This window comes from Spinacia oleracea, chromosome 2 (assembly GCF_020520425.1).
Source record: "Spinacia oleracea cultivar Varoflay chromosome 2, BTI_SOV_V1, whole genome shotgun sequence".
Taxonomy (NCBI): Eukaryota; Viridiplantae; Streptophyta; class Magnoliopsida; order Caryophyllales; family Amaranthaceae; genus Spinacia; species Spinacia oleracea.
In genome coordinates this window covers 57,915,881-58,060,059 of record NC_079488.1, presented here as the reverse complement: position 1 = coordinate 58,060,059, position 144,179 = coordinate 57,915,881, and the positions used below count along the sequence as shown (strand labels likewise).

The following is a 144,179-nucleotide window of genomic DNA, read 5'->3' as shown; positions in this document are numbered from 1 at the left end:
AGGTTAAAGTTTTTTTAGATATTTCTAAGTTTTGAACATATAGTAAACTGAAATAGAGTAAAGTTGCACCTTCATTGGTCTGCTGAGCTGGATCAGTGGTAGCATCAACAATATGAGGTTCTTAACACTGTACAGCAACCTCCAGAGTTGCATTGGTCTGCCGAGCTGGATCAGGGATAGCATCAACAAAACAACGTTCTTCACACTGTACAGCAGTCTTGTTAGCAATTTCATTGACATTAATTTCATGAATAACTTCTTGGATCTTTTGATTTGGACTAACATCTTGAGGTATAGCATTAGGTTTTCCATCACAATATATGTTCTCCAAACCTCCTGGCATAGACTGAACTGAAACTACCATCTCAGCCAATTCTTGCATCATGGCATAATACCTTGGATCCAAATCATCATCCGGCAGCGGTGGAGATGAACGACGCCTCAGTGCTGATACAGCTTCAAGTTGTTTCAAATGAAAATTTGAAACAATTTCCAAGTTCCTCTTCATTCTCAAAAACTCCGCATGCATTTCCTTCAAGATTCGGGAAAAGTTAGACTTTTTGAATTAAAAGTTAGACTTTTGAACTTAAAAGTTAGACTACTGAAACCTTAACTTTAACTTCAGAAACCTTAACTTTAACTTTAGAATCCTTAACTTAAACTTTAAAATCCTAAACTTTTAAGTTCAGAATCCTTAACTTTAACTTTAGTATCCTAAACTTTAAGTTCAGAATCCTCAACTTTAAATTTAGAATCCTTAAAACAATTTTAGAATCCTAAACTTTAACTTTAGGATCCTTAACATTAACTTCAAAATCCTCAACTTTAACATTAAAGTCCTTAACTTTAAATACATAATCCTTAACTTTAACTTTAGAATCCCTAACTTTAACTTCAAAATCCTCAACTTTAACATCAAAGTCCTTAACTTTAAATACATAATCCATAACTTTAACTTTAGAATCTTTACCTTTAACTTTAGAATCAAATCTCAAAACTACAATAAAAATTTAATAAAAGAGAAATAACTATAAAAATGTTGAGAAGAAACTTACAGCAGTTGCAATTGATTGAATTGCTGAATTTGACAATTGCCCATCAGGAATGACGAACCGTATATGGTTCTCATCATCGTTCACAGCATCATGCCTACCACAAATCTTGGCAAAACCTTCTTCAAAACCCAACTTCTGACAAACAGGGTAGGTCACAGTATTTAATAAACCACTGCCAAAGCAAGCTGAATCCTTTTCCAAAACAAGCCTTTCGTGAATTTTAGTACCAGACCAATGCTTCATCAACGGAAGACTACAACTCTCTGCAATGCCCCTAAATTGAAGGCGATGAAAATAGACAACTTGTAAAACCCATAAACAACCACCAACGTTACCCTGGCAGCTTGAAGTTTTATGATTCCTAATAGCTCGACAAAGTCTCTCATGGACATATCCACACCAATCAAGATTCTTTATTTCATCTACATCCTCAAGAACTTTAACTAAACCCAAATCAGCAGTCTTATTAGCTATAGGAGCTAAGAAAACAGAGAATGCAAACATCACAAATATTCGCTTGAACATTTCTCCACCTTCCTCTAATTCACCCATCTTAATCTCCAACAGACGCAATGGAATGGTTGCATTTTTTTTTAACTTTAAAGTACTCTCTCCACTGATTTTTCAAACCTACATCCTTAGTCCTAGTGCTGCTATCTACAATAGGATTGTCAGAATGTAATGGGAGAAGAAACATATCATGCACATCACATGGACTAAATATGAATTCCTTTCCAGCTTCTATTTTAAACAACCAACTAACAGGATCAAAATGATCAATCAACCAGGGAAATAATGTTGTATCTAACTTAGAAGTTTGCGTAGGTAAAGATAACAACCAACCGAATCCAATTTCTGAAACAGCCTTAATTTGATTTGAATTGAATGTTTCTATGACAGCTAACAAAGCAGTTGGTCTATACTGGGTAGTCATGTTTGAAGTACTGCAACCCCCATCCAAGCTGAAAAAAAGTTAAATAGGTAAAAGTTAGACTTTTAGCAGTTAAAGTTTGGTTATTAACAGTAAAAGTTAGGTTTCAGATGATGGAAGAATTTCTTAATATTTACAACAAATACCATAACTTTAACCTACATAAGTACAAATTTAATATTTAAAAGGAAAAAGTTGACTTTTAGCAGGTAAAGTTAGGAGAAAAAAGTCAAAATCCTTAACTTTATGTTTAGAAATCTTGTTTGTAAGATTTGACTTTAACATCAAAATCCTCAACTTTAACTTCAAAATCCTTAACTTCAACTTCAAAACCCTCAACTTTAAGTTCAGAATCCTTAAACTTTAAATTTAGAAATCTTAACTTTAACTTTAGAATCCTAAACTTTTAATTTAGAATCCTTAACTTTAATTTCAAAATCATAAACTTTAACTTTAGGTTCCTTAACTTTAACTTTAAAATTCTTAACTTTAACTTCAAAATTCTTAACTTTTAACTTCAAAAATCTTAACATTAACTACAAAATCCTTAACTTTAAGGTCAAAATCCTCAACTTGAAGTCCAGAGTCCTTAAAACTTTAATTTCAAAATCATAAACTTTAACTTTAGGATTCTTAACTTTAACTTTAACTTCAAAATTCTTAACTTTAACTACAAAAATCTCAACTTTAACTTCAGAGTCCTTAACTTTATAAAACAACTTTAACACAGAAAAGTTCAATTTGAGAAATAAAACAAATTGTAAAACTCACATCTGGACATCATTTTCAGCATCAACAGGAACATCAGCATCAACCTCAGCCTTAATCCTTGCCTTCTTCCCTTTGGTTTTTATTTCAACCAACTCACTCTTAACCATTACTTTCTTCTCCATGACTCCCGGCTTCTTCTTCCCTTTGCCTGTCGGTTTAACCAAACCAGCATTAACATCCTCGTCCTCGTCCCCGTTCTCGTCCTCATCAGTATTAACATCCTCATCATCTTCATAAAGAACATCGTCATCATCGTCATCATATTCCATATTTTCTGAATCTGGATATTGAATGTCATCATCTTCTTGTAAAATCTCCTTCATATTAACAGTTTTAGTTCTCGGCATGATTCAATGATGTCAAAAATCACTGCAAAAGTTAAACTCCCATTAGATGAAAAATTTGTAAATATAAAAGTAATAGATTTAACTGTTAAAGTTAAGATATTAATAGAAAAGTTAAGTCTTAAATGATTGAAAACTGTCTTAACTTTTATGCCAATTTCCATAACTTTATTATATAAAACTATAACTTTAACACAACAAAGTACAACAGTGAAATAAAACAGACTGAAAGACTCAATTATTTGTAGAAAGGTAAAAGCGTGAAAGTTAGACTACTACCAATTAAAGTTAAGTTATTCACAGTTAAAGTTAACTCAATTATCCTAAACTTTAAGTCAATTATCCTAAACTTTAACTACAGAATCCTCAACTTTAACATGAGAACCCTCAACTTTAACATTAGAACCCTCAACTTTAACTCTAAACCCTCAACTTTAACTCAATTATCCTAAACTTTAACTACAGAATCCTAAACTTTAACTTTAGAACCCTCAACTTTAACTCTAAAACCCTAACTTTAACTCTATAATCCTCAACTTTAACTCAATTATCCTAAACTTTAACATCAGAAACCTTGCAACTTTGATACAGATTCAATGATTCACGTGCTTGCAACTTTGAATACAATGTTCTTCACTATTAGGTGAATAACCTTAACTTATTAACAGATTTATAAACTTTAACATTTATATAACATCAATTAAAGCACAAAATTGAAATCGCAGCAAAGGAACAAAATCGCAGCAAAAAAGCTATCTGTGCAAAGGAACAAAATCGCAGCAAAAACAAACGATCGTTGAAGAAAAACCTAAATCAAAACACACAAATACAAATTCGAAACAACACAAACAAAACACGACATAATTGGAAGAATAATTCAAGTAGAACAACTAAAATAATTAAACCTAGTTATCAAAATACGAAAAATCAAAGAAAATAGGTAGAAAACTAACCTGGATGAACTGTCGAGGTAAATGTAGCAAAATCGCGAAGAAATTGCAGAAGAAATCGCAAGAAGTTGCGGTTGAAATGCAGAAGAGAGAAATCGCGGTTGAAATCGCGAAGAAATCGCAGCAGAAATCGCAGAAGAGGGAGAGAGGAGAGAGAAAAGAGAGAACTGGGAAGATGAATGAAGATCAACTGACTACTTCCCCAATTCGCGTTTCACTTGTTTCACTTCACACGTGCCAATTATTTTGAGTTGCCTAATATGGGTTTGGTGTACAATAATTTATTGTACACCCATTTTAAACAAGATTTTGTGAATGAAATTTCATTAGATGACGTGTCGAATCCCCATTGCAGGGTATGCTGACTAGACACACCCAGAGGGTAAGTGTATAATCTCCTTTTTTTTTATTACTTTTCATCATTTATTTATTATTTTCACTTACATCAAATCATTACTCTTATCCCCCTATCATTACAAGATTTCATTTTTTTATTATCCACCCCCAAACACCAAATAAAAAGATCATTTAGGAATGGAGGGAGTACTATTTTATGTTATCCAGCGTTCTCTCTCGCGCATGTTTTATTTTGTATTCTTCAATCACTAGTTTTGTTCAAGATTGTTTTAATAACAGCTCTATTCCCCATAACATAAACAATTCTTATCTTTGTTTAATCCCTAAAGTTGAAATTCCCTCTTGTATGAAAGAGTTTAGACCTATTGGTCTTTGCAACTCTATATATAAGCTGATTACTAAAACCATTTCTAATAGGTTAAGACCTATTTTGCCATCTATAATAAGCCCTCTTCAATCTAGTTTTGTGATGGATAGAACTATTGATGAGAATGTCATAATTATCAAGGAAATTGCTCACTTCTTTAATAAAGCTAGTAAGAAGGCTAGATGCATGGCTTTAAAGATTGACCTTAGTAAAGCCTTTGATAGTCTAGAGTGGAGTTTTATCCATGATACCCTTAAATGGTTCAGGTTCCCTGACTGTCTAGTGAGCCTTATTATGAGTTGCATTACTACTGCCACAATTTCTGTCCTATGGAATGGACAAATAACGGAAAGTTTTGCTCCAACTAGAGGTATTCGTCAAGGAGATCCTCTCTCACCTTACATTTTTGTCCTTTGCCTTGAAAGGCTTTCCCTTTTAATTGAGGAAACAGTCAACAACAAACTTTGGAAACCTTTACGTTTGTCTAAGGAAGTTTCTGTTTCACATCTCTTTTATGCTGATGACGTTTTTGTTTTTGGTGCTGCCACCACTACCAATATTGACATCATGATAAAAACGCTGGATGCTTTTGGGAAAATGTCTGGTTTACTAGTTAACTTTGCTAAATCTTCCCTTATTTTTCCAAAAAAAATGAATCACAATGTTAGAAATTCCATTAAACAGGCCTGTGTTTTCAATGACACCATTTCTTTTGGAAAATATCTTGGCTGTCTTATTTCTCCTACAAAACTTAATAAAGCTGACTTTTTCAATATTTTGGATAAAACTACTAGCAAAATTAGGGGCTGGCAGTCCAAACTTCTGAATATGGCTGGTAGGAGCACCCTCATTAAATCAGTGTTAAATGCCTACCCTCTTTATGCTATGCAAACAACTCTGCTTCCTGCCACTGTGATCCAAGAACTTGAAACCAAATGCAAAAAATTTCTTTGGAATAGAGTGGATAGATCAAAATACATCCCTAGAACCAACTGGGGTAGGGTGTGTGACCCCATAAGTAAGGGAGGCTTAGAAATAAGAGATCTGAAACGTTGGAACTTGGCCTTCATGGCTAAATTAGGATGGAGACTTCTTACCCAACCTGATAAGCTTTGGGTAAAAGTTCTGACTTCTAGATATCTTAAATTTGCTAATTTCATGGATTGTTTGCCCAATAGTTCTTCCTCGCCAATTTGGAGGGACATCCTTAAAGGGAGAGATATTCTTAAAAAAGGAATTGTCATTAACATTGGGGATGGGGAAGACACTTCATTGTGGTTTCACCATTGGGTGGGTGACTCTCCCATCTATCTGATTCCTAACATCCATATTACTGACTCCATAGCTCATTTTAGGGTTTCTAAAATCATTGAAAACAATCATTGGAACCTCTCAAGGGTTGAACACTTGCTGCCTAATTATATCTGTGATCTCATTAGGGCAACTCCCCTCTCTAGTGTTTTAGAAAATAAGGATAGACTCTGTTGGAAACTAGACAATAAAGGTTCCTTTACTATTAAATCTGCTTATCACTCTACTGCTCCTACTGGTAACTATCAATGTTTAGTTAAAGTTAGCTGGAAAAAACTTTGGAAAATTCCAATACCCTTTAAATATAGGATGCTGCTTTGGAATGTCTGCCACTCTATTCTCCCTGTAGCTAAAACCCTATCATTTAAGATCCCTGATTTTAATCCAATTTGTATTCGTTGCAATTCCTATATTGAAGATCACCTTCATCTTTTTAGGGATTGTCATAGCTCTTCTATGTTCTGGTCTATGATTTTTCAATTTCATTCCCACTCTTTTGATTTAGATCACAAACATTTTTATTCTCTGCCATGGCATGAATGGGTTTCTTACAACTTCACTGGATCTATTTCTTGGCAAACAATCTTTGCAATGGCTATTTGGCATATCTGGTCTTATAGAAACAATGCTGTTTTCAATCTAAAAATGGAAAACAGCTCTACTTTCTATAACAAATTATGGGCAGACTACAACTTCACTAACAATGTTTTGCAGTCAAAAGATCCTGCTATCAGGAATGGTTCAACAGCTGTTAGAATTTGGGCTCCACCTCAGAACTCTTACTTCAAGCTGAATATTGATGGTTCGTGGTTAGACATTAACAATGCTGGTGGAGGAGGGGTCATTAGATGCAGCAAAGGCCTATGGCACATAGGTTTCTCTACCCACTTCAATAGCATTGGGCCTGCTTCAGCTGAACTAACTGCCATCAAAGAAGGTTTGCTCATAGCTTGGGAAAGGAAAATCACTCATCTGGAGCTGGAAATTGATGCTGAAGCTTTGAAATTCATGCTTGAGCACCCTCAGAAGTACAAAGATCATCACCTCTCCAGTATCATCACTGATATTACTGCGCTTCTTAAGAGAAACTGGGATGTCTCCATTTACCATGTGAAGAGGGTTGCTAACAAGGTGGCTCATGGTCTTGCTGAAATGGGTAGGAATATGAAGACTGCTATGGTTTATCACTTTCAGCCACCACCTACTTTGAAGGATGTTTATGAAATTGAATTGGTGGAGCAGGATGAAGCAGTCCCCTAATCCTTGCGATGCTTTATGGATGGAGTATATATTGCTAACGTCTAATGTCTTATCTTCTCCTAGTTTTATTCACCTTTTGCTAAGCTTGCATAGTTCTAACATGAGCTTTGTGGCCTTTACTAGTTTTTGCGTTTGACACAAAGCTATTTTCAAGCTCTTTTGTAACAAACTCTATATTTTCGAGGCTGATGTCCTCTAAGTAATCAATCTTCGTTTCTGTTTAAAAAAAAAGGTTTTATTTTGTATTCGCTGCGTTTTGCGTTAAGAGTACCATTTGGACAGTACTCTCGAGTTTAATAATTCAGTAATTGATAACCTCGGCGAGAACGACTCCCCAGGCTGCCCAACAGCGCCACCGGACCACCACTCCTTCGCAAGAATCTTAACTGCTTGAAGCCTGCTAACGAACTTGCGGCGAACTTCGGCCAGAAGATCTGGCTGAGTGGCACTTTTCTGGAATTCTTGCACTGACGTTCCCAATTTAAGGTAACCTAATTTTAAAATTCGAATTTTCTAGTTAAGTATCCAATTCCTCATTGCTCGTTGCTGCTTTATTATCCTCATTTAAGATTATTCTAGGGTTTTAAGCTCATTATGGAACTCGCTGGATCAGACTCAGATGGCCGCGAATTCACAAACGCCGCCGAGATGTGGAAGGAGCAACTCGGCGAGTCTCACAAGAAAATAGATTGGTATCGCAACGGCGTTGGTTATTGGCAAGTCTGTCTCATTATTTTGTCTCTCCTCCATTACTTGCTCAATTTAGTTGCTCTTTTTACCATTTTAACAAATTTCTGATGTTTTTTTATTACTTTATTTTGTTTTGAAGGAAGTGGATGCGTCAGTGGATGGTGTTTTGGGTGGATATGGGCATATAACTGATGCTGATATTAAGGGCAGTGAAGTTTTTCTTAACTCGCTTTTATCAGACCCTTTGCTTGACAAGGGAAGGAGTCGTCATCTTGTTGCTCTAGGTATGCTTTGTTTCCGGTGGTTTTTATGCTAGTTGTATGACATTGTGTTGCTTTTGGCATTGAATGTTTCAGGTGGCCTTTGAAATGATTTAACTTATAACTAGTTTCAAGCCCGTGCGACGCACGGAACTCCCTATTGTTTTGTTGTTCATATTGAAGTATAACTTTGAATTACTTAAGTTGACACTAAATTCATCACAAAAAGTTGTTGTATTTGACTGTAGGAGAAGAAAATTATAAAAATAAAACTTATAGAAAGAACAGTTTGTTTTAAAAATTGATTTTATTTAATAATAATGTGTAGAATTTACAGGAGTCTTTATTATGTCTAATCCTTTGAAGCTAAATCCTTTGTACAATACATAAATAAAGTTTTAGAATTACATTATTTTAAAGTTATACCAAACTAATAGATAAAATCAAACAAATTAGTTACAATCTAAAAAGTAATATGTCCAATGTGTTTACAACACCTAATATAAGAAACAAAAACATTTTATCCTTGTGTTGTTGATGTCCTGCATTCCACATCCAAGAGCCTATTCCTTGGCCATGTTGTTGATGACTCTTATTCTTTTCCTTTTAATCTGCAAAAAAAGGGGTATTAGTTTTCCATTTCATACATACGAAAGATAACTCTTCTTGATCCAGTAGTGAAATTGTTATTTCCTTCAATAATAACTATTCCCCAAAAGTTGCATCTTTTTATTAGTGTCGTTAAATATTCAACCAAGGGTTCTCCAATGTCCATCTTAGATTGTAAGGATTCATTGGGTGTTCCTCCATCTAGAAAAAAGAAAAAGGTATTAATACAAATACTTTTGACTTGATGTAATCAAATTAAACATTTTCGTGTCGTGGTTCACTGTCCAGTTTCAAAATTATGTTCCTTTTGAAGAATGGTGTATTGATAGGACTCGACACACTGCTGAGGTTGTTTGCATTTGAGGGTTTTGTTTTAGGGTATATATTCTTAGGCTGGATTTTTCCACTTCATTGGTTCTATATTTCCTTTATATTGGCTTCTGGATATGCAATTTTTTGTACTTCAAACTTCAAATTGACTTCTGTTTAGTGGATATAACAGATGGCTCACAAAGGAATTTTAAAGAGTTGCCTCATCTGTTTTTATATCAGTTCAGATTGGTCAGAAATTCATTTATATTTTGGCTTCCAATCGCAATCCAAATTTTTGTATATGCATTTTTTTTGTACTTCAGACTTCAAAATTAGTTATGTTTTGTGGATATAACATATGGCTCAAAAAGGAATTTTCACTCTTTTTTTCCAAATATCAGTTTAGATTGGTAAGAAACTGTGTTTTAGTTGATCATTTGTTGTATTTTTTTAATTGTGAAATGTCTCATTCTGTTTCCTAGACGATACTGATCTCAAACACATTTCTGTAGTCAGTGGTACGTGCTTTTTTTCTCGCTATTCAGCCTGCATTTTCTCTTCTAGGAAACCTATTCATACCCTTTAATGGCATTACTCCCCTATATAATCAATGTTTTTGCCTTTACTAAGTTCTGTCTAGCTTTTACCTGTTACACTGCCAAAATTCCTAAACAAAACACTCCCAGTATTAAATGCAATCTACGACCTTTTCTCCATCAAATCAGGGTACTCATGGCTCACAAAATTTTAATTTTCATACTTTTCACTGGAATCTCCAAAACCATATCAGAAAATTACCCCTTTTAATATATTCCAAAGTAGAGATCATTATCACACACATCTAGACTATAAAACGGCAGATAATCCATCAAAAGAATCAGAACATTACCTGAAAATGCTGCAACCCAAATCAGTTGTAGCCTCTTGCAAATTCCCAGAACACCTGACAATAAACAAAATCATTTGTTTCACGTCGCCGCACCATTTACAGAAGTTCAATAAAACATCGACGAAACCTCAGAAGAACAATACCAATCACACCCATTTGACAATTACTCAAGAACAACAAAACCCAGTTTCTCGTCCCACTTTTACATAAGTGACATAAATTTATGCAAACACTATTCCATTTCACTCACTACTCAATCATTAGTTTTTTCCCTCTTCTAGGAAACCTATTGCATATCCATTAACTCTACATTCCCCCTATTTAATAAGATGCCTGATTTTTTTTTGTTTTAATTACCCCATTTATTATATTTCCAAATTAGAGACCATTTTATTAATTGTTAATCTCATTTCAAGAGAGATATTATTTAATTACTTTATATAATACATTTTACCAAACTTTATTAAAAAAAGGCGAAACGTACATGGAATGATCTTCAAAGTCAGGACTTCGGAGGTGAATATCATTTTTGGGCATTAAATGTTTACATATCATAAGGAATGATGGATATAATGGTCCATGAAAATCAAGATTACCTACAACCGAAACCTTCCTATTATCCCGAAACCGTTTTAAAAAAGAAACTACCTCAATATGGCCAACCCAGATTTAAACAACCCTTTTATAACTTGTTCCAGTGAACCAAAATAACCACGTACCAACCTTTTATAATTGAAACCTTCTTATTATACCGAAATTGATTTAAAAAAGAAACTACCTCAATGTGGCCAACCGAGATTTCAAAAAACCCCTTCTGTAAATTGTTCCAGTGAACCAAAATAACCACCAACATTTTTTACAATTGTGCGTCTATTATTTTAGTGCCAGATTTATTATTTAAACTATTAAGTAATCTGGCAAACATGTTTTTAATTTTGATTTTGTTTTTTTATTAATAGTTGATGGTTTATCAATTATTCTGTCTTGTATCTATTCCTTTGTTAATTGTTGAATTTCATAGTACAATTTATCACTACACCGATCATGGTTTTATTAAAAAATGCATTCGATCAAATTATTGCAACAATCTTTTCATTAATACTATTGTTCCTAAGATAAATCAAAATCAAACTTACTGAAATTGCTTTAATGGAAAATGATTGTACTGGTTTAATATTAGTTTTTCAAACAACGAAAATAACCAAGTAGGATTAACATGCTTACCAAAATAGAATAGAAAAATGGCAGGTATTCCACTTTGATCAATGCTACAACACTTAATTTCTGTGTAACAAAAAACAGAAAATATGTTACATTTGGAAAATAGAATAGGAGTTATAGAAAGTTTGCTGATTCAAATTGTAAATCAATCGTGTATGTGAATTAAGAAGGCAATAAACATGACTAACGGACATTAGAATTATGATTCTTCAGAATGATAATAAAATCTACTCTGGAGTACTTTTTTTTTTCAAATATGCGATACAATCGAGTAACTTACATTATTAAGCGGTAATCATGTAGTGAATTTTTTTTGAAACCGATTTCTTATGTATTCTGTTTGTAAGATTTTTTTTTTGACAAAGTTTAGATAAGCGGTTACCGTTTTATTGAAAAATTGAAAAATAAAACCAATTGAATCGCCACTTTCAGTCTAAATTAGAAGGCGTTTTTTTTCATAAAAAAAAAACCCAATCGAAAAAATATAAAGCCAATCTTAACCAAAATAAATAAATATCAGATTTCTTCAATGGCATGATCCATCTCGGAACACCATTTTCTTTGTTAAACTTTATCTTTTCAAAAGTTTCATAACAATATAAGACATTCCCTCTTGTAAAATAATAAAAAATAATAAAATTTAAAAATAAATCAGTTTGGAAAAGAGAGTTTACCTGTTAAACATTGGGCTGTAAAGGGGAGTTGTAGAACGGAGCTACCCTTGGGAAATAATGGAGCTGTCTTTTATTTTCTTTCACTTCAAAGAAAATCCCCAGGAAAGATCCAAACAAACTTTGATAATCGGATTTTTTCACGCCACACACATCAAAAATGTTGGGATGAATTCGTGAAGCTAAATTTGGTTGGATTTTTTCACCAATCGGAACATTGAACCCAGAAACAGAATAGGGTAAATCGTACCTAAAATTAAGATCACCATCGAAATAGGAGAGATAATGGCGGAGATGAACCGAATCGACGAAATCGGAGCAGATCTATTTTTCTATTTTGAAATGGAACTCGTAATTTGAGATAGGTTTTAATGAAGATAATCGATGTTAGAATTGATGTGAATTAGTCGATGTTTGAATTGATGAGTTGAAGCAAAATGCGAAGGTCGGAGGAGAGAGTTGGAGGAGAAAGTCGGAGAGAAAGTGACGGTAGGTTTTTTTTTCTTTTTCTGTAAGCGTTTCTCTTTTTTTTTATAAAAATAAAAAATATAATAAAATATGGAAATTTCAGGAGGGGGCCACGTGGCTCTCCAACCTCCCTGCTATTAAATATTAGAATAGATGGGATGTTACGGATACTTGTTTTACAAGTAATTTCTATGGTCATTTCTTGCAATGTAGAAGTATACGAATAAGATTTTAAAGAATGGCTTTATATAATACTTATTCAAGTACTTGTTTAAAAGAGTAAGAGAATGCATGTTAGGGGAATTGTTATTGTACGCAAAAATAAGAGGTTTCAAGCATTTAAGGGACTACAAAATTTGACCTTGGGGTTTTTAATTATATATGTGAATTCATGTGAATTGTAATTAGGTTTTATGTACCAGTATGCTTATGACTTCAATGGATAACGTTTGATGAGAGATGTTGTGATGTGATTTTAAAACACAAGTTAGCTAGGAAATGGAACAGGTTCACCTTTATTTAATTTCATGATTCTTCGTACAGCTGGAGAAAAGGGTATCTAATTATCTATTAACATGCATACTTTTTATAGGAGAGTCGTGAGCATGACCTGTGTTTAAGAAAACTGAACAATGTGACATAGTTGAGTAAAGCTGGAATTTGTTCAATATTGTTATGCCAAATGACTGTAAAAGCAGTGCTAAAGTAATCTTTTTTTCTTAATTGGATATTGTTTTGCAAACTGGTCTCTTGCTATTTTTCTTAATTCACATTTAGGTTGTTAGACTATGTGCTTTTCAAGTTGAAATCCTCCCGTTATAGGGAATAATACTAATATAATAGACAATTAGTTATGTGTGAGTGGTGCCTAAATTTCAGTCCACATCTTTCTTGTGTTAATATACATCCTTTGCAACTTGAAAATCATGCTCGGGCTATTGGTTTTTTTAAGTGATTATCCTTGGATTTCTTGCTGCAGATTGTGGCTCCGGCATCGGTAGAGTGACTAAGAATCTCCTTATAAGATACTTCAATGAGGTATATTTGCTTTCCTATTTGGTTGAGGAATTTTGTTTGGCAATTTAATTCCCCCTAAAATTTAATAGTTCTTGAGAGATGAAAAAAACTTATATGATCTTCCTTATGAAATTGACTTGTTGTAGTTAGAAGAAATAAATTAGTGACCGGAAATCAGCCGGTTGCTGAATGGTCAATGGTTTTGTACAAATTCATCAGATACCAAAAACCAAGAAGTTGAACCTAATCTCTGAAAACGGTGATACATAGACTCATTCTAGCTTAAAAATTTAAATACATGTTAAATGAATAGTAAGTTAAAGGAAATGTTATATACCCAATTGTTGCATGATCTTTTTGAGTGTGGTGAAATGGAATTATGAGTTATGTCAAGAAACTCAGTCGTGCTATTTTATATAGGTTGTTTTTCTTTTGAGACTTTGGTCTATTCAGTAAATAAAAATGGATTGACTTGCTATTGTCAAAAATTGAAGATAGTCAAAACATAAAAAATAAAAAACAGTTGGAGAATATGCAAATTCGGTGACTCTTGGATCTTGCTAAATATCCAAAGCATAAGCCGCCTAAAAACACTGATATTTACTTTCCTATTACGGAGAGAATTTAAATTTTGCACTGGGAAGCTAAGCTTTAGTTGTTAAGCTACTGTAAGATCCGTTTAAGTTACTGTAGGTCACTCATGTTCGTTTGACACTCTTACCTCTTTTATTTGAATTGCTATAAATTTTTATTCTTTTCTTTTCATTTTGGAATTTGGAATATAGCAGAATAATATCTGATTTTGTTGTTTTAGTGGTAACATCTTCTCAAACAACTTAGGGCCTGTTCGGCAATGATTTTGTTTCCTGTTTTCCGTTGCGTTTTTTAGAAATACAAAACCAAACCTGTTCGTTAAAAGCGTTGAAAAAAACAAATCCGGTGTAATTTATTAAAACCGCAGCGGAAAACTTGGAACCATAAAAAGTGGTTTCGGATTTTTCGATTTAATAAACTGACTGCCCCTGTCACTGCACCGCCTCAACTGGAACCAGAAATCTGCCCATGTCACCGCCTCAACACTTTCCGTTTAATCGGATACCTCCGGTATCTCCGTCGTTCGCCACCACCGACCAACACTTTCGCTGCAGCAACTCATGTCTTTTGACTACTTTGCTGCTTCTTTTGAATCCTCTAATTTCATTCTACCCAAAAATTAAATTTGCCCAACTCTTTGAATTACTGAAGACGAATTTTCATACCCATTTATATTTTGGTTTGTGGCCTTTAGCCTGATTTGCAGAGGGAAAATGTCTAAAAGAAGAGGAAGAAAATTAAAGCACAGTCACAAACTCACTGGAAGTATTTATCTGCTCTTCTTTTTGGATTTGGTAATATATGGACTAATATAGAGTTTGAAAGTTCGGAAATAATTTGCCTGTTTTGTATGCTCGAAGGTATAACAATAAGCAATGGAGTTATGGAGGTAGATTTATGGAGGGAGTTGGAAGACGGGCACTGAGTTGAGAGGAGAGAAGTAATACTGATCCAAAATTTATTTTTGTTTTTGAAATTTGATAATACCCCACTTGAGATCCAAAGTGCTGTACACTTGTACATAGTACTATTAATTTTACAAAGTTTTTTTTTTTTTTTATTGTATATTGTACTCATATTTCAATGTAGTTTTATTTTGGTTTTGAAAACACATAATAATGAAACGGAAATCAGTTTTGAGTTTTCTAAAAACAAAAAACTGAAAATCCACAATGATACCGAACGAGCCCTTAACTGCTCTATGTGAACGTTTCTTCATAATCTACCATTCATAGTGTGTCTCTTACTGCCTTACTGGTGGATGAAGAATTAAATATTACAATGAAGTCTGTTTAGTATGATTACATTGTTCTGATGTTCAGGGGAAGTTGTTCATTGCCGGATGACATACTTGTAAGCCTTTCATACTACAGTGATAAAGAAAATGTTAAAATGTAACACTGTTGGGCTGTTGGCTAACCTACTTAAGTTGGAAAATTTGAAAACTACGAATAAGTAAAAAAATTATGCTCTCTCCGTTCTGCGAAGACCTTCCAATTTAATGTAGCAAGAAATACCAAGGAGACGTAGTAGTTAGTAGAAGTTGGCCCCTTTTAACCAAAAAAAATGGCTAGGGAAAGAAAGTAGCCATAGTTAGGACAAAAAAGTGATTCTTTGTCGCCACAAATATAAAGACAAAGCATAAAGATCTTTGAGGAATAGACTTAAACGGAAAATAGGAAGTTCTTTGAAGAATACAGGAAGTATATGTTCCACATAATTGTTGACGTATAGGAATCATGGTATCATTGAGTTTTTCTACAATGATTTAAGGCTTTGTTCTCTTCACCTAGTCTGCTTTGATTCTTCCTTGTCTTATCTGAATGTTTTTTGTGAGTACTATTTGCTTTTTATGGTATGGTCTGATCTGATTTTTCTGGTCTAATAAGCAATAAGAATAAGGTGAAAAGAATAGATCCTACAAAACATCTTACACGCACAAGATGTATAATAAATTTATTATGCACCAGAGTAACTTTTATTCAGTTTTTTGTAACTTTTATATTAAAAAAAATGATAGATAAAATTTTAAAGGGTTAAATGATTAATATTATACATTATTTAGTGATTTTGAAGAAATATTTTTTATTAAAATTAAAAAATATATCACTAAAAAATAGGTAACTTTTACATATATAAGGGTAAATCTTAAGCATTTTGAGTTAACTTTTGCTCCGGTGTAAGATATTTATTGTACACCAAATAAGAATTTGTTTATACCCTAAGTGTGTGAGTGTTCTAATTTGCTGTGTAAGTTCACATTAATACTTGTTGAATTATTATAATTTACATCCAAATTACTTGCCAATAAGTAGTTAATTTTCTTTATATTGTTGATCTATACTAGGTGGATCTGCTTGAGCCAGTGCCTCATTTCTTAGAGGCAGCACGACAGAGTTTGGTCCTTGAAGGTGTAACTGACACAGACGAGCATAGAGCTATGAATTTTTATTGTGTTCCCCTCCAGGTACTTTTAGTTAATCAAATGTCTAGCTTTACCGACTTGTTTGAACATTCCGGTGTGAATCAGGTACATGTCCATTTCAAATTTCATATAAAATTGGATTATTTAGTCCAACTCTCGAGCTATCAATTACCGGTATGAATGGGGATAGAAGTTTCTCCTCGTATGATATAGGAATGAAATGAAGTAGAAGTAGAAGTGGGAGCTTGGGATCTGGTTTTTTTTTTCTAGTGATCGTTGTAGCCTTTTCTCTTTGTGTTAATTACAATAAATACTCTTGTACTCCATCCATCCCAGATTAATTGTAACACTTCTCTTATAAAGTTGTCAATATTATATGCAACAATTTACTCGCTACTTTATAAAAAACGTAAAAAAGAAACCCCACTTATACCCTTCAAAAAGAAACGACCCACTTCCCATTTGCTACAATTAACAAATACCTCATTATCAACTAATGCACAATAAAATATGAAGTTAATTATTTTGCATTAATTCTTGCAATAGTCATAGTGATTCGACTATTCTGGTATGGAAGGATTATATTTTTTGTTTCTTGAGAGATACACTAGTGTAGTTTGCTGATATTGTGGCTTACTTTGGTAGAGTTTTCTTTGTACTATACTACTATGGTTAGAACATGCTTGTATGTGATATGAGTTGTTCGTATCTATTGATGCATCTTGTTGTCTACGTTTAACAAGAAAAGGATGCTCCAGTTTATTTAGAGATGTAAAATGCCCTAGTTTTTTGGTTGAGTTGATAACATGGCCATGCAATGTTTCAGGAATTCACGCCGGATTCTGGAAGATATGATGTCATATGGGTCCAGTGGTGCATTGGGCACCTTACTGATGATGACTTTATATCTTTCTTTAAGACTGCCAAGGTGAGTTAGTGTTTGTTGGCTAAATATAAGACTGAAGATTCTTGCACTCTGACCAAAAATAAAGGAATGACAAGGAAAAAGGATTGAAATGTTAGGTAATTGTTCGTCTCTTATTGATATGATTTTCGTTATGATTTAGAAGATGGACAAAGTTTGGTGATGTCGAAGTCCTACAAAATTGGACACATGTGAGTTTCTTTTCATGAATTACATGTAATGAACTAAATAGTAAAGGTTATAATGGGTAGTGCAATTAGTATCTATGCTAGAAGACAAATTAGGTGTTTAGAGTAGAGAGGCTATAAATAAGGGAACACTAGGTTTAGAAGGCATGTTGAGAATTTTTTAAAGCTTAGGCTTTGGAGAGTGGTGACCTCGGTGACCTCAAGTCACGAAACCTGGAGATTGGTGGCCTCAAGTCACTACCTTTTGTATCCTTTTCAAGTAAATATAGTTCAGCCATTAATTTTCTACTCAAAATTATCAACTCATCACACTTGGTATCAAAGCTGTATAGTTCTGGGTTCATCTGAATTTTTGAGTTAAAAAAAAAAAAAAGAATCATAGAAATGGAGGTCGCCGAAGAATATGCAGCATATCAAATGCAAACATGGATTCATGAGGAGTTTGCGTACATCACACGTAAAAGAGATACAGGAATCGCAGTTTTCGAAAATGAGCGGAGAATCCGCTGAGGGCTCCAACAGTCCAACTTCCGGAATTTAATGGAAGGAATTTTGATGGTTGGATCCTGCAATTAGAGGATACCTTCCATTTTTTCCGGTTAGATGAAGAGGCAAAGTTAAAGGTCGCCATAATATCACTTGACGGCGAAGCGAAGCGGTGGTTTGAATGGGAACACCAGCGTTGGCCGTTCTATAGGTGGCGGGAATTGAAGAATCAGGTGAGGCCGTCGCTTTGGTTCTTCACCAGCGTTACGGGCACACACAACCAACTACGACAATGTTAGATGACAAGGTGGAGCACCAAAATTTCTCCTTGAGCCACGGTTACGGTGGACCCACTGAATTTTACAGGTGGGGTTAGTCCACAAAGTGGAAGCGTGGTGGTGCCAAATAGAGGAATCAGTAATGTCTTTCAACCACCATCACGACAAAAATTTAAAGAAAAAATGGAGGAGGAACTCAAGAAGTTCAAAGAAGATTTGAAAAAGATAATAATAGGTGAAGCATTATCTCCATTCCGACGAGAATTGAAGCAGATTAGGGAGGAGCTTGATGACAATGAACATCAAACAGATCTGGTGGTGGGGAATTTCACAACCAAGCCACAACTTTTGAGGTGGTGCAAGAGAAAAGGGAGATCGGAAAAAGTAGATCCGGTAGATTATTATTATTACCATAGTTTGGAGATGGATATGTTACTTGGGTTTTCAATGTTGATGGTTAAGAAATCTTTGTTGATGGAAACAACCACAGTGGTGGAGAATTGCTAGAGTTAGTGGATCCGGTGGCGGGTTCTTAGCTGAAGAATGTAGTTTTGGTGATGGAGCTGCCCTTTATGGTGGCCTGGACAGGGAAAGAGGGAAATTTGTGAAGGGTGAGTCAGGAGCTAGTGGTTCTAGTGGGGACCCGGGTTACTCCGCAGGTGGCTGCCAGGGTTCTGGAGGTATGATTGGTGGCGAAAGGTGGCGCATCAATGGAGATTTCCTTAATATTTCTAAAAGAGTGGTGTGTGGGAGAAGCTTTGCTGAGTTGCTCATTGGCTTAGGGGAGAAAACAAGTTTAGAAGATGCTATTAGTAAAGGTAATATGGTAAATGGGCTTACTGTTAACCAAAACAAAAACAGATTATATGAGGACAAGGGAGTTGGTGGCGGGACCATGCTTGCTGCTCACCACTCATCGTTGGGGAAGATTCCAGAGAAATTCAAAGAAAATGATGAGTTGGAGCTAGGTAACATCAGAGTTTTGATGGAAAATCTTGGCATATTAAGGCCAAACATGAATGTGTTGGATTGGCCCGTGTTAGCAATTGGCAATTTAAAGCCCACCTCTTCCAACCAATTTCTAAACCCATTTTACTCCACTTATATTTTAAAAGAAAACCCTTCTTACTTCCCAACCCTCACACTTACAACTCCTTCAAAGGAGGAGCATTACGGTTCACAGAGGCTGATTCTAAACCCAACCATCCCACCCATTCTCCCAAATCCATGTTTGACTACTCTCACTCAAAACCCACTTTTCCACCCATAATCAGTTTATCCGTTCTCAATCACTTCATGGTGCTTTCCATGATCTTCATGTTCATTTCACCTTGCCACTAGAGTCACCAAGATACTTCATCAACCAAGACCTTAAGGCTTGAGCTTTAGTGGAAGCCAAGCCAGGAATTAGCCCCGCCAAGCCAGGCATTAGACCGGGGAACGATAAAAATGATTACTACCAAGGCTTGCAATTCAATGTGAATTACTACCCACCTTGAAGACAAGGTGGAAGTTTTAGGGGGTCGGTATTGTAATGAACTAAATAGTAGAGGTTATAATGGGTAGTGCAAGCTAAAAGACAAATTAGGTGGTTAGTGAAGAGAGGCTATTAATAAGAGAACACTAGGTTTAGAAGGCATGTTGAGAATTTGGTAAAGTTTAGGCTTTGGAGAGTGGTGACTTCAAGTCACTAAACCTGGAGATTGGTGGCCTCAAGTCAGTACCATTTGTATCCCTTTTTGTGTTAATCATCTTTGAAGCAAATTAATATAATTCTGCCATTAATTTTCTACTCAAAATTATCGGTTCATCACATTACACTAAGGTTTGGTAGTAAAATGATGGTTGGTATTTGTTTATTAAGTGAGTTGATCAATGTGAAAATAGGTTGAAGTCTTTATAGTGTAGAATTAGGGAAAATACAAACTTATGGGAGATTATTAATTTAGATCAGGGCTGCTTCCTTTGTCCTTACCACAGCTCATGGGCCACCGTCATGTCCCTCATTATTTCCCCAAACAAAGTGTGGAAGTCTAAGCTTAGACCTCCACCTTTGATGGTTGGATTTAGCAATCAAGGCACATTTTTTCACCAAAACTGTAGCTCTAGGCCAGATTTTGCTCAAAGTACACTTTGATTGCGTCATGATTTCATCTCTCTGTAGGGAACGTAGGAGATATATATTATGGGTCAAACAAGAAGGATATGCGGATTTTTTTAACAAATGTGCATCTTTTTGACTCAAAAATGATGTGCATCTTTTTGACTCAAAAATGATGTGCATCTTCTATTTACCTTCTCCAAAATACCAAAAAGTTATTTCAGCTCAAAATCAGAATAAGCACATTCAATAGAAAAAATATGCATACTTAGTTTAAAAAATATGCACATCAATTCTTCTCATTTTCTCTTGATTATTTTGGGCTGGTGGTTGATGTAGTAGGGATCATGTTTTGAAGTAGGTTAGTGGAGGGGGTCAGTTACTGAAGGAAGATGGTGGTGAGGGTGGTTTCAGTGGTGGTCCAGGGTCGTATGTGTCCATTTGTTGGATGGTGGTTGATTGGCTATTTGTGGTAAGTGGTAACTGGTTGTGGTGTCTGTGGGGAAGGGGAGGGTGGGTAGACATGGTGTAGGGGAGTTAGGGTTTTGTGAAACCCCTAGTGGAGGGGTTTAGTGGAGTTTGTTACAGAGAAAAGAAAACTCAGAAAAACTTCAACCAAACACCATGTAAAGGAAAGAAGAGGCTTGACACATTTCCCTTTCTTGATACCCTTATACCAAACAGCCCCTAAGTTCGAACTCTAGTATAAACACTATATGTTATCATTGGTAGTGCAAGTTTCTTGATGAATGGTTGACATGGCATGTTTCTGGTGCAGAGGGGAGTTCCACATGAAAATATACTTGGGTAGGAAAGGATTTAAAAAAAAAAGTATAATTTTCTTGTGTTGATTTGGGAAATCTCTTTAAATCTCTGGGCTTTAACTCTCTAGGCCTCTAACTAATATGTTAGTATATTTCCTTGACATGGAATGTTCCAACTTTTATTCATTTTAGCTGGTTTTCTTTTGTCTTGTTTGAAAGGTATTTTCTCACACTACTTTTTTACTTGTTGAATTTACTATCAGGCTGGTCTCAAACCAGGTGGATTTTTTATCGTTAAGGAGAACACTGCCAGAAATGGTAATGACATTCTTGTTAACATTTATGTCCTTATCATGTTGATGCATTACGTTTAACAGACTGTTCATTTCGTCGAAAGCTTGCTAACAACATTATTCTCATGTTATCCTTTTGGTCCTGTTTATGCTTTTAAATGTATTTTCCTAATTTTCTTCTGACATCTCTTGTTTTGGATAAAAGAACACGGGAAATTTTCTTCCGTCATCATCTTCTTCAAATAAAGAACAATCATCACTATAATAGATTCATAGGCTCATAGCTGTATCCATTATTGATCTGTACTTATCTCACCTTCTTCTATGAGTTGTACTCTATTAGATGCCACAGATGATGGAAATCAAAGTCTTTCTCCTTATTCTCCTTTTATTTATTTGGAATCTCCTTTTTTCCATTGGACTTTCTAATCAAATTTGTCACAACACTCATAATGAGACTTTTTGCATATTCCGCAGTGTTCGAATAATGCTCATTTTCTCAACTCATTCTAAACAAATCCTATCATCACCTTTATTTCCAATAAACACTTGCTTGAATTTAGCCTACCTCACTACCTCTTAAAGAGATCTTGTATCTCATCATCTCATGTAATACAAAGGTCCTAAGAAATTGCTTTACAAATCAAAGGTATGCTAGAATAAAGAAATACACCCTTTACTAGCTATAATATAACTCAATTATATAGTCGCAATGATTACATTTTATAGGTTTGAAAATTATGTTCCAACTGAATAAAAACGAAATGAAAGTCTTCAGAAAATATTGAAACTGACAGAACTTGGTTTCTATGAAGTCTATGTCCTATTACTCCCATATAACTGAGCTCACATAATGCTAGTGAATATTAGAAAATTAGACTCCTTAATCTAGCTTAGTACACGCCAATGTAGAGACTAAATCAAGTTGTATCCTAACCTTTATAAAGGCGCTGCCACTGATAACATATGTATCTTGCTTTACCAACTTTCCCAAAATAATTAATGCCACTTAGAACAAGCCCGTGGCTAAGAATAATGAAGCCATGAGACCTTTGCATTTGAACATATTAATTTTATCCAGTCACCTTGCTAAAAACGATCCATTCATTATCATTACCACATTTCCTTCGAAGAGGCTCCCTCAACAAGCGGGGTAGGGGAGGGGTCGGTCGGACGTACGCAACCTTACCCTTGCAATTGTAGAGAAGCTGTTTCCAATTGATCCATAAGCGATAATAGAACGGGACAACAATCTTCTACTTCATAGAAAGGAAGTGTATCCCAAAGGCAAGAGAATAAATGAATTTTTGGGTCCATTTGAAATGGACACAACCTTGCTAAAAACAATAAAAGGGACATAAAATAGCTTATAAGTTACTGCAAGGAAGCCTAAATTAGAAGCTTTGTTAAATAAGACATTTGGTACTTGAGCGGTTGCACCCGCATTAAAATCCAACTTATTTTGTAGTACCGTGTGCATTATTTAGCTTTAAAAGTAGCCTTAGTATTTAATGGCGACCTAACACCTAAATGATGGGTGATAGTTGACAATCTATACTCGATTATGTCATTTTACCGAGTCTTAGGCTAGATAAAGGATGATGGCCCTTTCAAAAAGATAATTGAAGGTTTAAAGTGCTGTTTTATGAATTTTGTTTATTGACTAGAATCTGATTGGCCTCAATGCCTCATTTTATGGCTTCACATAGTCCATTGTGCTTTTGTAAAGTGAATATTTTGTCATCTGCTTTCAGGGTTCGTGTTAGACAAGCAAGATTGCAGCATAACAAGGTCGGATTTATATTTCAAGGAACTGTTCCGAAGGTGTGGGTTGCATCTCTACAAAGTTAAGGTATTGTTTACATAATCTTTTTGATTAACAAGGAATGAAACAGTATTTATACGACTAACACAGCTACGGAAACAATTAAACCCCCTTTTATCCTAACCCTCTTCCCCCCCCCCCCCCCCCCCCCCCCCCCCCCCTTTCTTCTGTTTTCTCAACTTTCGAGTGACAAGTAAAACATAAAAGTGAACACCATGGTAATCAACAGGCCCAAGTTTTTCTTTCCTAATTTTTGATTCATTATTATATTTTGGTTTTTCATATTAATAATGTTAACCCTAAATCTAAAAGATTGTAATTTGTGGTGACGCATGAGAGAGAGAGGTTGTTGGAGAAACTAGGTTTTTATTACTTTTTTTTTTCTCTTAGTTACTGTGTGTCCAATATACTGTTTCGGGGAAGTTACATAAATATAAATCATATCTTATAGAAGTACTTTTTAATAGCATATAGTGGGAAGTTTTGAATGACATGCAGAGATGGATAGTATTTGAAATGAATGACCATATACTCCCTCCGTTCTTGTTTATTAGTCCCCTTTCCGTAAGTTTTTTTATTAGTCCCATATAAAATCTTTCCTTATTTGTTCAACCATTATTCCCCTTTTACCTTTATATTACAATTGTAATTCCCTTTTCGTCCCAAATAAATATACAAGTGGTCCCTTTATTTTCTAATTTAACATCACTAAACACTCCATCTACCCATATTTTCTCCTATCCACATGGGTGAGATTCTTTAGAGATTCACATACAAGGTGTCCTTTTAGTGGATTGTTCAATATTCCATAAGGGATTAATAAACAAGAAGAGAGGGAATAATAGTATTTATTTTCCATCAACTTTTTTAGCTAGTTAATTACTCATTTCAAATATTACTCCGTGTATTTATATATTTTTGAACTGTATGTTTTATTTCCTCGTATATTTTTCAACAAAGACGTACATTCTCCTTCTAAAGATTTTAACCCTGGGCATGGCACACGTTACTAATATACCTTAAGAAAAGCCTGATATTTTTCTTAGGTGCAGTACAAGACCAGAGAGTCTTCTACAAGACCCGAGAGTCTTCTACATGACCCTAAGAATACTTGTCTTCTAGGTACTCCCATATGAGGGCAATGACATGCATTTTCCGATCAACTTTGTAACGTGTTTACAAGTGTATGGGTCCATGCCATGCATGCATCTCCCTCTTCCATTCTTTCACATACATGCACATTCATTCTTGTTCACATACAGGCCACCAATTCACTCTTTACCTATATATCGTGTTGCTCTCAAGGTTTTGCTTCTCCAAATATGTCATGGTTTATATAGTTTCTTTGACCATCAGGACCATTCCATGGACATTCCTTATGGTACTAGCCTACTAGGCATCAATCCGTTAAAGGTTGCATGTTTCAAGAGATAGTGGACTTGGGGAATTTTTCTTCTAATTTGAATCTATGAAAATAAGTACAAATTGATATGTTTGTCCCCTGGTTGCTTTGCCCATAAAGAATTTTCATGAGAAAAGAATTTCAACTCATTTCCATCCTTATCCATAAGTTGCCTTTTCTATCTTTACCCTAGTATTGAAGTTGAACCTTGCTTCAGATCAGGAAGATCTTCTTTATTGATATTAGGACCTACGTGTGTTGAAATTGATGGGGAGGAAAATAAGTGAACATTGTTAAATGTTGGAAAGAATAAGGAAAGGTCAGCAAAATAATTTGTTTTATTTTATGTAAAATGACTAGATTTAAAAGAATTAAGGGTGCGTTTGGTTCGCACAGGGTAAACGGAATGGAATCAAGAATGGGATAGAAGGGGAATGGAAATCATTCCCTTTGATGTAAAAAATTGTTTGGGATGGTTTTATTCATTTTTCATTCATCTCCTCTCTCACCACCCTTTTGTCGCCGCCCGCCGCCGTCGCCAGCCCTCCGTCCCCTTCTCCTCTGACACCGTCCCTCCTACTCTCTCCCCCTCTGTCGATGTCCTATCCTTCTCTCCCTCCCCTTGTCGCCGCCACTCCCTCTCCCTCTGTCGCCGTCCACTCCTCCCCCTCACCTCGTCGCTGCCACTCCCCCTCCCCTCGTCGCTGCCACTCTTTCTCCCCCTCCCCTTCGTCGCTGCCACTCTTTCTCCCCCTCCCCTTCGTCGCTGCCACGATCTCCCCCTCCCCTTCGTCGCCGCCACTCCCCCTCCCTTCTGTCGCCGCCCCCTCCTTTTCCCTCTCCCCTCTGTCGTCGCCCCTCCCCCTCCCTTCGGCGTGGCTGATCTGAGCAGGCGTGTATGTGTCGGTGTAGATGGTCGGTGACGGTGGTCGGCGATGGTGAAGGCAGCCGGAGCTTGGTGGTCGGGTGGTCGGAGTTTAGATCTAGGGTTAGAGGAGAGAGAGAGGAGGTGGGGGAAGTAAAGAGAGGAAAGGGAATGCAAAAGTCTTGGGGGGGTGGGGAATAATAGAGGGTTTTAGGGTAAACTCAAAAAGAAAAAAGGGTAAAGGGAATGATAAAAGAGGTCTAACAAACAACAACAAAGGGAATGATTACAGTCCATTCTCATTCCCTTTGATTATTACCCCCAACCAAACGCACCCTAAGAATTTGCAAGTTGCTGGGATATACTAGACATGTGTATAGAAGGGATAGAAGAAGCTTTCTCTGTTCTTGCAAAAACAAAGGAGGGGATTTAGTTGGAATGTAGTGTTTGGTCCAGGATTGATTTTTATCATCTAATCTATGTACTCATATTTTAAAACAAGAACTTTTGATGTCATATTGCTATGTGTTGGTCCAAACTTTTACACATACGCATTTTATAGTCAGTCTTCCTTTACCTTAACTCTTAGTTACACCAATGAATTTGCAATAAAAAGTTATAACATGATATGTTGCACCTCCCCATTTTACTTCAACAACTTTCAAGAAATTCCGAATTCACCATATTTTTGTGTTTTCAAATTTAGTTTTCATCTTTCCTTATTACACAGACGTACTAGATCGGTTTTTGAATTAAAAACTTATTCTGCGGTGTCCAAGTGTGATTTTTCACGACATTCTGCAGTATCCCGCCTTCCCCTGAATGATCGGTGTGGCAATCCTAAAAGATAAGAGGAGAACCAGCCTAAAGATCGATAATTAATCCATGAACGAACTATAAAATTAAAAAAATAATCAGACATATCAACTGTCATGCTTATTTGAACATGCTATTTCAGGATCAGAAAGAATTTCCAAGAGAACTCTTTCAAGTAAAGATGTATGCATTGACCACGGAAGTGCCAAAGAGAAGTCGTTTGTCTAGATCGAAACAGCATGTTAATCAACCAAGTATCATCAAGTGAAGACATTCTTTAAGATGATATCTGTTTTGGTGTAATTTTTCACTCTTTATCGTTTAAGTTCCTCATTTTCACTAGCAGTGAAAATTTGTAATGTAAGCAAAGTGCTCGCCCTTGATGTGCAAGGTAGCCCGAGCGATGTATCGAGTTGCTATTTTGAATATATTGTAGTATTTAGAATGAAAGATAAGCATGTTCGACTTTAAAAAAAAATTCCTTAAAAAATTATTAGTAATTGTTTTGAGGAGTCAATTAAGTTTTAAACATTGAAAGTGAATGTTTAATGTTAATCTTAACCGGAGTGTAGTGTCCCTACTTATATTTTACACGGGAAGGGTTAAGACCTCGTCCTCAATCAGATCTTGTCACATGCTTTAGGTACCAACATATTTGGGTAGGATGATTGTTTTCCTAATGATAATCACAATATGCTTAGGGTCCTAAAATTTACTTTTAATACAAGGTTCTGGAGCGGGACTGATTGGATGAAGTATCTCTATAGTGGTGAGTTTTGTAAGCAATTGGGTGTAAAACTTGCCTATTGGAGTAATTTTTCTATTCTTTTCCCACTGATGAGGTTTCTTTTGTTGGCAAGGAAATTCATCTATTGACGTCTGTTTGTGGTTGAAGAGGTAAATATTTCTCTTTTGTGAGTGTAGTTCTTTTATTCTTCGATAGTTAGGAGTAGGGTTCTCCAAAACGTAATAACCTATTTGACGAATTAGACAATTTAGATGACCACTTGGATTGTGCTCAACTTGATGAACTTGCTTGTGTTTTTCCTATATGGTGGTGCGGAAGGTTGAAGAGAGTAGATTTGATGATGATTTTCTTTAACGACACAAATTTGCATGATATGTTTGTGTGTTGAATTATACTCTACCTTGAAGAAGAGTTCATTAATTCGCTTAGAAGACATTTAATTTTAGTGTTATAAACTTAACTAAATCAATGTAAAACTTATGAGACTTTTGTTGGTTTAGTTAGCATTTAGAAGTTCATTTAATTTATCCTAAAGCGAATTGTTTTCAAAAACTAGAAGGGAAAAGTTGATATCATTGAAAGTTGGATATGATCACCTAGTTCTTGATCAATGTTGACAGATTAAGAGATGTTAAAGAATGTAAATTTACGTGTTAGTCAAATTAGACGGCTAGTCTTGATTAAACACCACTGAAACTTTGGATGATAAGGAATGCTTGATCATCTAAATGACAAACCGAGTAATAGAAGTTTAGATTGCATATTCAAAGGTAGTTATTTTTGTTCTTGACCAACTAGTGAGCTAAAAGTATTATTGCTCTAAAATCAAGACGATTTGAAATCGGATTATTATTATCGTCTTAAGAATTAATTAAGGGTTTTTTTCTTTGGTAACCATATTTGCAAATTCTCAACGGTAACAGAAAATTTGCCATATTCACTCAACTAGCATTGTTTTTTAGAAGTTTTTCTATGATAGCATCATTTTTTTTTATTAACATCTAATAAACAAATTAAAAGAAATTACTACCTAATAAACAGCTTAATAAAATAAAATGTCCAAAGTGTGGTTTTCTAACTAAACCATCTTTAAATTATCTTCAACCCCATTCTTCCAATCAATCCTAGTAATCACTTAAGTAAATTCAAGCCAGTGCCCCAGCGAAAATGAAACGGAGAAGGTGAAAAAACGGCTTCTGGTGGTTGGCGGACGTCCACTTTGAAGGTCGGAATGATTGAGGGAGATTGATTGAATGTTCCCCATTGATCCGAAAGCACCATGATTGAGTAGATGTGAGATTGAATTGATTGGAATGAGTTTGAAAGATGGTGAATTAGGATAATCTTTATTTAATTAGGTACTAATTGCAAAAATAATGTTACCATAGAGAAACTTTTAAAAAGTAGTGCTGTTTGGGAGAAAGTGAAAAAATAATTGTTACCAATGAGAATTTGCAAAAGTTAAATGTTATCAATGAGAAAAACCCATTAATTAAAATAAAAAATTGAGTAGATGTCAACTTGTATCTTGGGCAATACATACCTAGTCAAGTGAGAGTTCGAATGCTCTCATGGTCTAACATTGACTTTTGAGTACCTCTAAGATCTAGGTAAATTAAATGACAACAAAATATGATAATGCTTATAAATTAAGATCATAAGAAAAAGTTAATTTGTTAATTTTGAGGTTTGGACTAACTCAATATGTCCTTTTAGATAATAGATTTTATCTATAATAACGGACTAATTGTTTAGAATATGTTAATATGTTACTCCATATCTTTATAAAAAGTAAAAACTAAATTGGGTTTTGGACATGACTCGGATTCTTGACTCAAATAACAAAAAGGAATTTTAGTAAATGTTGGATTATAATAGTTATAACTTTTGACCTGTTAATTATTTTGGGTTGAACTGACTCTAGATGATGGACTGAGGCAAAACCTACAGATTGATAGGTCACGGGTCACATAATTCTTAGTAAAACTCTAATTATGACTGATTTAGTGTTTTTACTTTTGGCTATACAGGTTTTACTTAAGTTATCCGATGGAGAACAATGAAACTATCCTTGGTGTAAGTGAACTCTAGGGAACAATTCTAAGTGTGGGTAAAGACTATTTGGGAGGATAATTATAGGTGTATGACAACTCTAGTAAGACTCTTACATGATTTGTGGCTTGGACGGGTAGCGGGACTAGCCTAAACTTACTTTCTTGTCCAACGGGCTTAGAGTAGAAAAACCATGTGTGTGTGTGAGAGAGTTCCATTCTATAAAACAAAGTAAAGAATTAAAATTAAGAATGTCAGAAAGAAACAAGTTATTTGTCTTAAAAAGATAAGTTAATAATGAAAGTGAAAAGTTTTATACAATAAAAAGTCAAGAATCCAATGTTTTTCTATTACCTACAAAAAAAAGTACAACTATAACTGATTAACAAGAAAAAATATTAAATATTAGTTTATAAAAGAGTCGGGCGGGCTTTGCCCGCAACAAACATTAACGGGCCGGGCTTAGCCCGCCTAAAATTTCATTTTTTTTCTCAAAATTTGTTGTCCAAGCTCGCTATTTAAACGGGGTGGATGGACCGAGCTTAAAGGGTTATCCGCCCATGATCAACTCTAATTTAAACTCTAGGAATCCTAGCCGGTGAAATATCTAGGTGAATTTAGACTTTTACAGACGTAGAACTTCTACATGATGACAGAAAGCACAACGCTTCTAGGGGTGAAAGACTCGATGAAGATTCTTTTTTGACTCGAATCGACTAGATTTTATTTCCTCAAAATTATTAAGCACTTTTTGATTATGATGAGTGATTTAGATTAATCTATTACTCCCTCCGTCCCACATTACTTGTTACACTTTGCTTTTTCGTCCATCTCAGATTACTTGTTACACTTCTAAATTAGGAATGATTCCACAAGTATTATATTGTGTCTCTCCTCACACTAAATTACTTTGTCCCCACCCCCTCTCTCAGTCAATTAAAAAAAATACCCACTTACTCCTATCACATCTAATTTTTCAATAAAATAATGATTGATAACCAAACAACCACTTATCACCTAAAATATTGTGCAAAGGTAAATGTAACGAGTAATTTGGTACGGAGGGAGTAATTAGTTCATTACGATTTTCAAAACCAGATTTGTAATACCCCGTATTTTTAATAAATTATAAATATATATTTTTTATATTTATAAAGTATTTTCATAAAAATTTTAAATTAAAGTTGTATTTAATTTTTTTAAATGCATTTTTATTGATTAAAAATATTAATTATTTTTAATTGGAGAGAAAATGATTTTAATTTAAATTCGGTTTAAGAAAATAAAACAAATTTAAATAAGTCAAGCCAAGTTCAGTTTTAAATTAAAGTCCAAACGAATTTATGCAAGCTCAATATGCATTTAATGAAAGCTCGAAAGGGGAAATCCAAATCCTAGCCCATCCTTGGTGACTAAGAGCATGTGCATTGTGACCCCTAACCGCTATACCCGGGTACAACCAGCTCTGACCGTACCCCCAAAAAACGGCGCGCCTGTATTGTTTGTTCTTTCTTCTGGAATTTTATGTTCTTTTTTATATTGTTTGTTCTTTTTTGTTGAATTTTTCTGTTCTTTTTTGTTTATTTGTTTGTTCATAATAATAATCACCTGGTTAATGTTCATAATGAAATTGTTCATACTTTTTGTTTTATTTGTTCATACCTTTTGTATTCTTTGTTCTTTCTTATTCTATTACTGAGCATCTTTTAAACCCTTGTTCTTTCTTTTTAACCTATTTGTTTTCTTTGAATGTTCATCATTTTCAAATGATTAAATGTTCATTTTAAAATTAGTTGTGATCATCATATCAAATTACTTACTATTTTCATTTTCAACCTACAACAATGAGAAAATTGAAACAGTAAAAGTCAAATATAATGGGTTAGTTATTATAAGGGATTACAAGGTTTTTCTTAATGCAACAGACTTATTATAAAGAATTTATTACATAAGGCATCCCATCAAGTCTCACGACTTAACAGTTAACACTAGCACTGTGGATAATATAAGCCATACTGCACTATTCTTTGTTGCTTGTAATAACTTTATTAATCCTCTTCTCAAATTATTATTCTGTAAAGAAGGTGAAGGAGACAATCCAGGTTATGCTACTTGTGACCATATAAGGTGTTTACATGTTCGAACCAAAATCATATATGAAGGACGGGATAACATTTTGGTTAGAAACCGTAAAGGTCAAATATTTTGTTCAAATCACACTTCATACACACATTCAAAAGTATAAGAACTTGAGACCACATCAAAAGCAAGATTCAAGATTGAAGATATAGAAAAATAAGTTGATGATTTCTTCCAATATCTTGTAATTCAAGTACAATTTTACATAAGCAATGCCTAAAATGTTCAATGGTAAAATATGTTATTTGACATGTTTTAATTTCTCAATATATGTAAATATAAGTTCAAAGATATAGTAATGCAATAACTAAGTTCATTTTAAAATTAGTAAATACTCATTTCACAATCAGTAGATAAATATTCATTTTTAAATTGGTTGAATAAATGAGGATTGCTAAATAATTAGATAAACATTCATATTCGAATGAGTAGATAAATATTCATTCCAAATAAATAAATAAGTGTTCATTTCCAAAATAGTAAATGTTCATTTCCGAAATAGTAAATATTCATTTCTAAACAAATAAATAAATGTTCATTTTCGAAATAGTAAATGTTCATTTTGGATGGAGGTACAACCAGCTCTGGCTGTACACGGGTACAACCAAAAATTTGCCGACTTTAGGCTCATGTCAACTTGGTTTTGACACTTAGATGATTGTACAATGTTGACATTTTGCTGCTGTTAAGTGGGCTTGGCCTTGACATGGGTCAGAAAATTACCCCTCGGGCAACCTCATTTGTGGACCCAAAACACCATTGTTTTCACGCTTAAAAATTGCCAACAACATTGTTTCCATGAATATTGTTGGCACTTTTCCCAAATCACCCACTTGTAGTGATTCTTTTTTACTTTGTTAAAATAGTTTATATATAAAAAGTAAGTGAAAAAATATGGTTACCTTGGGTCGAGATTGTGGAAGAAAAATAAGTGGTTTGAGTAAAAGATATGTCAAATTAGTGGGAAATGAGGTGGAAGAAGGAGAATGATGAGAGATAAATCATTTTACACCTGATCAAGAGTCAAGGATGCACATGGTCTAAGACCTTGTGCATCCTTGACATCCGGTCAAGTGAAAAATAATATCTCTCTCATCCTTCTCCTTCTTCCACCTCATCTTCCACTAACTTGCATGACATATTTCTTACTTAAATCTCTCATTTTTCTTCTACAATCTTGATCAAGGTCATTTATTTCTCTTACCTAATTTTTTACTTTTACATATACACCACTTCAAATTCACCTTCCAACACAATTATTAATTTTAACAAACAAATAAAGATATAATTAAATTAACAAAAATTAAATAATATGAAAAGACATGGGGCAACATAGAAAAACTGTCATGCAAATTTTCTTTTAAAAAAATAATAATATGTAAAGCACGCATGGAGCATAACTTGGCAACAACACACCAAAAAGTTCCTCAAAAGCATGCATATCAAAATGCAAGTTGCAGAGTTAATCAAATACTGCAAGTTACATGGAAATGTTGCCCCGCACTCAAATTTATCAACTTGACTTGGGATCATATATCCGACCCGGGTCAAGTTAATAAAATTTTGACCCTTGCACACTGTCAACGTTGTAGTCATTTTTTTCATGTCAATTAACACTTGACCCAACCTACATGTCAACGTTGTGTGTGTGCTTTTATGGTTTCATAAACCTATAAATACTTCAAGACTCCCTCATAAATCCCACACACAAACCAGAAAACCCTAAACACTCTCTCTTTTTCTCTTTCCTCACCTAAAACTTTCTTGCCTCTCTCCCTCTCGTACGCTCAACTGAGAAGCACGCAAGCAGTGCGCTCACCTAGCCTTGCGTCTTCCATCTCTCTCCTTCGCTCGTGCTCGCCCACTCGCCAGTAAGAGCAAGCAAGGTCAGCGCCCCATCCAGCCCTGCCAGTCCTCTACTCCCGCGCACGCCTAACGCTCACCCTGCCCTTCCCTATGCGCGCACGACGTTCGGTGCCCTGCAAGGAGGACGCACAACAACACCAAGAAGCAAGCAACGCAAGGCGCCGCGGCGCTGCTCGTCATCCTCTCTCATCCGTGCACCACCACTCGTTCACCACTCTCTTGCCCTGTCGTGCTCCTTTATTGTGGGCGGCCGGTGTATTTTCGTTTTCTTGTCTCTCCTCTATTTTAAATCATCGTTATTTAAATTAAATATTTAGGTATTGTTGTTAATGATGTTTTAAAATCTGATTCTTTTATGATAATGGTTGATGATTTAAAATATGATTGGAGATTGAATTTTCAGATTTGGTTTAATTAATAAAGCATGGATTTTTAATGATTTTAATGATTTTAATCATGCTTATTGATCAGGGTTTTAAATTAAAGTGTATGATTGATTGATTAGCATAATTAAACGATAATTTTAATTATGATTATTGATTATAATTTTCAGATCACTTTATAATTATTAAAGTGTCGATTTTTTAAGTTTTTATGCATGAAATTAATAAACATTCATGATAGGGTTTTAAGGAAGTAATTATGATTGATTATAATTTTCAGATTACTTTATAATTATTAAAGTGTTGACTTTTTAAGTTTTTATGCATGAAATTAATAAACATTCACGATAGGGTTTTAAGGAAGTAATTAGGATAATTATTTACATTAAAAACTATTTATTTCTATTTAATTAAGGTGATTTAGAATTAAAATACGTTGCTGAAAATTTAATGAACATGGTGATTAATTAAAGGTTATTATTTTTATTATAGGAGGAGACTTTTTATTGAGTAGATCTGAATTACAAGGTGGCCTCATTAATGAAGTACTCAATGTACGTACAAGTCTAAGGTAACAAAATATCCATGCGTGTACATGTTAAGTATGTGATTAATTTGTGATTATGTTACTTGTTAGTCTAGATTGTATGACAAACATATTTATTTAAGAATTTTTGTTTGATGAATTAGTTGAGCAAGCATGTTATCCAACTATGGCTTATGTATGTATAATTTATATGCATGCAAGGAGTTTATTTATGCTTTGTACGTAATGTCAAGCATGTTAAGGAGTTTTATTATGTTTGTGACAGGCTCAAGTCGTATCACCTTATCAAAAATAACCTAAGTCCACTAGCTAGGTAGCAAGGGAAGTCAGGATCGAATCCACAGGGAAACAATGTTCTTTCTACTACTAATCGACTAATCTAGACTATTGGGAAACAAGAGTTGGTTGGTTTGTATACTAAGACTACGACAATAATTAAACAATTAAGAATTCAGATATTAAAGGATCTAAGGCATAGGTTCACCAACACATAACAATTCAGGATGATAATCAATCGACAATAAAAATAACCTAAGTCCACTAGCTAGGTAGCAAGGGAAGTCAGGATCGAATCCACAGGGAAACAATGTTCTTTCTACTACTAATCGACTAATCTAGACTATTGGGAAACAAGAGTTGGTTGGTTTGTATACTAAGACTACGACAATAATTAAACAATTAAGAATTCAGATATTAAAGGATCTAGGGCATAGGTTCACCAACAAATAACAATCCAGGATGATAATCAATCGACAATAATCAATAAAGTAATTAATTAGACTAGCATGCTCTCTCGAATCGATACTAATCATAGACTTAGAATTAACGGGCTCTCGCTACGTATTAATCCTAATCCCACCTATTGACACAAGCCTAAACATCAAATTGCATCTCTCGAATCTTAACTTGACATTGCTAGACTATCACAATTAAACCTGCACAAATCTAATCGCATAGTAGAATAAACCAATCAATAGGAATCAATTACAATACCAACAATCAAGCACCTCAAATCATCCCTTCATAATTATTCATGGATCCCCAAACCCTAGAAATTAGACTACTCGCGCATATTACCAATAAACAAAGCAAACATATTAATTGAAAGCATAATTAAAACAAAGTAATAAATCAAAGTAAGAAAATAATACCTAAAGGAAGAGCAATGGAAATTGAAAGCTTGAATTTTTATAGAAATTGAAACTAAGTGTTTTGAACTAATTTAGAGAGAAAACTAGACTAAGAGAAATAAACTAAGGGCCTAATACTAGAATAATAATGTCTTCTAAAAATAAAAGGGCTAGTTTTTATAGTTTTCCCAAAATACAAGCCAAAAATCGGAAATAAAACTCGCGAAATACGCTGGAGGTTGGCGTCGCCCGATCGGGCGGCGCTTTGCCCGATCGGGTGAACTGCTCGATAGTCGGCCCGATCGGGCGGTTCGCGAAAAGCTCAGAACACGCCTAAGTTTGGCCGCCCAATCCGGACCGGGCGCGCATTGACAACTTCAATTCCCTTTTTAATTCGCCTGATTTTCGCATTTCGCCCTCAGCTCAAAGGGCGATTTGCAATCATCAACATCCTTCGCCCATATCACCGAGTCTAACTCCTGGTGCTCAACCGTAAGTATCTAATGAAGGAAATAATGCCCTTGGTCCAAGTATGCATTTAATGGTAAGTCTAATAAATGCGGTTCAGTATTAATTATACAAGTTAATAATTCAGTGAGATCAAGTGAACTGTATGCCTAGCTAGAGGCCGCTTCAGTTCAAGTGGATTAATGATATTAATCCACAGCTTACTCTTGACTGAACCCGTAGGGTCACACAAATAGTACGTAAACGGATCAAGTATTTAATGGCATTAAATACTCGATCTATGGATATTCGGAATCGAAGGATCTTGTTTTCAGCGGGAGCTGAGATCGTCAAAGGCAAATAATGAATACTCCGGAAACGATGATATTACCGGAAACGGAAATATGGATCGTATCGGAAATATAAATATTATCCAAGTCGTAGATTTTGCCGGAAACGGAAACATGGTACGTATCGGAAAATATTATCGGAAATGGAAATATTGCCGGAATCTGAAATATTGCCGGAAACGGAAACATTGTCGGAATCGGAAATATTATCGGAATCGGAAAATAATTCCGGAAACGGAAATATTAAATATTCGTTCGAAACGGAAATTAATTCCGGAATCGGAAATGTTAAATATTGTTCGTATCGGAAATGAATTCCGGAATCGTGAAATTAATCGGAAGCGCGTCGTACGAATTAGCATCGGACGAGCTTGCTAGACGAAGGCCCAACGCGAAGCCAGACCCACGTCCAGCAAGCAAGCCGCGCCACACAAACAGCCCAAGGCCATGCCAGGCCCACCGCAAGGCAGGCCCAGCGCGCGCCTAGGCTGCGGCAGCTTCGTGGGCTCTTGCGCGGGCATGGCCTGCGCGCATGCGGGTCATGCTCGTGTGAGTGTTTGTGCTTGCGTACGAAACCTAAATCGTGTAGGATTCGTTTAAAGATTAAAATTCCTATTTCTACTGGATAAATTAATTAATAGAGTTTTAATTAAATTCAAGTTAATTAATTCGTTTCCTAGTAGGATTCCAATACCTTTTCCATACCCTATAAATATGTGATTAATGCTCACAATTTATAACGAGTTTTAAGTATTCAAAAGAGAGAATTTTAAGCAAAAATTCAGTCACTTATTTGCCTCATATTAGCCGAAAATTATTGTACCTTAAGTGCGATTCTAGTTAGTCAAACCTAAGGCGGATCCTGACGTGTTGTGGACTTTCTACGGAGGGACGACACTTGGAGTCCTAAAGACTTGTTCTTGTTCGGTTCGGGCGCAGCAAGGGAGGGCACGCTACAAAGAGTATGCATCCTAATTATGCTACTCCCTCTGTCTCTTTTTGTTTTTTACGTTTTCCTTTTTGGGTGTTTCAAAATGTTCTTTACATTTCCTTTTATATCATCACATTAATGATTTAATATTCTATCAAAATTTGTGTCAAATGATTTTTTAACCAATTAAATTCATTGGTTATTTAATTTCTCACACCTTTCTATTAGAACATTAAATTTTTCTCATATTCCCAATATCATAATTTTGATAAAAGTAAAAACATTATAAATAAACGTAATTTTTCTTGTTTAAATAAAAAAACAGAGGAATCTCAATGTACATTAATTAGTCGTTAATAAACGTGCAAAATGGCACACGTAAAAAACGAAAAGAGACGGAGGGAGTAATTGTTATGTGGCAATTAATTTGGAATCCTAACTTTTAGTTTTTCCGCATGATTTATATTCATTTATATGTATCATAATCTAACATCTAAGGCTCCCGAAAGTTGACGATAATGGTCCCGAACTTCCTCGGGTTCATGTAGTGGCCTAAATCATCATGAAACGGGTCTAAAAAGACCAATTTCTCACCAATTAATCCTGAAACTCAAGGCACACTCAATAGCACAGATTAGTTTTAAAAACGGCTCATAAGAGCTCATTTGATGCATAAAAGTACTAAGGGACGGGGGTAAAACTTTATATAAAACACACATATCAGTTTGTACGTAATGCCAAACATTCAAGGAGAGCTTAAAGTAATACGTGCCTAGGGGTACAAACTCACATGCTAATGTAATCATGTTGAGAAGGAGGAAAGGGTTAGAATTTATTCTTGTTTTCATGACACAACCTCATGTTAATTTGGTCATGATGGCACTCACATGTTAATTTAATCATGTTAAGAAGGATAGAAAGGAATTAATAATTGAGAGTCTCGTGTTCTTTGATCACAAGTCCTAAAGGATTTTAAAAGAAGAAATGTTTGTTTATTTAATTGATGATTGTTTTATTTAATTGAGTCCTGAGTCGGTCTTTTAAATAAAATATTAATAACGTAAATTAAAGGAGGATAAACTTCAAAACTCTTGGAACTTATGCACCTCGAGTATGAACAATGGGGGGAGTACTAGGTCTCAATGTCGTTTACTCCTAATTGTAATACAAGACGTTGTATTATTTTATTATGCGCTGAAAATATGTCAACGTTGATGACATATATAGGTTATTATCTTATTTAGTGTTTAATTGGCTCCCAACACTAGTCCATTTTGGACACAAGAGGAAGGAAACTTGTTCGATGCTTATTCCAATCTTAATTAATTGTAAAGTCAAGAGTCGTGTCAAGTCTTGTCATATTGATGTTGAATTGGTTTATGGAGGTGGCTTTTGCATGTAAAGTTAGTTATTTACTTTGGAGTGAAGCATGATTGGTTTTAGGATTTGCTTTAGCTTGTAAGTACTCAGCTTTGCTGATTACGTGCGTTCATGTGTTTTTGGTCATGTCCTATTCCATAATGATTCTATGATGATCCAATTGCACTTGCGTTGTTGGTGAGTAGTGACAAGCTTAAGTCGTATCACCTAATCAAAAATAACCTAAGTCCACTAGCTAGGTAGCAAGGGAAGTCAGGGATCGTATCCACAGGGAAACAACGTTCTTCTACTATTAATAGACTAATCTAGACTACTGATAACAAGAATTGGATTTGTTTGTATATTAAACTAAAGCAAATAATCAAATTGGAAAATAACAATATTAAAGGAATCTAGGGCAGCGGTTCACCATAAATGCAGACCGGGATTGGACAACGGACAGTAACAATCAATTAACAAGCACAACTAGGAAAACATGCATCTCTCGAATCTTATGAATTCCTTAGGATAGAACAACTAGCGGGCTCTCGCTACGTACTAGAAATAATTCCTATCTAATAGCCACAGACCAAAAACATCAGATTTATACCTCTCGGCGCATAATCTAAAGTTAATCAAACTCAAATCAAAATAGTCCGGCCGAACAGAATTGACGAGCAATAATAATAAGCTATAGAAATTATAATCAATTAATCAATAATCAAGTCCACATGTAATCCCAATCATGCATTCATGGATCCCCTAAACCCTAGAAATTAAACTACTCACTCATGATAATAAATAACAACGCAATTAACATAATGGAAAAAATGATTAAAGCAATAGAATAAATTGAAGTAAGAAGTAATACCGAATTGAAGAACAAATGAATAATAAAGCTTGAATTTTTTCTTGGAATTAAAAACTAAGTATTTGAATAATTAGAGAGAAAACTAGAAAATAAACTAAGTCCCAAAACTAGAATAAAAAGATGTCCCTCCAAATAAAAGAGTTAAGCTTATATAGTTTGCCTAAATTAATGCTAAAAAAGGGAAATAAAACTCGCGAATATCTGCTGTAGGTTGGTGTCGCCCGATCGGGCGGCGCTTCGGGCGATGTGCTCGATAGTCGGCCCGATTGGGCCAAATTCCGCCCGATCGGGCGGTTTGCGAAAGGGCTATATCTGCTCCTGATGGGTGCCCGATCCGGACCGGGCGAACTGCGCCCGATCGGGCGCGTGTAGATAGCTTCACTTCTCTTTTAATTCCGCCCGATGGTCGCATTTCGCCCTCAGCTCACAGGGCGATTTGCAATCCTCAATATTGTGAGGGGGTCGAAAAAGCACGAGGCTAATGCGTGACCTCGTCCCTCGTGGGCGTGACGTCGTCAGATCAAGTGTAGTTAGATTTCCTGTGAGTTTACACCCAATCGACTAGTAATATAGGAGTCGCCATTCAGTTTTTAACGACAACGAGAAAAACTGACAAAACCCGGTTATCGTGACATAAAGGGAGTGAAATTATGTTCGACCACGACGGCCATAGGTTCCCTTGTGATCCCTGGTGTGGGGATCGCTCAACGTACACCCGCAGGGCAGAGATTGAGAGTTCGGGGGACTGTAACTACCGAGAGGAGTGCTCATCGATAACTCCAGAGGCAGGTTATCCTTACTAGCTCAGCATAAATAATTGAAGGGACATGCGTTTAAACTATTAAACTATTCTGAATTGATTTTAGCAATATGCAACACATAATACTAAATTGATCGTGATTATCTTATTTAGATTGATTTAAGGTACCTAGCATGATAATTCAATTGTCCAAGGTATTATCTTATTAGGCGTGATAGATCAATCAAGTTAATAGTTTGAAAATTTTATAAAAGGGTGATGAAAGCGATTAAATCATATGAGGGGCACATTACAACGCACCCTTGAGAGGTGCGTCACGGTTCTCAGAAAACTAACCACTTGGCTTTGCTATTTCTCCTTTTATTTAACGAATCTCGGGTTTCTAAGCAGTGTTCCAGTATTTAGGCTTAAATCATCAGCTACAAGGGGCAGGACGCGTTCTGTTCGACTTTTGGGTCGATTGCGACAGAATGCCGGATCAATTTCGCAGCGTGAGGCTAGGCTTAAGGCTAGAGTCAATACTCAGGTTATGGAATTTTGTGTTGTATCCTTTTCACGTCGGTTTTAGGCTGTATTTATAGGGAAAGAGTTTGTGGAAAGATAGATTTTTAGAATACGAATCCAAAAAGAATCCAGAAATAAAACGGCCCTAGGCATTTTCAGCGTCCATGGCTGGGCGCCAAAGATTTCGGCGCCCAGGGCTGGGCGTTGAAAATGTGATCTGGGCCGATTTCTCATCAGATTCGGACTCGAATACGGAGCTTTTGAGATTTATCCGAGTGTTTTAGTGCGTATTAAATTTATGACGGAATGCGTCTGGGCCCGTTACGAACTCTAGGTTCGTTAGGAATTCAATTAATACGTAACTCTTATTTTCGAATTATAGCAGGAATGCAAATTCTATCTCTTTTAGGATTTATGTTGGAGTGCAACACCTAATTCTGACAGGTTTCTATCTTTTGTGACTTTGCCACTTTTAACAACTACCTTTTACGGCAGCTACTATTCTTAGCAGGTTTCTATAAATAGCAGTTTTGACTGAAATGAAAGGGGTGATTGAGATTCGTTATTTTATAGGAGATGCGTTGCCAAGTGGAGATTTATATTCTCATCATCGAACCTTCCCTCTCGGGAATGAGGACAAAAGTAGGTGTCTACAGTTAGCCCCCACTTTGACTGAGTCTTGGAGTAAGACGATGGTAAAAGTATTAGACGGAGTGCGTCATACAAGCCATGGTGTATGTGACCTGTTTTGCGAGGGTCTCACGAGCCCCCTAGTGATAGCATTTGACTTAAGGGTCATCACTTGAAATGTTAACACATTCCTCTCGTGTCATTGGAATTTGTTAAGTATAGAAACTCCCTCACTTTGTCATTGGAAGTACCTACAGATGTTTTCGAAATTAAAGCTATAAAGCGTAACCAGGCCTGGCCAAGCCCAATCACGAGGCGAAAAATGTTTTTAAAGATTCTCATTTTCAGGGTTAGCTAAACGAGAAACCCCCCTTGTTTTTATAGGACGTAAAACGAAGGAAAATCCAGCACATTGCTCTTTTTGGAAAAGCGGAAAACCAACTTTTTTTGATTTTTGAAAAGAGAAACGGTCCTTTGATTTTTGGAAAAGGGAAACCATCCTTTGATTTTTGGAAAAGGGAAACCATCCTTTGATTTTTGGAAAAGGGAAACCATCCTTTGATTTTTGAAAAAAGATAAACCATCCTTTGATTTTTGGAAAAGGATAAACCGGGAAAAGTTATCGCTGCAGCGACTAAGGACCTACGCGGTTAGTGACGCAGACCCCGCTCGCTGAAGGTGGGCGAGCCTGTCCGCTGAGGGTGGACGCCCCGTCCGATAGAAGTGGACGAATCTGTTTTGATGTTTTTGAAAAATAAGGACCTACGTGGTTTGTGACGCAGACCCCGCCGGCTGAAGATGGCGAGCCTATTTTTGTTTTTTTAAAGAATTTATTTTCTTTTCATTTTCGAAAACTGAGGACCTGCGCGGTTAGTGACGCAGACCCCGCCGGCTGAAGATGGCGAGCCTGTTTTTGTTTTTTTGAAGAATTTTATTTTCTTTCGAGGGATGCTCGGATTTAGTTGCAACTTGAATGTGGGTTGACAACGTGCTTAGACGGACCATTGTCTCGTGGTCATCATCTTTCATGGTTTTGAGCTAGTCTTTACGGCTCAATTTTGCCACTACCTGGGTCCTTGATTAAGGGACTAATAAGTATCAACGGCGACCTTTGTCTTGAGGTCGTAATCTGGTTTTATCTTTTGAGATTATCCAAACACGGGACTTCGTACAACGTAGTCTGGGAATATTGTTTTAACTTTGCATACTCTCTTTTGAAGTATATTTTTCTTTCGAGCCCCCAAGCACTCGTGCTTGACGGTCATTTCTTGTCAAAGAGGTTCCTTGGGGATACGCATTTTGTAATGTCCTTGATCGTGTTTGGGATCGTGCTCGTAAGTGCGAGCGATCTTTGTAGTGGTGTGCTACTCTTAACAAAGCCGTGAGGTGCGACTTTCAGTAAAGAAATCGGCAATTTTCGAGTCCAATGGATACGGCAGGGCCCTATAGAAATCAGGGCTTCTTTTGGGCCTGGGCTCATTTTCGGCGCCCAAGCTTGGGCGTTAGAATTAATCACACCCAAGTGGGGCGTTGAAAATATTGTTTGGGCTGGTCTTTGATGACACAGTTGGCCTCTTGTTCGTTCGTTTATTTCACTTGGAAATTCTACGTATTCTTTTCTCTTTTGTTTTTCTTTATTTTGATTTTCAGCGCCCAGAGCTGGGCGTCGGAATATCTGGCGCCTGGTCCTGGGCGTTGAAAGTGCGTCCCAGGCAGGACTTTCTCGTGATGATTTCTCGAGAAGCCGTAGCCGATTGGTGGACTACGGTGTTTGTCGCTTTGGGCGATTATTTAAAGGAACTGTTGCTCTTAAGGCGTACAGTTGTTGCAATAGTCGGGCGAGTCTATATGGCCCGAGGAACATACCTTGAGGCGTAAGACTTTGATCGCACTTGTTGTTATTTTGAACGTATATTTTTTCTTTTGAACGTGTTCGTGAATATTCGATACTTAGAATGTATGTGCGAACGAGCGTTCATAGAATGGCAGTTGCGTGCGGTCCATTAATCAGCTTGCTTGACTAATTTTTTTGAGCAATGACTGATGTTGAATAGTTTGCTTAGAAGCTTGATAGGGTTCAGGCCCATTCATGAAGTGGGCTCAAGCATCGTGCCCTTTTGATCATTCAAACATTTGCTTTGAGACCTTTTTTATTTCACTACGGTCGTTTCGTAGCCTGGAGCCCCCAAATACGCACGTTGGGATGCTTCCTTTTGGCGTACGATTTTTATAGGTTCTTTCGAGAAAGATGCCTTGGGGTTCCGTTCGTGTAGGTGCGAGATATCCCTTTCGTGTTAGGTAATATTTTGCTACCTTTAATCCTTAATGTAGAAGTCGTGTGGCTTGCATTTTGAATTCGGGCGATAAGTAGTCTTTGCCTCATACTCTTGGTCGTGCTCGCATTAGTGCAATATGCCTTACTCTTTTTTTAGACTTGTACCGTGGGATGGTTGAACTTATGGTGCGATGTAGGCTTGTGTGGCCTAACAACGTGTCTTAGAACATTCCTCCATGTGTTGGGATATATCATCATTATTTTTTTTGCATTGGAGTATTTCATCACGCCTCGTTCAGGTGTTAGAACAAGTGTAGCACCTTCTGCGTAGGTGTGCACGGCTTATTACTTCGTTCGATGAGAGGATTCATAGACGTTTCTTTCTTGTTTTTATCCTTGATTTTTCTTTCGCTTTTGCTTTGGAACGACGTAGACTGTGTAACGGGCGCTTGTAGGGCGAGCGTTATGTGCAGTAGTTTGATCGGAGTTTTTGGTGACTCGCGATTTTCAGTTACCCTTGTTAGTGGGTGTGAGGGGGTCGAAAAAGCACGAGGCTAATGCGTGACCTCGTCCCTCGTGGGTGTGACGCTTCTTTTTTGACAAATCAAGTGTAATTGGATTTCCTGTGAGTTTACACCCAATTGACTAGTAATATAGGAGTCGCCATTCAGTTTTTAACGACAATGAGAAAAACTGACAAAACCCGGTTATCGTGACATAAAGGGAGTGCAATTATGTTTGACCACGACGGCCGTAGGTTCCCTTGTGATCCCTGGTGGTGGGGATCGCTCAACGTACACCCGCAGGGTAGAGATTGAGGGTTCGGAGAACTGTAACTACCGAGAGGAGTACTCGCTCTTCGATAACTCCAGAGGCAGGATATCCTTACTAGCTCAGCATAAATAATTGAAGGGACATGCGTTAACTATTAAACTAATCTGAGTTGATTTTATCAATATGTAACATATAGTACTAGATCGAACGCGATTATCTGACTTAGATTGTTTTAAGGGACCTAGCATGATAATCCAATTTCCGAAAAATATCATATTTATTAAGCGTGATTGAACAATCAGATTTTAGTTAGTTTAACAGTTCATAAAAGGGCGAGGAAAGCAATTAAACCATGAAAAAGGGACACATTACGACGCACCCTTGAGAGGTGCGTCACGGTTCTCAGAAAACTAACCACTTTGACTTTGCTATTTCTCCTTTTATTTAACGAATCTCAAATTATGGGACAGGATACGTTCTGTTCGATTTATGGATCGATTGCGACAGAACGCGTGATCAGTTTTGCAGCGTGAGGCTTAGGCTTAGGGGTTTAGAGTCAATACTCAGAATATAATTGTGTGTTGTGTCTTTTTTCACGTCGAACTTAAGGCCCTATTTATAGAAAAGAGTTCGTGGAAAGGTAGAATTGCAGAACTCTAATCCACGAGGAATTAGGAAAAAACACGTACCAGGTATTTTCAGCGCCCAGGCCTGCGCGCCGAAGATTTCGGCGCCCAGAGCCAGGCGTTGAAAATAGGATCTGGGCTGTTTTTCTTAGTCAGATTCGGATTCCTAGAATCCGGAGTATTTGAGATTTAATTGAGTCCTTTAGTGCGTATTAACCTTGTGACGGGATGCGTCTGGGCCCGTTACGAACTCTAGGCTCGTTAGGATTTTAATTAATACGTGACTCTTACTTTCGAATCATATTAGGAATAGGATTCTCTCGCAATTTCTATCTCATTTAGGATTTATGTTGGAGTGCAACACCTAATTCTGACAGGTTTCTATCTTTTATGACTTGCCACTTTTAACAACTACCCATTACGGCAGTTACTATTTTTAGCAGGTTTTTATAAATAGCAGGTTTCTATAAATAGCAGGTTTCGGGTGAAATGAAAAGGGGTAATGAGATTCGTTATTTTATAGGAGATGCGTTGTCAAGTGGAGATTTACGTTTTCATCATCGAACCTTCCCTTTCGGGAATGGGGACAAAAGTAGGTGTCTACAGTTAGCCCCCACTTTGACTGAGTCTTGGAATAAGACGATGGTCAAAGTACTAGACGGAGTGCGCCACACAAGCCATGGTGACCTGTTTTTGCGAGGGTCTCACGAGCCCTCGAGTGATAACATTTGACTTAAGGGTCATCACTTGGAGTGTCGACATATCCCTCACGTGTCATTGGGATTTGTCAACGGATAGTATAGAAACTTCCTCACTTTGTCATTGGAAGGATCTAAAGAAGTGTAGAAACTCCCTCACTTTGTCATTGGGAGTAGCTACAGATGTTTTCAAAAAAAAAGCTATAAAGTGTAATTGGGCCTGGCCAAGCCCAACCACGAGGTAAAAATGTTTTTAAAGATTCTCATTTTCAAGGATAGTTAAACGAGAAAATCCCCTTGTTTTTATGGGACGTAAAACGAAGGAAAATCCAGCACATCGTTCTTTTTTGGAAAAACGGAAAACCAATCCTTTAATTTTTGGAAAAAAGGGAAAACCAATCACATCGTTCTTTTTTGGAAAAACGGAAAACCAATCCTTTAATTTTTGGAAAAAGGAAAACCGATCCTTTTATTATTGGAAAAAGGGAAAACCAATCACATCGTTCTTTTTTGGAAAAACGGAAAACCAGTCCTTTAATTTTTGGAAAAAGGAAAACCGATCCTTTAATTTTTGGAAAAAGGGAAAACCAATCACATCGTTCTTTTTTGGAAAAACGGAAAACCAATCCTTTAATTTTTGGAAAAAGGAAAATCGATCCTTTAATTTTTGGAAAAAGGGAAAACCGATCCTTTAATTTTTGGAAAAAGGGAAAACCGATCCTTTAATTTTTGGAAAAAGGGAAAACCGATAAAGGTTATCGCTGCAGCGACTAAGGACCTGCGCGGTTAGTGACGCAGACCCCGCCGGCTAAAGATAGCGAGCCTGTCCGCTAAGGGTGGACACCCCGTCCGATAGAAGTGGACGAATCTGTTTTTGAAATTTGAAGATAAGGACCTACGCGGTTTGTGACGTAGACCCCGCCGGCTAAAGATGGCGAGCCTATTTTGAATTTGAAGACTTTATTTTTTGAAAACTGAGGACCTGCACGGCTAGTGACGCAGACCCCGCCCGCTGAAGGTGGGCGAGCCCTGTCCGCTAAGGGTGGACGCCCTGCTCGCTGGAGGTGAGCGAACCTGAATTCGTCTTTTTGATTTGGGATTCGCGTGTCGCGGTCTTGCCTGATTGAGGTGGAAAAGTCCCTATCGTGATTTCTTTTGAGAATTTCTTTCATTCATTCTTGTAAGAGCGAATTCTTTCGAGGGATGCTCGGATTCAGTTGTAACTTGAATGTGGGTTGACAACGTGCTTAGACGGACCATTGTCTCGTGGTCATCATCTTTCATGGTTTTGAGCTAATCTTTACGGCTCAATTTTGCCACTACCTGGGTCCTTGATTGGGGGACCATGTATAAGTATCAACGGCGACCTTTGTCTTGAGGTCGTAAACCGGTCCTTTTTCTTTCGAGATTATCCAAACACGGGACTTTGTACAGCGTAGTCTGGGAATATTGTTTTAAATTTGCATACTTTTTTTAGATATATTTTTTCTTTCGAGCCACCAAGCACTCGTGCTTGATAGTCATTTCTTGTCAAAGGGGTTCCTTGGGGATACGCAATTTGTGATGTCCTTGATCATGTTTGGGATTGTGCTCGTAAGTGCGAGCGATCTTTGTAGTGGTGTGCTACTCTTGACAAAGTCGTGAGGTGCGACTTTCAGTAAGGAAATCGGCAATTTTCGAGTCGAATGGATGCGGCAGGGCCCACTAGAAGTTAGGGCCTTTTTTGAGCCTGGGTTCATTTTCGGCGCCCAGGCCTGGGCGTTGAAATAATTCACGCCCAGGTGGGGCGTTGAAAGTGTTGTTTTGGCTGGTCTTTTGATGACACAGTTGGCCTCCTGTTCATTCGTTTATTTCACTTGGAAGTTCTATGTATTCTCTTTTTTTTTGTTTGTTTTTTGTTCTTAGAACGTGATGATTTTCTTGAGAAGCCGTAGCCGATTGGTGGACTACGGTGCTTGTCGCTTTGGGGCGATTATTTTAAGGAATTGTTGCTCTTAAGGCGTACAGTTATTGCGATAGTTGGGCGAGTCTATATGGCCCGAGGAACATACCTTGAGGCGTAAGACTTTGACCGTTCTTGTTGTTGTATATTTTTCCTTTTGAACGCGTTCGTGAATGTTCGATACTTAGAATGATGATATGTATGTGCGAACGAGCGTTCATAGAATGGCCGTTGTGTGCGGTCCATTAATCAGTTTGCTTGAATCATTTTTTTTGAGCAATGACTGATTTTGAATAGTTTTCTTAGAAGCTTGATAGGGTTCAGGCCCATTCATGAAGTGGGCTCAAGCATCGTGCCCTTCTTGATCGTTCAAACATTTGCTTCGAGTTTTTTTTTTTACGCGGGCATTGAGCCCCCAAGTATGCATGTTGGGATGCTTCCTTTTGGCGTACGATTTTTGTAGGTTCTTTCGAGGAAGATGCCTTGGTGTTCCGCTCGTGTAGGTGCGAGCTATCCCTTCCGCGGTAGGTAATATTTTGCTACCTTTAATCCTTAATGTAGGAGTCGTGTGGCTTGCATTTTGAATTTGGGCGATAAGTAGTATTTGCCTCTTTTACACATGCTCTTTGGTCGTGCCCGCATTAGTGCAATATGCCTTACTCTTTTTTAGACCTGTACCGTGGGATGGTTGAACTTACGGTGCGAAGTAGGCTTGTGTGGCCTAACCGCATGTATTAGAACATTTCTCCAGGTGTTGGGATATCATCATTATTTTTTGCATTGGAGTACTTCATCACGCCTCGTTCAGGTGCTCGAACAAGTGTAGCACCTTCTGCGTGGGTTTCCATGGCTTATTACTTCGTTCGATGCGAGGATTCATAGGTGTTTCTTTCTTATTTTTATATCTGGGCAAAACATGGCTAGCAGAAAGATTCAGCGCCCATGCTGGGGCGTTAAAGATATCGGCGCCCAGCTCTAGGCGTTGAAAATGATTTCTGGGCAGAACTTTGACAGTTTTTTTTATATATTTTTTTCTTTCGCTTTTGCTTTTGAACGATGTAGACTATGTAACGGGCGCTTTATAGGGCGAGCGTTATGTGCAGTGGTTTGATCGGAGTTTTGGTGACTCGCGATTTTCAGTTACCCTTGTTAGTGGGGTGACTTTATATATTCTAAGTAGCGCTTAGAGTTTGGGAGGGGTTGTAGTCATTCTAAGGTTCGTTTTACGCGATTAAAGCTTAGGATTGTGCCCCTATGACATATGTATAGCATTAGCGTCGAGAATTTGCGATGAAATCGTCATTTCGAGCGTTTTTAGAGTGTTTTTCTCAACCCTCCAACTGTAGCTACGGGATTGGCTTGGTGCTATAATGCCTTGCATACGTTTTTATGCATTCATGGTGACATGGATCATGAATAGTTTGAACCATACGCGTTTAGTGCGAGGTACGTTCGAGTAGTGATCTGCACTTCTCTTGTAAATGTCGTATTATGCGACATTGCCATGGTCAAGGTAGTCACATGTTGAAGTATGCCTTGACCAAAAGCTAGGTGCCTTTCTTTACCCATAATCATATTTAGAAATCTTTTTGACTCACTTGCAATATCGAGATAAACACATACTTAGCTTTAAACCAACGACACTTTATTATGTTCGAAAAAGTCTTTGAAATTTATTTGAAACTTATTAAAAAATCCGAGTCCTACTGTGTACAATCCGAGGTGTCCTAGGCAAGTTGACTTATAGAAGGGTTCGTACAGGATCACATGAGTGAATCAAAATACTGTTACGTTTTTTGGAATGTTGTCTAAGGATTTGCTGGAAGCCAAGGTGCAGGCGTCAAGGTATACTTGTGCCCGTTTGGCATATACTTTAGGCTTTTAGGGCCATCTCTTCCAAAATTGCGGGAATATAAACCGTTTTCAAATTGACTTAGATTTACTTGGTGTATGTCTGTATAAAAGGTCGAGGTATACTTAGTTCCTTCCCTATCTCTTTCATTTCAATGTTTAGCCCCCAGTTGCTGTTATGTCTTCCCATTAATAATGTTTTCAGATTTCGATTTTAGATGCCCGTGTCATATGTCTGAGTAGGGTGAGCCTTGGTTAAGTGCCAAGTCCTATTGACAATGTCTTTTTTTTTTCAAAGGGGATTCGCAAGCATTTGAATTACCATGAACGGGTTCCCTGAGTTCGAAAGAACGATGGGGCAATGCCGTAGAACAATTCTCTTTATTGCAAGCTTACTGCCTTTACTACTTGTCGGCGACTATGACTGTGTCTAGGGGTGAAAGAAGGTCTTTAAGCGAACGACTATGTCTAGTGGTGAAAGAAGGTCTTTAAGTGAGTTAGTTCGCTTTAGGGAGGGTCAAGTCGAGTACTTTAGGGGTCATGGACGCTTGCGCTAGCCCCCATTCAATTGAGGCAAAACGATCTTTTGAGTCTTGGCTAAGTGCCTAGAAGTGTGGGTGCTCCTTCTGGCAAGGGTACGTGCCCTTATTATTTTTCGATGTGTGCTCATTTGGGCATCTTGATGACTTGGATTCTTCTTTGTGCTTTCAATTTTTCTTTCGACTTGGATTGCAAGTAATTAAATTTCAATAAGGGACTTCTATTTTTATTCTTGTTTTTCTATAGGCTTTAATATTGGTTGGACCGAATCATGGATTGCCTACGTATCCGCCTTAAATAGATTTAATTTGGAATCAGGTCTTGCGTAGTTCTTAGCCTAGAAAATGGTTTCTTAGAATGCCGATTTTAAACAAGTACGTTCTGAGGTGAAAACATATTATTTGAAACGGTAGAATAAGTGAAGTTTATTATTATTTTAATCTGCTGCTTTGCCGTAGGCCAAAATTTTGTTTATTTGTTTTATTTTTTGAGTACATGTATATTTTTTTTTTGGTGGTACATATATCTGAATACGTGTTGTACCTCTCCAAGTGTTCGTTATTTTTCCGTGCATGTGCGGATAAAATGACGAGCACTTTTGGACAAAATTTCGCAAGCAGGGAGATTCAGCGCCCAGGCTGGGGCGCTAAAGATTTCGGCGCCCAGCGGTGGGCGCTGAAAATGTTTTCTGGGCGGATCTTTTTTGGTGCGCTAAATGCTTCTTTTTCTTTTTAGACTAACTTTAGAGGCGCTTTGCAAAGTTTGCTTTTTTATTATTTTTTTTTTGTACTTTTCATTTGTCTTCCTTTTTTTTTCGTGACTCAAGACGGTTTGATGGGATAATTTGTATAGGTATTGGTCGAGCATGAGGATTACATCTGCTAGGACTCACAATTTGCAGCCTCAAGCTAGGGTCATGAGCTTACATCAACCGAGGCCAATGAGTAGCATGGGGACGGCTCAAGGGTATATCAACAGGATGTATCCACACAAGTTATATGGTCATTATGCTAATGGTGGTGTAAGAGCAGGTTTTGGAAATAATGGGTATGACGCACGTGTCAATGGCCGTGCGTGGTTTGCGGTTGACAATAAGTTCAAGAACTATAGTCGAGGTAATGGTTTCTTGGGTTATGGCAATGAGAACATGGATGGGTTAGATGAGCTGAACAGGGGCCCCAGAGCGAAGGCGTCTAAGAACATAAGGATTGGAAAGGGTAGACATCGGAGAACTTTATGTAGTCTTTGTGGCGTGATTTGGATTGGTTGACTCAATTCTTTTCCTTCGTCTACTTGGGTAAATTTTGCACTTTGGGAGGTACGGGCTAAGTATTTCATGGCTCGCTCTTTTCGCTCTCCCTTTTCTCTTTCTATTTTTTTTCTTTTCGCTCGGGATTTCTTCCCAACATAAATCCTTCAATCAATTTGGGCTAAAAGGTAGATGGTTGTGGTCTTTGAGTCACGAGGCGAGACTGAGTGAGCCTCGTTTGGTAGGCCTATAGTGGACCTTTTAATTTTAGTAGGCCTAGGGTGGACCTTTAAATTGTCTTACTTTGCAAGCGTATTTAGTCGTTTCTTAAAATGTGCAAATAGCGTAGATTCAAAATGTTGTTTTTACCTTATTGAATTTTTACGAAACAATTACATCGAAAATAATTTTTTACTTCTTTTCAGATTCCAGTTTCTGGGATTTACTTGGAAGTTGTGATTTAGACTCAAACTTTCATTAATCTTTCTGATTATAACCCGTGTATGAATACAAGGAGGTGGCCTAGACTCAAAATAATGACATGGAGAAAACCTATAATACTTGACCAAGCGACTCTCAGACTTAGGCTAATTGGACCATAACTTTCGTTGGTTGACACTTTAGATTTTAACCCTTGGGTGTTCATTTGTCATGCGCCATTTTGCTTAATGTTGGCAAGGTAGTTAATTGGGGAGATCGAATTTTTATTTTTGCAAGACTAGAATCATTAGTGCGGCTTCTCTCTTAGAGTGTATTGCTTTACCCCAATGGTAGCCTTATGGTATGCCGATTTGGGTATTTTCATGGTTGGTCATGTTGCATTCATGGAAAATCTTTTAGTCCGTACTTAGTAGTATTTCAAGGAGTGAGTGACTCGAGAGGACTATGATAGTCGTGACCCAATGTGATTATAAGCGTTGAGGCCATTTAATTTTTCTTGCCAATGGTATTGACACCTTAGGTTCGGTTTGGGGGTTGTGCGACTATGGGGGAATGATTTTCAGAATGTGACTGTTTCCATTTTGCAAATACTATAATATATTATTTTTATTGGTGGGAGAGAGTATTGAGACCGTGGATTCTTAGCAAGGGATGACAATTACATATGGGTGCTTATTGATTTAAATGTTAGGAAGGGAGACTCAATATGGTTTAACCTTTTAACTTGCAGAACGACACCAAGCATTAGGACCGATTCTATGGATAAGACAACTAAGACTTTAGGATTTAGATTGTACTTTTGGCATAGCCTAGTCTAGACTCGGATTTATTTTTTTATTCGAACATTATTTTTCTTTAAAGACTCTATTTGAACATTATTTTTTTGAATACTTTGCCCATGTGACATCCAAGGTTATTTCGATTAGCGTGCTCGGTTTTGGAGCCTAACATTGTCGTCATAGGAGGCCTAACAACGACACAAAGAGTTATTTTATTTTTTATAAGTCGCTTTTAGAATCGAGTGCCTTTTCATACGCCCTTGCAGCAATTTTTACGAAAGTTTTTTTTTGCTACGTGTATTTTTTTTTACGCGGGCACCGAGGCTGCTGCGCCTGACCAAAAGGCCAGGCAGCAACTTCAGCGCCCAGCGGTGGGCGTGAGAAATTTTAGCGCCCAGCCAGGGGCGCTGAAAATGCGTCTCTGGCTGGTTCTCGTTTTCAGTTTTCGTCTACTTTTGTTTTTGCGACTTTAATTTTGTGTGCTTGCCTTATAACGTCCTTTACGCGTTGTGCAGCGTTTGTGGGATTCGTAACGGCCATCCCGAGCGTCGCTTATGTTTGTGGCGATCGTTCGGGCTTGCGGAACACGTGTTTCGGTATAACTCTTTGGCAAATTGGTTTATGAATGTTTGGGCAGTTTTTAAGGTCGTTGGTTTTTCTAGGACAGTTTGTCACACACAATCATATATTTCGCTACACATAACTAACATTCCATCATGAGGCAATAATAATATGTCATGTAGTTTATGATAGGCTTCTATGGGTAGTTATTTGCGCCTGGCTTGTTACCGCTTCTATCGTAGATCCAACACATGCCTCGGTCGAGGTAGTGTCTTCAACAGACGAATTTCGCTCAAGAGGCCAACCCGCAAGTGCAAGCCAAGGGGGCATGCAGGCGAGAGGGACCTAATGGGCGAGCGATTGGGTTTGGGACGGGTGTACTACTAGCGAAAGTGCCGAGTGGACACATTCGAAGTGTATGCACCCCCCGGTTGGCGATGGGTATCCTTAGTCCCAACTCCCGAGATGAAACACCAAGGGAGCCAAGATTCGTTATGCGGTTCTGTCCGTTCACATTAATATGCTGATTTTCAGGTCGTCCCAACTTGATGGGGAAATAAATGCGGGGTAGGATCGTTTCACCCTTCGGCTATTTTGATTACCTACAAGCACGGGTATCTCCTTCACTATCCCCAGCAGAGTCGCCACTGTGAGGGGGTCGAAAAAGCACGAGGCTAATGCGTGACCTCGTCCCTCGTGGTTGTGACGCTTCTTGTTTGACAAATGAAGTGTAATTGGATTTCCTGTGAGTTTACACCCAATTTACTAGTAATATAGGAGTCGCCATTCTGTTTTTAACGACAATGAGAAAAACTGACAAAACCCGGTTATCGTGACATAAAGGGAGTGCAATTATGTTTGACCACGACGGCCGTAGGTTCCCTTGTGATCCCTGGTGGTGGGGATCGCTCAACGTACACCCGCAGGGTAGAGATTGGGGGTTCGGGGGACTGTAACTACCGAGAGGAGTACTCGCTCTTCGATAACTCCAGAGGCAGGATATCCTTACTAGCTCAGCATAAATAATTGAAGGGACATGCGTTAACTATTAAACTAATCTGAGTTGATTTTATCAATATGCAACATATAGTACTAGATCGAACGCGATTATCTGACTTAGATTGTTTTAAGGGACCTAGCATGATAATCCAATTTCCCAAAAATATCATATTTATTAAGCGTGATCGAACAATCAGATTTTAGTTAGTTTAACAGTTCATAAAAGGGCGAGGAAAGCAATTAAACCATGAAAAAGGGACACATTGACGCATCCTTCAGAGGTGCGTCACGGTTCTCAGAAAACTAACCACTTTGACTTTGCTATTTCTCCTTTTATTTAACGAATCTCAAATTATGGGACAGGATACGTTCTGTTCGATTTATGGATCGATTGCGACAGAATGCGTGATCAGTTTTGCAGCGTGAGGCTTAGGCTTAGGGGTTTAGAGTCAATACTCAGAATATAATTGTGTGTTGTGTCTTTTTTCACGTCGAACTTAAGGCCCTATTTATAGAAAAGAGTTCGTGGAAAGATAGAATTGCAGAACTCTAATCCACGAGGAATTAGGAAAAAACACGTACCAGGTATTTTCAGCGCCCAGGCCTGGGCGCCGAAGATTTCGGCGCCCAGAGCCAGGCGTTGAAAATAGGATCTGGGCTGTTTTTCTTAGTCAGATTCGGATTCCTAGAATCCGGAGTATTTGAGATTTAATTGAGTCCTTTAGTGCGTATTAACCTTGTGACGGGATGCGTCTGGGCCCGTTACGAACTCTAGGCTCGTTAGGATTTTAATTAATACGTGACTCTTGCTTTCGAATCATATTAGGAATAGGATTCTCTCGCAATTTCTATCTCATTTAGGATTTATGTTGGAGTGCAACACCTAATTCTGACAGGTTTCTATCTTTTATGACTTGCCACTTTTAACAACTACCCATTACGGCAGTTACTATTTTTAGCAGGTTTCCATAAATAGCAGGTTTCTATAAATAGCAGGTTTCGGGTGAAATGAAAAAGGGGTAATGAGATTCGTTATTTTATAGGAGATGCGTTGTCAAGTGGAGATTTACGTTTTCATCATCGAACCTTCCCTTTCGGGAATGGGGACAAAAGTAGGTGTCTACAGTGGGGTGACTTTATATATTCTAAGTAGCACTTAGAATTTGGGAGGGGTTGTAGCCATTCTAAGATTCGTTTTACACGATCAAACCTTAGGATTGTGCCCCTATGACGTGTGCATAGCATTAGCTTCGAGAATTTGCGATAAAATAGTCATTTCGAGCATTTTTAGAGTGTTTTTCTCAAGCCCCCAATCGTAGATACGGGATTGGCTTGGTGCTATAATGCTTGGCATACGTTTTTATGCATTCATGGTGACATGGATCATGAATAGTTTGAACCAGACTCGTTTAGTGCGAGGTACGTTCGAGTAGTGATTTGCTACTTCTCTTGTAAATGTCGTATTGTGCGACATTGCCATGGTCAAGGTAGTCACATGTTGAAGTGTGCCTTGACCAAAAGCTAGGTGCCTTTCTTTACCCATAATCATATTTAGAAATCTTTTTGACTCACTTGCAACATCGAGATAAACGCATACTTAGCTTAAACCAACGACACTTTATTATGTTCGAAGAAGTCTTTGAAAATTATTTGAAAATTATTTAAAATCCGAGTCCTACTGTGTACAATCCGAGATGTCCTAAGTAAGTTGACTCATAGAAGGGTTCGTACAGGATTACATGAGTGAATCAAAATACTGTTACGATTTTCGGAATGCTGTCTAAGGATTTGATGGAAGCCAGGGTGCAGGCGTCAAGATATTACTTGTGCCCGTGTGGCACATGCTTTAGCTTTTTAGGGCCATGATTTCCAGAATTGCGGGAACATAAACCGCTTTCAAATTGGCTTAGATTTACTTGGTGTAAGTCTGTACAAAAGGTCAAGGCATACTTAGTTCTTTCACTAGTTCTTTCATTTCAATTTTTAGCCCCCAGTTGTTATTATGTCTTCTCATTAATGATGCTTTCAGATTTCGATTTTAGATGCCCGTGTCATATGTCTGAGTAGGGTGAGCCTTGGTTAAGTGCCAAGTCCTATTGACAATGATTTTTCAAAGGGGATTGGCAAGCATTTGAATTTCCATGAGCGGGTGCCCTGAGTTCGAAGGAACGATGGGGCGATGCCGTAGAACAATCCTCTTTATTGCAAGCTTACTGCCTTTACTACTTGTTGGCGACTATGACTGTGTCTAGTGGTGAAAGAAGGTCTTTAAGTGAGTTACTTTGCTTTAGGGAGGGTCAAGTCGAGTACTTTAGAGGTCATAGACGCTCGCGCTAGCCCCCATTCAATTGAGGCAAAGTGATCTTTTGAGTATTGGCTAAGTGCCTAGGAGTGTGAGTGCTCCTTCTGGCAAGGGTACGTGCCCTTATTATTTTTCGATGTGTGCTTATTTTGGCATCTTGATGACTTGGGTTCTTCCTTTGACTTAAATTTTTCTTTCGATTTGGATTGCAAGTAATTAAATTTCAATAAGGGACTCTATTTTTTACTCTTGTTATTCTATAGGTTTTAACATTTTTGCAAATTGGTTGGACCGAATCATGGATTGCCTACGTATCCGCCTTAAATAGATTTAATTTGGAATCAGGTCTTGCGTAGTTCTTAGCCAAAAAATGATTTCTTAGAATGCCGATTTTAAACAAGTACGTTCGAGTGGAATCGTAATGTTTGAAAGAGGGTGAAATAAGTGAAGTTTATTATTATTTTAATCTGCTGCTTTGCCGTAAGCCAAAAATTTGTTTTTTTTTTTTAAGTACATGTATTAGCACAAATCTTTTCATGTATTTTTTTTGGTACGTATATCTGAATACGTGCTGTACCCCCCCAAGTGTTCGTTATTTTTCGTGTATGTGCGGATAAAATGACGAGCACTTTTGGGCAAAGTTTGGCAAGCAGAGAGAATCGGCGTCCAGGCTGGGGCGCTAAAGATTCCGGCGCCCAGCTCTGGGCGCTGAAAATGATTTCTGGGCAGATTTTTTTGGTGTGTTACTTCTTTTCCTTTTGTGCCCGATATTTGCGAATCTTTTTTTTTTTGTGCGCTAAATGCTCTTTTTTTTTAGACGAACTTTTAAAGGCGCTTTGCAAAGTTTCTTTTTTTATTATTATTTTTTATGTTAAGCGTAGAATGTACTTTTTCATTTGTCTTTTTTTTTTATACGTGACTCAAGACGGCTTGAAAGATGGGTTGAATGAGATAGGATAATTTGTATTGGTATTAGTCAAGCATGAGGATTGGAAAGGGTAGAAGGTCGTAGAACTTTATGTATTTTTTTTGTGATATGATTTGGATTGGTTGACTCAATTCTTTTCCTTCGTTTACTTGGGTAAATTCCGCACTTTGGGAGGTACGGGCTAAGTATTTCATGGCTCGCTCTTTTCGCTCTCCTTTTTCTCTTTCTCTTTTTTTTCTTTTTTGCTTGGGATTTCTCCCCCTTTTATTTGGGCTAAAAGGTAGATGGCTGTGGTCTTTGAGTCACGAGGCGAGCCTGAGTGAGCCTCGTTTGGTAGGCCTATAGTGGACCTTTAATTTTAGTAGGCCTAGGGTGGACTTTTAAATTGTCTTACTTTGCAAGCGTATTTAGTCGTTTCTTAAAATGTGCAAATAGCGTAGATTCAAAATGTTGTTTTTACTTCATTGAAATTTAACGAAAGCATTACATCGAAAATATTTTTTTTTGCTTCTTTTCAGATTCCTGTTTCCGGGATTTAATTGGAAGTTGTGATTTAGACTCGAACTTTTATTAATTTTTCTGATTATAACCCATGTATGAATACAAGTAGGTGGCCTAGACTCAAAATGATGACGTGGCGTAAGCCTATAATACTTGACCAAGCGACTTTCAGACTTAGGCTAATTGGACCATAACTTTCGTTGGTTGATGACAGGCTAAATCGCACTCCTATCAAAGATAAACCTAACGTTCACCAACTAAAAATATAGCAAGGGAAGCAGGGATCGTATCCACAGGGAAACAATGTTCTTTCTACTATTAATTAACTAATCTAGACTACTGGTAACAAAGAATTGGATTGGTTTGTATATTAAGCTAAGGCAAATAATCAAACTGGAATATAACAATATTAAGGGAATCTAGGGCAGCGGTTCACCACAAATGCAGACCGGGATTGGACAACAGACAATAACAATTAATTAACAATCATAACTAGGAAAACATGCATCTCTCGAATCTTATGAATTCCTTAGGATAGAACAACTAGCGGGCTCTCGCTACGTACTAGAAATAATTCCCATCTAATAGCCACAGACCAAAAACATCAGATTTATACCTCTCGGCGCATAATCTAAGGTTAATCAAACTCAAATCAAAATAGTCCGGCCGAACAGAATTGACGAGCAATAATAATAAGCTATAGAAATTATAATCAATCAATCAAATAATCAAGTCCACATATAATCCCAATCATGCATTCATGGATCCCCTAAACCCTAGAAATTAAACTACTCACTCATGATAACTAATAACAAAGCGATTAACATAATGGAAAACATGATCAAAGCAATAGAATAAATTAAAGTAAGAAGCAATACCTAATTCTCGAACAATGGAAATTGAAAGCTTGTGTTTTTTTATAAATCGAACTAAGTGCTTGAATTAATGTAGAGAGGAAATCAAACTTAGAAAAATAAACTAAGGGTTTAGTGCTCGAAAATAAGATATCCCTAAAAAATAAAACAAGTTTGCTTATATAGTTTTGCCAAAATAAGGCCTAAAAACGGAATTAAAAACGCGAAAAACTGCTGGAGGTTGGCGTCGCCCGATCGGGCGACGCTTCGCCCGATCGGGCGAATCACTCGATAGTCGGCCCGATCGGGCCAAAATCCGCCCGATCGGGCGGATTGCGAAATCTCCACAAAGCCTCCAGATTGACCGCCCGATCCGGATCGGGCGAGCTGCGCCCGATCGGGCGCGCGTTGATGAACTTGGCTTGCTTATACTTCCGCCCGATGGTTGCATTTCGCCCTCAGCTTCCAGGGCGATTTGCAATCTTCAATGTATCTCGCCCGTATCACCAAGTCTAACTCTCGGGGCTCAACCATAAGCATCTCAGGCTCCCGAAAGTCGACGATGGAGGTCCCGAACTTCTCGGACTCATATAGTGGCCTTGATCAACAATGAAACGGGTCTAAAACGACCAATTTCTCATAATCAAACCTGAAACTCAAGGCACACTCAATAACACACATTAGTACTAGAAACGGCTCCTAAGAGCACGTTTGATACATAAAAATACTAAGGGACGGGGGTAAAAATTCTATATAAAACGCATATATCAAACTCCCCCAAGCTAGATCTTTGCTTGCCCCTAAGCAAAGAAATCATCGATGAATACATAAATCAACTTCACCCCAAACACATCTTAAAACAATGGATACGATTCAAGGCAAAATCCAACAAGCATGCATCAATGTCAACCGATCAAATCCATCCAACCGCTAATCCGCCTTAACAATCGTCACGCAAAGCGAACCAAAAATGCACATTGGAATTCAAGACTAGTGCTCACATACTCGTCACTCATTTATGTGGCGGATAAAAGATGTACCCGTTCGCTCTCCTCCCAACATATGAGTGAACAATGCCCTCCCAAACTCACAACACTCGTGTGTCTAGAAAAACATACACTCAACCTAATAGTCGACTCGAAATGTGTCATGTCATAATTTGCATTGATAAACAACTACTTTCACATTAATACAACTCTATGCACAAAGGTCGGAAGGTCTTTCAAGCTTGTAATGTTAGGCTTAGGTAAGGGTGCGGTAAATTTGGGAAAAACGAGAGCTTAAAGCCTTGGCTTTGGGGAGCATAAATCCTAGCAAAACCATGGTCAACCACAAATGACGACCGCAACCACAACTTCCCACTCAACACATGATGAAACAACAAACAAACCACACTATACTTTATTGCCTTTCTTTCACAATTAAAATCAATCACTCATAAAGATAAGAAATTACAATACTTGAGTGTAACAATGCTTTGAATTTTTCTGAGAGTAATGAATTTTTTTTTTTTTTTTTTTTTTTTTTTTTCAATTTCCTTTTTTTTTTTTTTTCTTTGGAAACCTTCATATTTTCTATTCTTCTCATCTCTTTCACTCTTCATTATTTTTTTTCTCTTTTTCAAACAACAACAGGATAAGAAGGACTCCCTTATTTCCTTTTCAACACTCACTTTGTGCTCAAAACTAAGCACACTACAACTCCCTCACCTCACTTACTATTAGCTCCCCCAAGCTAGGCTTGGGACTAGTAACCAATGGGGCTTTCATGGGCTTGTAATATGGCTAGTCACCGAATAAAGGGGCACAAGCAACAACATGGGTAGAAAAGGAGGGAACAAATGTATCTAGATTCATCTGAAGGCTACCTAAACAGAAAAATGCCTTCGTCCTCCACAATGTGCATGTATATGAGTCATAAAACATTACTAATAGTTGAAAACCAATACTCAAAATCAATGGCACACCAGGAAGCTATCACACATCCTAACCAAGTCAACTAGTCAAGCACCAAGTCCACAAGGAGTTGGTCAGAGTTGACTCATGTCAAGGCATCAAAATAATCGGATCTCAAATCATGGTTAACAAATCAACAATACTCGTCATCAAAAACCAAGACTCAAAACAGTTTACAATCAAGGGGCACAGGGAAGCATGGTTTTGTATTCATCGGAACGTATTTTTGTATATTTTTTTTTTTCAAAGCAATAAACTAATCTAGAAAGCATTAAACACACCAAAATAAACACACCAAAATAAAGAAATGCAATAATAAAAGAAAGACATACCTACAATGTACAAGTAGTGTGAAACCCCCCCCAAACCAAATCAGACAATGTCCTCATTGGCTCAAGGGTATCGAACCTCATCATCAACATCATCTCGGCATCACTGATGGCCTTGGCCATCATCACCATCATCTCGGCCAGCATGCCCACTAGGACCCGCTCCCCACCCTCCGTACTGGGTGGGTGTGAAGGTGCCCATAGAACCCGGAGCTCCATATCCCTCCGCGGGATAGGTAAACCAGGTAGGGTGCTCGTAATCTGGGGCAATATAGCCCTGCCTGGCATACTGATCATAAAATGGGAACATGGTCCTCTGGTGATCAGCTGCGAACTCCCGGAACCCGAGCTCAAGTCTGCTCAACCTCTCATCAATGGACCCCTGATCCTCATGAACTACCGGGCCACTCTGGGGCCTCCCCGTGTCTCGACGCCCCCTCCTAAAGTAGGTGCGAGGCTCTGGATGGTACTGATGGGGCTCTGGCTGAGGATCAGGCTGAGGATGGGGGTCAGGCTGAGGCTCTCGCTCAAATCCAACAAATAGATAATGAGCCTGACCGGGTCTGAAACTAGTGCGGCCCTGAGGGTCAGGCAAGGTGAAAAGCCTGTTTCCCTCGAACATCCAGTACATGGCTCCCGGCCTAAATAACCCGTGCTCCCCCTGCAGCCTACGGAGTCCAGAAAAATAAGCCAAATCAAGCAAGTTGCTACCCAGAACTGGGATCTGGTTAGCCTCAGTAAAATTGGCCGTGGCCTTGGCTATGTGGGTGATCAGCCCACCAATGGTAATCTTGGTAGTATGTGTGGAGGTGGCTATGGAGTAAAATTGAGAGGCCATGTGATGTGCAAGGTTCATTTTGTAGCTCTCCTCTCCTTTGGAAATGTAGCCACCTAGGATCTCTAGCTCCGTACTTCTAATGTTCTGGGTCTCATCCCTACCAAAGATAGTAAATCCTAGGAACCTGTAAAAGACAATGGGTACCGGGTGTTGAATCTTGGAAGCATGCAAATGTTGCATACTCCCGGGATTATCATTGCCCGTAAGCTTTCCCCACATGGTACAGTTATTGTGAGTCTCCTTGGGTTTCCTACTATATGTGGTAGACAATCCAAAAATCCTACCAAAATCAGATAAGCTCATGGTGTAGGTTCGGTTCATGACACGAAATTGAACCGATGACACGGTTCGATAACCATCCCTACGAATATTAAAACTACTCAAAAATTCTAGAGTCAACCGCCTAAATGTGAGACGGAGCATACCATACATGCTACTCATACCAACACCAACAAAAACACGTTTTACATCACGCTCAATTCCCATTTCATGCAATGATTTTTGACATATAAAGCGAGTAGGGATTACCTCCCTCAATTTGAGGTGCATGAATCGTGCTCGTTGCTCCTCCGTAATAAAGATGACATCCGGAAAATCCGTGTCGGGCTCGAATTGCGGTGGTGGAGGTGGTGGTGTCGGTTCCCGAGCTCGGCTTGTGGAAGCCTCATGTTGATTTCTTGGTACCCTCGTGCATTTTCTTTGTGGTCTATTTGCCATTGATGAAAAATCTGAATTTTTGAGTTTTTTGAGTTTTTTTTGGGTGAATTTGGGGATTTTGTGGGGATGAGTGAAAACTTAAATCGATTAGGTGTAGGTTGTAGAGGATGATGAGGGGATGATTTTGATGAAAATTTTGTTGAATTTGGTGGAGAATTGAGGGAGATATGGTGGTTGGAAGTTTTTTTGAGGTTGGGGTTTAATGGAGGGAGAGAGAGAGAGTTAGGTTGAAGATGAAGAAGAAGTGAAGAAAGAAAGAAGAAACCGTGTACTTGTCGCTGAAATCGCATCTCGCCCGATCGGGCGACATTCCGCCCGATCGGGCGGCTTGCGATCCTTTTCTTCTGATCCGTACGCGCCCGATCGGGCGCAGCTCGCCCGATCCGGATCGGGCGATTTGCGATTGCCTCTTTTCTTGACTTTTTCTGCCCAGAATTCCTCCTTGACTTTTCCACGAATTTTCCTCAACCGCCCAATCGGGCAAAATAATTTCGCCCGATCGGGCATTCCACTCGCTAGACCGCCCGATCGGGCAATATAAAATCGCCCGATCGAGCATTCCACTCGCCAGTCCGCCCGATCGGGCATTCCGCGCCCGATCGGGCAGAAATAAGCTTTATGAAAATCATCCGTGCGCGCCCGATCGGGCGCAGCTAGCCCGATCCGCATCGGGCGATTTGCAGTGTGCTTGGCCTTGAGCTTAATTTCACTTTCTCGAACTTGGGGCTTTAGGCCTGCACATTAAGAAACACCCAAACAGCGTAATGCCCTCTTCTCGCCTCACTAACACCAAAAACAATACTTAAACACACGTAGGTAATAGAAATACTTAAACACACGTAGGTAATGGAAAATACTAACTAAACACACAAAAATTAGAATCAACAATCAAGCTTATACTACTAAGGCAATAAATGGATAATGAAATACTCATCCCCTATTAGATTGATGTAATGTCCCCATTACACAATCTCCGTTTATGCGCAGACAATAGACATGAAAGGGATGAGAGCCACGACAGCTCATCGAATGGGGGCACCAAAGATGGTGCCACCTGGTGTCACATCGATTACCTTGGATGAGCTGTGTGGTGCGGGAAGTGACAGATCACGACCCCGATCGTGAACACGATGTCCACCGTTTACAGAACTTTCGGCCCCTTGGGTCGTGGCATCATCAATCCGTCCCTTCTTTCGAACCCATGCCGAAGAGTGTATACTCCGATCACCTCCACCTGCAAGACAATTTGAAACATGTGCTTTTTCCGAGGAGTTATTAGAGTTAGTATGAGTCAATTCGGTATTAAAATAATCATTAGAAATATTGACTCCAAAACATGACTCCTCTACCATAGGGTTCTTAGCAACATGGGTTAAATTGAAAGTAACCTTATCATCTCCCACATTTAGCGTCAACTTGCCATTCTTGACATCTATGATTGCCCCCGCAGTGTGTAGGAAAGGCCGACCTAAAATAATAGGAATTTGCCTATTCTCTTCCATGTCTAAAACAACAAAATCAACAGGAATAAAGAATTTACCTACTCTAACAGGCACATCTTCTAAGACACCTAGGGGGTATTTTACAGATCTATCGGCCATTTGCAGAGTTATGTTGGTAACTTTTAAATCACCCATGTTCAACTTAGTACATACAGACAGGGGCATGACACTAACACTGGCACCTAAATCACATAAGGCTTTGTCAATAAAAAGGTTGCCAATATTACACGGGATAGAGAAACTCCCGAGGTCCTTCAACTTGGGTGGAGACTTATTTTGTAGTAAGGCACTGCACTCCTCAGTAAATGCAACAGTCTCCACCTCACTAAATGCTCTCTTCCTAGTCAAGATGTCTTTCATGTATTTAGCATATGCAGGTACTTGAGTAATTAATTCAGTGAAAGGGACTGTTACCTGCAGATTCTTTACCACTTCTAAGAACTTACCAAACTGCTTGTCTAGCTTGTTCTTTAGCTGACGATGAGGGAAGGGAAGTTTGATAGGTGGAACTTGTATCTCAACTTTCTTCTCAACCCCTGTGTCAGCTTCCTTATCCTTGACCACCTTCTCACTTTCTCTTGGCACAGCACCACTAACAGATACTTCAACCCCTTCCTCTATAGTCATAGGTGGCCCATCATACTCATATCCACTCCGCAGAGTGACAGCATTTACAGACTCTCTGGTCACAGGCTGTGAAGGGAGTTGACCTTTGGGTCTCTCTGCAAGAGCGGTAGCCATTTGTGCCAACTGTTTATCCATGATCTTGTTATGAGCAGTGAGGGCATCGATTTTGGCATCCTTTTCGCTTAGAGATTTCTGCAATTCCAACATCATATTCCTCATCTCTACAAGCATGGGATCAGGTTGTGTGGGTTGAGGTTGTGGTGGTAAGCCAGGTGATCCACTAGGTTGCGAGTTGTAGTTGCTCCGCGGTTGGTAGGGTTGTTGTGGTGGTGGAGGGTGTTGAATCTGGTGGGGGTTCTGAACATTAGTACTCCTATATGATAATAGGGGGTTGTTTTTATACCCCTCATTGTATGAGTTGGAATACGGATTGTTCTGCTTGTAGGACTGGAATGCATTGCATTGTTCGATGGAGCTTCGGCATACCTGTGCATAATGGCCCTGCATCCCGCAACTATTACATACATTAGCAGATTGGGCACTCATTGCAGCGACACTAGCATGTTGGGTGGATTGGGAAGATTGGGAAGATGCGATCTGTATATTGTCGAGCTTGTGATGTAGGGCAGTTAGCTGAGCAGTAAGCTGTTCAATAGAATTCATCTCATGCTTAACACCTCGGTCGGCAAAACCTCTGGGATTCCCATATTGGGCACTATGGATGGCCATCTCCTCAATCACCTCCAAAGCTCTAGGCACCTCCAGTTGCATAAATCTCCCACTGGCAGCTGAATCCAAAAGACACCTAGATTCATTACCCAGACCATTGTAGAACTGCTGAACCAGGAACCAGTCATCTAAACCATGGTGTGGGCACTCTCTTTGCAAGTCCTTGAATCTCTCCCAAACTTCGAACAAACTCTCATCTACTTGTTGAGAGATACCTAATATCTGACCCCTCAGACGAGCTGTCTTCTCAGGTGGGAAATATTTAACATAGAATGCGAGGGCCAAAGAATTCCAATCGGTGATTTTCATAGCTGCGCGGTTGAGACTGTTAATCCATAGCTTGGCCTTCCCACTCAATGAAAATGGAAAGAGTATCTCCATAGTCTGCTCCGGTGTTAAATTCTTCTGCTTAATGGTGGCACAATACTGAATGAAAGACTGAATGTGGAGATTGGGATCTTCACCCTTTTCCCCACCGAATTGGTGTCTCTCGATCATGTTTATCAGTTGGGGTTCAATCTTGAAATTCTCGACCGCAATGGAAGGCATGATTGCCTTGGGAAGCATAGACAGACTTGGTTTAGAATAGTCTGTAAGCCTTGGCACAAGTGGGGGTGGTGGTGCTTGGTCACCCATCTCTGAATCTGTATGGAATAGATTGCTAATCAGATGGTCGGATTCAGAGTCAGAATAGTCTCTCAACTGTTCAACGAATCTACGCCGTCTACGAAAGGTCCGTTCAGGTTCAGGATCGAACGAAGTCAGATCGCTGGTATGGACAGTCCTGGGCATAAACAAGCAGGAACTAGAAAACAGTCGTGAGATCCGGTCTCAAGGAACGGGAGTCCCTTGAGAAGTGACAAACAATAATCCAGAAAAACAATTAATAACAGAAAATAAAACCGTTTCCCCGGCAACGGCGCCAAAATTTGACAGGCTAAATCGCACTCCTATCAAAGATAAACCTAACGTTCACCAACTAAAAATATAGCAAGGGAAGCAGGGATCGTATCCACAGGGAAACAATGTTCTTTCTACTATTAATTAACTAATCTAGACTACTGGTAACAAAGAATTGGATTGGTTTGTATATTAAGCTAAGGCAAATAATCAAACTGGAATATAACAATATTAAGGGAATCTAGGGCAGCGGTTCACCACAAATGCAGACCGGGATTGGACAACAGACAATAACAATTAATTAACAATCATAACTAGGAAAACATGCATCTCTCGAATCTTATGAATTCCTTAGGATAGAACAACTAGCGGGCTCTCGCTACGTACTAGAAATAATTCCCATCTAATAGCCACAGACCAAAAACATCAGATTTATACCTCTCGGCGCATAATCTAAGGTTAATCAAACTCAAATCAAAATAGTCCGGCCGAACAGAATTGACGAGCAATAATAATAAGCTATAGAAATTATAATCAATCAATCAAATAATCAAGTCCACATATAATCCCAATCATGCATTCATGGATCCCCTAAACCCTAGAAATTAAACTACTCACTCATGATAACTAATAACAAAGCGATTAACATAATGGAAAACATGATCAAAGCAATAGAATAAATTAAAGTAAGAAGCAATACCTAATTCTCGAACAATGGAAATTGAAAGCTTGTGTTTTTTTATAAATCGAACTAAGTGCTTGAATTAATGTAGAGAGGAAATAAAACTTAGAAAAATAAACTAAGGGTTTAGTGCTCGAAAATAAGATATCCCTAAAAAATAAAACAAGTTTGCTTATATAGTTTTGCCAAAATAAGGCCTAAAAACGGAATTAAAAACGCGAAAAACTGCTGGAGGTTGGCGTCGCCCGATCGGGCGACGCTTCGCCCGATCGGGCGAATCACTCGATAGTCGGCCCGATCGGGCCAAAATCCGCCCGATCGGGCGGATTGCGAAATCTCCACAAAGCCTCCAGATTGACCGCCCGATCCGGATCGGGCGAGCTGCGCCCGATCGGGCGCGCGTTGATGAACTTGGCTTGCTTATACTTCCGCCCGATGGTTGCATTTCGCCCTCAGCTTCCAGGGCGATTTGCAATCTTCAATGTATCTCGCCCGTATCACCAAGTCTAACTCTCGGGGCTCAACCATAAGCATCTCAGGCTCCCGAAAGTCGACGATGGAGGTCCCGAACTTCTCGGACTCATATAGTGGCCTTGATCAACAATGAAACGGGTCTAAAACGACCAATTTCTCATAATCAAACCTGAAACTCAAGGCACACTCAATAACACACATTAGTACTAGAAACGGCTCCTAAGAGCACGTTTGATACATAAAAATACTAAGGGACGGGGGTAAAAATTCTATATAAAACGCATATATCAGTTGACACTTTAGATTTTACCCTTGGGTGTTCATTTGTCATGCGCCATTTTGTTTAATGTTGGCAAGGTAGTTAGTTGGGGAGATCGAATTTTTATTTTTGCAAGACTAGAATCATTAGTGCGGCTTCCCTCTTAGTGTGTATTGCTTTACCCTGATGGTAGCCTTATGGCATGCCGATTTGGGTATTTTCATGGTTCGTCATGTTGCATTCATGGAAAATCTTTTAGTCCGTACTTAGGAGTATTTCAAGGAGCGAGTGGCTCGAGAGGAATATGATAGTCTTGACCCAATGTGATCATAAGCCTTGAGGCCATTAATTTTTTGTTGCCAATGGTATTGACACCTTAGGCTCACTTTGGGGGTTTGTGCGACTATGGAGGAATGATTTTCAGAATGTGACTGTTTCCATTTTGCAAATACTTGAATTACATAATATATTCTTTTTATTGGTGAGAGAGAGTATTGAGGCCGTAGATTCTTATCAAGGGATGACAATTACATATGGGTGCTTATTGATTTCTTTTAAATGTTAGGAAGGGAGACTCAATATGGTTTAACCTTTTAACTTGCAGAACGACACCAAGCATTAGGACCGATTCTATGTATAAGACAACTAAGACTTAGGATTTGGATTGTACTTTGGCATAGCCTAGTCTAGACTCGGATTTATTTATTTTTTATTCGAACATTATTTTTCCTTGAAAACTTTATTTGAACATCATTTTTTGAATACTTTGCCCATGTGACATTCAAGGTCATTTAATCGGCGTTCTCGGTTTTGGTGCCGAACATTGTCGTCATAGGAGGCCTGATGACGACACAAGGAGTTGTTTATTTTATCAGTCGTTCTTAGAATTGAGTGCCTTTTTCATACGTCCTCGTAGCAAATTTGTTACGAATTTTTTATTGCTACGTATATTTTGTGCGCCGGCACCGAGGCTGCGGTGCCTGGCCAAAAGGCCAAGCAGCAACTTCAGCGCCCATCAGGGGCGTTGAAATAATTGGCGCCCAGGCAGGGGCGCTGAAAATGCGTCCCTGGCTGGTACTCGTATTCTGTTCGTCTATTTTTCGTACATACGACTTAATTTTGCGTGCTTGCCCAATAACGTCCTTTGCGCGTTATGCAGCGTCTTGGGATCCGTTACAGGCCGTCCTGGGCGTCGCTTATTTTTGTGGCGATCGCCCGGGATTGCGGGACACGTATTTAGGTATAACTCTTTGGCCAATTGGTGTTTATGAATCTTTGGGCAATTTTTAGGGTCGTTGGTTTTCTAGCATTATTTGTCACACACAATCACAACACAATCACGTAATACGCTACACATAACTAACATTACAACATTAAGCAAAAATAATATGTCACGTAGTTTATGATAGGCTTCTATGGGTAATATTTGCGTCGGCTTGGTATCGCTTCTATCGTAAATCCAACACATGCCCCGGTCGAGGTAGTGCATTCAACAGACGAATTTCGTCCCAAGAGGCCAATCACGATGTAAGCCAAGGGGGCATGCACCAATGAGAGGGACCTTAGTGGGCGAGCGATTAGGTTTGGGACGGGTGTACTACTAGCGAAAAGTGTCGAGTGGACAACATTCGAAGCGTATGCACCCCCCGGTTGGCGATGGGTATCCTTAGTCCCAACTCCCAAGATGAAACATGCCAAGGGAGCCGAGATTCGTTATGCGGTTCTGTCCGTTCACATTAATATGCTGATTTTCAGGTCGTCCCAACTTGATAAGGAAATAAACGCGGAGTAGGATCGTTTCACCCTTCGGCTATTTTGATTACCTACGAGCACGAGTATTTCATTAACGTTCCCCAGTGGAGTCGCCACTGTGAGGGGGTCGAAAAAGCACGAGGCTAATGCGTGACCTCGTCCCTCGTGGGCGTGACGTCGTCAGATAAAGTGTAGTTAGATTTCCTGTGAGTTTACACCCAATCGACTAGTAATATAGGAGTCGCCATTCAGTTTTTAACGACAATGAGAAAAACTGACAAAACCCGGTTATCGTGACATAAAGGGAGTGCAATTATGTTCGACCACGACGGCCATAAGTTCCCTTGTGATCCCTGGTGTGGGGATCGCTCAACGTACACCCGCAGGGCAGAGATTGAGAGTTCGGGGGACTGTAACTACCGAGAGGAGTGCTCATCGATAACTCCAGAGGCAGGTTATCCTTACTAGCTCAGCATAAATAATTGAGGGACATGCGTTTAAACTATTAAACTATTCTGAATTGATTTTAGCAATATGCAACACATAATACTAAATTGATCGTGATTATCTTATTTAGATTGATTTAAGGTACCTAGCATGATAATTCAATTGTCCAAGGTATTATCTTATTAGGCGTGATAGATCAATCAAGTTAATAGTTTGACAATTTTATAAAAGGGTGATGAAAGCGATTAAATCATATGTGGGGCACATTACAACGCACCCTTGAGAGGTGCGTCCCGGTTCTTAGAAAACTAACCACTTGGCTTTGCTATTTCTCCTTTTATTTAACGAATCTCGGGTTTCTAAGCAGTGTTCCAGTTTTTAGGCTTAAATCATCAGCTACAATGGGCAGGACGCGTTCTGTTCGACTTTTGGGTCGATTGCGACAGAATGCCGGATCAATTTCGCAGCGTGAGGCTAGGCTTAAGGCTAGAGTCAATACTCAGGTTATGGAATTGTGTGTTGTGTCCTTTTCACGTCGGTTTTAGGCTGTATTTATAGGGAAAAAGTTTGTGGAAAGATAGATTTTTAGAATATGAATCCAAAAAGAATCCGGAAATAAAATGGCCCTAGGCATTTTCAGCGCCCAGGGCTGGGCGCCAAAGATTTCGGCGCCCAGGGCTGGGCGTTGAAAATGTGATCTGGGCCGATTTCTCATCAGATTCGGACTCTTAGAATACGGAGCTTTTGAGATTTATCCGAGTGTTTTAGTGCGTATTAACTTTATGACGGAATGCGTCTGGGCCCGTTACGAACTCTAGGTTCGTTAGGAATTCAATTAATACGTAACTCTTATTTTCGAATTATAGCAGGAATGCAAATTCTATCTCTTTTAGGATTTATGTTGGAGTGCAACACCTAATTCTGACAGGTTTCTATCTTTTATGACTTTGCCACTTTTAACAACTACCTTTTACGGCAGTTACTATTCTTAGCAGGTTTCTATAAATAGCAGTTTTGACTGAAATGAAAGGGGTGATTGAGATTCGTTATTTTATAGGAGATGAGTTGCCAAGTGGAGATTTATGTTCTCATCATCGAACCTTCCCTCTCGGGAATGAGGACAAAAGTAGGTGTCTACAAATATCCTTCGTTCATATCACCGAGTCTAACTCTCGGGGCTCAACCATAAGCATCTAAGGCTCCCGAAAGTCGACGATAAAGGTCCCGGACTTCCTCGGGCTCGTGTAGTGTCCTAAATCAACACGAAACAGGTCTAAAAAGACCAATTTCTCATAATCGAACCTGAAACTCAAGGCACACTAAATAACACATATTAGTACTAAAAATGTCTCCTAAGAGCTCATTTGACACAGAAAAGTACTAAGGGACGGGGGTGAAACACTATATAAAACACACATATCAAACTCCCCCAAGCTAGATCCTTGCTTGTCCCTAAGCAAGGAAATCATCGATGAATACAAGACCAACTTCACCCCCAACATATTTCAAAATGAAAAACATAATTCAAGGCAAATTCCAACAAGTATGCATCAATGTCAACCAATCAAATCCATTCAACCACTAATCCACCCTAACAATCGTCACGCAAAGCGAACCACAAATGCACAATGGAATTCAAGACTAGTGCTCACACACTCGTCACTCATTTATGTGGCGGATAAAAGATTTACCCGTTCGCTCTCCTCCCAACATATAAGTGAACAATTCCCTCCCAATCTCACAACACTCGTGTGTCTAGAAAAACATACACTCAACCTAGTAGTCGACTCGAAATGCGTCATGTCATAACTTGCATTGATAAACAACTATTTTCACATAAGTACGACTCTATGCACAAAGGTCGGAAGGTCTTCAAAGCTTGTAATGTTAGGCTTAGGTAAGGGTGTGGTAAGTTTGGGTATAATGTGAGCTTTAAAGCCTTGGCTTTGGGGAGCATAAATCCTAAAAACAATCATGATCAACCGATATAATGACCATAACTCTCCCACTCAACACATGACAAAACAACAAATAGCCAACACCATACTTTCTTGCCTTTTTTCCACAATTGTAACCAATCACTCATAAGGATATGAATTTGCAAAACTTGATTGAAACAATACTTTGAAATTTTTTATGAGAGTAATAAATTTTTCTCTTTCTTTTCTTTTTCAATCTCTCTTTCTTTCTTTCTTTTTAGAAACCTTCACATTTGTTTTGTTCTTTCATCTCTTTTCATTTTCAACTCCTTTTCAACAACAAACATGATAAGACGAACTCCTTTTTCAATACCCACTTAGTGCTCAAAATGTAGCACACTACAACTCCCTCACCTCACTACTATTAGCTCCCCCAAGCTAGGCTTGGGACTAGTAACCAATGGGGTTTTTACAGGCTTGTAATGTGGCTAGTCACCGAATAAAGGGGCACAAGCAACAACATGGGTAGAAAAGGAGGGAACAAATGTATCTAGATTCATCTGAAGGCTACCTAAACAGAAAAATGCCTTCGTCCTCCACAATGTGCATGTATATGAGTCATAAAACACTACTAATAGTTGTAAATCAATACTCAAAATCAATGACACACCAGGAAGCTATCACACATCCTAACCAAGTCAACTAGTCAAGCACCAAGTCCACAAATAGTTAGTCAGAGTTGACTCATGTTAAGGCATCAAAGCAGTCGAATATCAAATCATGGCTAACACATCTACATTGCCCATCATCAAATACCAAGAATCAAAACAATTTCCAATCAAGGGGCACAGGGAAGCATGATTTTGTATTCATCGGAACGTATTTTTGTAATTTTTATTTTTTTCAAAGCAATAAACTACTCTAGAAAACATTAAACACACCAAAATAAACACACACAAATAAGTAAATGCAAAAATAAAAGGAAAAACATACCTAATATGTACAAGTGAGTGAAACACCCCCCAAGCTAAATCAGAAAATATCCTCATTGGCTCAAGGGGTATCGGACCATCTCAATCCTCCTTAGCATCACTGATGGCCTTGACCATCATCACCATCATCATCGCCTCGACTACCATAGCCGCTGGTACCCGCTCCAAACCCACCGTAGTGGGTGGGTGTGAAAGTGCCCATGGCACCGGGAGCTCCATATCCCTCCGCGGGATAGGTAAACCAGGAAGGGTGCTGAGCGTCCGGTGCAATGTAGCCCTGCCTGGCATACTGATCATAGAAAGGGAACATGGTCCTCTGGTGATCAGCCGCGAACTCATGGAAACCGAGCTCAAGTCTTCCCAACCTCTCATGAATGGACCCCTGCTCCTCCTCTGGTGTAGGCCTACCCTGTGGCCTCCCCTCATCCCCTCGACGCCCCCTCCTAAAGTAGGTGCGAGGCTCGGGCTCGAACTGGTGGGGCTCTGGCTGCGGGGCAGGCTGGGGCTGCGGGTCAGGCTGCGGCTCACCCTCAAATCCAGCATATAAATAGTGAGCCTGACCGGGTCTGAAACGGGTGTGGCCCTGAGGGTCAAGCAAGGTGAAAAGCCTGTTCCCCTCGAACATCCACCACATGGCACCCGGCCTAAACAACCCATGTTCATTCTGTAGGCGGCGAAGTCCAGCAAAATAGGCTAAATCAAGTAAGTTGCTACCCAAAACCGGGGTTTGGTTAGCCTCAACAAAGTTAACTGTGGCCATGGCAATGTGGGTGATCAACCCACCAACGGTAATGCGAGTGGTGTGCGTACTAGTGGCTATAGAAAAGAGTTGGGAGGCCATATGATGTGCTAGGTTCATTCTATACCTCTCTTCCCCCTCTAAAACATAGCCACCCAAAATCTCCAGCTCAGTACTCCTAACGTTTTGGGTCTCCTCTCTACCAAAAATTGTCAACCCCAGGAACCTGTAGAAAACAATGGGGACGGGGTGTTGTATTTTGGAAGCATGCAAGTGTTGCATACTACCGGGATTATCATTACCCGTCAGCTTTCCCCACATGGTACAGTTGTTATGCGCACTACCAGGTTTCCTACTATGGGTGGTGGACAAACCAAAAATCCCACCAAAATCAGGTATACTCATGCTAACATTACGGTTCATCAAGCGAAAATGAACCGCCGACACAGTTCTATAACCATCTTTACGCAAAACCAACGAACTCAGAAATTCCAAAGTTATACGCCTAAAGGTGAGACGCAACATACTATACATATCCTTCATACCGACACCATAAAAGACTCGCTTCACATCATGCTCAATACCCATATCATGAAGAGATTTTTGACATATAAAACGAGTGGGTATTACCTCCCTCTTCTTGAGGTGGATGAATCGGTCCCGTTGCCACTCCGTAGCAAAAATGACATCCGGGAAGTCCGCATCGGCTTCGAATTGGGCGGCGGAGGTGGTGGTGTCGGCTCCCGAGCTCGGCTTGTGGAAGCCTCATGTTGGTTTCTTGGTTGTGTGGTGCAACTCCTCCTTGGTCGGCTAGTCATGGTTAAAATCTGAATTTTTGGTGGTGTTTTGAGTTTTTGGTTGAATTTGGGGGTTTGGTGGAGAGTGGAGTAAACTGAAATTGGTTGGGTATAGGTTGTAGAGGTTGATGAGAGGAAGATTTTGATGTAAATTTTGTTGAATTTGGTGGAGATTTGAGGGAGATATGAAGGATTGAAGTTTGTGAGAGTTGGGGTTTAATGGAGGAAGAGAGAGAGAAAATAAGGTTGAAGATGAAGAAAAGAATGAGGAAGTGAAGATCCCGTGGTTATTTGTCGCTGATTCGCAAATCGCCCGATCGGGCAGCAGCTCGCCCGATCGGGCGAATTTCGAACCTTTTCGTTGAGTCTGTGCGCGCCCGATCGGGCGCTCCTCGCCCGATCCGGATCGGGCGCTCCTCGCCCGATCCGGATCGGGCGAAATGCAATGCCCATTTTCTTCGACTTTTTCCAACCCAGAGTCATCTTAAAACCTCGAACTGACGTCATCACCAACCGCCCGATCGGGCGGAATTTCGCTCTTTGTGTCGATCGGGTAACCGTCGCCCGCTCGGGCGATTTTCCAACAATTTCCTTGAATCGACACGCGCCCGATCGGGCGCTCCTCGCCCGATCCGGGTCGGGCCATACGCAGGCTACTCCGTTTCAGCTTAAATTCAACTTTTTCGAACTTGGAGCCTTGGACCTGCACAAAATTAACCACCCAAACCGTAAAATACCCTCTTCTCGCCTCTCCAATACCAAAGACTACACTGAATCACACACTTGATCAAAATTTATACTAAAACACACAAAACGAAAGCAAAAAGTACACTACGGAAAGCAATAAATGGATAATGAAATACTCATCCCCTATTAGATTGATGCAATGTCCCCATTACACAATCTCAGTTTATGCGCAGACAACGAAAAGAAGGGGATGAGAGCCACGACAACTCATCGAATGGGGGCACCAAAGATGGTGCCATCTGGTGTCAAATCAATTGCCTTGGATGAGCTATGTGGTGCGGGAAGTGACAGATCATGACCCCTATCATGAATGCGGTGCCCACCATTCACCGAGCTTTCGGCCTTTCGGGTCTCAGCATCATCTAATCGTGCCTCCTTTCGAACCCATGCCAAAGAGTTCATACTCCGATCACCTCCACCTGCAAAACAATTTGAAACATGCGCTTTTTCCGAAATATTGTTGGAGTTAGTATGAGTCAATTCAGTATTAAAATAATCATTAGAACATTGACTCCAAAACATGACTCCTCAACCATAGGGCTCTTAGCAACATGGGTTAAATTGAAAGTAACCTTGTCATCCCCCACATTTAAAGTCAGCTTACCATTCTTGACATCTATGATTGCCCCCGCAGTGTGTAGGAAAGGTCGACCTAAAATAATAGGAATCTGCCTGTCCTCTTCCATGTCCAATTAATAATTAATAATTAATAATTACTAATTAATAATTAATAATTAATAATTAATAATTAATAATTAATAATTAATAATTAATAATTAATAATTAATAATAATTAATAATTAATAATTAATAATTAATAATTAATAATTAATAATTAATAATTAATAATTAATAATTAATAATTAATAATTAATAATTAATAATTAATAATTAATAATTAATAATTAATAATTAATAATTAATAATTAATAATTAATAATACTAATTAATAATTAATAATTAATAATTAATAATTAATAATAACTAATAAATAATAATAATAAATAATAAATAATAAATAATAAATAATAATAATAATAATAAATAATAAATAATAAATAATAAATAATAAATAATAAATAATAAATAATAAATAATAATAATAATAAATAATAAATAATAAATAATAAATAATAAATAATAAATAATAAATAATAAATAATAAATAATAAATAATAAATAATAATAATAAATAATAAATAATAAATAATAAATAATAAATAATAAATAATAAATAATAAATAATAAATAATAATAATAAATAATAAATAATAAATAATAAATACTAAATAATAAATAATAAATAATAAATAATAATAATAAATAATAAATAATAAATAATAAATAATAAATAATAAATAATAAATAATAAATAATAAATAATAAATAATAAATAATAAATAATAAATAATAAAATAATAAATAATAAATAATAAATAATAAATAATAAATAATAAATAATAATAATAATAAATAATAAATAATAAATAATAATAATAAATAATAAATAATAAATAATAATAATAAATATAAATAATAAATAATAAATAATAATAATAATAAATAATAAATAATAAATAATAAATATAATAAATAATAAATAATAAATAATAAATAATAAATAATAAATAATAAATGATAAATATTAATATTAATATTAATAAATAATAACTTTATTATTAATATTGGAACTTATTGGAACTTATTGAAACTTATTGAAACTTATCTGAACTTATCTGAACTTATTGGAACTTATTGGAACTTATCTGAACTTATTGAAACTTATTGAAACTTATTGGAACTTATCTGAACTTATCTGAACTTATCTGAACTTATCTGAACTTATCTGAACTTATTGGAACTGAAACTTATTTTTTTAAGGTGAACAGAACGCACCCTAACAGGCACATCTTCTAGAACACCTAAGGGGTACTTCACAGATCGATCAGCCATTTGCAGAGTTATGTTGGTAACTTTTAAATCACCCATGTTCAACTTAGTACAAACAGACAGGGGCATAACACTAACACTGGCACCTAAATCACATAAAGCTTTGTCAATAAAAAGGTTGCCAATATTACATGGGATAGAGAAACTCCCGGAGTCCTTCAACTTGGGTGGAGACCTATTTTGTAGTAAGGCACTTCACTCTTCAGTAAATGCAACAGTCTCCACCTCACTAAATGCTCTCTTCCTAGTCAAGATGTCTTTCATGTATTTAGCATATGCAGGTACTTGAGTAATTAATTCAGTGAAAGGGACCGTTACCTGCAGATTCTTTACCACTTCTAAGAACTTACCAAACTGCTTGTCTAGCTTGTTCTTTAGCTGACGATGAGGGAAGGGAAGTTTGATAGGTGGAACTTGTATCTCAACTTTCTTCTCAACCTTTGTGTTAGCTTCCTTCTCCTTGACCACCTTTTCACTTTCTCTTGGCACAACACCACTGACAGATACTTCAACCTCTTTTTCAATAGTCATAGGCGGCCCATCATACTCATATCCACTCCGCAAAGTGACAGCATTTACAGACTCTCTAGTCACAGGCTGTGAGGGAAGTTGACCTTTGGGTCTCTCTGCAAGGGTAGTAGCCATTTGTGCCAACTGTTTATCCATGATCTTGTTATGAGCAGTGAGGGCATCGATTTTGGCATCCTTTTCACTCAGAGACCTCTGCAATTCCAACATCATATTCCTCATCTCTACAAGCATGGGATCAGGCTGTGTGGGTTGAGGTTGTGGAGGAAAACCAGGTGGTCCACTAGGCTGCGGGTTGTAGTTACTCCGCGGTTGGTATGACTTTTGTGGTGGTGGTTGGTACTGTGGTTGTGGTGGTGGAGGGTGTTGAATCTGATGGGGGTTCTGGACATTAGTACTCCTATATGATAGTAGGGGGTTGTTTTTATACCCCTCATTGTAAGAGTTGGAGTACGGATTATTCTGCTTGTAGGACTGGAATGCATTGCATTGTTCGATAGAGCTCCGACATTCCTGTGCATAATGGCCTTGCATCCCACAACTATTACAGACATTAGCAGATTGGGCACTCATTGCTGCGACACTAGCATGTTGGGTGGATTGGGAAGATGCGATCTGTATATTATCTAGCTTGTGATGTAGGGCAGTTAGCTGAGTAGTAAGCTGTTCAATAGGATTCATCTCATGCTTAACACCCCGGTCGGCAAAACCTCTAGGATTCCATATTGGGCACTATGGATGGACATCTCCTCAATCACCTCTAAAGCTCTAGGCACCTCCAGTTGCATAAATCTCCCACTGGCAGCTGAATCCAAAAGGCACCTAGACTCATTACCCAGACCATTATAGAACTGCTGAACCAGGAACCAGTCATCCAAACCATGGTGCGGGCACTCTCTTTGCAAGTCCTTGAATCTCTCCCAAACCTCGAACAAACTCTCATCTGCTTGTTGAGAGATACCTAATATCTGACCCCTTAGACGAGCTGTCTTCTCAGGTGGGAAATATTTAACATAGAATGCAAGGGCCAAGGAATTCCAATCGGTGATTTTCATAGCTGCGCGGTTGAGACTGTTAATCCATAGCTTTGCCTTCCCACTCAATGAAAATGGAAAGATTATCTCCATAGTCTGCTCCGGTGTTAAATTCTTCTGCTTAATGGTGGCACAATACTGAATGAAAGACTGAATATGGAGATTAGGATCTTCACCTAGCGGGCTCTCGCTACGTACTAGAAATAATTCCTATCTAATAGCCACAGACCAAAAACATCAGATTTATACCTCTCGGCGCATAATCTAAAGTTAATCAAACTCAAATCAAAATGGTCTGGCCGAACAGAATTGACGAGCAATAATAATAAGCTATAGAAATTATAATCAATTAATCAATAATCAAGTACACATGTAATCCCAATCATGCATTCATGGATCCCCTAAACCCTAGAAATTAAACTATCACTCACGATAATAAATAACAACGCAATTAACATAATAGAAAACATGATTAAAGCAATAGAATAAATTGAAGTAAGAAGTAATACCGAATTGAAGAACAAATGAATAATAAAGCTTGAATTTTTACTTGGAATTAAAAACTAAGTATTTGAATAATTAGAGAGAAAACTAGAAAATAAACTAAGTCCCAAAACTAGAATAAAAAGATGTCCATCCAAATAAAAGAGTTAAGCTTATATAGTTTGCCTAAATTAATGCTAAAAAACGGAAATAAAACTCGCGAATATCTGCTGTAGGTTGGCGTCGCCCGATCGGACGGCGCTTCGCCCGATCGGGCGATGTGCTCGATAGTTGGCCCGATCGGGCGGTTTGCGAAAGAGATATATCTTCTCCTGATGGGCGCCCGATCCGGACCGGGCGAACTGTGCCCGATCGGGCGCGTGTAGATAGCTTCACTTCTCTTTTAATTCCGCCCGATGGTCGCATTTTGCCCTCAGCTCACAGGGCGATTTGCAATCCTCAATATCCTTCGCCCATATCACCGAGTCTAACTCTCGGGGCTCAACCATAAGCATCTAAGGCTCCCGAAAGTCGACGATAAAGGTCCCGAACTTTCTTGGGCTTGTGTAGTGGCCTAAATCAACACGAAACGGGTCTAAAAAGACCAATTTCTCATAATCGAACCTGAAACTCAAGGCACACTAAATAACACATATTAGTACTAAAAATGGCCCCTAAGAGCTCATTTGACACAGAAAAGTACTAAGGGACGGGGGTGAAATACTATATAAAACACACATATCAAGTAGTAAATCTTAAGCATGCCTATTAAAGGTGACTTGCAAGTGAAGTCAACATCGAGGATTGGGATGTTGAGGGTTTATTTGCATGTTTGAACTTTATTTAATAAATGTCTAGTCATGCATGCTTTTAGTTAATGGATTTTGTTTTGAAGTTAGATTTGGTTTGGGCCTTTATGGTTCCAATTTGTAAAAGAGGCCAAACTATATTTATTATGTTTTGAAAGTTAGTTAGTTCTGCTGCGTAATTAATTATGGTACTAGCCTTAACCGTTATCACGTTGACGATAACATTTTAGTAATTTCTTTATTTAAGTAAGAAAATAGTTTATAAAAACAAGAAATTTTTAGGGTGTTACAAGATTTTTTTAGGAAACTTCGCTTTGTGATGTCAAAAAATTTATTTGTGTCCAGATAATGCTGGTGTAGACACCTAATTCGTGTCTCCCCTAGAGTGTCCTGTGATTGAACCAAAATGAAGTTTTCTTACTTGGTCTGACTTTAATCATGTGGGTCCGCAATCACAAAAGTGAAAAAATGCGATTTCTATTCTTCATCAAACATCAAAACGCATTTACAAACATTTTCAATTGTTTTTGGGCTCGCTCCGTACCGGAAATCCCTAAAGTCTATTCCAATTAATGACCTGAGTAACTGAATTTAATATGCCGTCATTAATATCCTCTAAATCTTTTCAAATATCTCAAATCAAAGCTGGCGGCAGCCGCCAACACCTAGCGTGAGCTGCTGGTTCTGGCGGTCCACAATGGGTTCAGGGATTGCCGTTGGGCCTGACGATGGTTCCATTTTGTACATTTACAACTACTAATATTGATACTAAATCCTTTGAACATAGTGACTACCGAGCTTCCGCAACCCATAAATCAGGTGATTACTCTTACAAAATTGAAATTGGACTCAAAATCTTTTTATTCATGGTTTGGTTTTTGTTTGATTCGATTTTAATTTTTTAATAAATAATAAAAAGACTTTTTTCCGTTTTATAATTACACGTATTTATTAAGTAATATACCAATACGAGGCACATGACATCATAAATAAGATAGCACTAATAATCACAATTGTTATTGAAGAGATAATAATTTACAACTATTTTTTAATTTCTCCAAAAAAAAAAAGAGTGAAAAAGGTCAAATTTCCTGTCGCTAAATCTTAATCAAAGACTTCTGTGACGGACTGACGGGTTATCAAAATAGCCTTGAGATTGGCTCATCTGAGCAAATTCTCGGCGATTAACTAACGGATCATACCTCAGTCGCCAACACCCCCCTCCCCAATTATATCGCAGTTGGCCTGCAGAGGAGGAACTCAGGCGATGCCACCGCGACGGTAGCAGTGCGCTACCCATGCCAATGGTTGCTCTGACTGATCCTATATACCTCTGAGGGTGACCATTCATTCAGTTTTAATATCAATGGCGTCGAAGTCCAGGGGAAAGCAGCTCTCTTTCGAGATCCTCTCCTCCACTTATGCAGTCAACTCCGACTCAATCATCGATCGATCTTCTAACTCCGATCCCCTTATTCAAAACAATAAGTCCAATCGCCGGAGGCGGAAGCGAAAGCGGAAGAAATCCACCCCGAATTCACCAGCACCACATGAATTCTATACGATCTTCGATAACGGCGGCATTGATGAATTGGAGGAGAGGGAGTCTCCGTCGATGAACTCTCACAGTTACGCGGCATCGAGTTTCGTGGTTTGTGAGGTGAGAGAAGAGAGTTTGGGCACAGTTTGCCAGGTTTCGCAGGGGGAATTAAGGCAGAGAAATGTGAGTAGTGGTGGCAGTGGCGGAGATTTAGTGCCCCCGGTAGAGATACCGGAGGCGGAGGTGAAATCTAGACCTAATCTTATTAATGGCGGTAAATTGGATAAATCCGAGTCTTTAGATTGGAAGCGCTTTATGGCTGAAGAAGATCCTATGTGTAAGAAATTCTTCTTCTTTTTATTTTTGCTTCTTGTTACTTCAATTTGATTCTTCATGTCCTAGTGAGTAACTAGAGCTCCAATTCTTGAACTATTTGGTAATTCATACTTGGATAGTTATTTTATGGAGTGGCGCATTTTAGGAAGTTCATTAATATTTAACTCTTTCAAGTTGTTAATTTTGTTTGAGTTGATACCGTTATTGGATGCCTGCTAGTAGTGCTGTAATCCCATCCGACCTCCAAATTGGTTGCTTTTATATTGCCCTTTCTCGTGATGGAGAGATAAATAACAGAATTCAATGTTGCATACAGACTGAAATTTCTCTTGCAATTCACAGTCTTGCTTATTGACATGACCATCTTGTATAGGTACCAGACCATCAGGGTTTTTCTCCTCTTGGTACCGACTATTTCCTTCTTCAAATGAGGTCATATGATGTCCTGATCTCATGCGCTTGAATTGGTGCTTGTTAGCCTTCATCTATTTCTAGTATTCTTCAATCTTTGGGTTCACTTGAACTTTTTCAAATATGGTAAAGCATGGGATTAAACCATATGCTATACCTTTGTTACGTGGACTCTCCATTTTATCTCAAGTACCCATGTCAGATCCTAGACACTCATACATGGATACAGACAATACATTTTGGACCAAAATTATGAATATTTTTCGCAAATAGCTGAGTCAAGCACTTTGACAAGTACTCGTGTCCGGATGGGTACACGAGTCCGACTAAACATAGTGTGATACTATAAAGAATTTGTTTGGAGACAATCTTGCTAATGAAATCAATTCCCTTTTCAAATATTATCCCTTCCAATGATGAGCGGATGCTACATGTTATGGTTTTTCATTGTGCTGATAGCTTATACTTACTCCGTTTCTTATTAGATAACACAATTTGATTGTGACACTATTGACTGTTCACACAAGCTCCTTTTGACTTGTGTGATTTATACAATTATACTTAAGAAAAAACATAGTCATGTGGGGTCTTATTAGGTTCGTCTCAATGAATATTTTTTAAATATCAACTTTATATAATTGTTTCTTATCCATAATTGTAGATATTAATGCTTTAAATCGTGCATTGGTAAATGTGCATAAAAAATTGTGTCATCTAAACAAGAACGGAGGAAGTATGTTTTTTCTCTACCTTCGCTTGTAACCTAAGTTCTTGGCTGCTAATAAGTCTTTCCAATGCGATGCATTTTCCCGACATTATCATGTTTCAATGTGTCCACAACTAGGGTTCTTTGTTTTCTTCCATGTTAAGCCATAGGTTAGTGAGGTCAATCTCTTGCAACACTGTTGTTATGACACTATTGATAAGACACTTTTAGCCCTGTCAGTTTCACTTGGACCTGCTCAATTTATTCATATGTATGTGCCAAAATATTACTCCCTCTGTCCCATTTTATTCCTTACGTTTGGTATCATGCATGTGAATTTAAGCATAATAAAAAAGAGCTTTAATTCCTTAATTTTTTTAATTAATAATAAAATCTAGTTTCCTCATTAATTAAATGAGGTGAGTGGAGGGCTATGTTACTCGGACTCGGGTACCCATGTTGGACTCGGGTATGTATCCAAGTGTCCGACTTGGCTATTTTGTGAAAATATTTCATGATTTTGGTCCAAAATGAAGTTTCCATTGTCCGTATCCATGTCCGAGGTTCAAGGATATAACATGGGTACTTAAGATGAAATAAAGAGTCCTAAGTAACACTGGTGGAGTGAAGGAACGAGGAATGGTGAAGTGAATTCGTTTTTTGAGTATTTTGTTATATTTGTACACGTTTTTTTGTTGGAATCAACAACAACTAGACCTGTCAAACGGGTCGGTCGGGTCGGGTTGTAAAAAATTACTTTCGGGTTCGGGTTGAATCGGGTCGGTCACTTTCGGGTTTACAAATGCTTGTTCAAGACCCAGAACTTTCGGGTTCGGGTCGACCCAACGGGTTGAGGGATTTTAAAACGCGCATTATATTTTCATTAATTTATGTGATAAATATACAAAATATTGGCACAAATTAACAAATTTTCCTACGAAAATTCATATTTAGTCAAATTCAACCATAAAATGGCGTATAATTCAAATTAAAATCATATTACACACAACAATAGTAAAAACAACGTGTCTATTATGCTTAAATTTTCTCATAATGTCATTTATTACTATAAATACAATGATTTTCAATCGGTCGGGTCCAAAACGGGTTCGGTCGGGTTTTGACCCATTCCTTTTCGGGTTGCTCGGGTTCGGATAAAATCGGGTTACGGGTCACAAAATCTTGTTCAAGACCCAGTGTTTTCGGGTCGGGTTCTGGTCGGTTTTCGGGTCGGGTCGATTTTTGACAGCTCTAACAACAACAAAGCCTTAGTCCCAAAATGATTTGGGGTCGGCTAAAATGAATCGTCATAGGAGATCGTCATAAGGGATAATAAAAATAAATAAAGTTTAAAATGAATAAAATAATTAAAATAAGCACATTTCAAAAAAGCATTTTAAAAATAAAAATAAAAAAAATAAAAAAAAAAATAAAATAAAAAAAAGGAGTCAAAATGGAAGATATATAAGTCACATGAACTCATCAACGTATATTCTCTCCCTCCACTCTTTCCTATCTAACGCCATACTCTCCTCAATCTCAAGTAGGCTCATATCGCGCTCAATCACCTTCCTCCAAGTTTTCTTAGGTCTTCCCCTACCGCTTGCAATTCTATCACTTTGCCAACCTTCTAGCCTCCTAACCGGGGCATCACTTGATCTTCTGCTTACATGCCAAAACCATCTTAAACGATTTTCCAGCATCTTAAACTCAATTGGTGCAACCCCTACTTTCTTCCTAATAATCTCATTACTCAAACGATCATTTCTTGTATGCCCACACATCCAACGTAACATGCGCATCTCCGCCACATTCATCTTATGCACGTGACAATGTTTCACTGCCCAACATTCCGTGTTGTATAACAACGCCGGTCAAATTGCCGTTCGGTAGAGTTTTCTCTTCAATCTTTTTGGGGCATGCCTGGATCACATAGGAACCCCGTGACACTTTTCCACTTTAACCAGCCTGCTTTGATTCTATGAGCCACATCGCCATCCAATTCCCCATCCTTTTGGATAATAGATCTTAAATAACGGAACATTTCAGAACCTTGGACAATTTTCCAATCTAAGGTAATCGCCCCTGTCTCTCTGTCTTGGACTCCACTAAACTTACACTCCATATATTCCGTCTTGTTTCTACTCAGCCTAAAACCCCGAGATTCCAAAGTTCGTCTCCATAACTCCAACTTACTTTCCACTCCTTCTCTGGTTTGGAATATTGAAAGGAAATACTCCAAACGTAAAGAACATAAGGGGATGCGCAAACGAAATTACGTAAAGAAAAAAAAGGGACGATGAGAGTGGAAAGTAACTATTATGTTCATCTTAATTTAAGTCGGAAAAACCTTATAACACTTTTAAATTCCAAATTCCTGAAAACCTAACAACAACTTTTGCAATCTAATAGAGATCCCACACATCTTCACAATATATATGTGTGAAGATGTGTGGGATCTTCACAAAAGAGAGAAAAATGTTAGGTAACAATGCCAAATGTGACATGTAAGTAGGGGTAAAGTGGGTATTTAGCTTGTGAACACACCAAAAAGAATGTGAAAACATACCATGAGAGGAACTGGGGCAAGTAATGTAACTTCCATAAAAGGAAAATGGTGCAAGTAAAAAAACGGAGGAAGTACTTATATATCCCACTCATGGTAGTAAGTATCCTTTTCCTTTACCAGGAAAAGAGACTTTCTGATACACCGGTAGAGATTTAAGTAGCCTTCAAAACATACAAATTAAAGTTGAACCCCTTACTAGGTATTGAGCGTGTAGCGTGACAAATGAGGATCAGCTGGTAATTTATCAAACCCATACTCGCTTCACCACCCATGGCATGTGATTTCTCTATATCTTCCTCATTACTTATTATATACACATAATCAACATATTCTACATTGTATGTCATAACTGTTGGTTATCTGCTTGCAGTACTTAATCTTATCACAAAGTGTTGACACATTATCATGTCCAACCTTTTGCGTAAAGCAGAGGGGGTAAATTATGAAAACCCACTCCTCGTTTGTCCTTCATAGTTTGTATTAGGGAAGGGCTAAGGCCCTGATCTACTGCGTAAGTTCCTTGGTTTGGTAGAGAAGAGAAACAAGTGGAGAGTAGAGACAAAAGGCTAGCAGCTTTTGCAGTCAATTTTTTTAGTGAAGAGAAGCAGCTGGTTGCACATGAAGAAATAGTAACTTGCTGTATGGGAACCTGATTTGCAGATATTGGTCCTTGGGGCAGAATATTCCATCTATTGCATGGGATGTATTTCATTGATTTTAAACCCATTCTTCATTTTAGTGTGTCTGTGTGTGGAATATTAAATGGCCCAAAGCTACGAGCTTCATTTTTTGGCTATCCATCTATTAGTCCCTGTTGAGCTAATACTGTGTAGTCCCTATCTCTATTATATAAGCCAAGAGGGGAGGGACATTTCGGTAACCTCGCTTTTGGTGTCCCCATGTAAAAGACTAAACTACCCCATTCTATTTTTTTCAATTTAATTGTATTCCAAACCTAATTATTTTACTGCCTTTCTCCAAGACTGGAATCTTTCTCTCGCCACAATCTTTCTCTCACCTCAAACTTCCTCCCTCTGTAAAATTCTATAACCCGAAGAAAACTTCAATAAATACTCTCAGCACGCATCGCGTGCATATAAGACTAGTTTCCTTTTATTCTAGGGCACCAAACGAGCCAGATTGACCTAAACTTGTTCTGGTTCCACGCACCAAAGTCCCTTCCTAAGTACTGTTCCAGAGTCTAGTCAGCAATTTTCGCCTAAAAGAGCTTGATTCTTTGGCTTTCTATACAGACGATTTTTCATGCCTGATGTATGGTTGAGATTCTTCTTCTAATAGGGCATAGCCGCATAGTTTAATAGGTGATTTTTCCTGCTGCTGAATAATGCATGTATTGAGATAGCCGAACATGCACAGTGACTTGTGAACATATATTTATCATTATTGTTACTCCAGTGCCATCAAAGAGGCTCCCAACAACAAGCAGCAAGCGGGGTATGTGGGGGGGGGGGGGGGGGGGGATCAGAGAGACTGTTTCCAATTGACCCATAAGCGATAACGGGACGACCATCTTCTATTTATGGAACTTGTGAACATAAATCTGAATGAAAAAAATTGATATTTTAAAACTTGCATATGGTGTTGTAGACTTGTTGATCATTCACTTTTGTGGTTCGTTCGTGTGGATGTGTTTCTATAGTAATTAACTTATTACTGCTAGTTTAAGCATTATGTATTCTTGATGTTTTGCTGACAGTTTCTGTAAACATTGGGATTTCTCGTTTAGACTGAATTATAATCTCTATCAGCTAGGGATATCAAAAATAATTTTCAACAATGATTAACTATTTGTAAAATACTAAATTTCCATATCGTGCAAATGGTTGGTTCTTGTTTTAAAAGCTGGAAAATTGTATCCTTATTTAATTTGTAATATTATGACTTCCCTCATGCTGCTTGTCTCTTAAGGTTCCTGTGAGACAATTATTTTATGATGGCTGGAGTGTATATCCTTGTTTTAAATTGGGGCAGATATTTTCTTATGATGTATCAGTAACTAATATTTTAAGTCATCTCATGGCATTTTGATCTCCTCCTTCACTATTTTCTAGATCCTTTTCCCGTGGAGAATTCGCCAATAAAATTCTTCATGGAAGAAATGTACAATGGAAATTCTATTAGAAGCACAACAACGCGAGGAACTGAGAAAGAAAGAGAGAGGGTTTATGATACTATCTTCCGCTTGCCATGGAGGTGTGAACTGGTATTTGTTATGCTTCTTCTTTGTGTATGCATATTTTTGCTGTGTGCTCGTCATTTAAATGACATTTCTTAAAGTGCTTAGTTTTTCACAACATTTCCATACTATATTGCATTATGTATTAAGCAGTGATTACTGGCTTCATGCTGTATAGAGATGAATAAAAGATTAAAAGCTCATCATGATTGATAACTGTCTTTATTTTTGCTCTAATCGATGATAAGGTTTCTTGTTGCTGATTTATCATTCATCAATATCAAGGTCTTGTGAGTTTGATCAAGTTCATTCATACTATACATTTCATTTTCCTTCTTGCTGATTTATCAGTTTCTTTCATGCATTTTCCTTATCCATTTTAGATTGGATCTTTTATGGGAAGACTTTTTAACTGGTAGTCATGGGCTTATTGGTGTGGGAGAGACATTTTTGTCTCGTTTATTTGAAGATTTGACGAATCCTTTAGAATACATTTTTTTGCAGCTTATTGACGTGGGCTACTTCGTTTGTTTAAATTCATTTTTGTCGTTGCTGACAATCATACCTATGAGAGCTCTGATGACGCTGTGGAGGTTCCTTACGAAAAGGTTGGTTGCTTGCCAATGCTTCATTTTCTTAAGGTTCTTGTAGCTTCTGCAACAGGTGAGCTGATTGTGATTATAAGACAACAAGACAACCAAGTAATTTAAAAGGTGCTTCTGTGCTAGGCGTGTGGGTCAAAAGAAAATGTGATGAATTTTGATTAATTGACACCATATTATAGTAGGTAGTGCCCCCCCCCTCCCCCAACGGGCACAACACACACACACAATCAATCTGAAACAGGACGGATGACTCATCATGTAAACCTGACCTGAACTTGTTCTGAACATGCCATCTCTAGTATGTTGCTTTTGGGTTTGGTGTGAGAATGGCCCAAATTGCCCCTTGGTGAGGAAGTGTCTGTTTCGTAAGGGGAGTGATTTTCTGTTAAGTAGGCCACAAAGAGAGAACCTGCTGCTTGCCGAGGATTGAGAAGAAATTGTTCTGTAATTTCTTTATTGGAGTTTCAGCAAGTGTTTTTTAGTGATATTTTAGGGGAAAATTATTCAGAAAAATGATGTTGGTAGTTCAGCGGATGATTGAATTTCCTTTTAGGGGGATGGTTTCGAAGAGGAAAATCTATGTTGAATGACTTTGAGGTCCAAGATTATAAGTGATGGGGAAAACAATAAGAATAAGAGTCTCATGTGTGTAATATTTCTACCATTATTTGCAAGGTAATGAGCTTCCACAGGAAGCACAGAAAGTACACTATCCTCTGCAGAATACAAAGACAGCGGGCAACATCCCATTGTGAACTCTGGCTATCCATTTGGTTCGGAATGCTAGCGGGAGTCAATACTCTGAAGATACCCTTGGCATCTAGGGTACTGAACAATCTCAAAAGGCAGATAAGGGTGATGTTATTTTTACCATATCCAGTGGTTTCACAGCCTTTTCAATGGCTTGGTTCTGTAGCTGTAGGTGGTCTGCTGTGTGTACACAATCTTTTTGCAAAGATGGAGCTAAATCGCATCCAAAGGAGGAAAGATCAAAATATAGTGTCCCAAGCAACTTATAGGAAATTTAATAGAAATAGAGTCAAAGAACATGAAATATGATAGTAGCTCCATTTCACAATACATGCTCTGTTTTGACTTTCATGCTTATTAAAACACAACTTTAACCATCTCAATTTCTCTATACGTTTATTAGTTAAAAGTTTTAAAATTATATTGTGAAAATAGACGTTGCTACTAAACATTTTACATGCTAATATTAATTCTTACGTAGTAATATATTAGTGAAGTTTAGTCAAAACAAATAAATGAAAGTGCAAAAAGTGAAAAGAGTGCATGTCTATTAACTATGAGTGACATGGCTAAGGAGCAGAGGACTTCTTGTCCTTTCTTTTGTGTGTGCGTGTCATCCTAAGTTACAACCATTGTTTGAACCTTCTAAAAAGGTTTTGCAATGATGAAGGCAAAGACCAGGGAATACTAAAACAATTCAAAAAGAAAAAAAAACCCAAATGTTGTAGGCTAGTGAAAACAATTAGAGGCGACCAATTTTTTGTTAATAAAGAGCAAAAGAGACTGGTGAGAACATGCCGGATCTATGCTAAAAATCAAGATTATCCTTAGCTACATTTAGGGACTAAGAAGGAAACTGCAAATCCATGTGGGGAAAAGGGGGAAACAGTAAGACCCAACTATATGGATAATTATCAAGGTGATGATCACAATTATAACCTAACCAACGTTCGAGAGGTCACCCTAATGACAATTCACTCTTCACTTATCTCAACACCTGCTACAATACGCTTCCTTCTCTTTTATTGCATCCCTGTTCTCTCGTTTGCTCTCAACTCCAAATCCCAACTAGCCATATGTGATTTCCCATTCCTACACTTCCACTCCCTCTGGTTTTTTTGACGTACCCATTGTTGGAAGTAAAGCTGGAAAAGGCTTCGCCCTATGGCAAGACCAGGCGAAAACCAAAAGTCACGGACTTTCCGGTTTTGCTTTGCTTCCTTGTGATTCCTTTGTAACAACCTTTTTGATGATGTTTTAAGTGACTTAATTATTTTGATTATGTTGAGTTAGTTGCTTTGTGCTCCTCTTGATTAAGGAGGTTACTAAACTCTTCATAATCATACGTCAGTTTATTGATGATGGTCATTGGATTCTTTTGAGTCTCTTGGCTTCCTTGAGCTGTTTTGATTCCTCTACTAAATCATATGTAAACACCCCTTTTCTGATTTTGATGAGTGGTTGTTGGTGGTTTTTCTCCATGTTTATGGAGATTATTAATCTCTAATTATTATGAGTTGTTTCTTATTATTACTCTTGATTGTCATTGATCATCTTTGATCTTTGGACGTCTTTGAGTGTTTGATATTACCACTCATCTGTTATATATTCTCTGACTTCTTTGAGTGGAAAGATAGAATATCATATGCATTCTTTCCTTGTGTTTATGAGTAAACTTCTTGACATCATTGATACATGATCACTCATCTTTCTAAGCTTTTTCACTTCTTATTCTTTTGGGTATAAGTTTATGTGGCTCCATCTCATCACCCAAAAGTGTCTATGTGTGTTGAGTGTTGTGTTAACCTTGGGGAACGAATCGTTGAATACAATTGTGCACCCCGGTTGCACCTAATCTCGTTTTCAAGGCAATGATTTCATTATCACGACACAATGATTTCCTAAACTCGTTCTTATTTTTGTTCTAGTATTTTGCCTTAAAAACCATGATTTACAACATCCATTACCGTAGATTCTTCTTTCTAAGAGAGGTGGGTGGGTGTAAAAAGAAGGTGAAAAAAGTAAGAGAGGTAGTAGAATCGTGGGTGGGTGTAAGAAAAAGGTGGGTAAAGTAGGAGAGAGAAAGTGAAAAAGTGTAATTATTGTGAGGAAAATGGGTAAGATGGTAGAATAGGGTAGAACAAAAAAAATCCCCTGTTGGAAAGTGGGTACATAAAAACAACGGAGAGGGAGTAACATAATCTGTAACCAACTCTAATGAACATTTTTATTACTTCCTCTATCCCTTTTTTTTTTTTTTTGTGGCGGTATAGGGTGACTCTTTGCAATCTTGGGCTCACACTCACCGTTGAATGCTAGCATACTCCGCTTAGTTCCCGTGGTTTTGACCAATTTTTCCCTATTGTTGCTGCACCTCTAGTGCTGGATTGAAGTGACCCTTAGTTTTGACTTCCTTATAAATAACCCAATGATTGCTCCAAATCAGCTTCAAACTATGTAATTAAGTATTTGAACTATTTTGAGCCATTTGAGGTAGTTATTAAGGTCAATTTATAATAAGAGAGGAATCTTGCAAACCTTTTAGCTCCTAGAAATTGACAGTTATTTGTTTATTTGAAAGTGAGTACATGCTCTACATCCATTTTTTATTTTTATTTCAGAACTCCGAATGAAGTTGATAGTGTTTCTTGGTAAAACAATGGCAAAAGGTGTGCCCAAGATTTAAGGGATTTTGATATTGTTTGGCAAGAGTATATTATATGTGTATCTCTTTCAGAGGTGTGCCCAAAATTATTATGTTAATAATTTTCATATAAAATATGTCTTTAGTAATTCATACGGAGTACAAGAAATTGTGATCGTATTCAAGGTTAAAAAGGAAATTCAAATTCTACAGGAAGGCAATTAGACCGCCATTATCATATTGGTCGGAATGTTGGGCATTAGGAAGGAGCACATTAAAAGGATGAGTGTAGTAGAGATGCGTATGTTGTGATGGATGTGCGGGAACATCTTGAGGGAAAGAATTAGGAATCTAGGTATACGGAGAGAAGTCGGACTTGTGGATATTGAGGATAAAATAAGAGAGAATTGGTTATGATTGTTTGTGCATGTGATACGTCTACCATAAGGTGCATTGGTAAAGGTGGGGTAATGGAGATCTCAAACGTAGTCGAGGTAGGCCAAATATGACTTTGGTTGGAGGGAGTTAGAAAGGACATTTAGGAAATGGGATTGCAAGATGATCTAGCATTAGGTAGAAGCGAATGGAGGATGAGGAATTTTGTGGATGACTGCATGACATAGAGTCTCGGTTCATGCAGCCCATCCTGTCTCTTTGGGAATAAGGCTATAGCTTTATTGTTGTTGATGTAAGAATTGTCTTGATTAATGAGTTCAAAATGGATCCTATAGGTAAGAACTATAAAAATTGATGCTTCTTGCTGGTTATCACATTAAGTTTCCTCTCAGAAATGCTAAAATTTTCACATTTTGGACTTTGCTTATGTGTGGAAGCTGTCTTTGTCCATTATTCTTGATTTTTTACCTGTAGGAATGAATTACTTTACTAAGATATATTGCTCGTACTTCTTACCTCTCCATTTATTTGTTAATCTTTTGAAACTTTCGGTAGCTCTTTATATTCACAAAATAACCTAACCATGTTTGTGGCAGGCAGCCCAGAACACCTTCTGCAGCTGAGCTGTCAGATTTTGGTTGTCTTCTTGTACTAGCTGTTGGAGTTACGATTTTGGGGCGGACAGGTATCACTTTAACTCCCCAATTTTTTTTGCAGCATAACATTTATCCATTGAACTTTGTCAAGGAATTTGGTGGTTTTAATTCCAATCTACTTCATTATTCTTTAAACTTATTTCCTTCTTTGCTAAAATTTCAGATATCAGCCTTATATACCATATGATTCGCGGTCAAGGAATTGTCAAGCTTTATGTTGTCTATAATGTTTTAGAGGTAAGCTATAGTCTGCAATGAAGATTTGAAGACAGTTCCTAGCTTAAGGTTCTTTTGCCTTTTCTTTTCGTTTTCCCTTTTTGTAGTGTGCAGAACTGCAGCAATGTGTAATTTTAGGTATAGTTGAATATATTAATACTTGAATATTAGTCAATCTATTTGTACATAACTAGTGTACATCCTATAGGCCTGAAAGCTTGAGCCAAACAGAGATGTTTAGGAGAACTACCCTACCAATTATGAAGGCTTGCTAGCAAACTCAATTCAGATCATTTCTTATTCATTTCCAACCAAAGTACCTACAATATCAGAAAAGAAGCTGAATGCTAACGATTTCTCCGGTCTTTATGCCTGCCAAAACTTAAATAAAAGACCTACAAGTGCTCTTAAGAAAATCGATTAACGTACTTCTTTCTGCGATTTTAGAGGTTGCTTATGTTGATGTAGTAAATTTTTTGTTTATGTTCTTGTGCTTTCTTTCTTTGCAGTGTTCTACTCCTTTCTACCCCTTATATTGTTTTTGCTCATCTATTCTGGATCTTACATACGTTGATACATTTAAGGGGTGTTAAGGCGTTTGGTTGAGACATGTTGGGTATGTAATTGTATACCATCACTTCCCTAATCCCCCCCCCCCTCTCCCCCAATGCCCTTGAACCTCATAACCGCCTCACATCCTTTCTCACATTTGCTCTCCTCAGAATTTTCTTACTCAAGCTTATATCATTTGAACTTGCTACCTTGCTTGGGTTAAGGAATTTTTCTACATTACTAGGCTGTTTGCCTTAAGTCCCTCTCGCTTGTACTCAAGAAATCTGTATTAGCAGGGATGAAAGTGGCTCTTTTTTTTTGTTGGTAAGTAAGAGAAGTATTATCAAAGGATTACAGACTAAGGATAAAACAGGAAGCAAACTTCCTTTCAAGATCCCCACCCAAACTACAGCCAAGAGGCACAAAACAAACCAATGGAAGCAGCAAAGCAACCATAAAAGACTAACTATGCAGCAAAAAGCTATTTTAGGGAGACTACAAACTACAAAACTATGCAGCAAAAAGCTATTTTAGGGAGACTACAAACTACAAAACCATTTTTTATCGACCTGAAAAACCTTCTTCCCCGTAATACTATAAATTCTCCCGTTTACCACATTCTTGATTTCTGAAATCACAGAGGGGGGTGAATCCACTTTCAGATTCCAAAACGCTATGTTCCTAACATTCCATATTTTGTAACTTGTTGCAGAAACTGCAGCCATCAGCACATCCTTCCTGAATATGGACTTCCTTGATCTGCATATCCATCTCGAGAGCATATACACATCTGTAGTTCTTGCACCAATTCCCAGCCAAACTTTAATTTCCTTTATACACTCTCTACTGAATTCACAATCAAAAAACATGATTATGAGACTCACAATCTCTATCGCATATTGCACATTTATCTGAGCTACTATGTCTTGTTTGGAGCTTCCCAACATAATCAACCAGAGAATGAATTTATGTTTAGGAGTAGCAAACCTATTCCAGACATACTTAGCCCAATGTTGCTTCCGAAGAGGGCATTGAAGCTTAGCATGCATGAGAGCAATTTATAGGTAGGCTCATTCAACCACTGATCACCTTGTGTAATGAGGTTGATCTCATTTTTACCCTACAAATACATCTCCAGGTCCAGGTAGCACTACTGGAAGCCTGATGCCTATCCCAAACTTTGTCTTTGATGTACATGGTGTGAACCCACCAAACCCACAGATTATCTGCTTTCCTAGCAAGATCCCAAACCTGCTTCCCCACTGCCAACTTTATTCCACAAAACAATGTTTCTAACACCCAAACCTCCACCACTCTTATGCTTCCCACGCTTATCCCATGCCACATAGCCAGGCTTACTACTATCATACTGCCCGGACCAAAGGAAAGCCTTGCAAACAACATTTATTTTCTTGAGAACAGCCTTCGGTAAAGTGAAGACTTGTCCCCAGCAGACACTTACACTCATTAAGACAGAATTCACCAACTGAAGTCTTCCGGCAAATGATAAGTGCCTGGAACTCCACATCTTCATTCTAGCAACCATTTTCTCAATCAAATATTCACAATCACCAGCTTTTTATTTTATAAGCTGATAGGAATCCCCAAGTATTTGAAAGGCAATGAACCAATCCCAAACCAAGAGAGTTGATCAATCGTATCAACCTCAGCTTGTTCCACACCACAAGAGTAAAACGTGTATTTTCCCTTATTAGCACACAAACTTGTAGTGGAGGAAAACAAGTGAAGACCAGCCAACTTCATTTGCACAAAAGTAATATCACCTTTGTAAAACATAATTAAATCATCTGCAAAGCACAAATGATTTAACTTGAGAGTTTTGCATCTTGAATGGTATTTAAACTCGTTTTGTTCACTTGTGTATCTCATGATTCTAGCTAGATATTCCATACAGAGAACATATAGAGAACAAAGAGCAGAGGTGACATATGATCACCTTGCCTTAGCCCCCTTTTGGAGTTAAAGAATCCAGTCGGTGAACCATTCAACATTTAGGTGAAACTAGGACTCCTAACACACACCATGACCAGGTCCGTAAAGTACTTAGGAAAGCCTAGCCCTAGCATCATCACCTGTAAGAAATCCCCACTCTGCCGTATCATAAGCCTTCTGAATAAAATGTCTTCGTCTACACATTTTTACCAAATCCTGACAAATAAAAACATTGTGGAGAATACTCCTCCCTTGGATAAACGCTCCCTGAGTCTCTGACACCACGTCATTCAGCACCAATCTCAATTTTTCACAAAGAAGCTTGGTTATACACTTGAAAATCACCGAACAACATGAAATAGGCCTGAACTCACCAACTGTGTTGGGGTTCCTCACGTTAGGAACTAAAGTCACCTGAGATAACATTGACTTCCTTTAAGAGCTTTCCAGTCTTGAAGAAGTCTAACACAGCCACTGTTGCATCTTTTCCCACCACATCCCACGTACTCCTAAAGAAAAAGCTATTATAACCGCCATACCATGGGCCTTCACGTTAGGAATTGAGGAAGTGGCTCTTTCATCATCTTTTTCATGTTCCTTTTTCCAATGTGTGTGTGCAGGGTTGTGTAAATGGTAGTGTAAACAGGGTATCACGGCGTAACACTTTTGTCAGATTGGGTCAAGGGTTGACAACACCATCCCTTCCTTCTCTACGTCCTTGATTGGTATTTTATTGAATGTGCTGAAAGAGTAATAAACATTTAGCTTATTTTTTAACCTTTTGTGATTTATTTGACGGAATCAAACATCATCAGTTCCTGGAAATTCTGGCAAAGTGCACCAATGGGTAACCTAACTTCTGCAATTTGTTAAGAGTGTGTTTGGGAACTCACAGTTCATTTCAAATATTGAATTTCAATTCAGATATCACAAATAAAAATTTCAATTCCAATCCCTCCATTTGGAGAACACTAACATTCAGTTTCTAGAATTTGGATTTCACTAAATTATTCAATTCATGATCAACCCCCGCCTCCTTGACTGGTTATTGCCAGCAAATCCCTATACCGTATCTCTCTCTTCTCTCTTCTCCCCTTTAAACCAATTGAATCTTAATCATGTTAAAGATAATCACTCATAATACAGTTTCTTGCCTAGCTAGTTTAATCAAGAAATCTTTTGGAACATTTATTCTGTGATGAAAGAGAAGTTGAAGAGCAGAGGTGGGCTAGAAGAACATCTAGTGCCGACGAAGGAGAGGAGGTTAGCAGAGGTGGTACTTGGTGAATTGGTGCCATGGCGTTGATTGCGGAGCAGTTGATGACAGCGATGACTACATGAGGGTGGAGGGGAGAGAATATAATTTGGTATGGGAGGAAGAAAAAGTTGAGTCACGTGATGTTTCATGTTGAGCATTAAGTTTGAGGTGTGGAACTGTGGACTTTTAGAAAGAGATTAGGTAGTGTAATGTAGAGTAGCATACTAATTCAAATGACATGGTCATTATCATTATCACTATCATTAGCATACTAATTCAAATGACATGGTAAAAAAAAGTAATTTCAAATCCAATAATTTATGGGCCTTTTAGAATGTGTTTGGAATTGGCAATTCCATATGTGAAATTCTTTACTATCTATACACTTTGAATGAAATCCAAGTCACCATACACACCATAAACCAATTCAGAGTGTTGTGTGTGATGGAATCAGATGTCGGAATTTGATGAAGATTTAGTATGAGATCTAATTTGTTTTAAGCTGCTCCTATAGTCCAATTTCAGGTCTTTTCCTAATTTTCTTTCTGCAAGTAGCTCTTTTTTTGGGTATAGGTCTTGTTAGCCTACAGTTATAGAGAATTAGTTATTTTGTATGAACAGATGATTGATAATGGTAGCTTCATACTAAAAAAATTTAGATTCCTACTCTAGATAGCTGCTTCCCTCAGCCTTAACTCTTTTATCTCTTCTTTTCTCTATCCTTCGCTAATCTAATTATGGTCTTCCCATTTCTATTATATAGTATTCATGAGATATCTATAGCATGTAAACAGTAATTGGAACTGAAAACAGGGAACTCATAAGTAAAAAGTAAAGAAAGAAGGAAGTCCTTCAAATAAAATGAAGAAAAAAGCTAAAAAGTCATTATATTTTCTGCTTGAAATCTGACAAATCAAAGCCTATTATAATGAGATAATAGTTTGATTGTTTTTATAAAAAAGGAAAACGTTGGTAAGAAGTATATATCTATTATAAAACCTAACAGTACCCGCTCTTTTTGCTGGTCTTTTCCCATTCCCAGAGCCCAAATATCATCTCCACTCTCCAGCACCTCATTTTTTTGCCACCTTCCATTACCCAGTCTAAATGTATGTACTTTTGCGGTGCGATGCATGGTTGGTGGTGAGAGAGAAGAGAAAGCATCTTGTGTAGTGGGATTTGGTGTTGGCGTAAAGCAGAAGAGGTTTGGAGCTTGGGAAGTTGGTTTTCAAAACCATTGCTTTCTTGGAAAATCATCGTAGTGTTTTCCTCTCGAACTCAAGTCATCATGACATTGTGTTATCCAGAGAAAATATGGGTTACTCCAAAATGGGGTAGGATATTTTGTGTGGTGAAACAGTGACATTGTGACACATGCTTCCCCATGGAATTGTAATTTAGTAATTCTCAGGTGATTCTATCTTCTTCTCGTTTGTCGGGTTTAAGATTTGGGATGGTTACCGCTTTAGATTTTGTAAGGATATGTGGAGACTGGAGGGGGAAACGTGCATCTTTCCCTAATATTCCAATCTACATGGGTTGTCACGTCTACTTTATTTGTTGACAACTTGACAATGTTTGGGACCTTTACTTACGAAGGCATCCCATGGCAAGGAGATTGATGATCCCACCATTATGGGGGGTGGGGGATTTTAGGAGGTGGGTGGGTGATTCACCGGCAAGCTTTTCATATAATACGGGAGTGAGGAAAAATGAGAATAGAGCCTTAGTGCTCCAATAAAATCGACTGGATTTGCGATGCACTTGGTCCCGGAAAGACCAAGTATTTGAATAGAGAGAGAAACAGGTCTCCAATTGAAATTAATCAGCGGCTAGGTTTTCCAGTTAAGATTTCTAGTATTTCCCCTTGGATGGACATCGCTGGGTAGGAAACACACGATGTCTCTTGTGCGTGTATCATTACGTCACTCTAGCTGCCCTTTCTGAAGTGTTTTGATTTCCACCTTGGCTTTTCTAGGGAGTTTTATACCCATTTATGAATGTTTCAAAACTTGAAACGTTTCCATTTTTGCGAAACAGCAGGGGAAGAATATTCCCATGCTTCATGGATGGAAATCTATAGAATTAGTTGTCTTCCCTTCTATACAACAGCAATTTTGGTAGTGTGACCTTCTGAATTTTGATAATTTATTGTTTCACTCCATTGTATGGCTGTAATTGTATATTTTGGACATTGGAGTCAGCTGTACAGTAATGATGGTTCCAGCAAATTCTGGTTGGTATTGGAAGTTTAGAACTTCCTATCCAGAACCAAGCTTTTTTTTTTGATGCAGATCCGTGTTCAGTTGACTGCATCTGTTGCTTAACATTATTGATCTTTGTGGCTATTGAGTGACTTATTCCACATCCATGGCAGATCTTTGATAAACTAGGGCAAAGTTTTGGAGGTGATGTGTTTCAGACATTATTTAATTCTGCTGAGGGGCTTGCATGTTCTTCACCAGAGTCATCAGGATATTGGCTTGAAAGATACACAATTGATTTAATATTGGCTGCAGCTGCTTCAAATATCCTTCATATTTGCTTATCTAATTATTATTATTGTTGTTCTGGTTTTGTTGGGTCCCTTGACTCTTATTCTCACTTGTTCATTCTTTTATATTATTAGCTCAGGCAATCACCCTGTCAACCTGTATAGTGGCTCATAATAATGCTTTACTTGCTCTGCTAGTCTCAAACAATTTTGCGGAGATAAAAAGCAATGTATTCAAAAGACTCAGTAAAGATAATGTTCATGGCATTGTATATTCTGGTAAGCATTTTCTCTACGTATGCTGTGTTACTATCAGTAACAATTGATTAGTTAAATCTTTGTATAATTTACTTTTTCTATCAATGATTGTCATCCCAGCTTCCTCTATATAATCGTGAATCTCGTGATTGTGTATATTTGTTTAGTGCTTGTGAATACCATATTATTCTGCATCATGGGGTGTCTCGCTTTACCTCATACAGTATTAATTTTGTTGAGGCAGGATATGGAAATGTCCACATATATGCAGCCTTACCCTTTTTTTGAAAATCTCTCTCCCTCTCCCTTCCCCTCTCTATCCCTCCCTCTCCCTCCCCCTCTCTCTCTTTTCTTTCGATACGAAAGTGTATTTTGTAGAAGTGTAAACAAATACATCTCTAAAATATTGTCCAATGAGCGAGTGTGATGTAGTAGTCAATGTCGCATTTTATTGTAACAACAGAAATTAATATCATTGTTATTAAATATCATTACTGCATCTCCTTCTCTATTCTGGTTAATGTTATATCTGAGGGTTTCTACAGTCACTAAATGCATCTCCTTTTCTCTTTTACATGATCAGATTCAATAGAGAGGTTCCATATTTCAGCATTTGTCATATTTGTTCTGGCACAAAATATTCAGGAAGCTGAGGGCCCATGGTTTGGAAATTTCCTTTCCGTGAGTTCATGGATTATCTTTTCATAAGATTGATTTACAAGCAAGTATTCATTTTTCTGTGGCTTTTTTTTTTTAGTCTCACTGAATGTGCTCTCCTTGACAGAATGCTCTCTTGGTTTATTTCTCTGAAATGGTAATTGATATCATCAAGCATTCATTTATTGCCAAATTCAATGACATAAAGCCCATTGTGTACTCGGAATTTCTTGAAGATCTATGCAAACAGGTAACACTACATGATTTGATAAACTTCCTAAATCTTTATCATCTAGCAGAAAATGTGTGATGATGAAAAGGTTTAATTATTATGGGGAAAAGGGGTAAGATGGTAAAAAATGCTTAACAAAAATAGAATAAAGAAGAAATGGATACATAAAAAAAAAACGGAGGAAGTATTTACAATGATGGTGATGTAGACGGGATCCAGTACTTGTTTTAGGGTACCACACTACCACCCTTCGAGGCTTTACCAACGAAGCTAGTTGGCATCCACAAAATCTAGTCATTTTATTATCTAACAGTAACAACTAAATTTATAACATTTTCATAAACGTCTAACTAGTATGATGGCACTGGGTTGGGCCGACCCATGGCACGGCACCGGCTCAACTCAGAGAAGCATGGCAAGACACATCATTGTGCGTATCGGGCTGGCCACATTTTTTATGGAAAAGCACAGCAAGACACGGCACGGCATGGCAAAACACGCTAAAATAAGTGAAGATTTCTTAGGAAGCAAATCACGTGGGCTTGGGCCGGCCTGAGCTGCCCTTTTGAAAATTTCTGCATGGCACGTAACTAGTGGGTAGGCCTAGGACTAGCCAGCCCCAATGCACGCAGGCTCAGCACGAGGCATGGCCCAGTGTGACCCACAACCATCTATAATAATTAACTTGGTACAAAACTATAAACAGATTCAGACTGATGGCGCCAACAAGGCCTTAATCTTCAAATTTTATGTTCACATTTGTGGAGGTAGTCTTTGTTTTTTATTATTGTTTTGACATAAACTGATACTTACTGTTTTTTATCGTACTTTAGACTATGAACATTGAGACTGACGGCGCAAAAAAGACACTTACTTTCGTTCCCGTGGCCCCAGCTTGTGTGGTATGTTCATATTCTTTTCTCCTTGGTGAAATTCTTCCTGTCTAGCTATTGGTGTTTTGTATTATGTTATTTCTTATTGTCATGTAGTTATGGATGACTGCTAAACTGCATACACAGTCATTCTTATGATGTCTATCTATTTGTGGTATGAGTCCCTCTGACTGAATCTTTTCACTTATACAAATGCCAGGTCATCAGGGTGATCACCCCAGTATATGCTGCTCGTCTTCCATGCAGTCCCCTGCCTTGGAGATATTTCTGGATGATTTGTTTGACAATGTTGAGCTATGTGATGCTTGTGAGCCTGAAGGTGATGATAGGGATGGGTCTTCAGAAGCATGCAGCTTGGTACATCAAAAGGTGCCAGAAGAGGAAACTTCACTCTGATTAAATGTACATTGTTAAAGAAAAATGGACCTGGTTGCTGATGATGGGAAGTGGAGATCACCGCAGAAATGGTTTGCCTTTTAGGTATGGGATTGGTAAACACAGTTTGAGATTATACTCTGATTTAGATTACGAGTGAACTGTGCTGCAGAAATACCCGAGTTGATGGCATTACCTTAAAACTTCACAGTTGAACCACTGGAATTGCTTCAACAGGATTGTGTATTTAGTGGAAGAAGACACAAGTTAGTCATTCATGGCAACATTTGTTTGGGGTGAAAGCGATGAAATTTCACAAGGCCTATTGGTTGAACTCTGGGACAGGGAGAAAGGTTGCTCTAAGTTCATCCAAAGATGACTCAACTTGTAAAACTATTCGAGGTTCTTCGACATGAAATTGATATTGTCATTTGTGTATTGGACAGGGGGAAAAAAAGGTGGGAATGGAGATCATTGTTAATTAACAGAGAGCTCAATGCCTGAATATTGTTAATGTAATGGTGATGAGAAACTGAGAACAACTTGCTAGGTTTCCGATTAGCACAAGTCATACATACATATATCTCATAGAGAGGTTTTCTTGAAACAACTAGTTACATTAAAATATTAACCTAGACTTTCAGCATTTTGGCAAAAGAAAACGAAAAAGTATCTTCTAAAAGGCTTTAGAAGCTACCATATAAACGTAAACCTGGAGTTCATTTCATTTCAGGTTATCTGGGCTGCATGGAAAATTCAGGTGGATAAACTTCATAATAAATGCATCTATTGGACTTTTGCATTATTCATACACTAGCTTTAACTTGATCTTTTACTAATATATACAAAAACAAATGTTGTTTTCATTTTATCAACTTTTTATATCATTTACCAATAGACAATTAGAGATATTAGTGGTCAAAATTATGCGTTATCCTAAAAAAACATAATTAGAAAACTTATACGCGTACTAAGTATTGTACTTTGCACCAATTGACAAAAGTAATAAGTGTTGCAAAAACAATGTAAATGTAATTATAATTATATCTTATTGAAGTAATATAATAATAGGGATGAAAGTATGATAAATTAGCCTGTTTGCTAGGAGGCCATAAATGGGGGTCAATGAGAATAAATTTGTATATAAATTTGAAAGGAAAATCAATATCCATTTCAGGTGTGAGGGGGGACGAAAAGACGAGTGTTTCCAAATAAATGGTTCGACGACTTCCCTCGTGAATATTGCAATCAATATTAAATAAATGGGGACTAACTTGGTGGCCGTAACCTCCTATGTACTAGATCGTGGAGCCGCCTTTCAGTTTTCAACGACGTTGAGGAAAATTGACAAAATCCAGTTATTGTGGTACGCAACTAGCATTCGAAGCTCAGGCTCACATATTTGACCAGAACGGCCTTAGGTTCCCTTGTGATCGCTAATTTGGAGAACGCTCAATGTACATCCGCATAGTAGGGTTTGAGGGTTCGGGAGACATTTACTAATACGGGGAATGCCCAGTATTAACTCATGCGGTGGTCCTTACTAGTTTAATGCATCGACGAAAGGGACATGCATTATATTATATTACTAATCTTAGTTGGTTTTAATGCACAGAAAATTAATTAAACAACGCCGAAAAATGATTTAAATTGATTAAGGGAGCTTAACAATAACATATTTGTCCAAAGATTATCTTATTAGGCATGCTTGAATAACCAAATTATGTGAACAATTTATATGGCTAGGAAAGAGATTAAAATGTAATTCACGTTACAATATAGTTTTGGCTATATTGCGGTTCTCAGGAACACATACCACTTGTCTTTGTTGAATCTCCTTTTGTGCTTAGAGCTCTCTGGCAACTGACCGTACGCTCCTGAATCTTGGTGCGACTCCTTCAAAGCTCCCCTTGAATTCCCTTAGTTAAGAGTAAGAATCCGACTATAATCTTGGCTAGGAACAGGACGACTTGGGTGTTTATGCGGACAGAGGTTTGATAACAGGAGTTAACAAAAGGCTATTACGAACGAAGGGATAGTTTAAAGTTTCGGTCAATACTCAAGTTTAGCGTTAGAATCGATGGGAATTGGTTGTTTAATGGTGTTGATTGGTTAGGAATTGGTACCGGTTTTTGGAGTTTCTAGGCCCCTATTTATAGTGAAAATGGTCGGGTAAAGATAGAAATCTGAAGAGTTAGAAGTTCACATAAACTGAAATACCAAGCGCTAAGACGTGGCTAGCGCTAGAATTTATTGGCTAGCCTGGCAAAGCTAGAAGTGTTGGCATCCTAGTCACCTTTAGAATATTTCGGAACTCTGAAGATGTGATTGGGTGAAAACCAAACTGCAACATTAGAAAAGAGTGGCGCTGGAATAAAGTGGCATGTGCCACACACGCGCTAGAAATTTCTAGCGTTGTTAAATTCTATCCACGCGTGTTCTAGATCCTTCCGGTTTACCCCGAATCTATCTTTTTTCTACGGACTTATCTCTTCTTTAGAGGGTTGGTTGGAGTGCAACTCTACCCTTTAGTCAATATTTATGTTATTCGGTTACTATATCTAGTAGCTACTTGGGATGACAATTACTACAAATAGCAGTTACTATAAATGGAAATATGGATTCAGAGATCGCTTTAGTCAGTTTTAGGATGGTCATTGCTTACTCAGGAAAGCGTTGACAAGTAGTTTTCGGTTTTATCATCAAACCTACCGCTTCTCTTATCATAGATAGTGTATGCATGTAGGATGTAGATATAGTTTTGAGTTTTAAAAAAAACCTTTCTTTCCAGTCTTTCTTATCTTAAAAAAGCGCTCTTAATTCAGGGGTCAAATGTAGGCGTCTACACCACGGTAATACTAGTTCACTTAAAATTATCTCTTTTTTTCCCTTTATAAATGTTCAGTAACAACCATTACCATTTGGGGAGTGATATTGAGTGAGAATGCAAATTTATAAACAAAACTACCAATTTGAGATAAGATTTTATTGCCATGGACATTATGATGTTATTTTCTGTCAAATAACATAGACTTATTCCAATTCCCGTCTTTATTACCGGCTACCAAACTAGCCGTAAACGTAATAATTTGTTATAGTTGAAAATCGTCAAGATGACGTAAGAGGATATCAATTGTATCGGTGGAAAGTTAGTAAAAATAATAAAATACAGTTTACTATAGAAATAAGAAGCGAAAATCTATAAAGAGATTTGGTGAATAATTAAAAATACAAATTAATAAATTATTGAATTACAATATCACAATACAAAAGGTCTTGTGCGCACAAGGTGTACAATAAATTTATTGTACATCAAGATAACTTTAACCGTTTTTTTTATAACTTTAATCTAGTTTTGATTAACTTTTGTATTAGTAAAAAAAAAATTGATAGATAAATATTTTAAAGGGTTAAATGATTAATTTTATACATTATTAGTTATTTTGAAGAAATAAGTTTTACTAAAATGAAAAAAATTTATAACTGAAAAATAGATAACTTTTACTTATATATGCTTAACTTTTAAGCATTTTGAGTTAACTTTTACTCCGGTGTACAATATTTATTGTACACCCATTGTAAATAAGAATTTGTGATCACAACAAGCTACTAAACAGGGTAATAGTTTAACAAAAGATAAAATTTACAATGTACAGAAAATTGTAAGGAAAAAAAAAATTAGTTTGTATCATACTAAACTACAACTTCAAAAGGGATGATAATTTGTATTAACTAATGGGAAATAAATTGATAAACTAAGAGAAGTTTTCATCTTATCTAATACTCCCTCCGTCTCTTAATATTCGCCTCATTTTGATCGGTACGGAGTCTTAGTCAATTTAATTGATTTATTAATTTATTAGGTGATAGTTGATAATGAGTTATTTTTTATAATAAAGTTAGTAGAAACTGTGTCAAATAAAGGGGTTGGGGTAGGGTGGGTTGAAGTTTTTAATGTTTCTTTTAAGGAAGGAGGAATATATGTGGGCTCATGTTAAGTGAGAGAAATGATTTAATATTAGTAAAAGTATGCAGTTTATAAAAACGAGACGAGTATTAAGGTCTTTATAAGGTAAGCGGGACGAGTATTAAGGGTCGGAGGGAGTATGATTTTTTCATCAAACACACGAGGTTTAAATTAATTCACCATATATCTCGTGTTTTCAGCAATTGACCATATATACCCACGAGGTTTTCAAAAATTCACCATATACTCTTGAAGTTTTCAAAATTTCACGGCTTACCCTTAATTGACTAACGTCGTCAATTTTCCATTAGTTTGAACCTTCTAAATTATGAATTAATTTTAGGTGCAATCAAGATCCACCGGAAATCCAAGCACATAAGGTTCTACCTCAATATATTATTTTAGTCATCATATTCAACAAACAAACACGGATAGTGAGATATTTGTCAAGAAACGCACTCTAATACCATGTTAAATACGGGTCTAGGCTGCACCCGTCATCAAGAGAGAGAGTTCACTTAATGAGATCGTATGAGGTTCCACCTTAAAACCATATGGCAATAAGGGGAGTATCCCAGAGTTGTCAACATCCTTCTAAGGCGTCCACTCATCCTGTTTCCCCTCCAGGAACTCCTTAATCAAGTCGGCCCGAGCTTTCCATGTGTAGTAGCCAGCACACTCTAGGATGTCCTTCTTAGCCTTATCCAACGTGCCTTCAAGTCGTCCACCCGAGACGAAAACACCTCCTTATCATCCTTCAGGCTTGCGACATCAACAACCATCATTGTCTAAGTTTTGGATGATGCAATATTCGGTTTAGGGTGTCAAAAGGGTCCTTGACTAAGAGGGGAATTCGGAACAAGGGGCCTCCACCCAGGGGACACGTGTGTTTGCGAACACCCTCCATGCACACAATGCCGAGAGCAAAGATAGCAAATGCCAAGGTTTGGTAGGCTCGGAAATGGTCAAACACTTTGGCGGGGAGCCGTATGGAGAATGACCAAATCTTTTCCCCCAAGGTTTACTTCGAATGTAGAACACATCCGTATGAGGCGAAGGTAGGAAACTTGATTTTGTATTTTCGAAAATATGCATGCAATGCCTAAACACAATTATGAACCAATACTGGAAAAATCAACCATTTCGGTGCTGGTTCTCAAATTTTGGGAGCGGCTCTTTCGAAAGACAATATTCGAGCTAAACTCCCATTTGAGCGTTTGAACAGAATTAGGCTCGTGCCATTGTGAGCCACTGCGCAAGATGCAAGGCAGCTGCAGGCCTGCTGTAACACCCTAATAATTCCTTGCTTTTTATAAAACATTTTCCAATTTAAAACGAAGGAATTACCAAGATATTACCGCCACCGTGATAACGGTTAAGGCTATTTACCAGAATTACGCAGCGGAATTTAACTAACTTTCAAAACATATTAAATAGTTAATGGTTATTAAAACAACTTGGAACCATCAAGGCCCAAACCAAAGTAATAAATATTTCAAAATCCATTAACTATAGTTCAATAAATTAAGTAGTAGTAGTAACGATAGTCATGACTATAAATTAAATAGAGTTTATAAAATACGGAAGAAAATAAACTCTCAACTCGAATCCCATGATAACTTCTCCCGCAAGTTATCTCTACAAACCTGCTTTATTAAAATCTACTCCCCAACAACGCAAATGCAATGATGGATCATCGTAGGGTCATTAAGGCGAAGACCATGACCAAAAGACATGAAACACGAAGTCAGCAAACGCTGAGTACGAACAAGCTAGAATAACATTCTATCCTAACATGCTTCACTCAACGAATTAATAATCCACATGCAAAAGCCTATTAATAAACAAGTAAACATGGAGACAAGACTTGACACTTGACTCATAGTTTAATAAAGAAGTAGCTTCGAACGAGTAAAATAAAGTATCCTCAAAAGAAAAGAAAAGGGTGATGGGAGCCAACCATACACCAAATAATAATAAGTCGGACTCCTACCGACAGTCGGACCATACCGACGGAATTTCAATGCACAACGGCCTAAAACGAAAGAATGAAACAACGTCTTGTATCATTCAAGGAGTACATGTTCTCCGACCAGACTCCCCCCCATTGTTCATACTCAAGGTATATACGTTCCAAGAGTTTTGAAGCTCATTCGAGTTACACTTTACGTTAATTAGTATGTTATGTTCAAGGCGACTCAAGACTCTACACAAGACATAACATGCAAACAATTAAGCAATGAAACAACTCAACAATGACACTTCGTTTTAATCTTTTAGGACTTGTGATCAAACATAGACTCAAGTGAAATTACTCCCATTGTTCCTTCTCAAAAACACTGTTTGAGATAACCCGACATTGCCCATTAACAAGCGGGGTGTGCCCTTAGCACGAATTGTCCTTAGTTCAATTCACATAGACTCTCTAAACATATTCTACCCCTGTGGTAGAATAAACAATGCACTCCGGCAATATGCAATAGGCTCAACATATGCTAGACATCCCGTACTATAGCATAATCATAATAACTTGCATGCGCAACACTCATACATGCATACCAACTTGAACAACATGCTTGACATAATTCAACGATTGTAAAAGTCCATAACATGATAATTCAACAGAATCTATAAAGCATAAATCAACTCATAACATGCTCGTTCACATAGATTCAATAACAATTCCCAACATTCTTGTTCACACATCAAACATGATTCCATAATAATAATAACATGTTCGTTCCCAATATCAAACATGAATCCAGAATAATAACATATTCATTCTCAATCATCAAACATGAATTCTCAACACTTTAAGTTCACATGATTCACAATCAATATACTTCATAAAGTCCTCAAGGGATGGGTGGTCACCCTAGTCTTGTACGTACCTGGAATACCTAAGTACGGGGCCACTGTGCGAATCACGACTCACTAGAAATCAACTCCTATAAACAAAATGGAGAAACTTAATTATTATCCATGTTTACTAAATTTCCAGCAACTATTTAAGAAACTAAAACCCTTGGTTTAATTAGAAATTAGTCGTTATTCATTAAATTGATAGTCTCAAATAGTCAACTCAAGTCCTAGTATAAAAACATTGACCTTTTGACCTTAAAATCATTGAAAATCAACATTTTAAAGCTTTATAATAAATCTGAAAATTTAAGTTGATTCCCATAATTTAAATCGTCATTAAATTATGTGAATCAGTCGAATAAACAATTGGAATTAAAATCCTATCAATAGGTCATCAATAAAACCGTGTTTTGACCATAAAAATTGACACTTTAATTAATATTAAATCTGAAAATAATAGTTTGTACAATTAAAATCAATCCCATCAATTCAAATACGAAAACATTAAAACACGGTGTTCATAACCATTCCCAACAATTTAAATAATCCAAAACAATAATAATAATAATATAATAATTTAAATACGAATTGAAATTGGAAAAGGTTAAAAGTATACGGGTATGAACGATCAACAACAACAACACACACAACGCAATTGTGTTCCGTGTGGGCAGCGGTACAAGGCAGCAGCGACGAGCAAGGCTCGGGGCTGGGCTGTGCACGGACGAAAACGAGAGAGGAGAGGAAAAAGTGAAGTACTGCAGCAGGAATTTAGAACGCACATAACTTTTAATCTATAACTCTGAATCGATCTATTCTTGAGGCAAAGTTCAAGAATTTTTCGAGATCTACAACTTTGAAGCAGAAACCTTTTTTCTGAAAACGAATGGAAGTAGGAGAAAAACGGTGGAAAAGAAGTTCGACGAAAGAAAGAGGATTTTAGGGTTAGGGTTTTACTTTTAGGTTTAATGAATAAAGTGAGGGATTTTGAGGGTGAGCACCTATATTTATAGGCTTAGGAAACTCCAAGATGGGCTAGACTTTAGGATTTCCTTTCGGGCTTCATTAAACATAAGATGGGCTTGCTTAATTTGTTTGGACTTGAACTTGGAATTGGATTGGGCTAGATTAATTAAAGATCGTTTTACTTTTAAAACCCAATTAAATTCCCAATATGAAATAATAAATTCTTTTTGTAATTAATTAAAATAATAAATATTCTAATTAATTAAAAATACATTTAAATAATATTTAAATGCGATTGAAATTCTAAAAATCATAAAAATGCTTTATAAATATAATAAAATTTATTTACAAATACAGAAAAATACGAGGTATTACACCTGCGCCAAGCGCTTCAGCAGACCAGTGGCAGCTTGCTCGAATGATGTTCATGCTCTAAATGCAAATTTAGGATTCCCCAGTTGAGTCGCCAGATTGTAGGGGCACTAAAATCTTGATTGTTTGAGCTATGTTTCTCTCGTATTTTGTATACTTCTATACTTGAATTTTTGTAATGTAAGTTTATGGGAACTTGACATGTCCCATTTAGCGCCAAGTGCCTAAACTTGGTCAATTCATCAAAAAGTCCGACATTTGGATTTGACTTGATTTTCGAAATCCCACCCCGTAAAGGGGAGCCAAGTTTCATGGTCGGGCTAATGACTTATTGATTTGAACATTTCGAAAATTGAAATCCCAAATTATGCGAAATACGCTAGAAAATGCCCCTACGTCTATCGAATATTGGGTTTTGACAGAGTTGCCACCAAACAAGTTTATGGGTCCGGTTTGGAAAGACCAAATAGCTCGGGATAAGAGTAGGACTTGAAACCGTTTTTTGAGACTCGGGTAAGGAACGAAACACTTATTTTGGGAGATTTGACAAGTTGGTTCAAACAAGACACGGATCATTTTCGGGCATAATCCTAATCAAGACATTAAGTTTAGGTTGGTGAGCATGTATTTTAGAACATTGAAATTGCTAATTTGTATGTGATCACGTTGCTTTAAGTCCAATTTTGAGATAACGTAGTCTGCTTATCCAAAAATTATCTTTGTTAAGCGTGATTAGAAGTTTGTAGATTGTTGATTTAACATGTTAGGTGATGAAAGAAATAACAAATAGAGCAAAGCATCACGGTAGAGGAAGAATGTAAATATTATACATCACCACCTAGAATGGACTAGGTGTAAACCAAATGAATAGTAAAAGTTCAAAATTTAAAGGTGCGGAATTGAAAGGTGCAATATTGAAATAAGCAATAAAGTAAACAATGAATTAAAGAAATTTCATAATTGAAATGGCATGAATGATATTGGAAATCCAAACGAGAAACACTTGCTCAAGTATGATTTTGCTCCTCATGGATTCAACTTGGAAAGAATCTAACTTTAAAATGAGTTTGCTCATTAAAAATTATCATCTATTTTGTCTTTGAACATTGAAATAAAGCTTGAACATTGAACTTGAACTTGAACATTGAACTTGAATATTGAAATTAGGAGGATAAACTCTTAAATATTAGAACTTTTAGCTAAAATGTCTCATCTTTAATATGCTTCATGACTTGAAATTGGTTCTAGTTTAAAGAGAAATCGTTCCCATTTAAACATCATTGAAATTTGAATGTAGAAATTGTATATTGAACATGAAACTTTGATGTTCATGTGTTCTAGTTTGTAAAAGGGTTTTCACTTTTCCAAACATCATTGAACATGGATAAAGTTAGAGGTTTTTGAAGATTTGAATGATGATTGTTGTGAGGAACACTTTCAAGAATGAAAGCCCCAACTTACTAATCATGTTTTATTGAAAACAAAGCTTAATGATTGAAATTAACTTGAAACTTGGAAATGGATTATGGAAGACCATTTAAGGGGGATTCAAGTATGAAACCCCTTAAAGGTTACTCCTTTTGTACAAATCCTAGTTTACACGAGTTATGAACTCAATAAACATCATTGGATTATTGAAAATGTTTGAAGATTAAAGCATACAAATTAGAAATAATGGAATTTAGGGACTCGGATTACCTAAATTTGCTAGGTTGATGCTTCCAAGGCGTTTTCCCAATTTCTTAAGTATTTAGAAATATTTTCTTTTTAGAAATATTGAATTTTGGAGAGGATTAGTGTGTTGAGGAGCAATTTGTGCATTACGACGTTAAGTGTTTTTGATTTTTTTCTTCCTCCTCCATTCATTAAGAAATGGGGATTTTATAGGAAAGCGGCTAGAAAAACCAAAAGAACCTACGCCCAGCGCAGGCCTTGCGCCTTGCTCATGTGGGGTCGGAGCCCAAGATGCTCGGTTTTGTGGGTCGGCGCCCGAATTTGGATTACTTAATGGCATTTTGATTGGAAATAGGCTTCGGAGATTTATGGTGGTATCCGTTTCGAGAGTTTGAGTTTGGATTTCAGAATTGAATTTTGTACCAAATTCCGGGATGGGAACGGAATTGGGAATTGGATTTTGGATGATTGGACTTGGAATAATTTCATTGTACTTTATCAATTGGGACTTCCACTTGGAGTTGCACCAACCTTGAAGCTAGGCTAATTTTTTCGTCATCGGCCCTAAGGGGAGACATAAATTAGGAGTCTACAGAAGCCCCCACTTTGAATGAGCGTTCGGTTAGGAAAGCGAGAGTTAAAGTTTTCGAAATGGGACGGAGAAAGGTCAATGTAATACCTCGTATTTTTCGGAATTTATGAATATATTTTAATGTATTTATAAAGGATTTTACGAATTTAATTACATTTAATGTGATTTCAAATGTATTATATTTTAAATAATTTAATTATTAATTATTTACGAAATCAGATTTTATTAAATAAATTAAATGAATTTATTTACTCGTGGATTGTTGGGTGGTATTTCAAAAATATTTTAATTATATTTCGAGCCCAATCCAATTCTGTTGGTAAACCCACCTAGGCTTGCAAGCAATTAATTCTAATTAAACCTAATTGCAAGCCCAACTCAATTTCCTAAAACCTAAGCCCACTAGGGGTGGGAAACATATAAATATAACCCTCCCTTCTCTTGATCCCTGACAGGCTAAATCGCACTCCTATCAAAGATAAACCTAACGTTCACCAACTAAAAATATAGCAATGGAAGCAGGGATCGTATCCACAGGGAAACAGTGTTCTTTCTACTATTAACTGACTAATCTAGACTACTGGTAACAAAGAGTTGGATTGGTTTGTATTTTAAACTAAAGCAAATAATCAAATCGGAATATAACAATATTAAGGGAATCTAGGGCAACGGTTCACCATAAATGCAGACCGGGATTGGACAACGGACAACAACAATCAATTAATAATCATAACTAGGAAAACATGCATCTCTCGAATCTTATGAATTCCTTAGGCAATTATAACCAGTAGGCTCTCGCTATGTACTAATTACAATCCCTATCTAATAGCCACAGATCAAAAACATCAGATTTATACCTCTCGGCGTATAATCTAAGGTTAATCAAACTCAAATCAAAATAGTCCGGCCGAACAGAATTGACGAGCAATAATAATAAGCTATAGAAATTATAATCAATCAATCAATAATCAAGTCCACATATAATCCCAATCATGCATTCATGGATCCCCTAAACCCTAGAAATTAAACTACTCACTCATGATAACAAATAACAACGCAATTAACATAATGGAAAACATGATTAAAGCAATAAAATAAATTAAAGTAAGAAACAATACCGAATTGAAGAACGATGGAATAATAAAGCTTGGATTTTTACTTGGAATTAAAAACTAAGTATTTGAACGAATTAGAGAGAAAACTAAAAATAAACTAAGTATTGAAAACTAGAATCCAAGATGTCACTCAAAATAAAAGGGCTAAGTATATATAGTTTGCCCAAAATAACACTAAAAAACGGAAATAAAATATGCGAAAAACTGCTGGAGGTTGGCGTCGCCCGATCGGGCGACGCTTCTCCCGATCGGGCGATGTGCTCGATAGTCGGCCCGATCGGGCCAAATTCCGCCCGATCGGGCGGTTTGCGATAGGTCCATAGCTGCACTCTGATGGGCGCCCGATCCGGACCGAGCGAAGTGCGCCCGATCGGGCGCGCACATAAAGCTTCAAATCTCTTTTCTTTCGCTCGACCTTCGCGTTTCGCCCTCAGCTCACAGGGCGATTTGCAATCCTCATCATCTTTCGCCCATATCACCGAGTCTAACTCCCGGGGCTAAACCATAAGCATCTAAGGCTCCCGAAAGTCGACGATAGTCGTCCCGAACTTCCTCGGGCTCGTGTAGTGGCCTAAATCACCATGAAACGGGTCTAAAAAGACCAATTTCTCACTTATCAAACCTGAAACTCAAGGCACACTCAATAACACATATTAGTACTAAAAACGGCTCATAAGAGCTCATTTGATGCATAAAAGTACTAAGGGACGGGGGGTAAAACTCTATATAAAACACACATATCAAACTCCCCCATGCTAGATCCTTGCTTGTCCCTAAGCAAGGAAAGCATCGATGAATACAAGAACCAACTTCACCCCCAACATATTTCAAAATGAAAAACATAATTCAAGGCAAAATCTAACGAGCATGCATCAATGTCAACCAATCAAATCCACCCAACCACAAATCTTCCCTAACAATCGTCACGCAAAGCGAACCACAAGTGCAAAATGGAATTCAAGACTAGTGCTCACACACTCGTCACTCATTTATGTGGCGGGTAAAAGATGTAACCGTTCGCTCTCCTCCCAACATATAAGTGGACAATGCCCTCCCAAACTCACAATACTCGTGTGTCTAGAAGAACATACACTCAACCTAGTAGTCGACTCGAAATGTGTCATGTCATAACTTGCATTGATAAACAACTATTTTCACATAAATACGACTCTATGCACAAAGGTCGGAAGGTCTTCAAAGCTTGTAATGTTAGGCTTAGGTAAGGGTGTGGTAAGTTTGGATAAAATGCGAGCTTAAAGCCTTGGCTTTGGGGAGCATAAATCCTAAATACAACCATGATCAACCAAAATAATGACCATAACTCTCCCACTCAACACATGACAAAACAACAAATAACCAACACCATACTTTCTGGCCCTTTTCACAATCATAACCAATCACTCATAAGGATATGAATTTGCAAAACTTGATTGAAACAATACTTTGAACTTTTTCTGAGAGTAATAGATTTTTCTCTTTCCTTTTTTTTTTTCAATCTCTCTTTTTTTTCTTTCTTTTAGAAACCTTCACATTTGTTTCATTCTTTCATCTCTTTCATTTTCAACTCATTTTTCAACAACAAACATGATAAGAAGAACTCCTTTTTCAACACTCACTTTGTGCTCAAAATGTAGCACACTACAACTCCCTTACCTCACTACTATTAGCTCCCCCAAGCTAGGCTTGGGACTAGTAACCAATGGGGTTTTCACGGGCTTGTAATGTGGCTAGTCACCGAATAAAGGGCACAAGCAACAACATGGGTAGAAAAGGAGGGAACAAATGTATCTAAATTCGTCTGAAGGTTACCTAAATAGAAAAAATGCCTTCGTCCTCCTCAATGTGCATGTATATGATTCATAAAACACTACTAACAGTTAAAAATCAATACTCAAAATCAATGACACACCAGGAAACTATCACACATTCCTAACCAAGTCAACTAGCCAAGCACCAAGTCCACAAATAGTTAGTCAGAGTTGACTCATGCTAAGGCATCAAAGTAATTGAATATTAAATCATGGCCAACACATCTACATTGCTTGAATCAAAACAATTTTCAATCAAGGGGCACAGGGAAGCATGATTTTGTATTCATCGAAACGTATTTTTGTATATATTTTTTTTAAAGCAGTAAACTAATCTAGAAAGCAGCAAACACACAACTAATCTAGAAAGCAATAAACACACCAAAATAAGTAAATGCAAAAAGAAAAAGAAAACATACCTAAAATGTACAAGTGAGTGAAACACCCCCCCCAAGCTAAATCAGACAATGTCCTCATTGGCTCAAGGGGTATCGAACCATCTCGATCCTCCTCAGCATCAGTGATGGCCTGGACCATCATCACCATAATTACCATCATCACCACCTCGACCACCATAACCGCTAGTACCCGCTGAAGGAAATAATGCCCTTGGTCCAAGTATGCATTTAATGTTAAGTCTAATAAATGCGGTTCAGTATTAATTAACAAGTTAATAATTCAGTGAGATCAAGTGAGCTGAATGCCTACCTAGAGGCCGCTTCAGTTCAAGTGGAATTAATGATATTAATCCACAGCTTACTCTTGATTGAACCCGTAGGGTCACACTAATAGTACGTAAATGGATCAAGTATTTAATGGCATTAAATACTCCATCTATGAATATTCGGAATCGACGGATCTTGGTTTCAGTGGGAGCTAAGATCGTCAAAGGCAAGAAATGAATACTCCGGAAACGATGATATTGCCGGAAACAGAAATATGGATCGTATCGGAAATATAAATATTATCCAAGTCGTAGATGTTGCCGGAAACGGAAACATGGTACGTATCGGAAAATATTATCGAAAATGAAAATATTACCGGAATTGGAAATATTGCCGGAAACGGAAATATTGTCAGAATCGAAAATATTATCGGAATCGGAAAATAATTCCGGAAACGGAAATATTAAATATTTGTTCGAAGCGGAAATTAATTCCGGAATCGGAAATGTTAAATATTGTTCGTATCGGAAATGAATTCCGGAATCGGGAATTTAATCGGAAAGCGTATCGTACGAATTAGCATCGGACGAGGCTTGCTAGACGAAGGCCCAGCACGAAGCCAGGCCGACGCCCAGCAAGCCACACGCATCCAACACGCCAAGTGCTCGACCAGGCCCAGCGCAAGGCCAGGCCCAACCAAGCCTTGGCGCGCGACAAGCTCAGCGATGGGCTGCGAGCATGGGCCTCAGCGCTGTGCGCTCGGCGTGGGCCGCAAGGCTTGCGTACGGGCATACGGTGCTTGTGCGCTGCTCGTGTGCGTGACGAATCCTAATGCTATCAGAATTCGTGCATTGATTAAATCCTAATCCTAAAAGATTAAATTTATTATTTAGAGATCTAATAGGATTCTAATTAATAAATTAGTATTCTAACAGGATTCGAATTCCTTTTCCGTAGTCCTATAAATATATGCCTAGGGTCATAATTTTAGGCACGAGTTTTCAATAAGTATTCATACAATAAAATAGTGATTTTTGAGCAGAAAAATCAGTCACTTTCTTGCCCCATAATAGCCGAAATTTATAGTACCTTAAGGGCGATTCTAGTTCGTCAATCTTAAGGCGGATCCGGACGTGCTGTGGACTATCTACGGAGGGACGACGCTTGGAGTCCTAAAGACTTGTTCTTGTTCGGTTCGGGCGCAGCTAGGGAGGGCACGCTACAAAGTATATGCACCTAAATTATGCTAAATGATTATGTGTTAATAATATGTTTCCTGGCATTAAGGTTTTCCGCATGATTTATGTTTTGTCATATGTATCATAACCTAACAGTGATATCACGAGCCTCTTATTATTTTCATAATCTAAATTGCATGAACATGGTTAAATTTTACAAATTTGCAAAGAATTAAAGGGGTGATTAATTTTCGTAATTAATTGCAAATTGCGTTTATTTAATTATATGTACGCAGTTTTTCGGCAGTTTTTTCGTTACTCATCCAAATCGAGTGATTTTTGTGTCAATTCCGCATGTAAAGGGCATTCTAAAATTTTGACAAAAGTAGTATTTTTCGGCCGAACCCAGAATTCCCAAATTCGAAGCCTAACTATGACTTTTCGGAGGTTTTAGTTTTTCGAACGCAAAAGTTTATAAATTTAAGATGTTAAATTGAATATTTGCGATTCTTGTTGATAAAGATTGAGTTTTTGATTGACCTACAGTATGTGTTTAACAAATTTGAATGCCTAGACTTGTTAATTATACAACCTAATTTGTAATTATGATTAATTTGTTGAAATTCGAATAATTTAGAATTGATTTGTTTTTCATAATTAATTAATAATTTAATTAGGTATCCATGATTAAAATCCACCATAAAAGTTGTTAATTTGTGATAAATTTTAAATTTTTATGACCTAGATTTGAATCCATGTTAATCGGAAATTAATTGATTAATAAATTTTCGATTTTTCTCCCTAAAACTATGAAATTAATATGATTTATTAATTTGTCATGGATTTTAAATTAAAAATTAATATATTTTATAAAATTCGCTCATAAATGTTGCACGCACAAAGCAAAGGACGCTACGTGTTACCCTTAAGGGGTGTTGTATAGTGCGGGCACGCGACGACGAGCAAGGGAGCTCGTCGCCCGTGCGGTACGAATGCAGCGAGCAACCAAGGCATGGCGCGCGCACGAGGCAAGGGAGCCTGGGCGTGTGTGCCGTGTGCTATGGGCGAAGGGCGATTGGCGTGGCACAAGACGAGGCGCGCGTGCGAGGGCGAAAGCTGGGTCGCCCAGCGATCGCTGCTCCGCGCACCAACGAGCGCTGCCTCACCACGAGAGCTTGCTTGCGCCTAGCGAACGAGCACTCCTTCGGTAGCTGCTGCGATGCATGCGGGTGATCAGGCTGCGCGCAAGCGTGGCTTGGTTTGCTACGTTTGCGCGTGGCTGCTGCTGCATTGTGCCATGGGCGTGCGGTCGGTCGTGCACTTGATGGGGCTTGGGCGCAAGCCCAAGTGCTCGTCGTGTTACGATTGAGTCGTTTTGAATTTTAATTTGAGATTTTCAGTTCGGAAATAATTTTAATTAATTTTAAAATTAGTAATTTAAATTGTTTTCTTGGATTTTAATTTTGAATATTATAATTATTATAAATTTTAATTTATATTAATTATTTTACTAAAATTAAAAACCTTGAATTAATTTAAATTCATTTAAATCAACTGAAAAATAAATTAAATTAAATGGATTCGATTATAATTTTATATGAGCTTTAAATTTTAATTAAACTTGTATGTTTCCAGTTAGACTAGAAATACAATTTTATGTTTAAAATTAGTAAAGAATATAAAGTTATTGGTTTAAGTGGGAGCATTTTTAGTCATAAACTCTTGATTAGATCTACAAATCCTTTAAGGTTAAACAACTTGATTAGAATTAATAAGGACTGAATAATTGGTAGATTATTGGTGCCCTTGATTAATTGCTGCAAATATTTATGTGATGCATACAACGTGTTTTACTAACCAGATATGTGGGCCATTCATGATAATGAATGGGTGAATGGTATATATTGTATATGTACTGTTTTGCAGGTTATGAAGTGACTAGTATGGCCCAAATAGGATAGAAAACATGGTCTGCATACCATTAATTTGAATGTAATTGGTCTAATGCACCAAATTTGTTTTTCAATTCAAATATGGTCTGCGTACCATCAAATAGTTGTAATTAGTTTAATTATAGCTGATCCTATTTGGAGAAAATGGCGCCTCCCACGGTGAAATTCAAGACGGAGTTTCCAATCCGTTTTCAAGACGGACTTTGAAGTTGAAGCTTCAAGATGAAGTCGGGCCATACTAGATCACATTTATCTTGTGCATGCTTTAAGTTATTTATTGCTTTTAAATATGTCTTAAATATGCATGAGATTGAAGCTTGATTATGTTGCATGATTAAGGATTTTAGTTCACTTAAAATCTAACCAACATAGTAAGAGCCTTAAGTTCCAAACTTAAAAAATTGAGTTAAAAGGTGCCATGCCAAAATAACACTTACTTGGATAACCTTTACATCAATCTAGTAATAGTTTTACGCTCAGCGAGGTGTTACTTATTGATCCTAAAGGGGTAAGGTACACAAATAATTGTGAGTACATGTTAGTTTTGGTGAAACTCAACGATATAAGTAAGGAGTCCTTTTATGTCGTGGCAAATTCGATAGGTTTTCCTAATAAGTTCTTAGACGTACCTATCAACCAAGAGTAGTTTCTAGACTATTAGCAAAAGGCTTTTGCTTACCTAAAATATTTTAGAATTGAGTCTAAATACATAATGTGCTTAATTCTTCAATGGTTTTAGGGTCTTGGAATCATTTTATTCACACCTGCCGGAACAATAAATTAGAATAAAATGCTAATAACTTGTTTGAATTGCATGATTGCTTTAATTTTCAAGTTATTATTCATGATAAATGTTTAGACTTTGCATGCTTCAATGTATGTTTTAATTATTGTTTATAATTAAATATCTTGCACTGCAGTAAATCCTTTTAGAAAAGGTAACAGTAAATTTCCTCGATTGGTAGTGAATCCAAGAACGATTCACGGAAATGAGAGAAAGTGAGCAATTTAAAATGTACGTTTCTTATATCGACTTTTATGGTTGTTTTCGAATATCAAAATCGAATGGCAAACCAATTGGTGCTTGTGAATTCAAAATACACTGTAGTTTTGAGATCATAAAGCATTGAGTTTAAAACGCTCAGCTTTACCAATGGTTAAAAACCTAAAATCTTTTTCCATTTAATTCTCGAATGAGTCTAGACCCTAGACATTCGAATAGATCGATGCTTAGAGAACTTTAGAAGCTTCTGGTAAGATCATCTAGTTGAAACAAAAATGTTCAACATAAATGGTAAGAACCTTGTTGGAGTGACATTGGACATGTCTAACAAAGTATAAAAGTCAACACTAGAAGTCAATTCTTAAGACTATAAGAAAGGGTACGATTCCGTAATAAAACAAACGAAAGGAATCTACGATTCCGTTTCTACCTATAAGTTTATGTTTAAAGAAAAGTAATCTAGCAATCGAACTTCCTTGGTATCATATACCGCTTGAGGTTCTTACTTCAGTAATAACTCAAATAATGGAAGCTAGGCTACACTAATGGCCTACAAGTGGGAAATGAAGCATGACAATGCTACATTGGTTGTAGGGTCATATGGTTTGTTTTAAGTCCTTTCAAGGCTGGAACTTAATGGCTATTTTGTTCCACAATCAGCATACCTAAATTTCTGTTTTCAAACACAGAAAGACTCACATTCAGAAGAACAAAAACAATATTTGTTTGTTTATTTGAATGAAATGGTCATTTACGGGTTGAGTCAATATGCTTGATTAAAACAAACAACTCTTTAACAATAAAAACTTTACTAGGTTCAAATCAAACCCTTGATTTGAGTTCCACTAATCTTTGGCATTGTTGCTAAGACCATATCAACAAGTTAACATTCATAAGCTCTATTTTGATGGACTTTTGAAAGTTGATTGATTTCTAGATCAATTCAAGACAAGCTATTCTTACTTGTTGAAAGTAACAAAAGAATTATTGTTAGAACGCCTAGACGATCGAGTTCAAAGCTAAAGAAAGAGATTTTATGACTTTATTATTTCACCTAGATTTGAGTGAATATTGGTTTATTTACTCAAAGTGATATAAGTTTGAATATGTTTGGCTAGTTCAAAGATTCAGAAGGGTAAATCCCACTTGGCAAGAAATCATAAAGATCTAGGTTAGATCATGTTGATGATTACTTAAGTCAAGAATGATCATCAATGATTGTGTGTAGTAAAATTCACAATCTAGCTCCATAAGATATGACATATCTAAGTTGGAATGATCGAAGTCGATCAGTACTTGATTCGATCAATGATGGATCATAAAGACTCTTCCTATAATTGAAGGAAATAATGCCCTTGGTCCAAGTATGCATTTAATGTTAAGTCTAATAAATGCGGTTCAGTATTAATTAACAAGTTAATAATTCAGTGAGATCAAGTGAGTTGAATGCCTAGCTAGAGGCCGCTTCAGTTCAAGTGGAATTAATGATATTAATCCACAGCTTACTCTTGACTGAACCTGTAGGGTCACACAAATAGTACGTAAACGGATCAAGTATTTAATGGAATTAAATACTCCATCTATGGATATTCGGAATCGACGGATCTTGGTTTCAGTGGGAGCTGAGATCGTCAAAGGCAAGAAATGAATACTCCGGAAACGATGATATTGCCGGAAATGGAAATATGGATCGTATCGGAAATATAAATATTATCCAAGTCGTAGATGTTGCCGGAAACGGAAACATGGTACGTATCGGAAAATATTATTGGAAATGGAAATATTGCCGGAATTGGAAATATTGCCAGAAACGGAAATATTGTCAGAATCGGAAATGTTATCGAAATCGGAAAATAATTCCGGAAACGTAAATATTAAATATTTGTTCTAAACGGAAATTAATTCCGGAATCGGAAATATTAAATATTGTTCGTATCGGAAATGAATTCCGGAATCGAGAATTTAATCGGAAGCGTATCGTACGAATTAGCATCGGACGAGGCCTGCCAGACGAAGGCCCAGCACGAAGCCGGGCCATCGCCCAGCAAGCCGAAGCGCACCAAACACACGCTGCCAAGCCACGCCAGGCCCAGCGCAAGGCCCGACCCAGCAATGGCCTTGGCGAGCGCGCGGGGCTGCGACGAAGTGGGCTGGCGCTGTGCGTGGGCCGCAAGGCCTGCGTGCGGTGCTAGCGTATCACTCGAAGTGTGTTACTCGAATCCTAAAGCTACCGGGATTCGTCATATGATTAAATCCTAATCCTAATAAAGATAGAATTTGTTTAATAGAGTTTTAATAAGATTCTAATTAAATAAATTAGTATCCTAATAGGATTCCAAGTCCTTTTCCATAACTCTATAAATAGGTGCCTAGGGTCACATATTTACATCGAGGATTGAAGTATTCAAAAGTAAGATTTTCAAGCAAAAATCAGCCACAAACACTTGCCTATTAGCCGAAAATCCTAGTACCTTAAGGGCGATTGTAGTTGGTCAAGCTTAAGGCGGATTCGGACGTGCTGTGGACTATCTACGGAGGGACGACACTTGGAGTCCTAAAGACTTGTTCTTGTTCGGTTCGGGCGCAGCTAGGGAGGGCACGCTACAAAGTGTATGCATCTGAATTATGCTAAATGATTATGTGTAAATAATATGTTTGCTGGCTTTATGGTTTTTCCGCATGATTTATGTTTATTCATATGTATCATAACCTAACAGTGGTATCACGAGCCTCTTATTATTTTCATAATCTAAATTGCATGAACATGATTAAATTATACAAATTTGCAAAGAATTAAAGGGGTGATTAATTTTCGTAATTAATTGCAAATTGCGTTTATTTAATTATATGTACGCAGTTTTTCGGCAGTTTCTTCGTTACTCATCCAAATCGAGTGATTTTTGTGTCAATTCCGCATGTAAAAGGCATTCTAAAATTTTGACAAAAGTAATATTTTTCGGCCTAACCCAAAATTCCCAAATTCGAAGCCTAACTATGACTTTCCGGAGGTTTTAGTTTTTCGAACGCAAAAGTTTGTAAATTTAAGATGTTAAATTGAATATTTGCGATTCTTGTTGATAAATCTTGAGTTTTTGATCGTCCTACAGTATATGTTTAACAACTTTGAATGCCTAGACTTGTTAATTATACAACCTAATTTGTAATTATGATTAATTTTTTGAAATTCGAATAATTTAGAATTGATTTGTTTTTCATAATTAATTAATAATTTAATTAGGTATCCATGATTAAAATCCACCATAAAAATTGTTAATTTATGTTAAATTTTTAATTTTTATGATCTAGATTTGAATCCATGTTAATCGGAAATTAATCGATTAATAAATTTTCGATTTTTCGCCCTAAAATTATGAAATTAATATGATTTATTAATTTGTCATTAATTTTGAATTAAAAATTTAAATTTTTATATAACACGCCCATAAATCTTGCACGCACAAAGCAATGGACGCTACGTGTCACCCTTAAGGGGTGTTGTATAGTGCGGGCACGCGACGACGAGCAAGGGAGCTCGTCGCCCGTGCGGTACAATGCAGCGAGCAAGGGCAATGGCGCACGAGCACAAGGCAGCACGCTGCCCTTGTGTCGAGTGCCGTGTGCAGCGTGGGCGAAGGGGCAAGGGCGAAGGCATTGGAGCAAAGCCAGGCGAGCAGCCGCGTGTGGGCAGCGAGCATGTTGCGTCACAGCGCGCGCTGCAGCGCCCAGCGCAGCATCCAGACGCGTCGAAGCGAGCGGGCTGCACGTAGCGTGGCCTGGGCTTGCTGCGTTGCGTGTGGCCTGCTTGCGTATGCCATACGATTAGTCGTGCGGGGCGATGCGGCCTCGTAGCTCGACGGGGCTTGGGCGCAAGCCCAAGTGCCACATCTTGAGACGATTGATACGTTTTGATATTAATTTAGGAATTTCAGTTCGGTAATAATTTTAATAAATTTTAAAATTAATAACTTAAATTGTTTTCTCGGATTTTAATTTTGAATATTATAATTATTATAAATTTTATTTATACTAATTATTTTACTAAAATTAAACCTTGAATTAATTTAAATTCATTTAATTCAACTGAAAAATAAATTAAATAAATGGATTCAATTATAATTTTATATGAGCTTTAAATTTTAATTAAATTTGTATGTTTCCGGTTAGACTAGAAATACATTTTTATGTTTAAAATTAGTAAAGCATATAAAGTTATTGGTTTAAGTGGGAGCAAGTTTAGTCATTAATTTGAATGTAATTGGTCTAATGTACCAAATTTGTTTTTCAATTCAAATGTGGTCTGCGTACCATCAAATAGTTGTAATTAGTTTAATTATAGCTTATCCTATTTGAAGAAAATGTCGCCTCCCACGGTGAAATTCAAGACGAAGTTTCCAATCCATTTTCAAGACGGACTTTGAAGTTGAAGCTTCAAGATGAAGTCGGGCCATACTAGATCACAATTATCTTATGCATCCTTTAAGTTATTTATTGCTTTTAAATTTGTCTTAAATATGCATGAGATTGTGGCTTGATTATGTTGCATGATTTAGGATTTTAGTTCACTTAAAATCTAACCAACATAGTAAGAGCCTTAAGTTCCAAACTTAAAAATTGAGTTAAAAGGTGCCATGCCAAAATAACACTTACTTGGATATCCTTTACATCGATCTTAGTAATAGGTTTCCGCCATAGCGAGGTGTTACGTATCGATACTTAAGGGGTAAGGTACACAAATAATTGTGAGTACATGTTAGTTTTGGTGAAACTCAACGATATAAGTAAGGAGTCCTTTTATGTCGTGGCAAAATCGATAGGTTTACCTAATAAGTTCTTAGACGTACCTATCAACCAAGAGTAGTTTCTAGACTATTAGCAAAAGGCTTTTGCTTACCTAAAATATTTTAGAATTGAGTCTAAATACATAATGTGCTTAATTCTTCAATGGTTTTAGGGTCTTGGAATCATTTTATTCACACCTGCCGGAACAATAAAATCGAATAAAATGCTAATAACTTGTTTGAATTGCATGATTGCTTTAATCTTCAAGTTATTATTCATGATAAATGTTTAGACTTTGCATGCTTCAATGTATGTTTTAATTATTTTTTATAATTAAATATCTTGCGCTGCAGTAAATCCTTTTAGAAAGGTAACAGTAAATTTCCTCGATTGGTAATGAATCCAAGAACGATTCACGGAAATGAGAGAAAATGAGCAATTTAAAATGTACGTTTCTTTTAGCGACTTTTATGGTTGTTTTCGAATATCAAAGTCGAATGGCAAACCGATTGGTGCTTGTGAATTCAAAATACAATGTAGTTTTGAGATCATAAAGCATTGAGTTTAAACGCTCAGCCTTACCAATGGTTAACAACCTAATATCTTTGTCCATTTAATTCTCGAATGAGTCTAGTCCCTAGATATTCGAATAGATCGATGCTTAGAGAACTTTAGAAGCTTCTGGTAAGATCATCTAGTTGAAAAAAAATATTCAACATAAATTAAATGGTAAGAACCTTGTTGGAGTGACATTGGACATGTCTAACAAAGTATAAAAGTCAACACTAAAGAATTCATTTCTTAAGACTATAAGAAAGGGTACAAGAAATAGGAAAACAAGGAACAAATGAAAGGAATTTACGATTCCGTTTCTACCTATAAGTTTATGTTTAAAGAGAAGTGACCTAGCAATCAAACTTCCTTGGTATCATATACCGCTTGAGGTTCTTACTTCGGTAATAACTCAAACTATGGAAGCTAGGATACACTAATGACCTACAAGTGGGAAATGAAGCATGGCAATGCTACATTAGTTGTAGGGTCATCTAGTTTGTTTTAAGTCCTTTCAAAGGCTGGAACTTAATGGCTATTTTGTTCCATAATTAGCTTACCTAAATTTCTGTTTTCAAACACAGAAAGACTCACATTCAAGAAAAACAAAAACAATGTTTGTTTGTTTATTTGAATGAAATGGTCAATTACAGGTTGAGTCAATATGCTTGATTAAAACAAATAACTTTTTAACAATAAGAACTTTACTAGGTTCAAATGAACCCCTTGATTTGAGTTCCACTAATCTTTGGCATTGTTGCTTAGACCATATCAACAAGTTAACATTTAAAAGCTCTATTTTGATGGACTTTTGAAAGTTCATTTATTTCTAGATCAATTTAAGACAACTAGTCTTACTTGTTGAAAGTAACAAAAGATATGAACTATTGTTAGAACGCCTAGACGATAGAGTTCAAAGCTAAAGAAAGGTTTTATGACTTTATTATTTCACATAGATTTGAGTGAATATAGGTTTATTTACTCAATGTGATATAAGGTTGACTCTGTTTGGCTAGTTCAAAGATTCAGAAGTATAAATCCCACTTGGTAAGAAATCATAAAGATCTAGGTTAGATCATGTTGATGATTACTTAAGTCAAGAATGATCATGAATGATTGTGTGTAGTAAATTCACAATCTAGCTCCATAAGATATGGCATATCGAAATTGGAATGATCGAAGTCAATTAGTACTTGATTCGATAAATGATGAATCATAATGAATTTTCCTATAATTTCTAAACAAAATGCTCAACTACCACCAAACTAAACCAAATTCGTCAAAGCTATTGAAAAGTAATTTCAGGATATATTTTCAATTATATATATCTAAAGAGTTGCTAAACTCAGTGGGAGCTTAGTGTTTGTTATTCAACAAACTAAGGCTCAAGTATAGATATATGTTTCATTGTGATTTATTCAAATGAGACACAAGGGTATTGTTTCTACCACGAATTTTTGAGAACATAATGTTTGTTTGCTCGAAATAATGTCCTTTTGGAGATTCGTTTCCAAAATGACAAGTGGGAGAAAATAGACCTCGAAAGTCTTCGAGGCGAACAACAAACATAAACGGACATTCCGGAGGCTTTTCGAAGTGCTTCAGAAAATCCGAACTTATTCTTTAAGGACTTTAGAAGTGGCTTTAAAGAATAGACATCTCTTAGAAGACTTTACAAGTGCTTCAAGGAGAACAGAATATTCAAAGGACTTTCAAGTGGCTATTGATATTCTATTGTTTGATGTTCTATACCCAAGTAGGCATAGAGATCAAATCACTGAAACTATGAGATTCTTCTATTAGATAGTAAAGAAACCTACAACTTGCAGTCAAACTATTATCATGTAGATTAATGAGTTTGTGACCTGTAAGAAAGCTATGACGAAACCCAGATTCCCTAAAATGGTTAGAGGCCATATATAGACTCAAATGTTTTAAATGGTTAGAGGCCATAAAACATACTAAATGTTTTGATGACAAAATTGAAATTTTGTTGATTTGTAAGAATAGTTTCACACCTATTGGTTGCAAGTTTGTTTTAAGGATAAAAACCATCAAACATGGAATTGTGTTCACACACAAAGCTAGATTAGTTGCTAAAGGTTACAAGCAAATTCACGGCGTGGATTGTGTTGAAGCCTCATGCAAAATCGTAATGCTTAAGTCTATAATTCAAGCAATGATTGCATATTGGTACATATGGCAATTGGATGACAAAACGTATTCCTCAATCAAATGTTGGAAGAAAACTATGTACATGGCATGTCATAGGATTTGTGGATCCAAATAAATACTTGAAAAGGAAAGCTAACTTATGAAATCTAAGTACAGATATAAGCAAGCAATTGGGAATTGGAATTGTATTTTAGTGAAGCTAATAAGTATTTTAGTTTCATAAAATGTACATGATTCTTATAGATATATAAGAAGTTTAGTGGGAGTACATAAAAACTTAATTGGTCCTATGTGTATCACACACAAATCTCTCTATTGTGAAATAACATTCAAATGCTAATAACTTAGGTTTGAAATTATTCATCAATGACGGACCAAGGCGAAACTTAGTACATACTGGGTATTAAGATCTATTTACAAAGATCTTACAATATTGTTTTGGATTAAGTAATGGCATTTACTAAATCAAACACGAAGGACTCCGTTAGGAGACATTCGACCCATATGAATAAATCTAAGTAAAGGATGTTTGAACTATGTATAAGCATTTACTAAGTTAAACATCAAAGGATCTAAGTAAGATTCTTAACCTATATTATATGTCAAAGGATTTAGCTGGATTTAGTATCTACTGAAACTAGATGAGCTAAAGTTACATGAATATAATTCAATTGGAAATTATTCTGCAAAAGAATTTATCATGTATGATATAATATGAGGATCGCCAAAAACATATCGTATGACTTTAGGCATAACGAACATATACCAATCTCTATTGATCTAAGTGAAGATCAACTAGATTGAGATCAAGAAAAACTTATGGTACTTGAAAAGGTACATAGGAATAGTTCTTGATTCAAGGAAATAAAGATATGCTAAATATTGATGCTACACGCATAAACACTGGCAAAGGATCAAGAAAGATCCCTTTGGAGTTAACCATTGGCAAGGACGAGCTATAGAGCATCGTGTTTTGAAAATGGCAACATGGGTTGGAGACCATGAGTTGTTGCGTGGGAAATTAAAATATTAATTTCTATGTTCCAAAGATACAGCTGGAAAGTCTTCCACATATCTGTGAACTGCTTGGATAAGTAAATCCAAACAAAGCATCACTAGCAACCTAAACAGTTGAAGTAAAAATTGCCTAAGAAGCAATAAAATAGAGTTGTTTATATTGATGAGTTCTTCATTGAACTTGGGAAGATCACATGTTTGTTGACTTAATGGTTCTTCATTGCAAAATGCGTAGAACCACTAATATAGCAAGAAAGACTAGATCACAAAATAAACATACTCAAAAGATCTTATCATCTATCTCGAAGAACATTCGATGAAAAAGATATTAAGATTGACAAAGCATGATAACTAAACCTACGCAACAAGTGTAATACCTCGTATTTTTATAATATTTATAAATATATTTTATTATATTTATAAAGCATTTTACGATTTATTATCGTTTAAATAATATTTAAATGCATTGCATTTAATGTATTTTAATTAATTAGAATATTTATTATTTTAATTAATTATGAAACGAATTTAATTCTTGAGCCGGGAAATTAAATGGGTTGCAAATGATTTTTAAGGCTTCGGGGTTTTAAATGAAAAGTCCAATTCATTTTTTTAAGCGAGCCCAATCAAAAGAATTTAATTCAAGTCCTAAGTTAGCCCAATCATTTAATCTCCTAAGCCCAATTCTAATTTCCTAAGCCTAGCCCATTAATACTAAGGAGCCTATAAATAGGACTCCTCATCATTAAATGAGCCCCTAAAATTCATAAACCCTATTTTTTCCTTGCTTGCCCAACACTCCTCTCGGGAGGGCTCCCTTGGATGTTTCATCTCGGGAGTTGGGACTAAGGATACCAATCGCCAACCGGGGGGTGCATACGCTTCGAATGTTGTCCACTCGGCACTTTCTCTAGTAGTACACCCGTCCCAAACCCAATCGCTCGCCCATTAGGTCCCTCTCATTGGTGCATGCCCCCTTGGCTTACATCGTGATTGGCCTCTTGGGCGAAATTCGTCTGTTGAAGGCACTACCTCGACCGGGGCATGTGTTGGATCTGCGATAGAAGCGTTACCAAGCCATGCGCAAATACTACCCATAGAAGCCTATCATAAACTACATGACATATTATTATTGCCTCATGATGTAACGTTAGTTATGTGTAGCGAAATATGTGATTGTGTGTGACAAACAACGTCAGAAAACCAACGACCTTAAAATTGCCCAAACATTCATAAACCAATTGGCCAAAGAGTTATACCAAAATACGTGTTCCGCAAACCCGAACGATCGTCACAAAAATAAGCGACGCTCGGGATGGCCCGTAACGAATCCCACAAACGCCGCACAACGCGTAAAGGACGTTACTAGGCAAGCACGCAAAATCAAAGTCGCATAAACAAAAAGTAGACGCAAACAGAAAACGAGAACCAGCCAGGGACGCATTTTCAACGCCCCTAGCTGGGCGCCAAAATTTCTCACGCCCTACGCTGGGCGCTGAAGTTGCTGCCTGGCCTTTTGGTCAGGCGCAGCAGCCTCGGTGCCCGCGCATGAAGAAAATACGTAGCAAAAAACTTTTCGTAAAATTTTTTTTGCTACGAGGGCGTATGAAAAAGCACTCGATTCTAAAAGCGACTTATAAAAAAAAATAACTCTTTGTGTCGTTGTTAGGCCTCCTACGACGACAATGCTCGGCATCAAAACCGAACATGCTAATAACTATGAATGTCACAAGGGCAAGTGTTTCGAAAATCCAAAGAATGACCAAAAGGAAAAAAACCAAAAGGTGTACCAACAAAAGAAAGAGCGAAAAAACCAATAGAGGGAGTCAACAATCTAGACTAAGCAATGCTTGAAACTTTGGGGCCTAAACTTTAGCTTATCTCATGCATAGGACTGGTCCTGCCACTTGGTGCCGATCTGGAAATCAAAGGTTAGTGCGTCTCGAAGATACATCACCAACACCAGGTTTAGTGACTCCAAGCTCCGTCCGTCATCCCTCATTTCAAGGATCTCCGTTTCCCCAACCTCGATTCGCACCCTCAAACATGTCCATCGAAGAATTGCGAGACCAGATGGTCCAAATGACCCAACTTATGAGCCAACTGAAAATGGAAAACGAAGCCTTAGTGGCTGCGCAAGCCAAAAATGACCTCGATAACGAGAAGAGGATTGAAAAAATGGTCCTACAGCAAACCATGGGGAGCAAGTACTTCTCCCTCGATCCTGGACCTTTTCCTGGCAAACTACCAGAAAAGTTTAGTTCATCTGACTTACCAAAGTTTAAAGCCACGGACAATCCCCGTGATCATCTATTGAGCTTTGTGAATGCCATGAACTTGAAAGGCGTGGACAAGTCCATGTATTTACCTGCCTTTCCTTTGTCTTTGGAACCTGTGCCGCTCAAATGGTACTACCATCAGGACCCTAAGCTCTTCCTCACTTGGGAAGACTTTGTCAATGTCTTCTTCAAGCAATACTCGTCGAACATGGATTTTCAAGTCACCATGCGCGACCTGGAAGTCCTCTTCCAAAAGAAAAATGAAGGTTTCACAACCTACTTTGCTAGATGGAGGGACCAGGCGGCCCAACTAATCAATAGGCCTCCCCAAACAGAATTGGTCCAAAAATTCATTTACAACCTGGACCCGGCTTACAGACAACACCTTAGGTACCTGGGACTTGACACTTTCAAAAGAGTTTATGATGTGGGAATAAAGATCGAGGATGACCTCGCAAAAACAATACAAAGTAAGCCCGCATACAAAAGCAACGCCTACAACAGGGGCAACACATCCCAAGCCCAAGAAGTCCATGCCGTAGAGGAGACTCCCCCCCGAAGAAGCCCTGGAAGATGGGTCCGAGATCGAAAGTTTGCCCCACTCGGGTCGACTTTGGTACAAGCCTTTGAAAGATTAACCAATCAAGGAAAGTTGAGGCCTATAGGCCCCACCCGTGACCCTCCTGTCAAGAGCAAATATTGGGTCGAAGGTACCTACTGCAAATTCCATCAAGGAAATGGGCATGACACTGAAAACTGCTGGAATCTAAAAAACACGATCCAGGACATGATAGAGGATGAAGTGATACCTCTCCCTAACGTTGGCAAACCCAACAATAACAAGAGCCCACTCGGCTCTTGTCACATCTCTCTCGACCAACCAGAAAATGAGAACTTCGACCCTACAGTGCACATTACACCTCAAGGAGCACCACTCGCTGTGGTCCCTATGGATCGAATCGAGAGAGAAGTGTGCGGTGTGTGGGATGATGATGCTGAAGATATCTACCTATCTCAAGTATCGGGCCAAGACCTCTTTACTGAAACTTGGCCCGGGTATGCTCTCATTGACACCACCCCTCAGGAATCCGAAGTCGACAATCTCACCCGATCCGGAAGGATATACCAACTGGATATTCGCCCACCTCCCATGGACGATATCCCAGTCAGACAAACTCCTGAGAATGGACGGCACACCACCGTCGCAGAAGTCATTGAAAATCCTCTCTTGAAGCAACTAAAAAGAACTAAGGCCGAGATTACCATCTGGGATCTCATGTGTACTTCGAAGGAGCATCGCGAAAAGCTTATTCGCTCACTTGACCTGATCTCGGTGCCTACGGATATCACACTTGACTCATTGGTTAACCACGTCACGAGAGATGCTGGAGAAAAGGCCATAGTTTTTACTGACAAAGACTTGCCCAAAGAGGGGGGTGCTCACAATAAAGCCCTCTATCTAGTGGTTGGATGCAAAGGACAAAACATCCCCCTAGCGCTCGTAGCTAACGGTTCGGCAGTTAACGTTTGCCCATTGCGAACCGCCCATTGCTTGGGGCTAAGAAACGATGACTTCCAAACCTCCACGCAAGGAGTACGAGCTTATGATAACTCTCGAAGGCCTGTGTTGGGAAAGATGAACCTTACAATACAAACCGAGCCTGTGGCACGCACCACAAAGTTTCAAATAATCGACATCAAGCCCAATTTCAACCTCCTCTTGGGGCGACCTTGGCTCCATGACTTAGGAGGTGTGACTTCTACCCTGCACCAAATGGTTAAACTTAACCATAACAGAGTGATTCTGGAAATCCGCGCCCCTCCTCTCGACATCAGTTGTACTATGGTTAGAACGGCCGAAACTGCAGACGACCTTTATGGGTTTCAAATGGATGAAGCATTCCAGTTCATCGAAGACTATGATCCAGCATTCCTAGACCCGCACGCATCCCGAGTCATCCCTAGAATGCTGTTAGCTCAAGGTTATTTCCCAGGAACCCCATTGGGCATAAGGAAGAAGGAATGCACGTTCCATCCTTTACCCAACAAATCTATTCCCTTTGGCCTAGGCTATGAACTAACGGAGGAAGATATTGCTGACCACTTGTCTGGGCTACGCCTTAACAAGGCCAAACAAACCACCCTCCTTCCACCGTATCAAAGAACCCTTAACGGAATGTTCGTTCGGGAAGGAGAAGAACACCCATGCTGTGATTTCCCTGAACCCTTCGTTCAGGATGGCTTGCTAAAACCCGGATTTGAAATTCTCCATGACTTCCACACCTTGGATGAGGCACCCCACCTCACCAAGACCAAAACAGCTGAAATATTGGACAACCAGGCTCTATGGACATTGTTCAACGAATCGAGGCCTATGGAGGACGAGACTGTGATGACTACCCTAGCTTTACAAGATGAAGGTTTCGATCCAACCCGGTTAATCTCTCCTGCGTCAACACTAGAAGAGGCCGAGAACAGATGGGTGAAGACATGTCAGTGGGACAACACAAGAGGAATAGAATTCAAGATGAGTACCGGTGAAGGACCAAAGTTTTACGAGACTAAACCCAAGGCTTGAGCCATATAGAGCACCTTAGTAAAAAGCGCCTAGTAGTTCTTTAGATTGATAGAAAAAAAAATAAAGGCTTTAGATGGTCCTAAGACCCCTTAGAATATAGGTTAATTTTATTTCAGTGTGTTTTCCTTACTTTCCAAATTAATAAAGGCGTACGATTTCTCCTAAAAAAACTTTTATTCTAACACTAAAAGAGCACCAAACGTACTTGCAAATACAAAAACAAAGGGGCGGCCCACTCTAGGCCCAAATAACAAAGCCCACTCGGTCTTGAAAATCGTGACATCGAAACTCATCAAAAAAAAATCCCAAAGAAAGCCATACTATCATATTGCCACAACATAAGGGTCTAACCCATGCAACCCAAAGAAACCAAAAAAGGAAATCAAATTCAAAATGTTGCTCAAATAAAAATTACATCCATAAAATAGAACACCATCATTCCCACCCCACGCCTCAGACCACTCAAAAGCCTATACAAAGATCTTCACATCTTCCACACACTAACCCCATTCTCAAAACCGTTTCGAGTCACGAATAGAAAAAATTAATCCGGACAAAAATGCGTCTCATGCTAACAGTCAAAAAAAGCCTCCGAAATAGCCTCAAAATTGATTTTAATACGAGTAAAAAGCAAAGCACAAAACAAAGAGAAAATAAATAAATGCAAGAACATGTGAAGCAAGGCGTCAAACACGACCGCCCAGAAATCATTATCAGCGCCCAGGGCTGAGCGCCGAAATCTTTGACGCCCCAGCCTGGGCGTTGAAACTCTCTGCCTGCCTAAACTTTTCAGAAGTGCTCGTCATTTTATCCGCACATAACGGAAAAATAACGAACACTTGGGGGGTACAACACATATTCAAACATGCGTACCGAAAAAATAGCCGTACACAAAAAACACATGGAATTTCATTTTTATACAGATACGCGGCTTACGGCAAAAAAATCAGCAGACTAAAATAATGATAATACTTCACTCATTTTACCAATTAAATAATATGTTTCCACCTCAGGGCATATCTATTAAAATTCGGCATCCTAGAATTTATTCTAGCCAGAACTATGCGCAACCTGATTCTAAGTTAAAAAATATTTAACAAAGATACGTAGCCAATCCTATTAATGGATTCGGTCCAATCAAGTAAAAAACATACATACATTGTGCAAAAGTGTTAGACATATATAAAAAAAAAAAAAAAAAGGGAGAAGCAAAAAGAAAGTAAAAATAAAATACGCCTTTATTAAAAAATGATAAGAAGGAAAACAAAAGTGCTAAGAAGGAAAAAACAAACACAACTGAAAACTACACTACTCTAGTTCTTCTGGATCATCAAATAAAGTCTTGTAGAGGGCAATGTTCGCAGGGTCCACCCCCACAGTTTTCTGCGCCGCCCCTATATTAATCTCCATAAGAACCGGCTCCTGGACACTAACTTCCAAATATGCCAAGGCTTCAGAAACATTCTCAGTTTGAACAGCTATAGCCCGCTCAGCCTCAAGGGCACAGACAATGGCGGGGGAAGGATTATCGACATCAACTGGACTAGTCACTGTTTCTACTGGCGGCTGAGCCTTCCTAACCCATACATTGTTCCGGCGACGATCTCCGCGAGAGCCTGCATTTCTTTTAGCAACGGCAGGCCCCTTCATGTTAGGCATCTTCTTAGGCCTAGAACTGGAACGGGGAGGAACTTCCTTTCGCTTTCGATCAGGACGAGCTTTCACAGTCTTAATACCATGGGTGCGAGGTTGGCAGAATCACGGCCCTCATATCTAACCCGAATACGAGGTATTAAAAGCTCAGCCGGCTCCCCATTTCGAGCCTCGGTCCTCACAGCTTTATCATTGGAACTCATCCATAACTTGTAGTTTTCAGAAAGACCCACAAAGCCATTTGTAGCCACGGCCCAACGCGGGAGACCATCATAATACTTAGCCCATGCTTGAACCCGTTCTTGTGAAAATGCCGCTACTTTAGGTGGTACCGTATCAGAAAAGGGGATAGTCTGCCTTAAGCCGTATTGACGCATGACTCGGTAAGGAAAGATATAAATGGGTCGAGATAGCCCCAACAAAGAAACATAAACCGACACATCAGAACCCCCCGTCATAGTAGTCAAACCCCACCACGGTACCACCCACTTAATAGAACAGATACCATGAGTAAAAAAGGAAGCCCACTCGGCCTCGTCCTGGCCTCGGTGCAAATACTTTCGGTTACCCAAGGCTATAGGGCGATAATGTTTAGGATCGGCAGGAGTTTCTAAAAGCCTAAGTCGTTCCATGAGCCAAATCTGCAAAAAACGGGTACGATCAAATAAAAAAAAATATAAAAACACGGAACCTGGGGCGCAGTTTCAACGCCCAGGACCAGGCGCCGAAAATTCTAACGCCCATCCCTGGGCGCTGAAACTCAGCTCCAGGCAGGACGAGTAAAAAATATGCAAAAAAAACATATATGTGCGCAAAGAAAAGATCGATTACCTGCAGCAATAGGGGGCTTCCCTTAAAATATTCAGATTTGGCATTCTTCTTCAACTCATCCGCACTCAGCAAAGTCTCGGCGACAACCAACGGCATAATAGAATAACAACTTTCCATCTGGCTAATCAAGGGGATCAACCTTATGTCACTGAACTCACCATTATTATTCGACAGCAAATAATGATTCAACAAGCAAAATACAAGGGCTCGAATGTTCAATTTCTGTTCGATCATATTTTTACTAGGCCTAAAGTGATGTTTTACAAGCTTTGCCAAATTAACCTCATCACCTACAACAATCTCAGCAAGTATGTTAGCATCTAGTCCTAGGAAAGCCCCTATGGTTGTTTTACCCTCTTCAATGGTGCCAGGGGTGGCAGGAGTAGCATTAGTAGGATAACCAAGGATCGCAGCAAATTCATCTGGCAAATGACATATTTCGTTGCCCCGAAAGACAAAAACATGATGATCGGAATCCCAAAAGCCCAGGGCTGCATACAGAAAGTTATAATCATAATTAATTTGTTGTAAGCCTAAAAGTGCCTCTAAGTGGTATTCTTTCAACAAAGCCTTTTCTGTAGGAGTAAGGGCTCTTAGCCAACGCCTAACAGCTCGTTGGAGTGAGAAGGGAGGAATCGACATGACAAAAGCAAGGAGGAATTAAAACTAAGCAACTACGAGAGAGAAGAAGATTGAGAGTGATGGAAAAGAGGGACGTATCTAGCCCCTATATATAGCTGAAGACATCGAGTGACATCCTGATCCCATTCGGAAACGCGTTAAGAAATCCGAAAAACCAAAAATCGCCAGGAAAAGAATTTCAGCGCCCACGGCTGGCGCCGAAATGATTAACGCCTAGCCTTGGGCGCTGAAAATGCAGCCCAAGGCCCGGATCTCACAAAACGCGGAACAGGAAAGGACTTAAAACCGTGTTGGTAGACACGAGGGCTTTTTGCAATCAAGATCAAGCCCAAAAGAACCTTTAGCACCCAAATAGTAAAAATGAAGGTTAAAACTTGGTCGAAACTTAGACTCGTCTCAAGGAATATATGTGTACACTTTTCAAAACAAATATGAGCAAAATAAATATCAAGGTCATTCTTCGAAACACCAAAAAATATTGTTAAGTTGTTGGTTTCCCAAAAAAAATGTCTGTTTGTCAAAAGATTAATCCGGGCCAAGCTAAACCGGATATTATTGGAAAATAAACTTCGTCGCCCGGAAAATGAAGTCGCACTCCACGACTTCGTCAAAATAGCATACCACTATAAAAGTCGCTCGCACATACGAGCACGACCCCAAACATGATTAAAGGACGTTATAAAATACGTACCTCTTTTGGAAAGAAATGACCGTCAAGCCCGAGTGCTTGGGGGCTCGAAAGAAAATATATACTCCAACAAAGAGCGTGCGAAGTCAAAATCAAATTCCCGGACGCTATACACAGTCCCATGTTTGGATAATCTCAAAAGAAAAAAATAACGGATTCCGACCTCAGAGTAAAGGTTGCCGTTGATACTTGTACATGGTCCTCTGATCAAAGACCAAGCGGTGGAAAAAATCAAGCCGTAAAGACTAGCTCGAAACCACAAAAGAAGACGACCACAAGACGAAGGTCCGTCTAAGCCCGTTGTCAACCCACATTCAGGTTACAACTAAATCCGAGCATCCCTCGAAAGAATTCGCTCTTGCAAGAATGGATAAAAGAAATTCTCAAAAGAAATCACGATGAACAAAAAATAGAAACTTACCCATCTTCAGTTGGCAAGGTCGCGTCGCGAACCACGCGATTTGCAAATAAAAAAAAAAAACGAATTCAGGGACCTCCACCCTCAGCGGACAGAGCTCGCCCACCCTCAGCGGGCGGGGTCTGCGTCACTAGCCGCGCAGGTCCTCAGTTTTCGAAAAATAGAATCCTCAAAAACAAAATGAAACAGGCTCGCCATCTTCAGCCGGCGGGGTCTACGTCACAAACCACGTAGGTCCTTATTTTCAAAAAGCACAAATAAATTTCAAAATAGATTCGTCCACTTCTATCGGACGGGGTGTCCACCCTTAGCGGACAGGCTCGCCATCTTTAGCCGGCGGGGTCTGCGCCACTAACCGCGCAGGTCCTTAGTCGCTGCAGCGATAACTTTTTCTGGTTTCCCGTTTTTCCAAAAATTAAAAGATTGGTTTTCCGTTTTTCCAAAACAGAACGATGTGAGTAGTTTTTCTTTTTTTAAAAAATTAAAGGATTGGTTTTCCGTTTTTCCAAAAAAGAACGATGTGCTGGATTTTCCTTCGTTTTACATCCCATAAAAACAAGGGGGTTTTCTCGTTTAGCTAACCCTGAAAATTAGAATCTTTAAAAACATTTTACCTCGTGATTGGGCTCGGCCAGGCCCAGTTACACTTTATAGCTTTGATTTCGAAAACATCTGTAGCTACTCCCAATGACAAAAAGGGGGAGTTTCTACGCATCTTTAGATACTTCCAATGACAAAGTGAGGGAGTTTCTATACTATCCGTTGATAAATCCCAATGACACGTGAGGGATATGTCGACACTTCAAGTGATGACCCTTAAGTCAAATGTTATCACTCGGGGGCTCGTGAGACCCTCGCAAAACAAGTCACCTACACTATGGCTTGTGTGACGCACTCCGTCCAGTACTTTGACCATCGTCTCATCCCGAGACTCAGTCAAAGTGGGGGCTAACTGTAGACACCTACTTTTGTCCCCATTCCCGAAAGGGAAGGTTCGATGATGAGAACATAAATCTCCACTTGGCAACGCATCTCCTATAAAATAACGAATCTCAATCACCCTTTTCATTTCACCTGAAACCTGCTATTTATGGAAACCTGTTAAAAATAGTAACTGCCGTAATGGGTAGTTGTTAGAAGTGGCAAGTCATAAAAGATAGAAACCTGTCAGAATTAGGTGTTGCACTCCAACATAAATCCTAAATGAGATAGAAATTGCAAGAGGAATCCTATTCCTAGTATGCTTCGAAAATAAGAGTTACGTATTAATTAAAATCCTAACGAGCCTAGAGTTCGTAACGGGCCCAAACACATTCCGTCATAAAGTTAATACGCACTAAAAGACTCGAATATTTCTCAAACACTCCGGATTCTAAGAGTCCAAATCTGCCAAAGAAAACGGCCCAGACCCTATTTTCAACTCCTGGCTCTGGGCGCCGAAATCTTCGGCGCCCAGCCCTGGGCGCTGAAATTACATGGGACGTGTTCTTTCCTAATTCTTCGTGAATTAGAGCTCTAAAATTCTATCTTTCCACGAACTCTTTTCTATAAATATAGCCCCAAATTCGACGTGAAAAGGATACACACAATTCATATTCTGAGTATTGACTCCAACCGTAAGCCTAAGCCTCACGCTGCGAAATTGATCACGCGTTCTGTCGCAATCGATCCAAAAATCGAACAGAACGTATCCTGTCCCGTAACTTGAGATTCGTTAAATAAAAGGAGAAATAGCAAAGTCAAAGTGGTTAGTTTTCTGAGAACCGTGACGCACCTCTCAAGGGTGCGTCGTAATGTGTCCCTTCGCATGATTTAATTGCTTTTCTCGCCCTTTTATAAACTGTTAAACTAATTAAATCTGATTGTTCTATCACGCCTAATAAAGATAATATTTTGGGAAATTGGATTATCATGCTAGGTCCCTTAAAACAATCTAAATCAGATAATCGCGATCGATCTAGTATTATGTGTTGCATATTGTTAAAATCAACTCAGATTAGTTTAATAGTTAACGCATGTCCCTTCAATTATTTATGCTGAGCTAGTAAGGATATCCTGCCTCTGGAGTTATCGACGAGCGAGTACTCCTCTTGGTAGTTACAGTCCCCCGAACCCTCAATCTCTACCTTGCGGGTGTATGTTGAGAGATCCCCACACCAGGGATCATAAGGGAACCTATGGCCGTCGTGGTCAAACATAATTGCACTCCCTTTATGTCACGATAACCGGGTTTTGTCAGTTTTTCTCATTGTCGTTAAAAACTGAATGGCGACGCCTATATTACTAGTCAATTGGGTGTAAACTCACAGGAAATCCCATTACACTTGATTTGACAAAAAGAAACGTCACACCCACGAGGGACGAGGTCACGCATTAGCCTCGTGCTTTTTCGACCCCCTCACAGTATGTTCAAAAGATCATGTTTGCTTGTGACTATTTGGCTTCGACCAAGAATATGCCCCACCTTAGGCACAAAGATATGATGGCTAGTATGATTATACATTGTTTACCCCATAAAAACCCCTACATAGACCTCAAGAATAGGTTCAGTGACATGCATTACGGTGATGGTACCCCTAATTGGTACAAATATGGGACTAGTGATGGTAGGTGGAAGTATGGTTCTGAGGTTCTTGCTACTATCCTAGAGGTTGCGGAAATTAGCTATGAGGATGGGAAGTATTCTGCGGGTCTAGGTATGGGCTATGGAGGAATAGAAAGTGATGGTGAGGATGGCATGATCCATGATGAGCAAGCTAGTGATGATGTGGTAGAGATTGAAAATCCTAACCCTATAGTTCCAAAACCAACCATTGAGATATCCAGTGGGTCTGAAGATGAGCTTGAAGAGAATAATGTGGTTGATAGTGAGCCACAGCAAAATGATGAGGCTATGGATGAAGACTCGGATCCGGAAGAAGACTTGGATGATCCTAATGATCAAGACTTTACTCCAGAGCAATACAAGGAAAGAAATGATCGTCGTGATGACGTTAGTCTCTAGAGAAATGTAATCCTTAGTTTTATTTTTTTCGTTGATTAATAAAGTGGAAAAGCTACTATTTATGGTTTTAGTTTTACGGAAATTTCATGAAATGCCCTCGAGTTTTGCCATAATTCACCAAACTCCCATCAAGTTTCAATAATTCATAAAATACCCCTCACAATTCGTACAAATACCCAACATACCCTTACTAATAACGGGCCGTTAGTCCGCCGTTAGCCAAGTTTCCAATTCACCCAAATGCCCCTATTCTAAAACTTATTTCACCAAATGCCCCTATTATGAAACTTATTTCATCAAAGGCCCCAAATTTAAATATAGCTATTATGATGTTCCGACGGCTAGTTTTTGTGTTTGAAAAGTGATTCTTGGTCATGGTTGGCTATAAAAACCCCTTTGCTGAATGGTTCTTGTATTTTAGATATTATTTTACTTTACTTTGCTAATTTCATAAGATTTGTGTCATGATTTTTCTTTCAAAATCATCTTCCACACCCAATGAGTCCACATATATTAGGGTACCTAACAAATTTTGTTATTGTGGTAGGAATAGAGGTTGAAGTGGTGTTCCACAAGCTCTTCTGGATAGCTGCTAATGCCTTTTGGGGTAGTTTTTTGCACATCTGTTTTGATCTTGCACATATTCATTGAGTAGAAAATATATAACATTAAAAGTAGTTGGTGCAAAGATGTTTTGTAAGTGAAGCTAAAAACAGGAATGCTTCCCAGTTTGGTAATTTGTGCAGATTATGCAATATCAATTATTTATGAAATGTGAATTTGTTTCTCATTATTTGTGTTTACTTCATGATTACAAACAGTAAAATTACAAACATCAATATCCCCATTTGTATTACAACTTTGACTACTTTTTGTTGTTGTTTTAGCTTCTTCTTCATTTGCTTCAATTCTTCTTGCATCTTACTGTTTCGCCTGTTTTCAATACTTTCTCCTTCGTCTAAGCTTCCCCCGCATTGTCCTTCGTGTTGTTGCCCCTTGTTTTCTTGCTCAACTACTCCCTTGTACCATCTCAGATTGTTTCAAGGATCACACTTGTAGTACAACCTTTGTGGATTGAGTGTTATATCAGAGCTTCGAATGACAAATTTCTTACCACAATAACAAAATTTGGTAGGTACTCTAATATATGTGGACTCATTGGGTGTGGATGATGATTTTGAAAGAAAACTCATGACAAAAATCTTATGAAATTAGCAATGCAAATCAAAATAACATCTAACTTACAAGAACCATTCAGCAAAGGGGCTTTTTATAGTCAACCGTGACCAACAGCTACCTTTCAAACACAAAAACTAGTCGCTGAAACATCAAAATAGCTATATTTAAGTTTGGGGCATTTGGTGGAAATAAGTTTCACAATAGGGGCATTTGGTGAAATAAGTTTCAGAATAGGGGCATTTGGGTGAATTGGAAACTTGGCTAACGGCAGACTAACGGTCCGTTATTAGTAAGGGTATGTTGGGTATTTGTACGAATTGTGAGGGGTATTTTATGAATTATTGAAACTTGATGGGCATTTGGTGAATTATGGCAAAACTCGGGGGCATTTCATGAAATATCCGTTAGTTTTATCATAGTTGGAAGACTAAATGTTATGGAATTAGTGGATGTAAGACTTATTCATTGGAGTTTTAATAAAAGAATAGAATTTCCTTTTTCGTTATCCTTTAAGTTTAATTCTCAATCCTAAGTCTTGTGGGTATCGCAAAGGGATTAATTGTTATTTCTTCAATGAAATTTTATGTGCAAGGTGGTCAATAGAAACCATCTAAATCTACTTGCATCGAATAGTGGGGTGAGAAGGCCCAAGAATGGCGCCAACTCTTCCCCTAGGTTGCGCTTAAATGTGTTCTTGTTGTGAGTAGGGTCGTTGTCGAACTAGTGCCTTAGTGATGTCATGTCCAACCAATATTAAAGTTAGCCTTTTTATTTATTCAGGAGAAGGGACAAGAGATTTCTGAAGTGGTTAGACAACTAGCTGAGGTAGTTCATGACCTAGCTCAAACCAGAGCAAACCCAATGCATGATCCGGTTGGGGAAATGTTTAAGAAAATAGCTCAAAGCAAGCCTCCACTCTATAGCGGAGAGATTGAACCCAGTGTGCTGGAGTACTGGTTGAGAGAGTGTGATAAACTCATTGTAGCTGTGAATAGTGTTGTGTACTACCTGAGAGGTGAAACTGATTTATGGTGGCAACGATGTGAAAATACCCTTAGAGCCTCACCTAACTTTGGATGGGAAGCATTCAAAACTGCACTAAGGAACAAGTTTTACCCACCTTACCTGAAGAAGCAAAAGGCGCAGGAGTTCATTGAACTCAAAATGGGAGATCTGTCTGTGACGGAATACTATTCTAAGTTTATAGAGCTGTCTAGGTTTGCACCTGAAGTAGTGGCAACAGAAGAGCTCAGGGCTCAAAGATTTGAGAATGGTTTGACCATGGACTTACAGCTGTTGTTTTCTGGAGAGACCTTTACCTCATTAGACACCCTGTACGGAAAAGCTGCTCACCTGTATGGGTTACAGCAAAGGAAGAATGGTAGTTCTGAAAAGAGAAAGGATGGTGGAAGCTCGAATCAAGGAAATAACCATCAGGATCAGGGGAATTTTAAGAAGCACAAAGGAAATGGGAATTTCTAGTTTAGGGCTAACAATGGTGGTAATCGCAACAACCAAGGTGGTGGAAATCAGTCTGGAAGGAATGGAGTACGGACCTACGAATGTAGGCGCTGTAACATGAATCACCCTGGAAAAGATTGTGAGAGGAATTTGGTGACTTGTAGATTCTGTCAGAAGTTAGGCCATAGGGAGTATGAATGCTATTCTAAGAATGGAAAGTCTAACCAAGGTAATCACCAAGGCAATAACCGGAATAATCAGAACCGGAATGGGGGAAATAGAGGTGGAAACCAAAGGAACTACCAAGGTGGTAACAATGGCAATAGCAATGGCAATCACCAGAACCATGGAAAGCCCGGAGGGAACCAACAGCAGAATGGGAATCGAAACAACAATGGGAACACCAATGGAGGTGGCTATAACAAAGGAGTTGCCCAAGGAAAGTTGAATGTGATATCTAGGCAAGAAGCGGAGACTTCCTCTGACGTCATAGCAGGTACTTTTTCTATTAATTCCGTTTCAGTTAAAGTTCTATTTGATTCTGGTGCGACTTATTCTTTTATATCAGTAGATGCTTTGGGGAAATTAGGGTTGAAGGAGCCTGAATCAATTGAAGTACCTATAGTCATACCTACTGGTAGTATAGTGAAGTGTACCAAAATCCATAGAGATGTGCCTATGACCATAGCCAAGACCGTGTTCTTATTTAACCTAATCGAATTCGAGCTAGGAGAGCTAGACGTAATTCTAGGAATGGATTGGTTGGCCAAGTTCAAAGCCAAAATAGATTGTGAGAAGCAGAAGGTTCACTTGAGGTCTAGCCTAGGCAAAGTAGTGTCATATCTTCGTTTTGGTAAACCTAAGAACATAGGAATCATCACGGAAATGGAACTCGTGAAGCTAGTCAGTAATGGGAACCCAACCTTCTTATGTAATGTGAGGAACTTAGAGCATGTGATCAAGGATCAGCCTGAGAATATTGCAGTAGTCAATGAATTCCTTGATGTATTTCCAGAAGAGATCCCGGGGATGCCTCCCAATCGACCTATTGACTTTACCATAGATTTAGTGCCTGGAACCGCCCCTATTTCAAAAGCACCTTATCGAATGGCTCCAGCAGAAATGAATGAATTAAAAAGCCAACTAGAGGATCTATTGGAGAAAGGTTATATTAGGCCAAGTGCATCGCCTTGGGGAGCACCAGTGTTGTTTGTGAAGAAAAATGATGGAAGTATGAGGCTCTGTATAGACTACAGGGAGCTCAATAAGGTCACAATCAAGAACAAATATCCATTACCTAGGATAGAAGACCTATTTGACCAACTAAAAGGAGCAGGAATCTTTTCAAAGATCGATTTGCGTTCGGGTTATCATCAATTG

At 38.0% G+C, this 144,179-nt stretch overlaps 3 protein-coding genes, 1 non-coding gene and 1 pseudogene across 7 annotated transcripts; 4 read left to right on the top strand and 1 right to left on the bottom strand.

Annotated features, from left to right (window-relative positions):
- The first annotated feature begins 7,633 nt into the window (after nt 1-7,633).
- LOC110785214 (alpha N-terminal protein methyltransferase 1) lies at nt 7,634-26,962 on the top strand. 3 transcript variants are annotated; one of them, XM_021989651.2, is made up of 9 exons: nt 7,634-7,832; nt 7,960-8,066; nt 8,176-8,320; nt 13,446-13,504; nt 16,425-16,544; nt 17,329-17,430; nt 21,508-21,562; nt 23,292-23,389; nt 26,588-26,962. In XM_021989651.2, exons 2-9 carry the CDS (start codon nt 7,995-7,997, stop codon nt 26,711-26,713), a joined length of 777 nt encoding a protein of 258 aa, XP_021845343.1. In that variant the 5' UTR covers nt 7,634-7,832; nt 7,960-7,994; the 3' UTR covers nt 26,714-26,962. The 3 variants fall into 3 exon arrangements, with proteins under 3 accessions (XP_021845343.1, XP_021845342.1, XP_021845341.1); XM_021989650.2 differs by having other exon boundaries at nt 7,916-8,066; XM_021989649.2 differs by having other exon boundaries at nt 7,639-7,832; nt 7,926-8,066.
- Nucleotides 26,963-62,644: 35,682 nt separating this feature from the next.
- On the bottom strand, nt 62,645-72,743 carry LOC130467870 (uncharacterized). The gene is made up of 2 exons (XM_056836839.1): nt 72,606-72,743; nt 62,645-67,404 (listed from the first exon to the last, which is right to left on the bottom strand). The coding sequence occupies exon 2, from the start codon at nt 65,969-65,971 to the stop codon at nt 63,344-63,346; it is 2,628 nt and encodes an 875-aa protein (XP_056692817.1). The 5' UTR covers nt 65,972-67,404; nt 72,606-72,743; the 3' UTR covers nt 62,645-63,343.
- Nucleotides 65,310-65,416, top strand: LOC130468242 (small nucleolar RNA R71). Its single transcript, XR_008928661.1, has one exon. It is a non-coding gene; the product is annotated as a small nucleolar RNA R71 (small nucleolar RNA).
- A 5,498-nt stretch (nt 72,744-78,241) lies between the features above and the next one.
- Nucleotides 78,242-78,341, top strand: LOC130468257 (uncharacterized; annotated as a pseudogene).
- A 2,449-nt stretch (nt 78,342-80,790) lies between these two features.
- LOC110785213 (protein POLLEN DEFECTIVE IN GUIDANCE 1) lies at nt 80,791-101,999 on the top strand. 2 transcript variants are annotated; one of them, XR_002532533.2, is made up of 12 exons: nt 80,791-81,568; nt 87,326-87,477; nt 87,955-88,058; nt 92,442-92,530; nt 92,665-92,738; nt 98,858-99,008; nt 99,086-99,253; nt 99,816-99,913; nt 100,017-100,139; nt 100,955-101,023; nt 101,214-101,494; nt 101,601-101,999. XR_002532533.2 is itself a non-coding variant. In XM_021989647.2 (11 exons), the coding sequence occupies exons 1-11, from the start codon at nt 81,058-81,060 to the stop codon at nt 101,412-101,414; spliced, it is 1,740 nt and encodes a 579-aa protein (XP_021845339.1). In that variant the 5' UTR covers nt 80,791-81,057; the 3' UTR covers nt 101,415-101,999. The 2 variants fall into 2 exon arrangements, 1 of the variants encoding a protein (XP_021845339.1); XM_021989647.2 differs by having other exon boundaries at nt 101,214-101,999.
- The last annotated feature ends 42,180 nt before the right edge of the window (nt 102,000-144,179 follow it).

Bases quoted from the DNA above. Each gene is read 5' to 3' on its own strand.
- LOC110785214 (XM_021989650.2), top strand. From the start codon at position 7,941: ATGGAACTCGCTGGATCAGACTCAGATGGCCGCGAATTCACAAACGCC. The intron at 16,545-17,328 runs GTACTTTTAGTT...GCAATGTTTCAG, and splicing joins TTTATTGTGTTCCCCTCCAG to GAATTCACGCCGGATTCTGG. The intron at 23,390-26,587 runs GTATTGTTTACA...ATGCTATTTCAG, and splicing joins TGCATCTCTACAAAGTTAAG to GATCAGAAAGAATTTCCAAG.
- LOC130467870 (XM_056836839.1), bottom strand. From the start codon at position 65,971: ATGCCCAGGACTGTCCATACCAGCGATCTGACTTCGTTCGATCCTGAA.
- LOC110785213 (XM_021989647.2), top strand. From the start codon at position 81,058: ATGGCGTCGAAGTCCAGGGGAAAGCAGCTCTCTTTCGAGATCCTCTCC. The intron at 92,531-92,664 runs GTATCACTTTAA...CTAAAATTTCAG, and splicing joins TACGATTTTGGGGCGGACAG to ATATCAGCCTTATATACCAT. The intron at 99,009-99,085 runs ATATCCTTCATA...TCTTATTCTCAC, and splicing joins ATTGGCTGCAGCTGCTTCAA to TTGTTCATTCTTTTATATTA.